Source organism: Oncorhynchus keta, chromosome 25 (assembly GCF_023373465.1).
Source record: "Oncorhynchus keta strain PuntledgeMale-10-30-2019 chromosome 25, Oket_V2, whole genome shotgun sequence".
NCBI classification, from domain to species: Eukaryota; Metazoa; Chordata; class Actinopteri; order Salmoniformes; family Salmonidae; genus Oncorhynchus; species Oncorhynchus keta.
The window spans coordinates 17,635,906-17,780,084 of record NC_068445.1 but is presented as its reverse complement, the minus strand read 5'-3'; the positions used below and the strand labels follow the sequence as shown (position 1 = coordinate 17,780,084).

The window sequence follows — 144,179 nt, the reverse complement described above, 5'->3', positions numbered from 1 at the left end:
CATAAGCAAATAAGAAAATGTTTAGCCAGAGTCGGCGCTCCATGGAGCCGGGGACTTTAATGCAGGGAAACTTAAATCCGTTTTACCAAATTTATATCAGCATGTTAAATGTGCAACCAGAGGCTTTACTCCACACACAGATACGCTTACTTCACCCTCTATTTGGCAAATCTGACCATAATTCTATCCTCCGGATTCCTGCTTACAAGAAAAATTAAAGCAGGAAGCACCAGTGATTAGATCAATAAAAAAGTGGTCAGATGAAGCAGATGCTAAGCTACAGGACTGTTTTGCTAGCAAAGACTGGAATATGTCCCGGGATTCTTCCGATGGCATTGACGAGTACACCACATCAGTCATTGGCTTCATCAATAAGTGCATCGATGATGTCGTCCACACAGTGACAGTACGTACATACCCCAACAAGAAGCCATGGATTACAGGCAACATCCGCACTGAGCTAAAGGCTAGAGCTGCCGCTTTCAAGGAGCGGGACTCTAACCCGGAAACTTATAAGAAATCCCGATATGCCCTCCGACGAACCATCAAACAGGCAATCGTCAATACAGGACTAAGATCAAATCGTACTACACTGGCTCTGACGCTCGGCGGATGAGGCAGGGCCTGCAAACCATTACAGACTACAAAGGGAAGCACAGCCGAGAGCTGCCCAGTGACGCAAGCCTACCAGATGAGTTAAACTACTTCTATGCTCGCTTCGAGGCAAATAACACTGAAACATGCATTAGAGCACTGGCTGTTCTGGAAGACTGTGTAATCACGTTCTCCACGGCCGATGTGAGTAAGATCTTTAAAGAGGTCAACATTCACAAGGCTGCAGGGCCAGACGGATTACCAGGACGTGTACTGTGAGCATGTGCTGACTAACTGATCAAGTGTCTTCTCTGAAATTTTCAACCTCTCCCTGTCCGAATCTGTAATATCAAAATGTTATAAGCAGACTACCATAGTCCCAGTGCCCAAGAACACTAAGGTAACCTGCCTAAACGACTACCGACCCGTAGCACTCACGTCTGTAGCCATGAAGTGCTTCGAAAGGCCATGGCTCACATCAACACCATCATTCCAGAATCCCTAGACCCACTCCAATTTGCATACCGCCCCAACAGATCCACAGATGATGCAATCTCTATTGCACTAAACACTATCCTTTCCCACCTGGACAAAAGGAACACCTATGTGAGAATGCTATTCATTGAATACAGCTCAGCGTTCAACACCATCGTGCCCTCGTAGCTCATCAATAAGCCAAGGACCCTGGGACTAAACACCTCCCTCTGCAACTGGATCCTGGACTTCAGGTAACAACATATCCGCCACACTGATCCTCAACACAGGGGCCCCTCAGGGGTGCGTGCTCAGTCCCCTCCCGTGCTCCCTGTTCACTCATGACTGCCTAGCACGACTCCAAAACCATCATTAAGTTTGCAGATGACACAACAGTGGTAGGCCTAATCACTGACAACAACGAGACAGCCTATAGGGAGGAGGTCAGAGACCTGGCCGTGTGGTGCCAGGACAACAACTTCTCCCTCAACATGATCAAGACAAAGGATATTATTGTGGACGACAGGAAAAAGAGGACCAAGCATGCCCACATTCTCATCAACAGGGCTGCAGTGGAGCAGGTTGAGACCTTCAATTAATTTTGTGTCCACATAACCAACAAACTTACATTGTCCAAGCACACCAAGAAGAGGGCAGGTGAAGAGGGTACGACAAAACCTGCTCCCCCTCAGGAGACTGAAAATATTTTTTCCATGGGTTCTCAGATTCTCAAAAGGTTCTACAGCTACACCATCGAGAGCAGGACTGGTTTCATCACTGCCTGGTTGCAACTGCTTGGCCTCCGACTGAAAGGCACTACAGAGTGTAGTGCTAATGGCCCAGTACATCACTGGGGCCAAGCTTCCTGCCATCCAGGACCTTTATACAAGGCGGTGTCAGATGAAGGCCCTAAAAATGTTCAAAGACTCCAGCCACCCTAGTCATAGACTGTTCTCTCTGCTACCGAACGGCAAGCGGTACCGGAGCGCCAAGTCTAGGTCCAAGAGGCTTCTAAACAGCTTCTAGCCCCAACCCATAAGACTCCTGAACATCTAATCAAATGGCTACCCAGACTATTTGCCTTGCCCAGCCCCCGTTTTACACCGCTTCTACTCTCTGTTGTTATCATCTATGCATAGTCACTTTAATAACTCTACCTACATGTACTTATTTCCTCAATTACACTACCGTTCAAATGTTTGGGGTCACTTAGAAATGTCCTTATTTTTGAAAGAAAGTACATTTTTTGTCCATTAAAATAACATAAAATCGATCAGAAATACAGAGTAAACATTGTTAAAAAATGACTATTGTAGCTGGAAATGACAGATTTTTTTTTTAAATATCTACATAGGCTACTGAGGCCCATTATCAGCAACCATAACTTCTGTGTTCCAATGGAATGTTGTGTTACCTAATCCAAGTTTATCACTTTAAAAGGCTAATTGATCATTAGAAAACCCTTTTGCAAGTATGTTAGCACAGCTGAAAACTGTTGTTCTGATTAAATAAGAAATAAAACTGTCCTTCTTTAGACTAGTTGAGTATCTGGAGCATCAGCATTTGTGGGTTTGATTACAGGCTCAAAATGGCCAGAAACAAATAACTTTCTTCTGAAACGTGTCAGTCTATTCTTGTTCTGAGAAATGAAGACTATTCCATGTGAGAAATTGGCAAGAAACTGAAGATCTCGTACAACGACGCTGTGTACTACTCCCTTCACAAAACAGTGTAAACTGGCTCTAACCAGAATAGAAAGAGGAGTGGGAGGCCCCTGTGCACAACTGAGCAAGAGGACAAGTACATTAGAGTGTCTAGTTTGAGAAACAGACCCCTCACAAGTCCTCAACTGGCAGCTTCATTAAATAGTCACAAGTGAAGAGTCGACTCCGGGATGCTCTGTTCCTCTGTCCAGTGTCTGAGCTCTCTGCCCATCTTAGTCTTTTCTTTTTATTGGCCAGTCTGAGATATGGCTTTTTCTTTGCAAGCGTTGTATGAGATCTTAAAAAATCTTCCATTTCCAGCTACAATAATAATTTACAACATTAACAATGTCTACACTGTATTTCTGATCAATTTGATGTTATTTTAATGGACAAAAGATGTGCTTTTCTTTCAAAAACAAGGACATTTCTAAGTGACCCCAAACCTTTGAACGGTAGTGTTCCTCAACTACCTCGTACTCCTGCACATTGACTCTGTACCGGTACTTGGTACTGAGTCAAAGTCGCTCACACAGGACTAATAAAGGCCCAGTGTGTAACGGCTGTTGGTGGAAGAAGGTAAGGACCAAGGTGCAGCGTGGTACATGTTCGTCAATATTTAATAGAACAGAACAATGAATGACAAAACAACAAAGAGAACAACCGAAACAGTTCTCTCTGGTGCAGACACAAAAACAGAAAGCAACTACCCACAAATCATAGGTAGCCTGTGTTCCCACTAACTATGGTTCTCAATCAGAGACAACAATTGACAGCTGCCTCTGATTGGGAACCATACCAGGCCAAAAGCAGAAATACAAAACATAGAACAAAAACATTGAATGCCCACCCCAACTCACGCCCTGACCAAACTAAAACAGAGACATAAAAAAGGAACTAAGGTCAGGACGTGACACAGTGCACTACTTTTGTGAAAGAAAATTCTGATTTATCAGGGAGTGCTGCAGCACCCTCAACACCGCTTTTTCCGCGGCTATGAGTACGGGGTCAGACTCGGACCTCCCTTTGCCTCCAGAACAGCCATAATTTTCCGGCCATGGATTCTACAAGTCGGAAACTATCCACAGGGATGTTGGTCCATGCTGACGAGATGGCATCGCGCAGTTGCTGCAGATTGGATGCCGGTACGCTACCGCGACTAGTCTGTACCGTTGACAACAGTCAAGACTCATGTTTCTTCCGCCAAATCCTGACTCTGCCATCAGCATGTCACAACAGGAACTATGATTTGTAGGACCAGGTCATTTTTTTCCACTGCTCAGATGTCCAGTGTTTGGTTTTTAGCTGATAGGAGTGGAATCCGGTGTGGTCGTCTGCTGCAGTAGCCCATCAATGACAATGACCAATGAGTTGTGTGTTTCGAGATGCCGTTCTGCACACCACTGTTGTACTGTGTCGTTATTTGTATGTTTGTGGCCCTCCTGTTAGCATGAACGATTCTTGCCATCCTCTTTCGACCTCTCGCGTCAACGAGCTGTTTTCACCCACAGAAATGCCGCTGACCGACACCTAATGCGTGAAAAGCCCAGGAAGGGCCTGTTTCTGAGATGGTGGATCTGGCGTGCCAGGGACCAATGATCATCCCACGCTCAAAGTCGCTTAGGTAACTCATTTGAACCATTCTAACGTTCAATCGAACAGTAAGTGAATGCCTCGATGTCTGTCTGCCTGCTTTATATGTAAAACCACAGCCATGTGACCGTTTTCGTGAACGTGGTGGGTACCTAATAAGTGTATAGCCTTGTAATTGTTATTTTTTATCTAAGCATTTCACTGTATATTCTATGCATGTTGTATTTGGCGCATGTGACAAATACAATTTGGTTTTATTTGATCAGATAATCTTTTAATGAACTATGCCAAGTTTAAGGCACAGAGGCTTATGTTTGACTACATTATGACTCTCTGTCTCCCAATGAGATTAGAGACTGGAGGATGGAGTGAGGCAGAGAGAGATGTTCCACTGGAGTCTCCTTGGTGTCTTGACCACTGCAGGGCTGTTAAAGGGAGCCGGAGGCTATAGTCTTGGGCCCACTGCCCAATCTCAAACCTCATTAATCCTTTCCCAGCCTGACGCTGCCTGGACCCATGATGTATTGGGAGGGTCATTTGAAATAGTCACCACTTCACCCACTCATCCGAGCGGGATTGTGATTAATACGACCCAAGAACCATGGAAAAACACAGGGAAATTGATTCTGTGCGGTTAAGTTTGGAGAACCTTATTGACATATTAAGGTGCAACTCACAACCTCCCACAATGTGTTCATAGTTAGATTCAGTGTTACAATTACTTTCCCACCTGTAGGAATTTCAGAAAGCACATGTATCAGATTATCAGATGCAATGCTTGTATTCCATATCTCTTCTGAATAATCCCCATCTCCCCTGAAAAGGGAGAAGGGATCATTGGCAAACATCTTCACCTAAACTTGGAGCCTCAGGTTAGCTATAGCTGACAAAACCATATATCACCCCTATGAATAAGTGTCACATAGGAGCCAGTAGCGTGGAAATAGATAATAGCTTCTCCAGCGCTAACCACAATGACATAAGTAATTGTGATTATGAGGACACAATCATTTGTTTCTTTTCTCTTTAGTAACCAATCTGTCAGTAGTCCCCTGAACCCTGCAGAAAAGTCACTTCCTTTCTGAAACGTCTGTGAAACCTCTGATTAATGTAACTATCTACGCCTACTTTGACACCATGACAAGGCACTATGATCTCCCCAGGTGTGAGTCTACAGAAGCAGCTATGGACTATTCTCCTAAAAAGCACATGGCCTGAAATTAAATTGAATTTATACTAGTCAGGGCACAGAGCTCTATCACAGACTTTTCAAGACATGCCTCCCACTTCCTTACAATTTGATCAGCTTTTTATGTGGAAGGAAACAAACAAGACAGTCTGAGTGAAATAATCCATCTCCAATGCAGCATGAAGATTACCCTTTCCTGACTGGGGCGCGTGCACACCAAGTTTAGCCTATGAATGAGGTCAACCAGTAGGCTTTCAGAGGCTGGCTCTGCAGAGTGGGACTCGCTGCCAGTGAGTGAATCTAAGGCTCATTTACTCATCTCTGGGCAGCTCAGAGGAATCCTCTGGTCTAGAGGTCAGATCCAGGGTCAGTAGACCAGACTCCTATCTGAAGGACACAACTGGTAGGTGACTGACTGTTCCTAAAATACTATGATTGCAAGACAATAATTATAATGTAATATATCAGAAATCAGCTCCCCTGGTCCAGGTATGCCTAACAGGATTGGTACTGGGATTGATGGTCAACGTCTTGCCTTGCTCTTGAAGTACACTGCAAATACCGACACAGGGTGCACACATGCTGAAGAGGGAAGTAATTCAGAATATCATAAACACTCATAGCCTGACGTTGGTATTGCACTCATCCTCAGTTTAAGGAAAACAAAGAAAAATTATGAAAAAGACAGAAGAAATGCATCAAAAATAAGCAACAGAAGACATATTCCCTTGTCAAATTGTATTTCAGTCAGAACAAGCAATATGTATGAGAGAGAGACGAAATGGCAATCACACCACATCACTGTTAATGCAGGACAAATAAAAATAGAATATTCAAATCTGAATGAGTTTTATGCACAATATTAAGTGTAAAGAATGGTGGTAAAAAGGTTTTTAATTAGTAGGCTATTAATGCACATAACGTGAACGCGAAGAAGCATTTCTATTATACCCTTCAATGAGTTTCATTGTTTATAAGGTGCGTGGGTCTGACATTATGAGACAGCTGGGAAGAACAAGAAAACATGTTGTCAATTCAATTTATTTTTAGCGCTACAGGAAAACAGGTAAGTAAATACAGGAAGATTTTAGCACTTCTTCCTTTTTGGGGTCACACTGGTTGAGATTGATAGATACTGTCATGAAAATAGATACTGTCATTTGTTTTCTTGACTGTACATTTGTTTATTCCATGTGTAACTCTGTGTTGTTGTTTGCGTCGCAGTGCTTTGCTTTATCTTGGCCAGGTCACAGTTGTAAATGAGAACTTGACTGGCCTACCTGGTTAAATAAAGGTGAAAGAAAAAAAAGGAAAGAAGAAAAGCCTCAAACTTGAAATGTGTGGTGCACAATGTGAAGTGGAAAGTTATAGCAATTCTATGTAATGACTAATGATCTAGGGAAAGAAGGGAAAGTCTCTGAAGTGGAATCGGAGTGAGAAAGCACATCCTCCAACAGCTTGTTATTTCAAGTTGGAGCTCTGTTTTGTCTGCCAGTATCTTTTGTGTTATTTTTGTGAGCACAATTATTAATATTCTAACGTGCCAGGATTGTAGTAGCATCTGCGTCATGAGTTCACAATCCTCGGCTCATTTTACAGTAGTTGGACATTTGTCTCGTGTTTGTCAACATATGGTCCTCAGATAGGCACACAGTGCGTTCCTGCATGCAGCAAGCCTCCCCTGTGATCCCCTTCCCTGTCTGCATGTGCACCTCCAAAGTGCCTTTTGCGGTTGAACGTCTCCCATGACGCTCTTAGCCTCGTCTCTTGTAATGAGAGAAGTTTTGTCTGTGACCTCTAGAGGTGGGGTCTCTCATGAAAGACCTGCTGCCCACACTGTTAACAGCCTGTTAGAGCATTAAGTTACTTTCTGTGCATCTACATTGTATTATAGCTGGGGATTACAGGTGTGTTTAATTATTTCATTCTCGGGAAGGATGTTTATGTTATCCACAAGAGACTCGTTAACAGAATATGTTGCCCCTCCGAGCATTGCTTAGACACCCATAGGATTAGGATACAATCACATTATAACTGTTGATAAAACTACACAGATGAGTATCAACAATGCTGGTTTCCACTGTGTTTTATTCTGGTTGATTGCTTGGGACAAGCTGCTATCCAGCCCTGAGGGAGCCACTACTCAGATCCATCCGGGGTCTTCCCCTCCCCACTCAATACTGTGGTATTAGGGTCTACTGAGGTCGGTGTATATTTGGTAAATGCAGTGTGACATGCCAAAGGATGGGATGAAAGTAGCAGGGATATCTGTATCAGTCACACATGGGAACAGGCAGCTTTATTCTGGTCTATGAGATTTCTAAGTAGAGTGGGAACTTTCCGCTTAAAATGAATTCCATTTGATCACTAAGATCCCATGGTTCTACTAGGCCTACCTCCTGACTACTTCTGTGCCTTGTGACCTTGACATGACCTTATGGTGTCATTTTCATTGTATTCAGATTTCCTGTTCTCAGACGTCTACACAAGTTTCAAGGAGTACACTAAAAAGGACACTGAATTATGAGTAGGGCTGTTGTGGTGACTGTATGACCTCTAATCACTCTTACATGAATGCAAATGTGTTCAAAATTGAAGCAAACACTTCATGAGAGCCCATGAGCTCATGTTGTGCAACATTTCAATAGCCTATGTAATTGCGCAAGAAAACGGAGTGATGGCCTCTACTAACAACAGGATCAGCATTCTATAGACTAGGCCTACTATATTTATTTCTCAACTTTCCTAATATTGCTTAAACATGCATTGCTTTCAACATTGCTTAAATTTACAACAGGAGTATAGCATACCTGGTTGGAATGAACATAAACCATGATGAAAAATGTCCTCCATTCGCTATTTAAGTGCATAGATTACATATTTATTCCGCCGACCCTGTTTCAGTACAGGTGCATGATAATGGTCCATTCTAAAGCAAATCAAATTTCACAAATATATTATTTAGTATATGTAAAGACAAGATTAAATCAAGAATAGTCTGATGGGTGACAATATTAGCCTATCACTTGTGAATGATATACAGTTGAAGTTGGAAGTTTACATACACCTTAGCCAAATACATTTAAACTCAGTTTTTCACAACTCCTTACATTTAATCCTAGTTTTAAAAAATCCTGTCTTAGGTCAGTTAGGATCACCACTTTATTTTAAGAATGTGAAATGTCAGAATAATAGTAGAGAGAATGATTTATTTCAGCTTTTATTTCTTTCATCACGTTCCCAGTGGGTCAGAAGTTTACATACACTCAATTAGTATTTGGTAGCATTGCCTTTCAATTGTTTAACTTGGGTCAAACGTTTCGGGAAGCTTTCCACAAGCTTCTCATAATAAGTTGGGTGAATTTTGGCCCACTCCTCCTGACCGAGCTGGTGTAACTGAGTCAGGTTTGTAGGATCCTTGCTCGCACACACTTTTTCAGTTCTGCCCACAAATGTTCTATATGATTGAGGTCAGGGCTTTGTGATGGCCACACCAATACCTTGACTTTGTTGTCCTTAAGCCATTTTGCCACAACTTTGAAAGTATGCTTGCGGTCATTGTCCATTTGGAAGACCTATTTGCAACCAAGCTTTAACTTCCTGTCTGATGTCTTGAGATTTTGCTTCAATATATCCACATAATTTTCCACCCTCATGAAACCATCTATTTTGTGAAGTTCACCAGCCCTCCTGCAGCAAAGCACCCCCACAACATGATGCTGCCACCCCCGTGCTTCACGGTTGGGATGGTGTTCTTCGGCTTGTGAGCACCCCCCCTTTTCCTTCCAATATCTTCGATCTACACTTCGGAATTGGATAAAGACGCGCACAGTTGCGTCCCGGATGTCTGTCTTCATGTAGCCTGTGAGAAAGGCACGATCACGTGATGGAGCACGCAGCACTCAGGGGGAAGCGCACAACCGCCACTGGCCGCAAAAGGCATGGATTATTTTAGGGTGCGTTATGGCCACACTAAGGGGATGCCACTGTGAAATTCAAGGCATTATCAATTGCTGGTGTAGTGTGTACAGCCTGCCCAAGAAACAAAGCAGAGCTCATACCTTTCAAGCAACTTTTTTCAAAGTATAATTTGAGTCGCATCATGCAGCCTTAGAATTATTAAAAATCAAAACATATAGCCCAACGTTTGTAAAACAACTCAAGTTACATTAATTACTCTAAATTAATAATTTAGGAAGATACATGTATTTGTTAACATGTGTGGAAGCCAGGAGATGCTACATGTGTTTATGTGAATTAATGGTCAATTGTCATGAGACCGACAGTTATTTGCTTGACATACACAGGCTGACGAAATGTCGTGACCGCCACAACCCTAATTTATAATTATTAATTTGGGGGATCATAAAATGGAAAACAAAGTGTCATTATGAATATATATGAAGGCACTGTCAGAGGAAACAATTGACTCCCATGAGCAAAGCTAATCCACCATTAATGACCACTGAGTAGTGACATGGAGGACTCTTGTTAGTTGTCTTGCATCACAGCATACCATCTGTTTTCACTTGATTTAACACAAATAGATGTTACTCTGTCCTTTAGAACATAAACATATGACAAAATGTCCAATGAGGAGCACATTCTAGATGTCACCCCCACACTTTTCCTGAAGCAGGGGGCACAACCTTAAGTTAATCACATTACAGTTTAATTATTGTGGAAGGACCACCAGAGGGCAGGCTGGGCTCACGGATAGTAGCCTAACAAGGCATGAGAGACAAGGTAACCGGAGGCAATTAAGCACAGCTGACGGTACTAATGACATATTCAAATCAAATCACATTTATTTATATAGCCCTTCGTACATCAGCTGATATCTCAAAGTGCTGTACAGAAACCCAGCCTAAAACCCCAAACAGCAAGCAATGCAGGTGTAGAAAGAAGCACGCTGGCTAGGAAAAACTCCCTAGAAAGGCCAAAACCTAGAAAGAAACCTAGAGAGGAACCAGGCTATGTGGGGTGGCCAGTCCTCTTCTGGCTGTGCCGGGTGGAGATTATAACAGAACATGGCCAAGATGTTCAAATGTTCATAAATGACCAGCATGATCGAATAATAATAAGGCAGAACAGTTGAAACTGGAGCAGCAGCACAGTCAGGTGGACTGGGGACAGCAAGGAGTCATCATGTCAGGTAGTCCTGGGGCACGGTCCTAGGACTCAGGTCCTCCGAGAGAGAGAAAGAAAGAGAGAATTAGAGAGAGCATATGTGGGGTGGCCAGTCCTCTTCTGGCTGTGCCGGGTGGAGATTATAACAGAACATGGCCAAGATGTTCAAATGTTCATAAATGACCAGCATGGTCGAATAATAGTAAGGCAGAACAGTTGAAACTGAAACGAAAATATTCTCCTTCCCCTATAAGAGAGAGTATGGAACAAGCAGAGAAGGGGGAAAAACTATCTCTGGAAGATGGCCACCGAGACAGAGGAGCTATCCATGAAGAACCACTAAGATGGTGACAATCCCGTGACTTTTGTTGTAGTTTAAAGATAATCGTATGGTGTTCTTGTTTCATCTGGAGATTTTCATTGATTATGTTTGAGTGTTTGTGTTGACCAAATGCCCTCAATAGAGAACTGTGTTCAATCAAGAAAATCTACTCCTTACTCGTTTATTCCACCTTTCCGCTTTAGAGAGACGCCCAATTACTTGGTCCGCTCACATTGGTGGAGGATGTGGGCATTAGGTGGACGAGTGACACAAGGATAAGTGAGTAAATCAAGATTCTTCCAGTGGACCCGGAGGAACCATGAAGAACAGAATATCCAGAACGATGGATAACGCCCTGCTACAACAATTGATCACGGCACAGCAGACAACCTTCTCACCAGCTGAGCCGGTGAGAAGAATCTAGAGTTAAGCCAAGAGCGGCTGCTCACCCCATCTTACCTCGTCTCTCCAAGGAGGATGATATTGAGGTCTTCCTCATGACCTTCGAAAGGACGGCCACCTTGGAAGAGAGGCCGCCCACAGAATGGGCGAGCGCATTAGCCCCTCTTTTGAACGGGGTGGCTCAGGAAGCCTATTTTCACCTGGGATCCCGTGAAGCTGCGGACTATGGGCGACTAAAAACAGAGATCCTGTCCCGGTACCAGCTGACTGCCATAGATAGGGCCGTAAAGTTCCATCAATGGACCTATACAGCTGACCAACCCGTCCGTGCACAGATCTTCGCATTAATATGACTGATGAAACAGTGGCTAGAACCTAGAAAGGGACTAGGACATGTGATAGAGACCCTCATAGTGGACAAGATATTGAGGGAATTACCCAGTGACTTAAAAAAGGTTGTGGGGCAAGCCAACCCGTTGTCAGCCGACGACATAGCCCAGGCGGTGGAAACATATTGGTCTACAGGGGAATTGTTAAAAAGTGACAAGGAGGAACTGAAGGATTCTTCCAATCCCGTACCACGACTCACCCCGGCGCGTCCGCCACCGAAACGTCCAAGCCCCCCCCGGAGGTGGGAGAAGTCAGCCACCACACAGCAGGGTCAGTGTTATAAATGTCAGTCTCCCGACCATTATGCCCCACAATGTCCTAGCAAGGACGAGCCCATGGTCACGGAGTCATCACTGCCCACCCCCACACATCCCGGTTTGAGGGGGCAGGATCAGCACTGTTGGTTAGCAGAAATAGCCCCAGCCCCAGAGATTCTGTTTCGAGTCGAAGGACAAGATATGGTAGCCATTCTCGACTCGGGAAGTATGGTTATTCCAGGAAACCACCGATGAAAACACCTGCGAAGGGTTATACACAACGCAGGAAGGAAGGAGCAACCAGGCGCTAAGGGATATATTTGAAGCTCAATCCGAGGAGGGAACCTGGAAGGGATTCTCCTCGGTCACCCCTGATGGGGATGGGGAACAACCTCCACATCCTTCTACCGAGGTCGACCTGCCCCAGGAATTAAAGGGACAGTTCGGCACCTCGCAGCATAGAGACCCAGATCTAAGGGAGGCCATGGTGAAGGTGATCGACGGGAGGAACGTCGGCGGATCAGGTGAGCCCCCTCTTACTTACTATGCAATCAGGCGGGGTCTCTTATACTGGGTCGTAAGATGAAGGGGGGAAAACGAGGAATGACTAAAGGTGCCTAGACCATACAGGGATACAGTTCTACAGTTAGCCCATTCCCACGTCCTGGGAGGACACCTGGCATGAGACAAGACTATTGACAGAATCATGCAGAGATTCTATTGGCCCCGGGTCACCTGGGATGTGGCCAGGTATTGCAGGACGTGTGATCAATGTCAACGTACAGCTCCACAGCCACACCTACGTAACCCTTTGATTCCTTTCCCGATCATAGAGACTCCCTTTGAACGCATAGCTATGGACCTAGTAGGACCCCTCCCAAAATCCGCCAGAGGACACGAGTACATCCTAGTGGTCATAGATTATGCTACCAAGTTCCCAGAGGCCATACCCCTGCGGAACATGTCATCAAAAGGAATTGCCAAGGAGTTATTTTCATGATGTTCTCTCGGGTGGGCCTCCCCAATACGATCTTAACTGATCAGGGAACCCCGTTCATGTCCTGGTTGATGAAGGACTTGTGTCGGTTATATCAGGTTCAACAGATACGTACAAGCATATTCCACCCTCAAACAGACGGGTTGTGTGAACGCTTGAACAAACCGATTAAAAGCATGTTGAGAAGAGTGGTGTCCCGAGTCGGGAAAAACTGGGACATGCTTCTCCCACACTTAATGTTTGCTCTGAGAGAAGTACCCCAGGCATCCACTGGATTCTCTCCGTTTGAATTGCTCTATGGCAGACCCTGTCGAGGGATCCTCGACTTAGCCAAGGAGACCTGGGAGACCCAACCATGCCCCTTTCGATCTACAATAGAACATATTACCCTGATGAGAGACCGCCTGTCAGCAGTGTGGCCCATAGTCAAGGAGCATATGGAGAAGGCACAAAGGACCCAAGGCCGGGCCTATGATAAGTCCGTGAACCCCCGTGAGTTCACTGTGGGAGAGAAAGTGATGGTGCTCGTGCCCACGGCCGAACACCGCTTGCTGGCGCAGTGGAGGGGTCCCTACGAGGTAATGAAAAGGGTCTCACCGGTCAATTACCTCATCAAGCAACCTGACAGGAGGAAGAAGGTCCGACTCTATCACATAAACCTGTTGAAGAAGTACCAGGCTCTACCACAGGTTCGCCATGGCCAAACTCTCCTGCCGGAGCAGTCAAGACAGCTAGACAAGCTGATTATGAACTTCGGTCGAATATTCTCTCCATTCCCAGCACAAACAGTTGTCCTGTTCCACCATATCCACACTGAATCCTGTAAGGTTCCGTCTCTACAGGATTCCTGAGGCTCGCCGAGTCATCGCTAAGAACGAGGAAAAGGAGATATTGAGGATGGGTGTGATCGAGCCATCGACGAGTGAGTGGTCCAGTACCATAGTCCTTATGAGACTCTGCAACGACTTTAGGGGCGTGAATGCAATCTCTACATTCGATGCGTATCCCATGCCCCACGTGGATGAACTCTTGGAGCGCTTAGGAAAGGCCAAGTTCATCACCACCTTGGATTTGACGAAGGGATATTGGCAAGTGCCGGTGTCTCCGGAGGATCACCCAAAGACTGCATTCGCCACACCAGAGATGCTTTTCCAGTATGTGAGAATGCCCTTCGGACTGCATGGTGCCGCTGCAACTTTCCAACGCCTCATGGATGCCATTCTACGGCCCCATCAAGAGTATGCAGCGGCATACATAGACGATGTGGTCATCCACAGCGAGGACTGGGATAGTCACCTCCTGTGATTATGGTCGGTGCTCGTGAGTTTGGAAGCCACAGGGTTGACAGCCAATCCAAATAAATGCTGCCTGGGCCTGTCCGAAGCGGAATACCTGGGGTACATCGTGGGGAATGGGAAAATACGCCCACAGGCAGAGAAGACCAGGGAAATTCGGGACTGGCCTCGACCCCGGACCAAGCGGGACGTTCGGGCCTTCTTAGGGATAACGGGATATTTTCGTCGTTTTATCCCGGGATATGCAACCATTGCCAACCCCCTCACAAACCTCATCAAGAAAAACTTGCCAAACCAGGTAGAGTGGAAAGACGAGATGGAAGAGGCCTTTCAATTGCTAAAATATGTCCTGTGTTCTGATCCCGTTCTACATGCTCCGGACTTCTCACAAGAGTTCATTGTGCAGGTCGACGCCTCGGATACAGGGCGCAAGGCCGTACTAGCTCAGGGTAAAGGCGAAGCAGAGAAGCCGATTCTCTTCATAAGTAGGAAGCTCAGCGATCGGGAACAGAGATATGCTACCGTAGAGAAAGAGGCCTTAGCCATTAAGTGGACCCTCGATTATCTCCGGTACTACCTACTGGGGCGGAGATTTGCATTAGTTACTGTGGATGGCTGGTAAGAGAAACAATAACAACAGAATAGCTAGATGTTTTTTGTCTTTACAACCGTTCTTTTTCCATGTCATCCACAGGGCCGGATCGAGGAACGGGAATGCAGACGCGCTGTCCCGACGCGACCAAGACGGTGTGTCTGGCACCCGACCCTCCAGTTCGGTCCTGAGGGGGTAGGTATGTGGAAGGACCAACAGAGGGCAGGCTGGGCTCACGGATAGTAGCCCAACAAGGCATGGGAGACAAGGTAACCAGAGGCAATTAAGCACAGCTGACGGTACTAATGACATATTCTCCTTCCCTATAAGAGAGAGTATGGAACCAGCAGAGAAGGGGGAAAAACTATCTCTGGAAGATGGCCACCGAGACAGAGGAGCTATCCATGAAGAACCACTAAGATGGTGACAATCCGTGACTTTTGTTGTAGTTTAAAGATAATCGTATGGTGTTCCTGTTTGATCTGGAGAAGAAGATGCATGTTTTTTTCCTTGGGAGATTTTCATTGATTACGTTGGAGTGTTTGTGTTGACCAAATGCCCTCAATAGAGAACTGTGTTCAATCAAGAAAACTTACTCCTGACTCGTTTATTCCACCTTTCCACTTTAGAGAGATGCCCAATTACTTGGTCCGCTCACATTATACTCCTCAAAACATCAATGATATAGTTTAGTCCTGAGAATGTTATATCTTTAATACGTTTTATCCGTTTTTACATTATTTCACTACTTTGTCAATTAAAGCTTGTGTGGTTAGCTATAATGGAGGAATTCAAGATTGTGATAAACATTCCCACAGACAGAGTCCATTGATCTCTCTGTATTGTTTTCACTACAAGAACTGTAGCAACTCAGAAACCTGCATGGCTCTACCTGTCTACCCCCTTTTCTGTGCTATCAAGCCCTTTAAAGGAACTTGCAGTCAGGTGCTTGTGAAGTTAAATCTTAAACCACCTCTCAAATCCTTGCCTTCAATTATGTAGGGTTTTCACCAAACATAGACATTTTCTAAAGAGACTGCTCTCGAAGATCTGACCCTCACGATGCTGGCTCAGAATAAAAAGCCTCCATTATCTGTGATTGCAACCTAACAAGGACTAAAAGGGCTTTGTTTTGTGAGCCAGGGCTGATATTGATCTGCAGCTAGGTAGGCAGCTGTGATTGTGGAGTGGAGCTGGACTGACCTGAGCAAATCAGGAATCAAGGTAAGACCCAAATGCAGACTGTGTGAAGTAACAATGTTTATTGTAACAGGGGCAGGCAAACGACAGGTCAAGGCATGCAGGGGTCGATAATCCAGAGTAGAGGCCAAGGTACAGGATGGCAGGCAGGCTCAGGGACAGGCAGAGTGGTCAGGTACAGGGTCAGGACAGGCAAAGGTCAAAAACCAGGAGGATGAGAAAAAGAGACAAGAAAAGAAACAGGAGCAGAGACAAATGCTGGTTGACTTGAACAAACAAGACAAACTGGCACAGACAGACAGAAAACAAATCAAATCAAATTTTATTTGTCACATACACATGGTTAGCAGATGTTAATGCGAGTGTAGCGAAATACTTGGTATAAACACAGGTATAAATACCGAAAGGATAAGTGGGGAAGATGGGCGACACCTGGAGGGGGTGGAGACAAGCACAAGGACAAGTGAAACAGATCAGAGCTTGACAGAGCAAAGCAAAGAGTGCTCAGTATATGGCCAGGGGTAGCCTTAGTTATAATCACTAACAGGACCTGTGGCTGCAGATGGAGAACTAGGGCACCTGCTCTTTCTGTGCATGGCCAATGATAATCGAAGACAGATGGTCTTCAAAACACAAGGGGAGTTAAGATGTTAGAACAGGGGTGTCTGTTAAGCAAATTCAATGAATTGCTCCCTTACCCTCCATAGGCTTGTTCTCTATTTCTTCTACATTAGCTGATTTAAGAGCTCCTCACTCACTGTCTTGAAGAAGGATGTATGTTGGTGTCTATTTCCAACCTGATTGAAGGCTGTATGCTGGTGTCTATATCCAAAGTGGCTGAAGTCTGTATGCTGGTGTCTATATCCAAAGTGTCTGAAGGCTGTATGCTGGTGTCTTTTTCCAAACTGTCTGAAGGCTGTATGCTGGTGTCTATATCCAAAGTGTCTGAATGCTCAGGTGGAGACATGGGGATATAGTATGAGTTAAATAGTCCTGCAGAGAAGAGGGCCTTATTTGACACACACTTGCCTCTCCTTCGCTGGGCAGTCTGTTAGGAGTGCCCCACCCTGTGCTATAGGAAAGAGGCACATTCCACAGGAAGTTTACTCTTCCCCTCTTCCCTCTCTCTTCCTGTCCACTCTCTGATTTGTGCTGATTGTTGTGAACTGGGTGGGCTGATAAGAGAATGAGTTGGGGAGACCCCTGGCCTGCATACATACAGTAATGGTGTGGACCAACTATATTTTGTTCTGAAGAAAGCCACAATGACTCAATGCACCAAGATAATCAGTGTCTGTTTTATAAAGCAAATTAGAGGTTATTGCATCAGCAGTGATAATGAAATTGAATACAGTTTTATCAGCGATATCCAATCAATTCTATCAGAAAGGAGCAACTAAATCAAAATTGATGTGATAGCAGCACCTGCCAGGCTGCTATAAGTGCTTACAATAGATATAATCGTTGTTCCTGTTACCTGTGCTGGCTTTGTCACGGAGTCCATCAACACCTTCACCTTCCTAGTTAATGCACCTGCCACTGCTATCAGCAGCAGCAGTCCACCAGCTGAGGCTGCATTGTGTGGGGCTAACAGTTTGCCTCCAGCTTTTATTGGACCTCTGTGACAGAGAGCACGTCCCTGAGCTAGATCAATAAACATGCACTGACATATTTCATTCACATACAAAATTCTTAGTGTACAAAACAGTATTAGTGTACAAAACATGTACAAAACATGCTCTTTCCATGACATAGACTGACCAGGTGAATACGGGTGAAAGCTATGATCCTTTATTCACTTGTTAAATCCACTTCAATCAGTGTAGATGAAGGGGAGGAGACAGGTTAAAAAATATATTTTTAAGCCTTGAGACAATTGAGACACCACCCAAAGGATATTTAGCCAACTTTACACAACTGTGCAAAGCATTGGAGTCAACATGAGCCAGCATCCCTGTGGAACGCTTTCGACACTTTGTCCATGCCCCGATGAATTAAGGCTGTACACAACTCAAAGCTTATAAATGTTTGTGCAAGCGCAGAGCTGTACGTTTATTTTTGGATGCCAAGTATTCCCTTATGCAGCTTGCTGTTTTTTTGTATTAGGCCAGAAAACTGAAGACATAGGCCTACTCTGCTGCAAAGGAAAACAGCTGGAATAATGTGTCAATTCCCTAATGTGCTCACTTGTCATTTCTGTGGGATTAGCACTCAGATGGTTAGACAGAGGAATGACCTTGTGTTGGCTAGTGAGGATTCTTTATAGTAGGCAGAACAGAACACTTAAACATCATGGTCTTTCTTGGATAGTAGCCTATGCAGCAGAGAAATCTGCATTAGATTTTCTGCTCTGTTGATTTCTCTGTTTGTTTTTTTTGAGGTGTGTGTTCACAGTTTTGGAAGAGAAGAGACTGAAATTTGTTGAAGACAGCTGTAATAGCATGAGGTTTTTCGAAGGGCACTTGTAAGAGGAATATTGTATGATCTTATCAACGGGGGGAATGTAATCGCACCATTAAAGCTTGTCAAATGTTCTTCTTTAACCTCAAACACAATGTAACCATTCACCATACCATTTAAAAGGCACCTTTATTGCAAAGTATCTGTCACAATGTCAGGAACCAGCTGCGATTAGCCGTTTACCCTCTTCCCTAGATTTCAGAATTTCTAGATTCTGGAGGAATGTCAGATTTTTGTCCATGTCTATGGAAGTCATTAGCTTCTGACAAATGGCTTCAGTAATTATAGCTTGAACCTCTTGTAGGAGAAGCCCAACAAGTCAAGTGGGGCTGCTCAAGTACGTGCTGATTGACCCTGTCTTAGAGTGGGATGAGATCCAGATGTGGCAGAGTGACTGCTATTGGAGGGAAGGACACTCCATCCTCTTGATTTGGTACACCATGTCTACTCCTTCTCCCAAAAGTCGAACCATCATGTAAAATAGAGCGGCACCGACTAGTGATGGACTCTGAAAGTAAGGTGTCAGTTAAGGTACGATCGCTGCAGTTAGAGGCACAAAGATGAATCGCACAGAGACTCGAGTTTAACAATTTATGGTGGATAAATTAATAGGATTTCATCTGCAACGCATTCATACACACCAGTGATGGTTCAGAGTTTATAATCCAGTTATTGGAAAGAAGGTCCAGTTCTTTGTTGGTAATCCCTTCTCTGGAAAGTGAGAATGACTTCTGACGTCAGCCTGGGTGAGATCACCTCTTATGTACTGGGCCTGGCCCAACCTTGTAATTGGCCAAGGTTTGGCAGAGTTAGGGGTGATTATTGGCTTGTCAAAGGTCCCATGAGAGGTCAGAGTTGTGACCTGTAACTGGATACTTGGCACACTCTGAGGAGGTGGATGAGGTTCTCCCCTACTACAGAAGATTTGCCCTAAACAAGATCTAGCTGAGAGGGGATAGGGTTTTCCTCAAACCAGCTGCACTAAAATAATGCCTGGGGAAGCTAAAGCAAACCTCAAGATGAGAGCTGGAAGTCTGGGGCTGCTTAACAATATTGTGAGATTTGCTTTTCAAAAATGAAACCCCTTTTTATCAGGGATAGGAAGGGCTGCTGCAGGCTCTTTGATTTCTATTAAAAGCTCACTTACATTGTCTGTGCACCACAATTGTTTATAATTGACAAGCTACATGTAGTATCCCATCTTGGAACTTGTTGCCGTGTTTAAGTCTTTGATTGTTCAAGTATTGAGTACAAAAACATGTTCTACAGGGGCAAATTGATATCAGTGCTCTGTGAATGACAACAAACAGAAAAACCTTAGGAACACCTACTCTGTCCATGACATACACTGACCAGGTGAATCCAGGTGAAAGCTAAAAATCCCTTATTGATGTCACTTGTTAAATCCACTTCAATCAGTGTGGATGAAGCAGAGGAGACAGGTTAAAGAAGGATTTTTAAGCCTTGAGACAATTGAAACATGAATTGTGTATGTGTGCCATTCTGAGGGCAAAGGGGGGTGAAACTCAATGTTAGGGAGGTGTTCCTAATGTTTTGTACACTCAGCGTACAGTATGTGTCAGCAGCATCTTCATTCTTTGTGGCACGGACAGGGCTGTGGAGCCCTGTGAATCTCTGAGGAATTATACTTTAAATTACCTTGCATCCTGCCTTTCTCAACGTGTAAACACTATTGCACTGAAGCATTTATTTTGTTGTATACTTATATAACTACAGCTGTAGTAGAAAGCATTATGATTTCCTGACAGGGAATAGGTCCCTAAATTATACTGAACAAAAATATAAACATAACATTTAAAGTGTTGATCCCATGTTCATGAGCTGAAATAAAAGATCCCAGAACTGTTCCATGTGCACAAAAAGCTTATTTCTCTCTAATTTTGGGCACAAATGTGTTTACATCACTGTTAGTGAGCATTTGTCCTTTGGCTAGATAATCCATCAACCTGACAGATGTGGCATATCAAGAAGCTGATTAAACAGCATGACCATTACACATGTGTACCTTGTGCTGGGGACAATAAAAGGCCTCTCTAAAATGTTCCATCTTGGTCACATAACACAATGTCACAGATGTCTCAGGTTTTGAGGAAGCTTGCAACTGGCATGCTGACTGCAGGTATGTCCGCCAGAGCTGTTGCCAGATAATTTCATGTTAATTTCTCTACCATAAGCTGCCTTTAACGTTGTTGTCGAGAAATTTGCAGTACATCCAACCGGCCTCACAATAGCAGACCACGTGTAACCACGCCAGCCTAGGACCTCCACATCCGCCTTCTTTACCTGCGGGCAAATGCTCACCTTCGATGGCTACTGGCACACTGGAGAAGTGTGCTCTTTATGGATGAATTCCGGTTTCAACTGTACCAGGCAGATGGCAGACGGGCAGTAATGGGCGAGCATTTGCCCGCAACAGTGCAACAGTGCTGATGTCAACGTTGTGAACAGAGTTCCCCATGGTGGTGGTGGGGTTATGGTATGGGCAGGCATAAGCTACGGACAACGAACACAATTCTATTTTATCAATGGCATTTTGAATGCCCAGAGATACCGTGGCGAGATCCTGAGGCCTATTGTCGTGCCATTCATCTGCCGCCGTCACCTCATGTTTCAGCATGATAATGCATGGCCCCAATGTTGCAAGGATCTATACACAATTCCTGTCCCAGTTCTTCCATGGTCTGCATACTCACCAGATATATTACCAATTGAGCATGTTTGGGATGCTCTGGATCGACGTGTACGACATCGTGTTCCAGTTCCCGTCAATATCCATAAACTTTGAACAGCCATTGAAGAGGAGTGGAACAACATTCCACAGGCTACAATCAACAGCCTGATCAACTCTATGTGAAGGCGATGTGTTGCGCATAAGGCAAATGGTGGTCACACCATATACTGGTTTTCTGATCCACGTCCCTACCTTTTTTTTCAGGTATCTGTGACCAACAGATGCATATATGTATTCCCAGTCATGTGAAATCCATTGATTAAATGTATTTTTATTGACTGATTTCCTTATAAGAACTGCAACTCCGTAAAATCTTTGAAATTGTTGCATGTTGCGTTTATATTTTTGTTCAGTGTTTAATAACCTTTCTCCATGTTATAGCCTACCTGATTAATAAGAATCCCTTTATCAAACATTGATAATAATGCACACAGTAGTTCCATCCAGAGTGAAAAAGATCTTCTTGATAAACTGTAACTTCCAGAGCAGGAACCAGCTTTAACAGCATCAAGCTACTAAGTCCTTGGTGGTTTATGGATATCGTTTTATAAGGAAGCCTTTGGCTCTCAGGAACTTGGACATTGTCGGATATCTTTTAATTAATTGAATCATGAGGCTTTTTCGGGGAATTAGGATATTGAAGTGAACTTGAGGTGAATCACTTATTAATAAAGCTTCAAATAATGAATTTGGTTTCAGTTTAGTTATTTGGGAGTTACAAGATAATAATATCTCGAAGAAGATACATATTTTCATTGTCATTAACATGTTAATTGACAGTGTTTACACTGAAATGGCAATACCAGTTCACTATATTTTCTGGCACACAATATAAGCCTTTCCCTACCTTCCTGTTTCCCAGGCTAGTAGTGGAATGCCATGGGTTTTACTGTACCACAAATCCATTGGGCCTCAGTCCCTGACTGCTGTTTCACGAGGAGGAAATGAAATGTCAGTGCAGTGTCAAGACCTGCAACAGTCTCACAGAGGGACTATAGCTCTCCCGTGTGCTCATTTTGGGATTAACAGCTAGTAGAATTCATGCTGTGAGAGCAGTGAGCAGAGGGTAAGTAAAGAAAATGACTTTGTTTTCCATCCTATGACTTTGTTTGTCTTCACATTGAATGATAATTTTGTTACCATTACATGATAGGCTATATGAATAAAGTATGTGGACCATTTACTTTCAACATCATCATATATCAAAGGGCTTAATGTTAATTCAACACACAATCACATACAGTACACTATAACTTTTTCATATTTCACCAAAACACCACCAACCCTCATCATCTGCTTAAATCAACTGCTTAATGCAGCATTAATTACATATTGTTCATCCACACATTCTTAAGCATTAGTTATGGCAGAGTAAATTACACTATATATACACAGATAATCTCACCGACTAGATATACATCTCAGTAAGGAGAAAAGAATGAGATTATTTTAAATTATTTTTTACCAAAGAATGTCTGTTACCTGTCTGAGGTCATTTCTATGGTATAAGTAATTATTTAAACCATTTCCTCTGAATCAAGATATGTGTTCTGGTCATGTTTGCATTCCTAGAAGTGACCACATGTACAGTTGAAGTTGGAAGTTCACATACACCTTACTCAAATACATTTAAACTCAGTTTTTCACCATTCCTGTCACGCCCTGGTCGAAGTATTTTGTGTTTTTCTTCATGTATTTGGTCAGGCCAATGACATGGGTTTTTGTATGTGGTGTGTAGCTTAGTGGGATTGTAGCTTCGTGGGGTGTTCTAGGTTAGTCTATGGCTGTCTGAAGTGGTTCTCAATCAGAGGCAGGTGTTTATCGTTGTCTCTGATTGGGAACCATATTTAGGCAGCCATATTCTTTGTGTGTTTTGTGGGTGATTGTCCTTAGTGTCTTTGTTCCTTGGTCTGTGTGTATGTGCACCAGTATTAGGCTGTTTCGGTTTTCATTACGTTTATTGTTTTGTAGTTTTTGTATTTAGATTCGTGTTACGTTTGTTCATTAAACATGGATCGTAATCTACACGCTGCATTTTGGTCCGACTCTCCTTCACACCTAGAAAACCGTTACAGTAACTTATTTTTTTACTTGTTTTGTACATAATGTTTCCGCTACCGTCTCTTATGACCTAAAATACCTTCTGGATATTAGGACTGCGATTACTTACCACGGACTGGCAAAATCCTTTGTTTCCTTTAACGAGTCTGAACCGGCCTACGCAAACAATATATACCGCTTTCTCGGGAACAGGCCCAGATCCCCGTGATTTGCGTGAAGAGGAATTCGTAGGCAATCAAATTGTGGGTGATTGTCCTGAGTGTCTTGATGTCCTTGTGCTTGTCCTTCACCAATAGAAAACCGTAACAATTCCTGACATTTAATCCTATTAAAAATTCCCTGTCTTAGGTCAGTTAGGATCACCACTTTATTTTAAGAATGTGAAATGTCAGAATAATAGTAGAGAGAATGTCACGACTTCCGCCGAAGTCGGTTCCTCTCCTTGTTTGGGCAGCGTTCAGCGGTCGGCGTCACTGGTCTTCTAGCCATCACCGATCCACCTTTCATTTTGTCTTGTTTTCCCCACACACATTCACTCATTACTTGTCGTGTATTTAACCCTCTGTTCCCCCCATGTCTGTGTGTGAAATTGTTTGTTGTAAAGTGTTTGTGCATCTGACTGGTTCGCGATGGGTTATTTTGTACCCATATTTTGTTGTTCTGGGTGCCGTTGGTTTTTCATATTAAACTGCTCCGGTTATTACCCAGTTCTGCTCTCCTGCGCCTGACTTCTCTGCAGCCAGTCACGCACCTCTTACAGAGGAAGATTTATTTCAGCTTTTATTTCGTTTCATCACATTCCCAGTGGGTCAGAAGTTTACGTACACTCAAATAGTATTTGGTAGCGTTGCTTTTAAATTGTTTAGCTTGGGTCAAACGTTTTGGGTAGCCTTCAACAAGCTTCCCACAATAAATTGGGTGAATTGTGACCCATTCCTCCTGACAGAGCTGGTGTAACTGAGTCAGGTTTGTAGGTCCTCTGCTCGCACACGCTTTTTCAGTTCTGCCCACAAATGTCTATAGGATTGAGGTCAGGGCTTTCTGATGGCCACTCCAGTACCTTGACTTTGTTGTCCTTAAGCCATTTTGCCACAACTTTGGAAGTATGGTTGGGGTCATTGTCCATTTAGAAGACCCATTTGCAACCAAGCTTTAACTTCCTGACTGATGTCTAGAGATGTTGCTTCAATACATCCACATGATTTTCCAGCCTCATGATGCCATCTATTTTGTGAAGTGCACCAGTCCCTCCTGCAGCAAAGCACCCCCACAACATGATGCTGCCACCCCCGTGCTTCACGGTTGGGATGGTGTTCTTCGGCTTGCAAGCCTCCCCCTTTTTCCTCCAAACATAACGATGGTCATTATGGCCAAACAGTTTTATTTTTGTTTCATCAGACCAGACCATTTCTCCAAAAAGTACGGTCTTTGTCCCCATGTGCAGTTGCAAACCGTAGTCTGGCTTTTTTATGGCGGTTTTGGAGCAGTGGCTTCTTCCTTGCTGATTGACCTTTCAGGTTATGTCGATATAGGACTCGTTTTACTGTGGATATAGATACTTTTGTACCCGTTTCCTCCAGCATCTTCACAAGGTCCTATGCTGTTGTTCTGGGATTGATTTGCACTTTTCGCACCAAAGTATGTTCATCTCTAGGAGACAGAACGCGTCTCCTTCCTGAGAAGTATGACAGCTGCGTGGTCCCATGGTGTTTATACTTGCATACTATTGTTTGTACAGATGAACATGATACTTTCAGGCGTTTGGAAATTGCTCCCAAGGATGAACCAGACTTTTTTTCCGAGGTCTTGGCTGATTTCTTTTTATTTTCCCATGATGTCAAGCAAAGATTGGTTTACTACTTTGAAAGTAGGCCTTGAAATACATCCACAGTTATACCTCCAATTGACTCAAATCATGTCAATTAGCCTATCAGAAGCTTCTAAAGCCATGAAATACTTTTCTGGAATTTTCCAAAATGTTTAAAGGCACAGTCCACTTCGTGTATGTAAACTTCTGACCCACTGGAATTGTGATACAGTGAATTATAAGTGAAATAATCTGTCTGTAAACAATTATTGAAAAAAATGACTTGTGTCATGCACAAAGTAGATGTCCTAAACAACTTGCCAAAACTATAGTTTGTTAACAAGTAATTTGTGGAGTGGTTGACAAATGAGTTTTAATGACTCCAACCTGTGTATGTAAACTTCCGACTTCAACTGTGTGTTTCTAAATCCATAAATGTTGGAGAAACAGTGACGTACAGTATGTCTGTTATGTCTGTTATGTCTGCTCCGGCTCTTCACCCCCTGCATCATGTACTCCTGCCATCTATAACGCACATCTGCCTTCCCTCGTCACGTGCATCAGCGATATTGGACTCACCTGGACTCATTCATCATGTTTATTTCCTCCCCTATATTTGTCAGTTCCCTTGCTCTGTTCCCTGCTGCTGCATTAATAGTTTTTTTCTGTGTTACTTGTTTGCTGACACTATTCCTGTTTCGTTCTACGTCTGTTCTGTATTAAATGTTTTACTCCCTGTGCCTGCTTCGTCTCTCCAGCATCAACTCATGTGACAATGTCCACATGACGACAGCAGAGGAGAGAAAAAAAGTGTTTTATTGGCTGATTCGCCTACCAATAGTTGTTGGGTGGAATCATGAGGGAATGAGGGTTCCAAGCAGGTCAGTCTTGGGGAAGCTACTCTAAAAATATATTTTACCAATCTACCAATTACTTTACACTGGAAGAAATTAAGCTACACTAAAGCTAGGCTTAAAAAATAGGACCTCCCGGGTGGCGCAGTGGTTAAGGGCGCTGTACTGCAGCGCCAGCTGTGCCACCAGAGACTCTGGGTTCGCGCCCAGGCTCTGTCGTAACCGGCTGTGATCGGGAGGTGCATGGGGCGATGCACAATTGGCCTAACATCGTCCGGGCTAGGGAGGGTTTGGCCGGTAGGGATATCCTTGTCTCATCGCAAACCAGCAACTCCTGTGGCGGGCCGGGCGCAGTGCACGCTAACCAAGGTTGCCAGGTGCATGTTTCCTCCGACACATTGGTGCGGCTGGCTTCCGGGTTGGATGCGTGCTGTGTTAAGAAGCAGTGGGGCTTGGTTGGGTTGTGTATTGGAGGATGCATGACTTTCAACCTTCGCCTCTCCCGAGCCTGTACGGGAGTTGTAGCGATGAGACAATTGGATACCACGAAAAAGGGGTAAAAATTTAAATTAAATAAAAATATATATATAGTTGACTAAAGTTACTTTGAAACAAACTACTTTGTGATAAATTGTAAATCTGAGCTGTCATAGACTATAAATTACCATAACAAATCACTCTTGAGTCAGATGTGTAATTTAGCCTATAAAACACAAAAACTATTGTTCAGGTGAGAATGAGGCAGGTCTAATGCCGAAAAAAGACATTATTGCGTACCCACACATATTTTATTTTAGCTCAAAAAGTAGTAAGTAGTTCCAGTAGTTTAACTATTGAAAACACTAACAAGATTTGAATTTAGTTTAACTACCACCGGCTACTGCAAAATCTACATAAATTACTAGTTGACCTACATTCCCCAACACTAGAAGCAGTTCAGATGAAGTATCAGGAGTCCGCCATGACAAAAGCAGAGCATGCCATGCACCACTGGGATTGCATCTAAACCAGAACATCCTAAAAAAAAAAAATTATAGTTATTGAACAAATCATACAAATAGTAGTGTACTGTGTTTATGATAAGGGACTCCTTAAAAACACGGCACTTCGATACAGCTATGACCGGAGCAATTTTACTAACCCTAACCCTTTTCTTAACCATAACCGAATTTTCCTAACCTGCTATGTTAATTCTCCTAACCTGCTACGTTAATTATCCTAACCTGCTACGTTAATTATCCTAACCTGCTGCGTAAGTTGTCCTAAAGTGCTATGATCCTAAAGTGCTATGAAAAAGTAACTTCCAGTTGTAGCTGTATCCAAGTGGAGTATTTTTAGGGAATCCTTCCATGATATGTTAGCTAGAGAAAAATGGCATTCATCGTTTGTTTTCTAATGTAACAGTGACCCCATGTGGACGATTGTAATCATTATAGGACTGATAGGACATTTTGGGGGTGTTTATTATCCCTATCTCATATTCATTTCGTAGGTTTTAAATTATTTGAGCACATTGAATTAATCATAGGCAATGAGCTACAGCAATCTTTTTCAGTGCCTCCCACGTTTAGCTTGCGTAATAGAACTCCCTTAATGCATCCAAGGTTCACTGCTGTTGTTTAGGGTCGGGTTATACCTTGTCAGAACTACATTTCCCAGGTCTCATTTAGGTCAATTTGACTCACTCATATCAACCTGGACTCAGGGATAGATGTAACATAGTAAATGTAAATCTGAGAAGCGCAATTAGTATGATATGTATTAATTTGTGGATGTCCATCATCCATTTCGTATGATATGTTACGAATTACAATACAAATAAAATGTAATGTCATAGGTCGCATACGCATATTTAGCAGATGTTATTGCAGGTGTAGCGAAATGCTTGTGTTCCTAGCTCCAACTGTTTTATTCATTTATTTTATTTTACCTTTATTTAACCAGGTAGACAAGTTGAGAACAAGTTCTCATTTACAATTGCGATCTGGCCAAGATAAAGCAAAGCAGTTCGACACATACAACATCACAGAGTTACACATGGAGTAAAACAAACATACAGTCAATAATACAGTAGAAACAAGTCTATATATACAATGTGAGCAAATGAGGTGAGATAAGGGAGGTAAAGGCAAAAAAAGGCCATGGTGGCAAAGTAAATACAATATAGCATGGTCCTTCTGTAGCTCAGTTGGTAGAGCATGGCGCTTGTAACGCCAGGGTAGTGGGTTCGATCCCCGGGACCACCCATACGTAGAATGTATGCACACATGACTGTAAGTCGCTTTGGATAAAAGCGTCTGCTAAATGGCATATATTATATTATTATTATATTATAAAACACTGGAATGGTAGATTTGCAGTGGAAGAATGTGCAAAGTAGAAATAAAAATAATGGGGTGCAAAGGAGCTAAATAAATCAAATAAATAAATATAGTAGGGAAAGAGGTAGTTGTTTGGGCTAAATTATAGATGGGCTATGTACAGGTGCAGTAATATGTGAGCTGCTCTGACAGCTGGTGCTTAAAGCTAGTGAGGGAGATAAGTGTTTCCAGTTTCAGAGATTTTTGTAGTTCGTTCCAGTCATTGGCAGCAGAGAACTGGAAGGAGAGGCGGCCAAAGAAAGAATTGATTTTGGGGGTGACCAGAGAGATATACCTGCTGGAGCGCGTGCTACAGGTGCGTGATGCTATGGTGACCAGCGAGCTGAGATAAGGGGGGACTTTACCTAGCAGGGTCTTGTAGATGACATAGAACCAGTGGGTTTGGCGACGAGTATGAAGCAAGGGCCAGTCAACGAGAGCGTACAGGTCGCAATGGCTGGTAGTATATGGGGCTTTGGTGACAAAACGGATGGCACTGTGATAGACTGCATCCAATTGGTTGAGTAGGGTATTGGAGGCTATTTTGTAAATGACATCGCCAAAGTCGAGGATTGGTAGGATGGTCAGTTTGACAAGGGTATGTTTGGCAGCATGAGTGAAGGATGCTTTGTTCCAAAATAGGAAGCCAATTCTAGATTTAACTTTGGATTGGAGATGTTTGATATGGGTCTGGAAGGAGAGTTTACAGTCTAAACTGACACCTAGGTATTTGTAGTTGTCCACGTATTCTAAGTCCGAGCCGTCCAGAGTAGTGATTTTGGACAGGCGGGCAGGTGCAGGCAGCTATCGGTTGAAGAGCATGCATTTAGTTTTACTTGTATTTAAGAGCAATTGGAGGCCACGGAAGGAGAGTTGTATGGCATTGAAGCTTGCCTGGAAGGTTGTTAACACAGTGTTAAGATATCGTTTAGGACCTTGAGCGTGGCTGAGTTGCACCCATGACCAGCTCTGAAACCAGATTGCATAGCAGAGGAGGATGACCGCAGCTGCTTTCCAATCTTTGGGAATCTCAGACGACACGAACGAGAGATTGAATAGGCTAGTAATAGGGGTGGCAACAATTTCGGCAGATAATTTTTAGAAAGAAAGGGTCCATATTTTCTAGATTGTCCAACTGTGCAGTAATATCTAACAATTCACAACAATACACACATCTAAAAGTAAAATAATAGAATTAAGTAATATATAAATATTAGGATGAGCAATGTCGGAGTGGCATGGACTAAAATACAGTAGAATAGAATACTCGTGTTCCATTATTAAAGTGACCAGTGATTCTATGTATATAGGGCAGCAGCCTGCTCTAAGGTGCAGGATTGAGTAACCGGGTGGTAGCTGGCTAATTGGTATGATATGTTAAGAATTCCATTTCCTTGCAGCTAAACGTTACTGGTATCGCCACCCAATACCCTGGTATTGCCTTAGACCTTTGGTCTTATGTAACCATACCAAACATAACATATCATACCAATGTTAGTGTCCCGGATGTACTTTAATATGTTACGTCTAGTGTATGAGACCAGTCTGCCCAGATTACTGTAGCTACGCTATTTATTATTATTTTCCAAATGTAGCACACATAGTACATGGTACTACTGCAGTGGAGAACCATGCTAGAGCGGTTTTCTCAAATTGCTGCCAATATTTGTTCCATGGTTTTTCCATGGATGTTGCACGACTCACGATCTACCTGTTATGGGGAAGCAGCAACATTAGCGTCCCTGCAGTAACAAGACTTCCGGTTTTCCGATGTTGCCTTCAAAATAAAAGTCTGCAGTAAAACGCCATGTGTATGATGCAAAATCAATATTTATACTATACTTTGTATAGTCATGGTGCATAATGTTAAAATTATGTTACAAAATTATAACTACATGAGGGAAAAATCCAAACTCAAGGGAATTACTACTTACTATAAGATAAATTATATTATAAGGTGGAGCACATTGAGAAATGGCTATGTTTTTCATATGTATGTTATGTTATGTATGTTATGTATATGACTGGTGCTATCCTTAAAAGTGTTTCTTGAATCTTACAGATCCTATCACGATTTTAATTAATTTTCAGTTTGCTTGAGATGTATTCCTGGATGATTATATGGCCTAGTGGCTTATGTGTGTTATCCTAGTAGCATCCTCTAGTGGGTTAAAACATAATATGTATTATCCTAGTAGCAGCCTCGTGGCTTAAAACATATGTCTTGTCCTAGTAGCACCCTCTAGTGGCCTGAAAACATAAAGTGTACACTGCATCGCAGTGCAAGCTGTGGCACCAGAGACTCTGGGTTCGTGCCCAGGCTCTGTCGCACCCGCCCGCGACTGGGAGGTCCGTGGGGCGACACACAATTGGCCTAGCGTCGTCCGGGTTAGGGAGGGTTTGGCCGGTAGGGATATCCTTGTCTCATCGCGCACTAGTGACTCCTGTGGCGGGCCGGGCGCAGTGCACGCTAACCAGGTTGTCAGGCGGACGGGGTTTGCGGCTGGCTTCCGGGTTGGATTCGCTCTGTGTTAAGAAGCAGTACGGCTTGGTTGGTTTGTGTTTCGAAGGAAGCATGGCTTTCGACCTTCGTCTCTCCCTAGCCCGTACGGGAGTTGTAGCGATGAGACAAGATAGTAACTACTAACAATTGGATACCACGAAATTCGGGAGAAAAGGGGGTAAAATTTTTAAAAGATATTTTTAAAAAATATGTATTTATTTATTTAAATAAAAAAATAAAACAATGTGTATTTTCCGAGTAGCACCCTTTAGTAACTTAAAACATAGTGTGTGTTATCCTAGTAGCACATACTAGTGGCTTAAAACATCATGCGTCTTATCCTAGTAGCATCCTCTAGCGGCTTAAAACATTATATGTCATCCTAGTAGCACCCTCTAGTTTGCTGAAAACATAATGTCTTATCCTAGAATTACCCTCCAGTGGCTTAAAACATAACAAGGGGTCTGAATACTTTCCGAATGCGCTGTATATACAGGGTCCGTGCCAGTACCAAATGTACAATGTGCAGGGATCCTTGAGTGGTTAATGTAGATATGTACATGTGGGCAGGGATAAGGAGAAACTGTCTGGTAGCAGGATAAATATTATTATTATTATTATTATTAATCAATATAGCTAGCAGCAGCATAAGTGGTGAGTCTGTGTGTGTATGTGTGTTGGTGTCAGTGCGTGTGTGAGTTTGTATGTGTGTGCGTGCATGCGTGTGTGAGTGTATGGGTAGAGACCCATGAGTGGCATATAGTCAGTGCAGATAGACCGTGGGTGATGGTGGGCTGCATTGCCTAGCTGTTCAAAAGTCGCAGTGCCTGGAGTCTTTGGCTGTTCAAAAGTCTTAGTGCTTGGGGATAGAAGCTGTCTCGGAGCCTGTTGGTCCAGGACACAAAGCTCTGGTACTGCCTGCCGGACAGTTTAGGGACTTAATCACATCATTGCAGATTTTTCTTCTTTTGACAATGCACTTGGAAGCATTCTTTCATGGCGATCACCATTATAGGAATCTTTCAAGGTATTCACCATTATACTCAATCAATCTGATATACACGTGCTTGCAATAATCTTTTTTTTCTGGTAATTCATACAAAATGCAACATCTCATGTTGTTGTGAATGAATGAATTGATGTTATCTCCAAATAGGACTGCTTTAGTAAACAAACACACATAGGGACCACAACGATGAGAAAATTAATATTTCAGAACTATGTCCGCAACCTTTCCATGTAATGCCAAATACTGTAGTGCCAGATAGTTATGTAGTGAGTGCAGAATTCCCTCCAGTTCCTTCTCATACTGCTTTAAGGAGTCCATTATTTTAACACTCAATGTTATCCTATTGCGAGCACGTACAGTGCCTTGCAAAAGTATTCGTTTTACCTATTTTGTTGCATTATAACCTGTAATTTAAATGGATTTTTATTTGAATTTCATGTAATGGACATACACAAAATAGTCCAAATTGGTGATGTCAAATTAAAAAAATTACTTGTTTCAAAAAATTCGAAAAAATTAAAAACTGAAAAGTGGTGCGTGCATATATATTCACCCCCTTTGCTATGAAGATCTGGTGCAACCAATTACCTTCAGAAGTCACATAATTAGTTAAACAAAGTCCACCTGTGTGCAATCTAAGTGTCACGTGATCTCAGTATACATACACCTGTTCTGAAAGGCCCCAGAGTCTGTAACACCACTAAGCAAGAGGCACCACCAAGCAAGCGGCACTATGAAGACCAAGGAGCTCTCCAAACAGGTCAGGGATGAAGTTGTGGAGAAGTACAGATCAGGGTCGGGTTCTAAAGAAATATCAAAACTTTGAACATCCCACCGAGCACCATTAAATCAATGGAAAGAATATGGCACCACAACAAACTTGCCAAGAGAGGGCTGCCCACCAAAACTCACGGACCAGGCAAGGAGGGCATTAATCAGAGAGGCAACAAAGAGACCAAAGATAACCCCGAAGAAGCTGCAAAGCTGCACAGCGGAGATTGGAGTATCTGTCCATATGACCACTTTAAGCCGTACACTCCACAGAGCTGGGCTTTACGGAAGAGAGGCCAGAAAAAAAGCCATTGCTTAAAGAAAAAAATAAGCCAACACGTCTGGTGTTTGCCAAAAGGCATGTGAGAAACTCCCCAAACATTTGGAAGAAGGTCCTCTGATCAGATGAGACTAAAATTGAGCTTTTTGGCCATCAAGGAAAATGCTATGTCTGGCACAAACCCAACACCTCTCATCACCTCGAGAACACCATCCAGTGAAGCATGGTGGGGGAAGCATCATGCTGTGGGGATGTTTTTCATCAACAGGGACTGGGAAATTGGTCAGAATTTAAGGAATGATGGTTGGAGCTAAATACACGGAAATTCTTGAGGGAAACCTGTTTCAGTCTTCCAGAGATTTGAGACTGGGACGGAGGTTCACCTTCCAAAAGGACAATGACCCTAAGCATACTGCTAAAGCAATACTAGAGTGGTTTAAGGGGAAACATTTATATGTCTTGGAATGGCCAAGTCAAAGCCCAGACCTCAATCCGATTGAGAATCTGTGGTATGACTTAAAGATTGCTGTACACCAGCGGAACTTATCCAACTTGGTCCTGCCGTACATACCTACACGTACGCTACGGTCACAAGATGCAGGCCTCCTAACTGTCCATGGAATTTCTAAGGCTGTTTGCCCATGTGAGAGATGCAGACTCGGTCTCATCATTTAAGTTTTTATTGAAGACTCATCTCTTCAGTAGGTCATATGATTGAGTGTAGTCTGGCCCAGGAGTGTGAAGGTTAACAAAAGAAGTGGGGCACATCAACACAAATTAATCGTCCAAATGAGACTTTACAAGATCAATGTACACATCAATTATCTTATCACTGAACCAATTTCCATTGCTTATTGCATCAAAATCCTCAGCTTGTTAAGACATTTTCCTCTGAGTTGGCTTAGGAATGAATGTCTTTAGGTTGAGAGGAATCACATTCCTTGCATTTGACAGTGCATAAGTAAATTACTTCTTTCAGACCAAAGAGGCAAAACTTTTGATTGATTGCTATTGTGTTGGTGACCAAGGTAGGTTTAAGAAGATATTTGGAAGGGTATGCATAATTAGGTTGATATAAACCTATGGCAACATGATTTTAGGATACTGCCTAAAAAAGTGTATTTGTGTGGCCAAGCGATTGACCTAATGCATTTTATGGCACTTGGCTGGCAATTGCCTGATTTTAAATGTGTAAGGGAGCGCAGATGGCTCATCACCACTATGATTATCTAAGTTGTTTGCAGCAGGTTTTCCCAAAGGTCCAGCAAACAAATATGTGAAACACAACCAAAACAAATAGCAAGTGCATCCAACAAGTTTGTAGAGTTGCAAGCTTGACGTAGTCATTGCGTTCTAGGAATATGGGACCACATAATAAACATTTGACTACTTTAATACACATATACAGTGCCTTGTGAGACTATCACAGTGCAGGTGCATTTATACAGAGACTTGATTACACACAGGTGGATTGTATTTATCATCATTAGTCATTTAGGTCAACATTGGATCGTTCAGAGATCCTCACTGAACTTCTGGAGAGAGTTTGCTGCACTGAAAGTAAAGGGGCTGAATAATTTTGCACGCCCAATTTTTCAGTTTTTGATTTGTTAAAAAAGTTTGAAATATCCAATAAATGTCGTTACACTTCATGATTGTGTCCCACTTGTTGTTGATTCTTCACAAAAAAATACAGTTTTATATCTTTATGTTTGAATCCTGAAATGTGGCAAAAGGTCGCAAAGTTCAAGGGGGCCGAATACTTTCGCAAGGCACTGTAAGTTCGTTTGTCCCAATATTTTTGGTCCCCTAGAATGCCATAATTTCTAAACGGTTCACACAATATGAGGAAAATACCCTCAAATTAAAGCTGCAGTCTGTACTTTAACTTGAATTATGGTCATTGTATCACTTCAAATCCAAAGTGCTGTGGTACAGAGCCAAAACAACAAAAATGTGTCACTGTCCCAATACTTTTGGAGCTCACTGTACATTCTACAGACCCTACTGGCTATTCTCTACAATACTTTTATTTGGCACCTATCTATTTCATATACAGGGATTTGCATTAGGGGCATTTATTTGACCTTGGGACAAGTTTAAAACCCAAATGTAATGAAAATATCATTATGTCACTTAAATACGAACAAATATGAATCATTGTTCATGTTTAGACAATTATTGTTCATATAACATGAATAAATACAGGCTAATGACACTTTTCTACTATTACGTGGGGGACTTTTATTTAGAAAACTTACCGAAATTCCGTGACCCGGAAGTACTTTTTTAGTGTCGCTGACAAGACGCTGATTGCACCAAGTTGTTGTACTACGGGAGCAAATCGGGCAATGAATTACTAGCTAGTAGCTAGAACACCAAAGTAGCTAGATAGGCAGCTAATTATCGAATATAAACCAGGGAGGAGATTCAGGAGTCAACACCAAGAAAGAGCTCTCGATAAACTAGTGAAATAAATGCCTTTACGCTGAAAAATGGGTGGAGATGTGTGTAAATAGAAGCTAGTAATTTAGCAGGCTGTCAACGCAATTTTCAAAGCCAGATAGTTTTTTTGTGTGTTGTTGATATCATTAGCTAATTGGTTGGCAAACATTAACTAGAAATTTCTAAATCGATTAACCGTGTCATCTCGTGTGTTGATAGCTAGTTAACTATTTAACTAGCTTGCTATTATGACAGTCGAAACATTGGTAACTAGTTGCGCTTGGAAATCGAACGAGCAGGCTCTTCAAGAGGATAGCTTTAGTTAGCCTAAGGTGGCTACGGTCATTCAATTATCCAAAGCTGATAGTAAACAACATCTACGCGTTATTGTCAATAGGTATTGATTGCAAACCACTCGACACTTGGCAAACATCACTGGGAAATGAAGAAGTTCTTCGATTCACGCCGGGAACTTGTGAGTTCCGGGCCTGGTTCTGGAGCGGGTGGAGGAGGCACTGGGTCCGGCAGCAGCGGTGGCAGTTTCATTGGACGGGTATTCACCATTGGACGGTATCAAGTGACCGTTGATGAAACTGTTGCTGAAGGTGAGGTAACGTTAGAGTAACTGTTCTGCTTTTTCATTAATTACACCCCAGGCAAGCTAATTTATCAATAAATTGCCCTAACTATCGCTAGTGACAATAATGCTCTTGCTTTGGGTTGGAAACAAGCTTACCCTGACATGACCTCCATCCTATGGTCAGGCATACTGTTAAATTCTGATAACTGGATTCTTGATAACCCCAATAATGTATCTACGTCAATTTATTTCACAATGTGCAAACAAAAATAGCTAGGCTAGCAAGATACCATAGGATTGAGGCCATTTCAGGGTAAGCTTGTTTCCAACCCAATGCATTGGGGCATGGTCTACAACTGTATCAGCTGTGAGCTCCTCAGACAGCTGTACAGTCACTTCATTTGGAATGTATCTACCAGACTGATAAGAATGATGGAAATCTAAAAACTGGTCAGCCTGCATCCTGAAAGAGATGGGATCTAGGGTGTGGGTGAGGGTGTGAGGAACATGGAATTGGAATCTCACCTCATCATGAATTACAAACATTATAGGCTAACTTTTCTAACCCCCATTGCTCAAGGCTAGGACGAACAACTTTTTCATTTTAAGGCTGATCAGACATATTACATTCAAAGTCTCAGCTCTCGATGACAAATGGAGAGGGAACCAAACATATAAGTTTCTGATGAGGGTATAAATGTAATTTGCTACATGGGGGAAGTCAATAGGGAGTGGTGAGGCCTATCACTTAATGTTAGCACCTGCTCCACACCATACATTATCTTTAAGATTAGATTGGGAGTGTTCTGGTGGTTAGCCTCTTGTTTCTGGTCACTGACTGATATGGGTGTGTGCATTTGTCAGTGTTGGTTGGGACATTGAGGGGATTTGATTAGTGCCCCGGGTGAACCAGGTCAGCGTTGTTTGCATTCGTTTTGGAATCTGGCTGCCTCCCGGGAGTGAGCCAGGTGCCCCGTTTTGGCTGACAGCGAAGTCCTCTCGAAAAACAAAAATGGCACAGGTTAAGAGTGTGGAGTAATGACTAGGATTCTGTGTTTTCACAAGCAAATGTGATTTGCTTTTGATAGAAATGTTTGCCTTCCCAATCAAACATATACAGTGTACTCCCCTATATTTGAAGGTGTCATAAGTATTTGGACAAATTCACTTATGGTGTATCACGTTTATTTCAAAGTTAAGTATTTGGTCCCATATTCCTAGCACGCGATGACTACATCAAGCTTGTGACTCTACAAACTTGTTGGATGCATTTGCAGTTTGTTCAGGTTATTCTGGATTATGTTGTCCCTAATAGAAACGAATGATAAATAATGGATTGTCACTTTAATTTATTTCTATTGGGCACAACATAATCACACAGTAAAGAACGTTGCGCTGCTTGCTTAGCGAGCACCACTTCCTCCTGATTCGGCCATACCTGGCTGGAACTCGGGACCTCTGCCATGCTAGCACATGTGACCGCCCTCCTGAAGTGTCTTAGCAGTCCACACCACGCGAAAAGCTAGCCATTCGTGTGCGCAAATGGGGACACTTCAGGCTGAGGAGTAAGTTTCAGAGTTTCAGACCTAGCCCACTATTGCTATTATACCTGACGGGGCAGCAGGTAGCCTTGTGGTTAGAGTGTTGGGCCAGTAACCGGAAGGTTGCTGGATCGAATCCCTGAGCTGACAAGATGAAAATCTGTTCTGCCCCTGAGCAAGGCAGGTACCCAACCCACTGCACCGTCTACATGGATGTCGACTAAAGCAGCCCCCAGCACCTCTGATTCAGAGGGGTTAAATGCGGAAGACACATTTCAGTTGAATACTTTCAGTTGGACAGCTGACTAGGTATCCCCCTTTCCCCTAAATGAATGTTTTTATTGTATCTAATTTGTTTTTCCTCAGTAGAGCTTTGTAAGGAAAACCACCATACAAATTACATTTATTAATTATTTATATTGGGCACAACATAATCCAAAACACAACCAAACAAATCTGTAAATGCATCCGACAAGTTTGTAGTCACAAGATTGATGTAGTCATTGCGTGCAAGGAATATGGGACCAATACACCAAATACTAAACTTTTGACGAACATTAAGGGAATAAGTCCAAATACTTATTACACCTTCAAATTGGGGGACTAGATGCATAAAGTGCATTAATTTCTAAACGGTCAAACAGACGTGGGAAAATACCCTAAAATAAAAGGTAACATTCTGTACTGTCACCTCCATATAAAAAATGTATCTTAAATATAAAATGCTGGAGTATAGAGACAAATGTTTTAGCTTCACTGTCCAAATAAATATGTAGGGGACTGTATTTTATGAAAAAAGGTGTCTGTTTCTGAACGATGCATCATGCTGCTTTATTGACACATGACCCAGAGACGCAGATTACTGTTCAATTTGCAAAGGCCACTCCTCCCTCACCGCCTTTGCTCATTCAAGTCACGGGCCATATCCCAGTGCACCGCGGTTCACCTTACCTTTTTGAGCTTTGTATGTTCTCTTTAATCACAGGATGTTGATGAGCATCTTGCATTGTATTTGTCATTCCTACAGTTCAACACAAAACACACAGATCCTGCCTCCTCAAAAGACAGCTACTAGTGACTGTATAAGTATCTCTGACATCCCTGGACTCATTGTTTTTACTGGGTCTTTTTTAATACATTTGGTACCTTTGTGAAATTGATGAGTGTACTTACTGTAATATTCCAAATATAGGACTAGCCTAGATCAGAATATTAATGGGCTCTGTTTCACTGTCAAGATGCATGCTAGCATTAGCTCTTTTGTAAAACTACTCAAAGTCTTGCCTAATTTGATGGATTGTCCCTATTGTTTGTCAAGATTACAGCCTCAAACCTTCTTGGGTATGACGCTACAAGCTTGGCACACCTGTATTTGGGGAGTTTCTCCCATTCTTCTCTGCAAATCCAATCAAGCTCTGTCAGGTTGGACTGGGAGCGTTGCTGCACAGCTATTTTCAGGTCTCTCCAGAGATGTTCGATCGGGCTCAAGTCCTCAAGGACATTCAGAGACTTGTCCAGAATCCACGCCTGCATTGTCTTGGCTGTGTGCTTAGAGTCGCTGTCTTGTTGGAAGGTGAACCTTCGCCCCAGTCTGAGGTCCTGAGTGCTCAGAAGCAGGTTTTCATCAAGGATCTCTCTGTACTTTGCTCCATTCGTCTTTCCCTCGATCCTGACTAGTCTCCCAGTCCCTGCTGCTGAAAAACATCCCCGCAGCATGATGATGATGCTGCCACCACCATGCTTCCCCAACGGGATGGTATTGGCCAGGTGATGAGTTGTGCCTGGTTTCTTCCAGATGTGGCGCTTTGCATTCAGGCCAAATAGTGCTTTCATCAGACCAGAGAATCTTGTTTCTCATGGTCTGAGTACTTTTAGGTGCCATTTGGCAAACTCCAAGCTCAAATCAAAGTTTATTTGTCACGAGAAGCCTCAGTCCTACCACTGTTGTGTCGTCTGCAAATTTAATGATGGTGTTGGAGTCGTGCCTGGCCATGCAGTCGTGGGTGAACAGGGAGTACAGGAGGGGACTGAGCACGCACCCCTGTGGGGCTCCAGTGTTGAGGATCAGTGTGGCAGATGTGTTGCTACCTACCCTCATCCCCTTGGGGAGGCCCGCCAGGAAGTCCAGGATCCAGTTGCAGAGGGAGGTGTTTAGTCCCAGGATCCTTAGCTTAGTGATGAAGCTGGCTGTAATGTGCCTTTTACTGAGGAGTGGCTTCCGCCTGGCCACCATTAAGGACTGATTGTTGGAGTGCTGCCGAGATGGTTGTCCTTCTGGAAGATTCTCCCATTTCCACAGAGGAACTCTAGAGCTCTGTCAGTGACCATCGGGTTCTTGATCACCTCCCTGACCAAGGTCCTTCTCCCCTGATTGCTCAGTTTGGCCAGGCGGCCAGCACTAGGAAGAGTCTTGGTGGTTCCAAACTTCTTCCATTTTTAGGAATAGAGTCCACTGTGTTCTTGGGGACCTTCAATGCTGCAGACATTTTTTGGTGCCCTTCCCCAGATGTGTGCCTCGACATAATCCTGTCTCGGAGCTCTACGGACAATTCCTTCGACCTCATGGCTTGGTTTTTGCTTTGACATACACTGTTAACTGTGGGACCTTTTATATAGACAGGTGTGTGCCTTTCCAAATCATGTCCAATCAATTGAATTTACCACAGGTGGACTCCAATCGTGTTGTAGAAATATTTCAAGGACGATCAATGCAAATTGAATATTGAGTCTCATAGCAAAGGCTCTCAATACTTATGTAAATAAGGTATTTCTGTTTGTCATTTTTAATATATTTCCTAACATTTCAAAAAACCTATTTTCGCTTTGACCTTATGGGGTATTTATTGTGTGTAGATTGATGAGGGGGAAAAAACTATTTTAATAAATTTTACAATAAGGCAGTAATGTGAAAAAGTGAAAGGGTCTGAGTACTTTCTGAATGCGCTGTATACATGACATTACATTCACCACAAGCCTGTATCTTATTGATTGATGCTATTGGCTCAGTGTGCTGCTGTCTACGTTGCAGGGTTGAGTAATTAACTGAAATGTTGGTATTTTCTAGTTGTTTATTTAAACAACTAATTGACCGAGGTCGGTTCAGTTATTTGAATTCCAATTTTAATTTCTTTCTGTGAGCTCAAATCAAACACACACAATAGCACAATTGGTTAGGAGACTGTAAAACAGCAGCCATTCTCTCCGGCGCCATTCTTAACAACGCTCAATGCGCACACTACAAAGAGACAGGGATACGGCATCGAGAGGGATAGAGAGCAGTTGCTTCATGGGGGGTATCTCTACCTGAAAATAATGATCTACATGATTGAAAGTTGATATTCAGCAGTCATAAAAGTATGCTTTCTTTACTTTGAAGAACTAATAGTGATTCTGTCCGACAGCATTGGCAGCTCTATAGAGATGAGTTGACTTGGAATTAAATAATAAAGTAATCAAATTAAACTAATGTACATAACTGAAATATTGTATTAAAGTAATGTGAATAAATGATGGTTAACAGGTGATAAGCAGTAATGGGCCGTCACGAGGCCTACCATCATGAGACTTTTATGAATTGTTTTATCCTGTTACAGCATGATAATCTTACCGAACCGACCTCAAAAAACACTAAGAGCTCAGCACTACTACATTGTTTACTCTTGTAGACTTCCATCATTAGGCTACTTTGCTCTCCACACCATAGCACCAGAGCTATGCTCTAGACCAGAGTTATCCAACTCTTAGACCTGGAGGCTTCGAGGTCCAGAGTTGAGTTTTAGGGCTCTAGACAGTATTGTCCCATCAATGGGCTATCTACACCCTCACTGTGTTGTCTAGTCTGCTGAGCCAGATGTTTGTCCCGCACGCTGGTGCTCTGCTTTAGGGACAATTCTATGCTGATCCATAAACCATGGTCAAAGTGGATGTGCCATTTTGTCAGCTGAGATGGCCTGCTGCTGAATAATGGATGGACTGAGTATGATTTATTCATCACTGGTATAGATGGGCACCATCTGTCGGTCCGCACTACGCCTGGTTAAATGCCTGGATCATAGAATTAGGAATTAGAGTACTTAAAGTATGATAAATAAAAACATACTATTAAATAATCTCTCTGGCATGGATATCCTCACATTCAGTCCTCCGCAGGCTTAGGACTACTCCTCTATGAAAGTGAGTGTGCTGTTCAGAGGGGACAGTGACACATTTGGGGTTGTTGGATGATACAGTCAATTCACAGTGAAACAGCTCAGTATAACATTAAATTGATAACTTTCTGTATATTCTCAAACTATGCATGAACAAGCTGCTTTCTGTATGCTGATGTGGTTTACCGGTCTGGGTCCAGTGGTGGAACCAGCTGAGCTGACTTCCTCAAACCGCTCCTGCTCTCCATTAGAGATTGTGCATTTTGAGAAATTACAGTTGGAATGTTTTTCGAGGGATCATATTTTCTGGCTGTAGATTTGCTCTCCAGTCAGGTTGTTTGTTCAGATGGTTTTGAGGTATTGCTTGGTCACATTTGCAGGAATTTTAAAAGCAGCTTTACGCCTGTTCACTCAGCAAACCAGAAAGCATTTAGCTGCAACTAGGCATGTTAACTGTTAATTAGACTGGTCATGCTTATCGGTCTATAGGGTAATTTGTGGAATTTAAATTGGGATGTGTGTTTCTGTTAGTTTTCATGCATTCTATTCATCACACATGCACAGCATACAGAGTGTAGTTTGAGGAGCAGAATAACCTACCACCTGTCAGACAGCTCAAGAGTAGCTCCTCAAAAGCCTGTAGGCTACTGGAGTGAAATCTGCTTTTGTAAGCCCAGTCATTGTGGAACAAACACCAATTCTAAATGCAATCGCTTGTTAAACATTGTTGGCCACGATTAAAAGAAGCTATTTTTATACCTCAATCTCAACTCTTAATTAAAGTCTGCCTCCCATTCGGGTGTATAGGCTATAGCCTGCCTACCGTTGACTCTATCTGCGAGTCACCCACCACTTTGCAATGTGAGCTTCAAGCAGTATAATGGTTTGAAACCTGAATGCTTTACTTTACTTCAAATAATGAAGCATACCTTGCTTCAAAGTAGCCTTGTGAAAATCTGTCTGTAGAGACAATTATTTTATAAGGACTTCTTTATGCCATTAATCAGCATTTAGCTCCTGTTCTATTGGTTTTCATTTCAACTTTCTTTCGTTGTCCAAAAGCCAAAGGCACAATCTTAGTCATATTAGCAACCCATCATAGTTGTTGCTATTAAATTCCCCCTCTTTCTAAATTTCTAACAGAGATTTTAATATTTGTCACAACTGCTCACATTAGGTGCGCTGTTTAGAATTGGTGTTTTCCATTAATTGCATTTTGGCAAATGTTTAAAATGTTTTATTAGCAGCTTCTTTACAGGATTTGCATGTTCAATAATAAGCTATAGCCTTTTGAACTTTAAGACGATAGGCTTGCGATTGGTGCACATTTCCATTAATTTCTCAATAAAAAATGTCCGGTCCTTGTATGGGTGCGTAGTATCAGAGAGGAAGAGGCAAAGTGAGAGGTTTCACTCTCTTCAAAATCTGTCCAAAAAAGCCCACTGTGTTTCTTTGGGCCTAAGCTTCCTTTTTCCCGCACTATATTCAAATGTCAGTATGTGTTCTACAAACGGTGGAATAGGAAAAGTATAACACAACTGATGGCAGTAGCTAACTAGCCAGAAAACCTCTAGCTAGCAAGCAACGCTAAAGGGATTGCAAACGGCTTAGCATAACTTTAGCAAAAAAATAAAAATGGTAAGAATTTGTGGGAGTGCTGATGACGTCGCACACTGTAGGCACTTTCGGTAGCCTGATTAGTGTCCAGGCTGAGGATAAATCCGCACACATTGCATACCTGACCACCTCCTGAAGTGGTGTGCCAGATCTGTACACAATCTGACCACAAACTTGTGTTTGTCTAAACATGTCTTTTCAATGCAATCTTCGTATTCAGATCGCAGAAGTCGCATATACACTACCGGTCAAAAGTTTTCGAACACCTACTCATTCAAGGGTTTTTCTGTATTTTTACCATTTTCTACATTGTAGAATAATAGTGAAGACATCAAAACTGTGAAATAACACATGGACTCATGTAGTAACCAAAAAGTGTTAAACAAATAAACATTTTTTTAAAATATATTTGAGTTTCGTCATTGATGGTGCAGCAGCAGGCACGCTTCCTCCATGAGGAGAGAGTGATGGAGTGCTGCATCAGATGACCTGGCCTCCACAATCACCTGACCTCAACCCTATTGAGTTGGTTTGGGATGAGTTGGACTGCAGAGTGAAGGAAAACCAGCCAACAAGTGCTCAGCATATGTGGGAACTCCTTTCAAGACTTTTGGAATAGCATTCCAGGTGAAGCTGGTTGAGTGAATGTACAGAGTGCACAAAGCTTTCATCAAGGTAAAGGGTGGCTATTTGAAGAATATCAACTATATTTTAACATTTCTGTTGGTTACTACATTATTCCATATGGATTGTTTCATAGTTTTGATGTCTTCACTATTATTCTACAATGTAGAAAATAGTACAAATGAAGAAAAACCCTTGAATGACCAGGTTTTCTAAAGCTTTTGACCAGTAATGTAAGTGTCAAGTGTAGACACAACCATATATGACTGGCATTGTCATGGAGGAAGCCTGCCTGCTGCTGCACCATCACACACACAATGCAGCCACTGGGGCATGCTAGGAAAATGCAAGGATCGAATTTTAATCTGACTGCCTTTCATTTTTCTATTTACCGATGAGTATCAGCTGGTGCACGCTGGTTTAATATTAATGCCTACTGGAGACAAGACTTTGCCAGTAGAATTGTCTGCTCAATGCTGGATGCAGGGTAACGCATACTCCTCAGTGAGCGTGTTTGTAAACAATGTAGTAGTTTTTTTATTTTATAGTGGGCTACATGCTGTTACACAAGCTCCATTGCAGTGATGACGACCCTTTGTTTACTGAACTGTATTTTTTAAAAATCATTTGTATATGTTTGGTTGAGTGGAGAACAACGTATTATACTGACTCATCAGTGTTGGGGGGTATTTTGTAGCTCTTGTTGTTGACCTGTCCGGTCCAGTAAATCAGTGTGCTGGTGCATGTAATTTAAGAAGGTTGCTAATCCTTCTAAATTCACGCAGGCGCCCGAGATTAGACGGCGCGAACTAGCAGGTGCTTGGCACGGCAAACCCAACATCAGCTGTGGCAGGAACACACACTTTCTCTCTCTGTAGTGTGTACATGTTTGTGTGCTTGCCCTCAATGTTCAATTTGATTCAGGCACAAAACAAGCTTCGCTGGATACACTATTTTGCATACATTTGCATAAATGTGTTTGAACTTGTTCATATGAGACAGCCTATTTTTTTTAAACTTCTCAATGCAGTCAATCATAAATAAGCAGCATGGGGTTTCTTTCAGCCCATTTTCCTCATTCTTTAATACTTAATTAATCACCATAGGACTAAGTATTATGGTGCGGGTATGATGAATAGAAAATACGTAAGGGGGTTGATTTTAGCCTGACCCATGGGTCATACATTTACCAATATCATGTGTAGTACGTATGTAGAATACCATTCTACTGAGTGTACGTAATATTCACTCGAAGCCTCATTGGACAGCAGCAGCACCTACTGAACTGAAGGCTGTGGTGGAAAGCCTCAGATGATCAAACAGACTGATCACGTGGAGGGAGCTGTCCTTGGCTTAGTGATGCGAGCTGGATGACTCAGCCCAGGGCATGGCTCAGCGCAAGCAACAACACATGGCATTCTGGCCTGGGAGAGCATGGGGCTGGCTACTCACAGGCCTCTCTGAGCAGCTGCAGCATCCTCCTCTAGTAGGACTGACTGTGTCTGTCCGAGTGAGTAATAAAGATGGAGGCCTGTGTCTGAATGCCCATACTTGCGTCCTAAATAGTACGCTGTTTGAGTATGTGAAAATAGGAAGTGTTATCGTATGTGTGTTTTTTAAAAATCTATTGTGGTTTAAATGCCAGGATGTTCTCATTTCGGCTTTTCATCTAGTAGAATTTGCTGCACACTTTTCAGGAATTTAAAATGTATTTGAAGAGGGGTATGCATCTTTTGATAGCTAGATCTCTGAGTAAACAACTCGCAAGATAGTAAATAGTGAAGCTTCTGCGGTGGTCTTCAAATGGAAGTCACTTTTGTTGTCATTAAAATGATCACAACTATTTTCATTGTAACGTTACTACTTTGGAAACAGATCTGCTGCCTGCCATGCCTTTAGTAAAGCTAGCTATATTCTTTAGCAGGACTCAAAAGTTGCATTAACGAGCATCAGCCATAGAGGCAGCATTTTCACTTTTGGATGAATAGCATGCCCAAGTTCAACTGCCTGCTACCCTTCCCCAGAATATAAGATATGCATATTATTAGTAGGTTTGGATAGAAAACAACACTCTGAAGTTTCTAAAACGGTTTGAATCATGTCTGTGAGTATAACAGAACGTAGCAGGCAAAACCCTGAGTACAAACCATTCAGATTTTTTTTGTTTTGAGGTCACTGTCTTTTCAACGAATATTCATTGGGAAACCATTTCTAAGGGACTTGCTTGCAGTTCCTACCGCTTCCACAGGATGTCACCAGTCTTTAGAAATTGGTTGAGGTTTTTCCTTTGTGTAATGAAGTATGGCCATCTTGAATGAGAGTCACTTGAAGTGGACTGAATGAGAGAGGCGCGTGACTAGAAAAGTAGCGTCAGTTTGTTTTCTTTTTGTGTTGAACACAGATCATCCAGTCTTCAATTTGATAGGTATTTTTAAACGTAAATAATCAAAAGTTGTATGACAAAAGTAGTTTGAAATGTTTTGGCAAAGTTTACAGGTAACTTTTGAGATATTTTGTAGTGACGTTGGTCAAGTTGGAACCAGTGTTTTTCTGGATCAAACGTGCCAAATAAATTGACATTTTGGATATATATCGACGAAATTAATCAAACAAAAGGACCATTTGTGATGTTTATGGCACATATTGGAGTGCCAACTAAATAAGCTTGTCAAAGGTAAGGCATGAAATATAGTTTATTTCTGCGTTTTGTCGCGCCTGCATGGTTGAAATATGCTATTCTCATTGTTTACTGTTGTGCTATCCTCAGATAATATCATCGTTTGCTTTTGCCGAAAAGCCTTTTTGAAATCTGACATGTCGGCTGGATTCACAACGAGTGTAGCTTTAATTTGGTATCTTACATGTGTGATTTAATGAAAGTTCAATTTTTTTATAGTAATTTATTTGAATTTTGCGCTCTGAATTTTGCGCTCTGCGGGACGCAAGCATCCCGCCTATCCCAGAGAGGTTAAAATGATCACAACTATTTTAATTGTAACGTTACTTCTTTGAAAACAGATCTTCTGCTTGCCATGCCTTTAGTAAAGCTAGCTACATGCTTTAGTAGGACTCAAAGTTGCGTTAACGAGCATCAGCCATAGACTCCCAGTCATTGTGTGATCTGCTAGCATGCTAGTATATAATTACTAATTATATAATTAGTCATTGTGCTAATGTTAGTTTAATGTCCTTCATACTAGACACAGAGACACAAAAATGGTATCCACCAAGTTCATCTGACTCTGGGGAAGTAGATAAAGGGCCTCATTGCCAACATCCAGAAGTATCCTTTACATGAATTCATTTTCTACTGTTTTTGGTGAAGTCCTTTTGTAAAACCCAAAGTTGATTTCAGTTCTCATCAAAAAGTGTTTATTTGTAATAAAATGTAAAAAATTGATACCAGTACATCTACTGTTGGTGTGTTTTACTTTCAACATTTCAACATAAAAAAAATTGCTTGCACGCCTGAGGTATCTTGTTGCAGGTGCATGGTTAAGCAATAAAGCCAGAGAGGGGTGTGGTATATGACCAATATACCACGGCTAAGGGACAACTCAATGTGGAGTGCCATATACCACAAACCCCCGAAGTGCCTTATTGCTATTATAAACTGGTTATCAACTTAATTGGAGCAGTAAAAATACATGTTTTGTCATACCCGTGGTATATGGTCTGATATACCACGGCTGTCAGCCAATCAGCATTCAGAGATCGAACCACAGTTTATAAGTGGAAACAAAAAAGAAACCCGCACACTGCTCTTGCTAGTATCACTTTTGTATTGAAGCTTACGTGTTGGCCTCTTGGCCTTCGTCAGAGCTTTTTGCTCTACTAAACTAAATAAGCCATCTTTTGATATAATAATTGATTACATGTCAATAGCACTTTTCATAATTTCAAAAGCAAACAAGCAATACATCACGAGTAGCAGAGCTATAGTTGACTAGTTCAACCGATAGAGGCCAAGTCTGAGTGCATGCATCCTCCAACGATGGAGAGGGACAGTTCCTGGCTTGATCAGAGGAAGGTTGTTAGGGAGATGGTTGATGAAGATTGAGTCTGGTAATGATCTTGTAGAGGGCTACTGGACTTCTCCTTCACAATGTATGGCACCACACACAGTTCAGAGTAGTAGCCAGTCATCCTCATTTATGAGCCCCCTGCTTCAGCACTGCATTCCTCTACTGCATCTCTCATTCCTCTCAAGCTTCAGGTGACTCTTCAGTTCATACATGCGTGGCCTATGGTACACTCTTACTCAAAATACTTCATTCCAAATGCTAGTTACTTGGCTGTTAGCCCAAAACAACAACATGAAGTGTCACTGGGTGGGGTTACAAACGATCCTTTCCACTTCATATGAAGCCATAACTGCTAAATAGTATGTGTACTACACACTGCTGTTTAATTTAGTAGCAGGCAAGCCAGATTGTGTACATGGCCAGAGACTTTCTGCAGGGTTGAAATGCTTTTGCTGTGCTAGCAGTAGAAATAAACAAGGAAGCAGTTGTCCAATAAAATGCTCTCAAAGGCTTGATTTGGACCCTGCTTGTTTTACACACTGCAGGTGCTCTGCATTCACATACACAGCCATCTCCCAGTTTGTATTCGGCCCAGAGCATGAAGGCTCCTTTTTTTAAAGAATAATCTACAAAATTCATGAGTACAGACAAGCCTGTTGTATGGTGCAAGATGAGGAGCCACTGTGAAGTGTTTATGGTGCTTGTGTGTGGATGCAGAAGATGGGACTCAACGGAGGAGATGTCTGACGTTTTGCGGACTCCTAACCAATTGTGCTATTTTGTGTTTTTTTTCTGTATTATTTGTAACTTATTCTGTACATGTTTCTGCCACTGTCTCTTATGACTGAAATGAGCTTCTGTATATCAGAACAGCGATTACTCACCTCGACCTGCACAAAGATGTTTTTCTTTTAACGAGTCGGACGCAAATGAATTACTCCCGACACCCGACCAGGCCCAAATCCCCGTCATTCGGCTGAAGAGAAGACTCAGATGCAGGACCGGGTGCCTTGTGAGAATTTGTCGGCAAGTGGGTAACCCGCCTCTACTATCCGTCCTATTGGCCAATGTGCAATCATTGGAGAATAAACTGGGTTAGCTCCGTTCAAGACTATCCTACCAATGGGACATTTAACTGTAATGTCTTTTGTATCAAGAATCGTAGCTGAACGACGACATGGATAATATACAGTTGGCTGGTTTTTCCGTGCATTGGCAAGACAGAACAGCTGCCTCCGGTAAGACAAGGGGTTGCAGTCTGTCTATTTGCCAATAACAGCTGGTGTGCAAAATCAAATATTAAGGAAGTCTCAAGGTTTTGCTCGCCTGAAGTAAAAGTATTTAATGATAAGCTATGGACCACATTATCTACCAAGAGAGCTCTCATCTATATTATTCGTAGCTGTCTATTTACCACCACAAACCAATGCTGGCACTAAGACCGCGCTCAAAGAGCTGTATAAAGCCATAAGCAAACAAGAAAATGCTCATCCAGAGGTGGTGGTCCTAGTGGCTGGGGACATTAATGCAGGGACACTTGAATCCGTTTTACCTCATTTCTAACAACAAGATGGAAAAAAACTCTACACTACCTTTACTCCACTCACAGAGATGCATACAAAGCTCTCCCTCGCCCTCCATTTGGCAAATCTGACCATAATTCTTTCCTTTTGATTCCTGCTTACAAGCAAACACTAAAGCAGGAAGTACCAGTGACTCGCTCAATATGGAAGTGATCAGATGGTGCAGATGTTAAGCTACAGGACTTTTTTGCTACCACAGACTGGAATATGTTCCAGGACTCATCCGATGGCATTGAGGAGTATACCACATCAATCACTGGCTTCATCAATAACTGCATTAATGACGTTGTCCACACAGTGACCGTACGCACAGTTGAAGTCAGAAGTTTACATACACCTTAGCCAAATACATTTACACTCCAATTTGCATACTGCCACATCAGATCCACAGATGACACATTCTCAATCTCACTCCACACTACCCTTTCCTACCTGGACAAAAGGAACACCAATGTGAGAATGCTGTTCATTGACTTTAGCTCAGCGTTCAACACCATCGTGTCCACAAAGCTCATCCCTAAGCTAAGGACCCTGGGACTAAACACCTCCCTCTGCAATTGGATCCTGGACTTCCTGACGGGCTACCCCCAGGTGGTAAGGGTAGGACAAAACACATCTGCCACACTCATCAATAACACGGGTGCCCCTTGTGTGTGTCTGCTTAGTCCCCTCCTGTACTCCCTGTTCCATGACTGCTTGGCCAAGCATGACTCCAATACCATTAAGCGTGCCGACACTACAACTGTGGTATGCCTGATCGCCAACAACGATGAGACAGCCTATAGGAAGGAGGTCAAAGTGTGGAATTGTGGTGCCAGGACAACAACTTCTCCCTCAACGTGATCAAGACAAATGAGGTGATTGTGGACTACAGGAAAAGGAGGGCTGAGCACGCCCACATTCTCATCAACAGGGTTGTAGTGGAGCTTCAAGTTCCTTGGTGTCCACATCACCAACAATGGTCCATGGTCCATACACACCAAGACAGTCGTGAATAGGGAACGCCAATGACTATTCCCCCTCAGGAGACTGAGAAGCTTTGGCATGGGTCCTCCAGACCCTCAAAGTTATACAGCTGCACCATCGAGAGCATGGTAACTGCTACAGAGGGTAGTGTGTACGGCCCAGTACATCACTGGGGCCAAGCTTCCTGCCACCAGGACCTCTATACCTGGCTGTGTCAGAGGAAGGCCCTAAAAATTGCCAAAGCCTCCAGCCACCCTAGTGTTAGGCTGTTTTCTCTGCTACCGAACCGCGCGCGGTACCAGAGCGCCAAGTCTTGGTCCAAAAGGCTCCTAAACAACAGCTACTCCCAAGCCATAAAGCCGCTGAACAGCTAATCAAATGGCTACCCAGACTATTCGCATTGACCCCCCCCGACTGCTGCTACTCGCTGTTTATTATTCACTTTACCCGGACCTACATGCAGATCACCGACCATTTCAAATCCCACCGTACCTTCTCCACTATGCAATCTGGTTTCTGAGCTTGTCATGGGTGCACCTCAGTCACACTCAAGGTCCTATACGATATCTTAACCGCCATTGATAAAAGATAGTATTGTGCAACTGTCCTCATCGACTTGGCCAATGCTTTCGACTTGGCTTCTCAAATGACTGTTCACCAGCTACTTCTCAGACAGAGTTCAGTGTGTCAAATCGGAGGGCCTGTTGTCCGGACCTCTGTCAGTCTCTGTGGGTGCCACAGGGTTCAATTCTCGGGACGACTCTTTTCTCTGTATATATCAATGATGTCGCTCTTGCTGCTGGTGATTCTCTGATCCACCTCTACGCAGACGACACCATAATGTATACATCTGGCCCTTCTTTGGACACTGTGCTAACAAACCTCCAAACAAGCTTCAATGCCATACGACATTCCTTCTGTGGCCTCCAGCTGCTTCAAAATGCTAGTAAAACTAAGTGCATGCTCTTCAACTGATTGCTGCCCACATCCTCCCGCCCGACTAGCATCACTACTCTGGACGGTTATGTGGACATCTACAAATACCTAGGTGTCTGGTTAGACAAAAACTCTCTTTCCAGACTCCCATTAACCATCTCCAATCCAAAATTAAATTTTATTTAAATTTCTATTTCGGCAACAAAGCTTCCTTCACTCATGCTGCTAAACATGCCTTCGTAAAACTGACTATCCTACCGATCCTTGACCCGGCGACGTCATTTACAAAATAGCCTCCAACACTCTACTCAGCAAATTGGATGTAGTCTACCAGAGTGCCATCCATTTGTCACCAAAGCCCCATATACTATCCACCACTGCGACCTGTATGCTCTCGTTGGCTGGCCCTCACTACATATTCGTTGCCAAACCCACTGGCTCCAGGTCATCTATAAGTCTTTGCTAGGTAAAGCCCCGCCTTATCTCTGGTCACCATAGCAGCACCCACCCGTAGCATGCGCTCCAGCAAGTATATTTCACTGGTCATCCCCCAAGCCAACACTTCCTTTGGCCACCTTTCCTTCCAGTTCTCTGCTGCCAATGACTGGAACGAACTGCAAAATTCTCTGAAGCTGGAGACATTTACCTCACTAGCTTTAAGCACCAGCTGTCAGAGCAGCTCACAGATCACTGCACCTGTACATAGCTCATCTGTAAATAGCCCATCCAATCTACCTCATCCCCATACTATTTATTTATCTTTCTCCTTTGCACCCCAGTATCTGTACTTGCACATTCATCTTCTGCACATCCTACCATTCCAGTGTTTAATTGCTTTGTTGTAATTACTTCGCCACCCTGGCCTATTTATTGCCTTACCTCTCTTATCCTACCTCATTTGCACATGCTGTATATAGATTTTTCTATTGTATTATTGTATGTTTGTTTATTCCATGTGTAACTCTGTGTTGTATGTGTCGAACTGCTTTGCTTTATCTTGGCCAGGTCGCAGTTGAAAATGAGAACTTGTTCTTAACTGGCCTACCTGGTTAATTAAAGGTGAAATATATTTCAAATTAATGTACATATTACCTCAACTAACCTGTACCCCCGCACATTGACCCGGTACCCCTTGTATATAGCCTCGTTATTTTGTTACTCTTTTATTTTGTACATATTGTTTCTTAACCAGCAATGCAGTTTTAAGAAAAATAGGAGTTAAGGTCTTGTAAGTAAGCGTTTCACGGTATATTCGGCATAAATCAAATTTGATTTGAGAACTACTAATAGGATGTGAATTTCTTATTCAGATTAGTGAAACTTGATCCTGGCCCATATCTGCTTCTGCTTTGATCAGAACCCTCCAGCTCAGCCAGTGGAGGCTGTGTGCCAGCCAGATGCAGGCCAGCCCGGGAGGTGCTGAGCCTAGTGCAGCAGCCCAGCAGAGCATTCAACCAAACCCTCAGAGCATTAGCTCACCTTCTACTAGCCTGTAATCAGACAAAAATACTACCCACATCTTACAGCGCTGTGCAGCAATAACACTGTAGAGCCACCAGTCCTTCAAAACACTATCTGCATCACCAACATAATACACAACTGTTTTTTCTCTTTGAACAATGTGAGATAATTCTAGCTGAAATACATGCTCAGTGTGTTTGGTTCCAGACAGTGCTTCTGCTGAACCCTGCCCTTTGGTGTTATTCTTTATGTAGGCAGAGCCAGCCCCCTCACTGTGTGAATGGTGTGTACATGAAAGAGACCAGTGTTGTATCACTCATGGATCACAGCAAGCCAGCACTGCCTAATGGGTCACCAGAAACAAATAGTGTGCACAGCCAGCCACACAATCACTCATGGTTTTGTGTGTCTCCATATGTTTGAATTAGCAGGCAAGAGGGAGAGAAATGGAGAGGCCCAGACAAAAGGGCTGTTGGAGCCGTGCCGGCTGCCCAATGTGTCAGCACAATGTGCCTCTAATAGTCGGATGATGGACTCACACTCTCCACCTTCTCCAGTCACAGTGCGGCTGCTACACTACCTGCAGTTTTCCTCTGATTCTCATCTCTACTGCTGACTCACCAATGCTATGTTGAGCCTTCTTTTACCACAGCTTCATCCACCCCTCTGACTTAACACAGATTTCACAGCATTTCTTCCCAGCTTGCTCTGCCACTGTTGATCTGGGGTCATACAGTGTGTGTTTATATGACAGAGAGGACAAACGTTGCCAGGGTGGTGTGCTGCTATCAGGATGAGGTAATGGACAGACTGAAGGAGGCCTGCTCTGCTCTGCACACAGTCAGCCACTACAGTATCAGCAGCTTTGACTCATCCAGGCTGACTGACCATGACTCAGGGCTAATTCAGTCACTGTTACTGATATTTGTTGAAGCAAAGCACGTCATTTAGCCGTTTGGCTTGAGGGGAAACCAGTGTCACAAAACACATTTTTGTTGCTCCATATTAAGCTGGTGTCTTGTTGTGTTTATTGTATTCTCTTGCTGTGCCACTCCGTCACAGGTCAATGCTGAAATCTTTCTCTCTCTAGGAGGCTTTGCCATTGTGTTCCTGGTGCGGACCCACCAGGGGGTCCGCTGTGCCCTGAAGAGAATGTACGTCAACAATGAGCACGACCTGCATATCTGCAAGCTAGAGATCCAGATCATGGTGAGAACTGGTTCTGGGCTGGAGTTCTGCTCAGTCTGTCACCCAGTCTACCTTATAATGCACAGGCGCTCTCAGAAAGGGGGCAAATCACTGTGCCGCTGTAGTGAAGCTGATGTAGAACCACATAGATAAAATGACACAAATGAGAGAATAGGATTGTGTTTCTATTCTGGAAAAGGTGATATGGGAAGGTGATATTGCTGACTATGGAAGGGAAGGGTCGACAAGACTAACTTAAACAAATATATATATATATATATATATATATAAGGGAGGGGGGTAGTAACTGAGTCATACATTCTTCACTCCATTAGAGCCTGCTGCTGAATATGTTGATTTGGACTTCATGCAGATAAACTCCCCCAACCCCTTGGGCCTCAGTTCCCTAACTGGAGGCCATGCTGTAAGATAACCAGCCCCTGCAGCTACACCCTGTGGGGCATAATTGGTACAGGATGGCTATCATTATTGGGTCGTTCCACGAAATGGGTGCCTTTTGCCTCCCTTTGATCTTTTAAGTAGACATTATGCACTAATATTGAATTTTAAAATGCCTGTCATATTATTGTATTTTACCTTTATTTAACTAGGCAAGTCAGTTAAGAACAAATTCTTATTTTCAATGACGGCCTAGGAACTGTGGGTTAACTGCCTGTTCAGGGGCAGAACGACAGATTTGTACCTTGTCAGCTCGGGGTTTTGAATTTGCAACCTTCCGGTTACTAAATTAAATGAAGTGCACTATAATATAGACCACATGAAGAATTCAATACATCAGAATTTTTTTTTGTATGAATTAAGACTTGCTAAAGTGCCACAATTCAGCATTTTGACATGTCCCTCCAACACTGTCACTTCTAGGAAGATTTCAACTCACTTAATCCCAAAATGTCTCCATGTTTCACAATTGTAAAGGCCTATTTATTTTTGCTGCTTTGACAGTCATTTCTGAAGGTCATTATTGCTATTAATGTGATTGGTGATGCATTTACGTATGTCCCTCATTTTAAGGCCAACCCTGTTATGCAAACAATGTATTCCTTTAAAATAATGGACCATTATTTGATTCACAGCAGGTGACATTGTTTGGGGCCTTTTCCACCATGAACAGCATGGTGGAAAAGGAAGTAAGTCTTGTGTATAATTCCTAATTTTATGAACACCATGTGGTCCCATTCTCTTCACCACATGAGGAGTAATGGCCGATCTTAAACCTAAACTGTGTTATTGTCAACCCTGTTAGAGGCCCAACTGTAACTTTATCCATTTGATATTATATGGGAGTTTATTTGTACAAGGGATACTTGATCAATGAGAACATTTGGGATTCATCTCAAACATGCTTTTAAATAATAGTTAAGCGGTTACATAAGTGTCCGTAACCGTTTTGACAGTGTGGTACAACTGCAGATAAAATGCTCTTAGTTTATAGGATTTTAATACCCGAGACTGGACAATCTGTTTTTCCGTAAACTCAACATATCCTCCATGCAATTGAAATGTTGAAAGAAGATATTTATATTTATATTATATTTTAAAGTGCATTTTTTAAACGTTTGCATGTCCAAAAGGCACCCATTTTGTGGAACAACCCTATTACTTCCAGCCTTTTGGCAGATCCTCATAGTCAGCAAGCAGAAGCAGAATACACTTGGGCAATCCAAAAATCAAACAAAGATCACCATTGTTATGGCAGCCTGTTTGGAACTTGAAAGCAAACCAGAGACCTATGAGGTTCTTTTTGTGTGTGTGCATGTGCAGAGGGACCTTGTGGGCCACAGGAACATTGTGGGTTTCCTGGACTCCAGTATAACTGCAGTGGGATCAGGAGATGTCTGGGAGGTCCTCATCCTCATGGACTTCTGTCGTGGTAATTCTGCCCCTCTTTCCTTATCAATAACTTTTGTAGTTTCATTCGTGTACAAACATCATACCATTACAGGAGCATATCTACTTAGTTTCCAAACCCATTGAAAGCCCTCCCTGGTTTGTTACAGGCGGTCAGGTGGTGAACCTGATGAACCAGCGTCTGCAAACAGGCTTCACTGAGGCAGAAGTGCTGCAGATCTTTTGTGACACCTGCGAGGCTGTGGCCCGCCTCCACCAGTGCAAGACGCCAATCATCCATCGAGATCTCAAGGCACGAGCACTTGTCTTCACACACACACACACACACCCTCAGAGTCGACACCCTACTCACACTTGTCCTCTATCTGTTTGTCTTTAATACATGTCCTAGCTGCATATGTGTGTTGCAGCATGAGAAGTGAACCATGAAGTGTATAAATATGTTACACACCATTCAAAGAGCAACTCAGGAGTCACCTGTCTCAGGAGTCATCTGTGTGTCGATCTCCTCTGCAGGTGGAGAATATCCTGCTCCATGACCGGGGACACTACGTGCTGTGTGACTTTGGTAGCGCCACCAACCGCTTCCAGGACCCTCAGGCAGAGGGCGTTCCACTGGTGGAGGAGGAAATCAAGAAGTGAGTGATTCTGAAGAGCTTCACCTCAGCTGCAACACTGAACTCATGGGTGTGGTTTGATAGTTTTAGTCTAGTGAACCAACAAGTACAACAAGTTGGGATGTTGTGGATTTACTGTGCCCTTTGAAGTCCTTCCTAAATGAGTGTGCTCCTTTCCCATCTTAAGGTACACTACTCTGTCATACAGAGCCCCAGAGATGATCAACCTTTACAATGGCATGGTCATCACTACAAAGGCAGACATCTGGGTGAGTTGGCATACTACTGAATCGACATGGGAGATTATGACTGGTTTCTCTCCACTAGAGTTATGTTGGCGTGATGCCAAGTACAGTGTAACTGACTTGCTGGGTTGCAAGTTTTGAGGTAATACAAGGTGTGCTGATGTCCACTGTGCTGTCTCTACAGGCTATGGGCTGCCTACTGTATAAACTGTGCTACTTCACCCTGCCATTTGGGGAGAGCCAGGTGGCCATCTGTGACGGCAGCTTCACTATACCAGACAACTCCCGCTATTCCCCGGACATGCACTGCCTCATCAGTGAGTAGCCATCCTCCCTGTCAACTCCTACTGACTGGTCCATGCATTTGTATGTAAGAGAGTTGTCTTTCTGTCTTTCTCTCTGTGCCCCTTCTCGATTACACAGTGCAAGTCCTTTAGTCCACAGAGAAAGTATTCAGACACCCTGACCTTTTTCATGTTTTGTCATTATAGTTTTTCTCCCCTCGTCAATCTACACACAATAGCCCATAATGAAGCAAAAAACACATTTTTAGACATTTTTGCTAATTTATTCAAAATAAAATAACCTGAAATGTCACATTTACATAAGTATTCAGACCTTTACTCAGTTCTTTGTTGAATCACCTTTGGCAGCGATTACAGCCTCAAGACTTCTTGGGTATGACGCTACAAGCCCGGCACACCTGTATTTGGGCGTTTCTCTCATTATTCTCATCAGATCCTCTCAAGCTTTGTCAGGTTAGATGGGGAGCGTCACTGCACAACTATTTTCAGGTCTCTCCAGAGATGTTTGATTGGGTTCAAGTCCGGGCTCTGGCTGGGCCACTCAAGGACATTCAGAGACTTGTCCCAAAGCCACTCCTGCGTTGTCTTGACTGTGTGCTTAGGGTCGTTGTCCTGTTGGATGTGAATCTTCACACCAGTCTGAGGTCCTCTGTACTTTGCTCCTTTCATCTTTCCCTCGATTCTGACTAGTCTCCCAGTCAGTATGTTGCCACCACCATACTTCACTGTAGGGATGGTGCCAGGTTTCTTCCAGATGTGACGCTTCGCATTCAGGCCAAAGTGAATCAGACCAGAGAATCTTGTTTCTCATGGTCTGAGAGTCCTTTAAGTGCCTTTTGGCAAACTTTAAGCGGGCTGTAATTTGCCTTGTACTGAGTGGCGGCTTCTGTCTGGCCACTCTACCATAAAGGCTTGATTGGTGGAGTGCTGCAGAGATGGTTGTCCTTCTGGAAGGTTCTCCCATCTCCACGGAGGAACTCTGGAGCTCTGTCAGTGTGACCATTGGCTTCTTGGTCACCTTTCTGACCAAGGCCCTTCTCCTCTGATTGCTGAGATTGGCTGGGTGGTAAGCTCTAGGAAGAGTGTTGGTGGTTCCAAACATCTTCAATTTAAGGATGATGGAGGCCACTGTGTTCTTGGGGAGCTTCAATGCTGCAGAAATGTTTTGGTACCCTTCCCCAGATCTGTGCCTCGACACAATCCTGTCTCGGAACTCATGGCTTGGTTTTTGCTTCGACATGCACTGACAACTGTGGGACCTTTATTTTGACAGTTGTGTGCCTTTCCAAATCATGTCCAATCAATTGAAGTTACTACATGTGGACTCGAATCACGTTGTAGAAACATCTAAAGGATGATCAATGGAAACAAGATGCACCTAAGCTCAATTTCGCGTCACTTAGCAAAGGGTCTGAACTAATGTAAATAAACTTTCTGTTTTTATATTTAATAAATGCACATTTCTCTAAAAATCTGTTTTTGCTTTGTCATTATTGGTTATTGTGAGTAGATTTGGGGGGGTTATTTAATCAATTAATCAAGGCTGTAACGTAATCAAATGTGGAAAAAGTCAAAGGGTCTGAATATTTTTCGAATGCACTGTGTCAGTATCATAATTACCAACCATGTTTTCTTCCATTCATCAGGATACATGCTGGAGCCTGACCCAGAGCTGAGACCAGATATCTACCAAGTGTCCCACTTCTCCTTCAGGCTGGCCGGGATAGAATGCCCCATCCGGAACGTACATGTAAGTCACCTCACCCTCAGTAACGACAACAGGACTAGAAAATCTCCCCGGAGACGAAGGTTACAACCAAATAATTCAAAGAGCGAAAGTGTTTAACTTTATTTGAATTGTTACCTTGCCCTCAAATGCCAGATGTAATGTTATTTAATTTCAAATGTAATAAGCTTCCACATTTTACTAAAGTTTTATTCATGTCTAATCTTTTTGGAAAGCAACATAAGTGTAGTGTAAAATGCCAGAGGATGGGGGAACAAGGAGCTTTGTGGTTGTTGCCAGTTGGCTGCCCTCCATCCCCCAGGCCCCTTTGCTTTGCATTGAAGGAGCAATGTCAGCACTCAATCATCTGACACAGCACATTTCAGACGTCATTCCCAGTGGACATTCAAGGCCGATTCATGGAATCTTTAACTGATCATGACATTGCTGCAGTCATGTCATGCAGAAGTTATAATGATAAAGGGTTCTTGTTGCCTCGCTGTGACAAAAGGAAAACCATTACACAAGAAATCGGAGTGAAGCTGATTGATTAAAATTGAGTAACATATATAAGCATACTACTGAAACTCTTCTCACCTTCACAGAACTCTCCTATTCCTACAAAACTCCCTGAACCTATCAGAGCCAGTGACGCTGTGGCCAAAAAGAGTCAATCCAAAGCCAGGTAAGTGAGGGGCATGAAAAACGGGGCTTTTTTATAGTTACAGATGTAAAGCTCCGGCAAAGGATAATCTGGCCTGCCATTCCTCTCCCCTCCCAGGCTCTCAGACCCTGTCCCCACAATGGAGACGTCCATCACGCCCCGTTCACGCCCCAAAGCTGGAGGGGCACAGTCCATAGGCATCCTGCCCATCCAGCCGGCCCTCACCCCACGCAAGAGACCCAACATGGCTGCAGGAGGGACCCAGCCCATAGGTATGCATTAACTACCCTCTGTACCTGCTTTGTTTCTCAGTCAAAGCTTGAACCACAAGGACCTGATGATGTGGTGAGCAGAGAGGTGAGGCCTGCTAGCAGAGGAAGTCTCTTATCCTGTAACAAAACACTCACCAAGTTAGACATCCTGTATTGAGCTTGATGTATTGAACTGTTCCAAGTGTTTGGCTGACATAACATGGCCTTGTAATCCCAGTAGTTCAATTTGTCCGTCCGGACAAGGCTTTAATAGTCTATTAATGAGCCTTTGGAGCCCTTGTAGTCTCTCTGAGCTCTTCTGTCCATCTGCTTGTAATAGAGACAGATAGTAGCTGCAAGCCTGTCTGCTTTAGTCAATTGTTATGTCACCCTTACAAGACCAGCATCTTTTCCCCTGTACTACAGGTGTTTTAGGCACCGCCCAGCCTGCAGTTGCTGTCCAATTAGTCCAGCAGGCCACACCCCCACTGGCTCAGACCGCCCCTTCGCAGCCCATGGCCACGCCCCAGCATCAGCAGGGTCTCTTCATGAAGCAGCAGACTGCAGCCTTCTTTAGCCCACAGCAGCAGACCAACCAGGTGGGCATATTACCTTGTGGTTGGGCTTCTTAACATATCAGAGTATCTTTTTACCATTTGCCAATAATATTAAGCAATTTGTTTTTTATGTATCCGTTTATTACCTTTTAACGTATGATATTTCTATGGAGTGCACTTTTAGCAGGACCTCTGAATGACCTTGTGGTTTTGAATGAAGTTGAATCCAACTGAATAACTTTATTGACTTTCCAGGAACTCTCATCTGATCTGTTCATTAAAATACACTGACATGTCATGTTTAACAAAAATCCAACTGCAAAAATGACAACTTTCATGAAAAGCACGGAACAGAATACTATGCCTCCCATGCCGATCCTCCAGGGCTCTGTGGCTGTGCAGCCCAAAGCTAATCCTGTGGCTGCAGTTGCTCCCCTGCAAAAGCAGCCAGCTGGCCCTGCTTCAGACCTCTCCCCTCCCCCCAATCAGCAGCACCCCCCCAGCTTGCAGCCACAGGACCTGCACTTGACTGACTCTGAGCCCACAGTAACCCCCCTCCCCTCTGGCAGCCTCTGCTGGTCTGTAGGACAGGGAGGGATAACAGGCCCTTTCCCTCTGGCAGCCTGCTGGTCTGTAGGACAGGGAGGGCTAACAGGCCCCTCCCTCTGGCAGCCTGCTGCCTTGTGGGACGGGGAGGGCTAACAAGCCCTTTCCCTCTGGCAGCCTGCTGGTCTGTAGGACAGGGAGGGCTAACAGGCCCCTCCCTCTGGCAGCCTGCTGCCTTGTGGGACAGGGAGAGAACAGGCCCTTCCCCTCTGGCAGCCTGCTGGTCTGTAGGACAGGGAGGGCTAACAGGCCCCTCCCCTCTGGCAGCCTGTTGCCTTGTGGGACAGCGAGGGCTAACAGGCCCCTCCCTTCTGGCAGCCTGCTGCCTTGTGGGACAGGGAGGGATAACAGGCCCTTTCCCTCTGGCTGGTCTGTAGGACAGAGAGGGCTAACAGGCCCCTCCCTCTGGCAGCCTGCTGCCTTGTGGGACGGGGAGGGCTAACAAGCCCGTCCCCTCTGGCAGCCTGCTGCCTTGTGGAACAGGGAGGGTTAACAGGCCCGTCCCCTCTGGCTGCCTTGTGGGACAGGGAAGGCTAACAGGCCCGTCCCCTCTGGCAGCCTGCTGGTCTGTAGGACAGGGAGGGCTAACAGGGCCCTCTCCTCTGGTAGCCTGCTGGTCTGTAGGACAGGGAGGGCTAACAGGCCCCTCCCCTCTGGCAGCCTGCTGGTCTGTAGGACAGGGAGGGCTAACAGGCCCCTCCCCTCTGGCAGCCTGCTGGTCTATAGGACAGGGAGGGCTAACAGGCCCTGACTCTCTGTCTGGGTCCTTAGAATCTAGCTAATCACCTAACACTGAAGACAGCCATTTCATGCTTTGCTAGTGATCAAATAGGATTCAGAAGCTGTCTAGCTGCTTCTCCTTTCACTGTAGTTATAATGTTTAAAGTTGTCATGAAACGTCTGTCAGTGGAACCTGTCAACACTCAGTTCTGTCTCCTTTAGAATGTATTGTTCTAAATCCAATATGAATCAATAACATCCTGAAAACCATCCTTTGGTACTTTGCCACTAATTAACCATGTCTTTTCACTAACCAATAGAATAGCTAATCAACTTGAATCAGCCTGTAATTTTCTTCTTTCTCTCACTGATATTGATATTTGGTGTGATAAGAAAATTATCTCCATATTAAACCCTTTCTCTCGCTCTCTCCTCCCAGCATCTGGCTCCTGGACGTGGGCTCCACAAGGTTGGCACCCTGACACCCCCCTCCTCCCCAAAGATGCCCCCCCGAGGCAGTCACAGACGCATCCTGAGTGACGTCACCCACAGTGCTGTGTTTGGGGTCCCAATCAGCAAGTCAACCCAGCTACTGCAGGCGGCTGCAGCCGAGGCCAGCCTCAACAAGTCCAAGTGAGCTGAATTAACCCATCTCAATGAACTGAGGAATCAACTGTCCATTCATTAGAGAGAGAGAACAAACAAACACACAGGCATTCATTCAGAGAACCCTTTAAACACTCCCTTTTATAGTTCAACACAGGAATAAACAGCCCTTTCAATCTACAAATAACTCGATAGTCTTTTTAATCACCCATATTTGTATGCATGTTTTATATTTGGCACATACTTGTTTGTACTTGAGATAAATGAAATGGGTGGTTTCCACTGCAACCTTTTGTGTTTTCCTGTGTGTGTTGTAGGTCAGCAAGCACCACCCCCTCTGGCTCCCCCTGCTCCTCCCAGCAGAGTGTGTACCAGCCAGGGGAGGGTGGTGCCCAGACAGCCCCCTCTGTACCCACTGGCAGCTGGAACCCTTTTGGTGATGACAACTTCTCCAAGCTCTCTGCAGAGGAGCTGCTCAACAAGGACTTTGCCAAGCTGGCCGAGAGTAAGACCACAAACTCCAGTCTGTGTATAGACATCTACAAGCCCAATGGATAGATAGGTAAATTATCAGAGGTGATGTTGTTTTCTAATTGTGTTTGTCTTTATGACAGCTACAACAGGGGAGAGGGCCAGCCTCTCCACAGAGAACCTCATCTCAGGGCTGCAGCCTGTCTCTGCTGCTGGGGCCACATGCAAGGCTTGCCCAGGTAAGACCCCACGTGTTCACCTTCCTCTCTCTCCCTGTGTCATACAGACGTCATTATCCCTCTCCCTCATCTCTACATATTTCCCATGTGGGGTCCTTGTGATTTTATCTGCCGGCTTCTTCTCTTTAAATCTTTATTTTGAAGGCAGATGTTTCTCCAGCTCTGTAGAATTCTTTCATAGAGGTGTATCGGTCTGAGCTGTTAAGTGAACCTCTCCAACCTTACTATGAGAATTTTCTATGCCCAACCCAAATCCAATTACTGTTGTGTCATTTGTTCTCCTCAGCGCTGTTGTCCTCTTACATCTTGTTGACTTTCTATTAGATTAGTAACTGTCATAACCTGACCATCCTGTCTTCTCCAACATCCTTCCTCTCCCTATTCTCCTGCTTTCTCTCCTCCTTTCTCTCGTTCTCCCTGTGTAATGTTAAGCTGAGAGAACTGCTGACATCCTGGGTTTGGATGCAGACTCAGCGATGTTGAGTGTCCCGGACCCCTTTAATGCCCTCTCCCTCTCTGACACCACAGGTAACGCCCTTTCCCAGCATGCAACATTGTTGTGGAATGTGTTAGGTTCCACTTCTCAGTCCTGCCAGGATCCATACTTTACCATTAATCCTCCATCCAGTGTGTTTCAATTCCTGCACATAGATGTTCCGGAGACACTCATGTTGGTGGATTGTATGTGTCCTATATCTAATGTTTAAAGCCATTGTTTATAACATGAGTCTGGGGTGACATGGCTTTGCTCATTAGTCCTATTGTCCCTGTCCTGTTAGTGTCATTGAGTTCCTATGAATAGAGACCTTAGCTGGATCGCCTCACACTTGTGGACCCGTGCCTCTGACTACTGTTGCTTGGTTACCTGAAGGACACATTCTCCTTTGTTAATCGGATTGCTGTTCCTCTGGAGGTGTCTGCTTTAGAATGCCTCTGTCACTGAGAACATTGGGAAAGTTCAGCATCACATCTGAGCTCTTATTTCAGTTGGTAGTTGATTGCTTTTCAAAATGGCTCTGGGGCAATACTCTATCCTCAGTTTGTCTTAGCCCGGGCTAGGCTATTCCCTGTATGGCCCACATAATCGCTCCAATGACAGTCAGTGGATGCCAGTGTTGTCAGTTAGTGGGGACTGAGCTGAGGGGTTAAAAGGCTGTCTGCGGCTGTTACATAATCTGGGTGTGGTTAATCTTTTCTGTCCTCTCCCCACACACACAGTCTTCTACACAGGGCACAAACAGAGTGAGAGCACTGAGGATTTACTGGCACACAGCACTGGTAGAGCCTACAACAGGAACTGCACCCCTGCTGTTGGGAAAGCACTGCACAGTGTCTACAGGAGTTCATATAGCCACAGGCCAGATGTAAAGCCCTTTCAGAAGGAATGGCCATACTGTCTAGTCTAGTTATTCAATTCTCATATGAAATGTGAGAAAGCGATTGGAAAGAGAACCCGTTTCCTTACAGTGCATGCTGCTGTTATATGGTGCCGCAAGAGCAGTACACCAGAGCCATACAGCTACACTGAACAAAAATATATAAACACAACATGACACAATTTCAAGGATTTTACTGAGTTACAATTCATATAAATAATTAATTAGGCCCTAATATATGGATTTCACATGACTGGGAATACAGATATGCATCTGTTGGTCACAGATAGGGCTGTTGCGGTGAGCGTATTACCGCCACACCGGCGGTCACGAGTCATGACGGCAGTCAAATTCCACATGACAGTTTAGTCACGGAAATTAGGCTTCTACAAGCTCTGATGTTGCTGATGGGCATTAGTAGCCTACTAAACATGCTAACTGCCTGGTACTCAGCACTATAATGTCCCTCTAATCACTCTTACATCAATGAAAATGTATTTGAAAATCTAATCAAACATTTCATGAGAGCCCATGAGCTAATTTTGCGCAACATTTCTATAGGCTATGAAATTGCGGGAGAAAACAGAGTGATGGCCTCTAATAATAAGACATGGATCCCATCAGCTTTCTATAGACTAGGCCTACTGTATTTTTTTTCTCAACTTTCCTAATATTAGGCACATTGCTTATATTTATAACAGGAGTAATGCCTACCTGGCTGGAATTAAAATAAACCATGATGAAAAGCATCCTCCATTCGATATTTAAGTGCACAGATGACGTACAGTTGAAGTTGGGAAGTTTCCATACATCTTAGCCAAATACATTTAAACTCCGTTTTTCACAATTCCTGACATTTAATCTTAGTAAAAATTATATGTTTTAGGTCAGTTAGGATCACCACTTTATTTTAAGAATGTGAAATGTCAGAATAATAATAGATTTATTTCAGCTTTTATTTCTTTCATCACATTCCCAGTGGGTCAGACGTTTACACACACTCAATTACAAATACAATTAGTATTTCGTAGCATTGCCTTTTAAATTGTTCAACTGGGTCAAACGTTTTGTGTAGGCTTCCACAAGCTTCCTACAATAAGTTGGGTGAATTTTGGCCCATTCCTCCTGACAGAGCTGGTGTAACTGAGTCAGGTTTGTAGGCCTCCTTGCTCGCACATGTTTTTTCAGTTCTGCCCACACATTTTCTGTAGGTTTGAGGTCAGGGCTTTGTGATGGCCACTCCAATACCTTGACTTTGTTGTCCTTAAGCCATTTTGCCACAACTTTGGAAGTATGCTTGGGGTCATTGTCCATTTGGAAGACCCATTTGCAACCAAGCTTTAACTTCCTGACTGATGTCTTGAGATGTTGCTTCAATATATCCACACAATTTTCCTGGCTCATGATGCCATCTATTTTGTGAAGTGCACCAGTCCCTCCTGCAGCAGAGTACCCCCACAACATGATGCTGCCACCCATGTGCTTCAAGGTTGGGATGGTGTTCTTCGGGCTTGCAAGCCTCCCCCTTTTTCCTCCAAACATAACGATGGTCATTATGGCCAAAAAGTTTTATTTTTGTTTCATCAGACACGAGGACATTTCTCCAAAAAGTACGGTCTTTGTCCCGCAGTTGCAAACCGTAGTCTGGCTTTTTTATGGCGGTTTTGGAGCAGTGGCTTCTTCCTTGCTGAGCGTTCTTTCAGGTTATGTGGATATAGATACTTTTGTACCTGTTTCCTCCAGCATCTTCACAAGGTCCTTTGCTGTTGTTCTGGGATTTTTTTGCACCACAGTAGTTAATCTCTAGGAGACAGAATGTGTCTCCTTCCTGAGCGGTATGACGCCTGCGTGGTCCCATGGTGTTTATACTTGCGTACTATTGTTTGTACAGATGAACGTGGTACCTTCAGGCATTTGTAAATTGCTCCCAAGGATGAACCAGACCTTTTGGAGGTCGATAATATTTTCTCAGATCTTGGCTGATTTCTTTTTATTTGCCCATGATGTCAAGCAAAGATTGGTTTACTTTCGGCGCCGACAGAGATGGCCGCCTCGCTGATATGCATTATTTAGTTTTTTTTATGTGATCAGTATAGCATCAGTATAGAGACAAAGTAGAGTGGCAATTCAACGGCTCAGACACGAGAGGTATGTGGCAGGGTCTACAGTCAATCACGGACTACAAAAGGAAAACCAGCCCCATCGCGGACCACGATATCTTGCTCCCAGATAACCAAAAGACTTCTTTGCTCACTTTGAGGACATCACAGTACCACTGTATCACAGTACAAATGCGCTTTTGTTAAATCATCACCCGTTTGGCGAAGTTGAAGTGGGCTGTGATTCGATGATATATTAACAGGCACCGCATTGATTATATGCAATGCGGAACAAGCTAGTTAACCTAGTAATATCATCAACCATGTGTAGTTAACTATTGATTATGTGAAGATTGTTTTTTATAAGATAAGTTTAATGGTAGCTAGCAACTTACCTTGGCTCCTTGCAGCCACAAGGTCCTGTTGATGCTGCACTCGCGTAACAGGTGATCAGCCTGCCACACAGTCTCCTCGTGGATTTCAATGTAATCGGCGTCCAAAGAGGCCGTTTACCGATTGTTATGAAAACTTGAAATCGTCCCTAATTAATCGGCCATGCCGATTTTAATAGGTCGACCTCTAGTTTGAACACTATTTGCCTCATGCAGCACAACACATCTCCTTCCCATAGAGTTGATCAGGCTGTTGATTGTGGCCTGTGGAATGTTGTCCCACTCCTCTTCAATGGCTGTGCGAAGTTCCTAGATATTGGCGGGAACTGGAACAGGCTGCTGTACACGTCGATCCAGAGCATCCCAAATATGCTCAATGGTTGACATGTCTAATGAATATGCAGACCATGGAAGAACTGGGACTTTTTCAGCTTCCAAGAATTGTGTACAGATCCATGCGACATGGGGCCATGCGTTATCATGCTTAAACATGGAGGTGATGGTGGTGGATAAATGGAATGATATCTCTGTGTATTCAAATTGCCATTGATAAAATGCAATTGTGTTCGTTGTACGTAGCTTATGCCTGCCCATACCATAACCCCGCCACCATCTGCCCGGTACAGTTGAAACCGCGATTAATCCGTGAAGAGCACACTTCTCCAGTGTGACACTGGCCATTTGAAGGTGAGCATTTGCCCACTGAAGTTGGTTATGACACCGATCTGCAGTCAGGTCAAAACCCTGGTGAGGAAGATAAGCATGCTGATTAGCTTCCCTGAGACCCGTTTCTGACAGTTTGTGCAGAAATTCTTCAGTTGTGCAAACCCACAGTTGTAGTTAACTAGTGATTATGTGAAGATTGATTGTTTTTTTATAAGATAAGTTTAATGGTAGCTAGCAACTTACCTTGGCTCCTTGCAGCCACGAGGTCCTTTTGATGCTGCACTAGCGTAACAGATGGTCAGCCTGTGGCTGGTTTCAGTCGATCCCGCAGGGGAAGATGCTGGATGTGGAGATCCTGGGCTGGCGTAATTATACGTGGTCCGTGGTTTTGAGGACGGTTGGCGGCACTGCTAATTTCCCTAAAACAACATTGGCGGTATGGTAGAGAAATGAACATGCAACAGCTCTGGTGGACATTCCTGCAGTCAGTTGTGGCATTGTGCTGTGTGACCTTTTATTGTCCCCAGCAGAAGGTGCACCTGTGTAATGATCATGATGTTTAATCAGCTTCTTGATATGCCACACCTGTCAGGTGGATGGATTATCTTGGCAATGGAAAAATACTCACTAACAGGGATGTAAACAAATGTGTGCACAACATTGGAGCGAAATTAGCTTTTTGTGCATATGAAACATTTGAACTTTAATTTCAGCTCATGAAACATGGGATCAACACTTTACATGTTGCATTTATATTTTTGTTCAGCATAAATAAAGCTCTGGAGTTCAGACTTTGTGTCATAGCAGTTTATCATTGACCTGTGACCTATGACCTCTATCCCTTTAGTAAAGGGGGCAAATGGGCAGCTGTGCTGTGTCATATTCTGAGCCCCCTGCCCCAGGTCCTCTGCCCCCCTGTCTCTCCATAGCAGCCAGTGACCTGTAAGTATGTATGGAGTTTAGGTTTTGACCCAGAAGATACTTACTCACATGCATGCACCTGGTTTGCACTGTTTGGATGCACTAACCTGCTGGAGAGGCACATCCTGAAGGCAGTCCTCCTGATTTGTCTGTGGCACGGTGCTGGGACACCCAGCAAAGTTACTTATTAACAAGGATGCTGTCAGTCAGGTGTCTAACAGTGCTGACTGATCCAACACTTGTCAGTGATGAAAGTGGAGAAGAGGCGTGTAAAGACGGTCAGTGATGTAGGCCTAGTATGTGGAATGGTGCTATGGTAGCTAACCTTTTTTGTTGAGTGAGGCTGAAATTTTGCTCTTTAGTCCGTCAACTAATGAGCCAATAAATATGAAATACTGACTAGCTGCTGTGTGTTTGTATTCGTCTCCACATCGTTGGTTGGTGGGATGGAATGATGTGTTTGTGATTTAAGGCAAGCAGTCCTTTTGAAGGCATGCTGTTTTTCTCCAATACTTGTTTGACATGAATGGTATTACCCGCCTGAAATTAACATGTCCTTTACTCAAGCATGGTCTGTGCACTTTGTCCTCACCCTAGGAGTGATTTAGTTTTTCCTAACCTTCGAATGTGCCTGCTGAAGGAGTAAAGGAAAAGACCGGTGTCTTCATATCATTCCTCATGGCAAAATACCCGGCCAATAGAATGACTTTGCAAACGGTACCAACTAATTCTCACCTTGATAGTATAACGATCATGTTCTCATTTGTACTTAGATGAGCCTAGTGTACGTACAGTGCATTCGGAAAGTTTTCAGACCCCTTCACTTTTTCCACATTTTGTTATGTTACAGCCTTATTCTAAAATGGATTAAATAAAACATTTTCCTCATCAATCTTCACACAATACCCCATAATGACACAGTGAAAACAGGTTTTTAGAAAATTGTGCTAATTTATAAAAAATAAAAAAAAGAGGTATTCAGACCCTTTGCTATGAGACTCAAAATTGAGCTCAGGTGCATCCTGTTTCCATTGATCGTCCTTGAGATGTTTCTACAACTTGATTGGAGTCCACCTGTGGTAAATTCAATTGATTGGATATGATTTTGAAAGGCACACACCTGTGTATATAAGCACAGTTGACAGGACATGTCAGAGCAAAAACCAAGCCATGAGGTTGAAGGAATTATCCATAGAGCTCTGAGCCAGGATTATGTAGTGGCACAGATCTGGGGAAGGGCACCAAAACATTTCTGCAGCATTGAAGGACCCCAAGAACACAGTGGCCTACATCATTCTTAAATGGAAGAAATTTGGAGCCACCAAGACTCTTCCTAGATCTGTCCCTCTGGCCAAACTGAGCAATCGGAGGAGAATGGCCTTGATCAAGGAGGTGACCAAGAACCCGATGGTTACTCTGACAGAGCTCCAGAGTTCCTCTGTGGAGATGGGAGAACCTTCCAGAAGAACAACCATTTCTGCACCAACCAGGCCTTTATGGTAAATTGGCCAGATGGAAGCCACTCCTCAGTAAAAGGGACATGACAGCCTACTTTAAAAAAAATATATTTAACCTTTAACTAGGCAAGTCAGTTAAAAGCAAATTCTTATTTTCAATGACTGCCTTCCCCAGCCAAACCCAGACAAACCAGGGTCTGTAGTGGCGCCTCTAGCACTGAGATGCAGTGCCTTAGACCACTGCGCCACATGGGAGCCCACTTGGAGTTTGCCTACTTTGAACCATGGTGGTGGCAGCATCATACTGTGGGGATGTTTTCAGGTGACAGGGACTGGGAGACTAGTCAGGATTGAGGGAAAGATGAATGGACCAAAGTACAGAGAGATCCTTGATGAAAACATGCTCCAGATTGCTCAGGACCTCAGACTGGCGAAGGTTCACCTTCCAACAGGACAAGGACCTTATCCACACAGCCAAGACAACGCAGGAGTGGCTTTGGGAAAAGTCTCAATGTCCTTGAGTGGCCCGGTATTGAACCCGATTGAACATCTCTTTAGAGACCTGAAAATAGCTGTGCAGCGATGCTCCCCATCCAACCTGACAGAGCTTGGGAGGATCTGCAGAGAAGAATGGGAGAAGCTCCAAAATACAGGTGTGCCAAGCTTGTAGCGTCATACCCAAGAAGACTCGAGGCTGTAATCAAAGCCAAAAGTGCTTCAACAAAAAGTACTGAGTAAAAGGTCTGAACACTTATGTAAATGTCATATTTCTGTTTTTTTTTTTTTTTTTTTTCAAAAATGCCAAACAGTTTTTGCTTTTTCATTATGGGATATTGTGTGTAGACTGATGAGGGGGAAAAATATTCAATCAATTTTAGAATAAGGCTAACGTAACAATGTGGAATAAGTAAAGGGGCCTGAATACTTTCCGAATGCACTGCATCTTCCCTTGTCCTCAGTCCTACATCATCGTCTCCCTTTTTCTCTCCCTGCTCATCTTTTTCTAATGCACATTCCCTTCTCTCTTTCAATGCCTTCCTCCCTGTCCTCTCCTCTCGTCGCCCCTGTTCCTCTCACAGAGAAGCTGATTGAGGGACTGAAGTCCCCTGAGATATCTCTGCTGCTCCCTGACCTTTTACCCCTGGCTGACCCCTTCAGCAGCTCTGCAGAGGGCAACAGCAATGGTAACAGGCTCTTCTGCCTGTCTGCATGCCTTCCTCTCCCCTTCCTGTATCCACTCCACACATGAGAGATGTTTCCGGTTGTTTATGAACTGAAGTCCGTCTCATCTACCTTTATTCTCTGGAGCTGGGAGCTCTTTGGTTTCCTCTCTCTTCTCATTCATTTCCTTATCTGACCGTGTCTCCTACTCTTTCATCAGCAGTGAAGGCTGAGATGTGTGTGGACTCTCTCATCCCGGGCCTGGATACAGTCTCAGCCAACCTGCCAGGTTAGTGCCCTGTACTGTACCTTACCACACATTTGTGTCAACCTTAAATAATATAGGCAATGTTATTACATTATCACTTGGCTTGCATTAATTAATATGACGTGTGCTCTGTGTGGTGCCACAAGGTAATGAGTTATTGGGATAACACTAAGATTGAATGTTTTTTTTTTCTGGCACCAACATCATACAGGGATATGGTTCTTAGTTCAGGAGCTCTGTTGCTGTTTCCTTTGTTAACTATTGCTTGGTGTTGAAAGGACCAGGTAATTTATCAGTAACCTGCGCAAACATACCCTGCCAAGGATAGCTGACAGGTTTCCCTGCACCAAATTAATATTCCCTGTCGCCATTTCTTCAATGCTGTCCACTAAACTGTCTGGAACGGTTGTGACAGTGGGTGTCTAGGTTTATTGCAATGATCCGTTGCCATGATGTACTCTTGAGGGCGACCAGGAAAACATTTCCAGTGCACTTTTAATTAGAATTGCTGATTCTGCTCCAGATAAACTTGAGCACAGTGTGAATATTTGTCTCATGACTGACATTCCTCAGTGAAAGTAGGCTGGATCTGGAGGCAAGGCCGCTACTGCTGAGCGATAGAGCGTGTCTGCTGCCCCTGAGATTGACCTCTCAACATCATGCAGTAGGCAGTTTTTCCCTCCTCTCCCACCTTTTGGTAGTAGTGTCAATCTGCTCCTCTAGAGGGCACCAATGGTCCTGTCATTGGTCCAACTCCTACATAGAGCAAAGTACCACTACTAGTTTGGGGTTTGTTCAGGGGATATCTACTTTGAGGATGGACATACAGTACCAGTCAAAAGTTTGGAAGCACCTACTCATTCCAGGGTCTGTCTTGATTTTATTTTTGTACTATTTTCTACATTGTAGAATAATAGTGAAGGAATCAAATCTATGAAATAACACATATGGAATAATGTAGTAACCAACAAAGTGTTAAACATATCAAAATATATTTTATATTTGAGATTGTTCAAAGTAGCCACCCTTTACCGTGATAACAGCTTTGCACACTCTTGGCATTCTCTCAACCAACTTCATGAGGTAATCACCTGGAATGCATTTCAATTAACAGGTGTGCCTTGTAAAAAGTTAATATGTGGACTATCATTCCTTCTTAATGTGTTTGAGCCAATCAGTTGTGTTGTGACAAGGTAGGGGTAATATACAGAAGATGGCTGTATTTGGTAAAAGATCAAATCCATATTATGGCAAGAACAGCTCAAATAAGCAAAGAGGAATGACAGTCCATTATTTTAAGATATGGTCAGTCAATCTGGAAAATGTCAAGAACTTTTAAAGTTAATTCAAGTGCAGTCGCAAAAACCATCAAGCACTATGAATAAACTGGCGCTCATGAGGACCGCCACAGGAATGGAAGACACAGAGTTACCTCTACTGCAGAGGATAAGTTCATTAGTTTTAACAGAACCTCCGATAGCACCCAAATAAATGCTTCAGAGTTTAAGTAACAGACACATCTCAACATCAACTGTTCAGAGGAGACTGCGTGAGTCAGGCCTTCATGGTCATATTCGTGAAAAGAAACCACTACTAAAGGAAACCAATCATAATAAAAGACGTGCTTAGACCAAGAGACACTCGCAATGGACATTAGATTGGTGGAAATCTGTCCTTTGGTTTGGTGAGTCCAAATTTGAGATTTTTGGTTCCGACCGCCGTGTCTTTGTGAAACGCAGAGTAGATGAATTGATGATCTCTGCATGAGCGGTTCCCACCGTGAAGCATGGAGGAGGTATGATGGTGTGGGGGTGCTTTTCTGGTGGCACTCAGTGATTTTATTTAGAATTCAAGGCACACTTAACCAGCATGGCTACCACAGAATTCTGCAGTGATACGCCATCCCAACTGGTTTGCGCTTAGTGGGACTATCATTTGTTTTTCAACAGGACAATGACCCAACACACCTCCAGACTGTGTAAGGGCTATTTGACCAAGAAGGGGAGTGATGGAGTGCTGCATCAGATGACCTGGCCTACACAATCACCCAACCTCAACCCAATTGAGATGGTTTGGGATGAGTTGGACCGCAGAGTGAAGGAAAAGCAGCCAACAAGTGCTCAGCATATGTGGGAACTCCTTCAAGATGGTTGGAAAAGCATTCGAGGTGAAGCTGGTTAAGAGTGCAAAGCTGTCAAGGCAATTTCGTAGTTTTGATGTCTTCACTATTATTCTACAATGTAGACAATAGTGCAAATAAAGAAAACCCCTTGAAGGAGTAGGTGTCTCCAAACTTTTGACTGGTACTGTATTTCTGAGAGTATGAAGCTCATTTTGGTCTAAACTATTTTCTGTGCTTAGGCTAATGGGTTTTCATTTTCGTTCCTTATTCCTCCCTCCATCTTAACCCCTGGCCTCCGCTCCCTCAGACTCTCTGGCTGGAGAGGACTCTCTGCTGGGCTGCTCTCTGCTGTCTCACACATCCACCCCTGGGGATCAAACTATCTGTGCACCACCCTCCTCCTGCTCCTCTGCCCCTCCTGGCTCTGCTTCCTGTCTGGACAAGCTAGCTCCAGTCTCATTTGGCACTGCTCAGACATCTGCTGGTAAGACCTCTCTCCAGCTGTCATATATTGTATACCTGTGGTGAAACTCCTCACAGAAAGTCTGACCTCTGATCACAGTACCACAGACCTGCAATATCACTCAGCTGTAATACCAAGTCAGACTACTAATATATACATGTTCAAAGCCAAGCAACCTTTGAATGGATGATGTTAAACTACCCGGTTAACTATCATATTACTCATATCAACATGAACTATATCATTTCAACTGGGGAATGAGATATTGAGACAGACATGTTGGCAGCCTGTATCAAAGGGCCCTTTTCTTTGTAGCGCTATACAGCTGCCACAACATTGTGGGACCTTCTGCAGACCCTTGACTCATTTACAAAAGCCACATCAGATGCATGGCTTAGTACTAATGCTATGACTGCTCTGGCTGCGTCTGTCTCTGTACTCCCTGCACTCTCCCCTCCTCCTCCCCCCTTGCTCTCTTCTGGGCTGCGCTAACCTCCCCCTCCATCACCCCTTCACCTCCTCTCCTCCACCTGCAGAATCTGCTTACCTCATGTTGGGCTTCCAGCCACCCGAGGCTGGGGAGAAGGGCACTGAGGACGAGTTTGACCCCATCCCTGTGCTCATCTCCAAACACTCCAACAACCAAGGTATGTAAGGCAGGCCAGCAGTGTGTAGATAGGGTTGGATCTATGTGTCTCATTGATCCACACAGAGGATCAAAGTACTGTTCTGTATGAGCTGTCTTCCTCAACCCACATAACTGCCACGGGACCACGAATGAGCACAGCCATTACTGAGAAACCCTAGCTAACACCTTAGTTCATCACTTACACCTGCTGAGAGCAACCACGGCTGGATGTGCTGTAACATTAACTAGCCCTCCCCATCCTAGCATGATTTCACATCAGTGTGTTTCTCATTTGACTTTTCACTGGTTGAACTTTGCCAATAAGAATTGGCAGTTCCTATCAACGGCAGGCACCATTGTGCAGTTGTTTTATACAGTCTCAGAACAGAAGCACCAAAGGCAGAGCATTAAGCCATCTTTTAAGAGTAGTGTCTTCTAGAGGTTAGGACGACATACAAGATGTCCTCCTCCCAGCACTCTTTCCCTGAAATGCTGCGGCTGCATATAGATAATCTTGGCTTACCCTCTCTCTTTTCTTCTCTTTCTACCCGTCTTCCTCATTCACTCTTTTATGCTCCTGTCATCCCACCCTCTCTCCTGTCCTATTTCACCAACTCTCAATTCTTTGCTAAACTGTCCTTTCTCCTATTCTCTCTCAAATACTCTCTAAATATGACGCTCTCCCGCTGGTTCCCCTTTCTCCCACTTCTCTCTTCCTTGCTCCGTCCATGTCCTCCTCTCTCTCTGTCCCTCTCTCTTTCTGGCACGTTTCAGGTGGTCACTCGCGCAGCAACAGTGGCACTTCAGAGTCCAGCATCCCCAACATGGCCCGCTCCCTTCTGCTGGTGGATCAGCTCATCGACCTCTAGGGGGTGGGAGAGAGAGGTCGAAGGGGCAGCTTGCAGTCGTAACATGATGGGGAGAGGGGGCAGCAGAGGCACTTATGTAGCACCTTGCAAGGTGAAATGGAGGAGTTTTAGTGTGGACTAGAGAATACTTTCTCTGGTGTGCCTCCGTGCCCCCGCCTCCATCTCTTGCTTTCTTGATACGCTGGTTTCAAACCATTCATCCTGGCCGTTGGCATTCCCATGTTGGTAACAACATGGCATTAACTCCTCGTCCTGACAGACTGTCTGCTTCTGTCTTGGCTGCACTGTGGTCTTTATCACGCTGTCATCCATCTGTCAACATTCCTCTTTGTCCTGCCTTGCGGTTTCAACCCCACGCTATTCACATACTGCCTGGCTTGCCCATAACCCCATTGGCTTTGCTGTTTTACAATGTTTGATCAGGGTTTATGCAAACGTGTGTTTCCCAGGTCTGACCATGTAACACAGCAGTACAGTACTTCTATCTCTCCTAGCTATCTGTATGCACTCTTCTTGTAGCAGCTATGACCATGTCTAGTCATTAGAGCAAAGCAGGCCTTTAGGAAAGAAGACTGAACTATCACGAGCTGCTTGCATGGGCCATACAGATGAGACCAATGAGCTGTCAGTCCTTAGGCTCCTGCTGTGTTTTTAACTTTTCTCAAACTGCTGTGGTTCACCGGTGCCCCCTGGGAATGTTTGGCTGTCTGTTGCAAATGGTCGAAGATGTCTGTCATTCTGAGGTCAAAAGCGCTTCTACAACATGCCCTGTTATGGTGGACATCTACAGTCTGTGTCTAGCTACCCCAAAACTGCCTCTGATTGGTCTTCTACAACAACATCTCCTTGACTGCACAACCATGTTTATCTTGGCTGTGCTTTATGGAAGAGATTATTATTTATTTATTTAAATGTATCTGAACATTCCCTGGGATTATTGTTCCCGTGTTGTGCATTTCCTGGAGTTTACGGTCATATTGAGCTGGTGCATTTTTCCTCTTACTATACCTCTAAGTATAATAATTATCTGGAAAGGTTGACTCATTCGTGGTATTATTCTAAATGTGTGTAATTCATTTGAATGCCCTAGTCTTCTTGGTCATACTGTACATTAAGACGGGTGCTCAAGACATTTCTCTCTTGGGCAGAATGCATGCTAACCAGTTATTGATCATGTGTATTCCAATAAGAGCTTTATCGTGGCTTTTCTGTTTGATTTGGGTTTCTGTCCTCGGCCCATTGGCAAGGCTAACAGATCTACTTTTCCCAGAATGTGAGAGAGAAATGAGTCCCATATTGAGCATGGATACAGCTGAACAGTGCAATGGTTGTGTATCTCATTGGTTGTTTAGTGAGGGTCAGCTGATCTTTACCAGTGAGCCAGCAGAGTGAGAAGTAGGGTCAGCTGATCTTTACCAGTGAGCCAGCAGAGTGAGTTGTAGGGTCAGCTGATCTTTACCAGTGAGCCAGGAGAGTGAGCTGATCTTTACCAGTGAGCTAGGAGAGTGAGAAGTAGGGTCAGCTGATCTTTACCAGTGAGCCAGGAGAGTGAGAAGTAGGGTCGGGTCAGTTGATCTTTACCAGTGAGCCAGGAGAGTGAGAAGTAGGGTCAGCTGATCTTTACTAGTGAGCCAGGAGAGTGAGAAGTAGGTGCAGCTGAGCTTGGGTTTTGTCTGCTTGTGTTGTGCTGGTGTTGTCCTACAACCAATCACAGTTTCTCTTTTTGTTCCATGTGTCTCTGTTGCACATTTCATCCTCATCATTAATCTCCCTTCTTTCCAATCTACTCATCCATACTACACAAAAACACATATACACCTTGATGTTGCTTGTGTATAGTGTAATGATCTGGACAAATATCCATAACCAACTCGTATGTATATAGAACCACTTTCCTCATTCTCCCATTGTAAAGAAGTAGTTAAAGTATAATGAACAAGAATAGAAACGCAACATGCAACAATTTCAATGATTTACAGTTCATATAAGGAATTGGGTAAATTTTAATAAATCCATCCACTCTATGGACTTCAAATGACTGGGTAGGGGTGCACCCACTGGGGAGCCAGGCCAAGCCAATCAGAATGAGTTTTCCCCCACAAAAAGGGCTTTATTCCAGACAGAAATACTCTGCAGGTATAGAGCTTCTTGATATGCCTCACCTGTCAGGTGGATGAATTGTCTTGGCAAAGGAAAAAGGTTTACGAACAGGGATGTAAACAAATTTGTGTACAAAAGTTTAAAGTAATACTCTTTTTGTGCACATTGAAAATTTGGGGATATTTTATTTCAGCTCATGAAACATGGGACCAACACTTTACATGTTGCGTTTTATATTTTTTATCAGTATACATTTTAAAGTGCTTCATATTTAAAGACCTATCATAATATGAATAAATGTGACAGTGCTATAGAATGAATGAATGTATGAAGTGAGTATCAATATGAAATATGTACATATTATAGGTAAATGAAAAAAAGTTTATTTCCGTGTATTCTTTATGGGGCTGTATTTAAGAGTGCAAAGATATTGTGTCCCTCCTATTTGTCCAAAGTATTTTTGTCTATCCTTGGTCTTGTGGGAGACTATTTCAGCATAGGGAAGCCACTAGCCCCATAGTTGTAGCGATCTTAATTTGGTGGTGTTCTGAGAACAGCTCTGTGCTTGTGACTTGCCTTATTGGGGTATTATCTTAAACCTTCATCCTTGGTTTTCCCATAGTTTTTCCTGGTTTGATTTTCTTCCTCTGAGCTGTAGTTTATTTAACAACAGAGTCCCCTCCCTCTGAAAACAGGGCTTATGACAGATCAGGTCTTCCTGGTATCTCTGTCCTTTCCTCCTCCTCTACTGTTAACCCCTAAATGCATCAAACAAGCTAAGCTATATCACCTACCTACTTACACGTTACAATGGAGTCTCATTTGTTGGAAACAGAACCAAAATGTGTCTTACTCTTGACACCTCTTCATCATCCTCCCAGCCAGCATAATCAGGTGATATAATTTACTACATTGTACCCGCACTTGATTTACCTGAGGAATATTCAAATGAGATAATACAATGTTTCAGAAACTAAACTGAAATGCAACCCATCTAAGAACTCAACTACACAAAATGCATTTATTCAATTTCAAAAAGTATTGTTTCCATACTTGGAAAATAGACAAAGCAAAAATATACATTTCCATTTGAGGTGTTACTGCTAGTATCGCATTACTTTAAGTTGAAGTTAATTTCATTTTTTTTAAACTTTGAAGTAAAAATGTGTTTTACCCCTCTCCAAACCATATATTGTTCAGTAAGTAGAAATTGGGCTGTGGCTTTTCAAGAGTGTCTGGAGAATCAGTAAAACTACTCTTATTTTGTTTTTCTCCGATCTACTTGTTGTACAGTCTTTTGCAGGTTTAGGTGTGGCTAACCTATGCAATTCTACAGTAGTGCTCATATTGTCCTTAGACACCACAGTGCTGTATTCAGTAGAGGTCTAGCCTTGCCAGTAGAATTTGACTTGTGTTGCTGTGAAACTGATGTCCCTAGTGTGTTTGCTGGGGCAAATATATGAACACTGTTGTACTGCGCAAACAGCAGTTGTCCATATGTGAAAGCACAGAGCTATTATCTAGCGTATACCTTATATTTTTATGAAAATAGAAAAATATTCAAAAAGAAAGGGACATTAAATAAACATCTGAATGGAACTCTAGTCTCCTTGGTGTATTTTTCAATTCATCAGTAGGAAATTAAGTTCAATATATGGTGGTGTTATGAGAATTGAAAGAGCAAGTATAGGTGGATAACACATCAGTCTTTTGCGTAGTCACACACCCACATAATTCACTTCCCTAAAAATGTCAAGGCTCACAGTTCAGACAGAAAACACAATCTGCTGTCAGTTTGCCAGTTTATGAATGCATTAATAGCTTTCGGAAGCCTTTTTTCCTCCTTTCGCCCTATCATAAACACAGTATCTCAGTACAGTATGGAAATGCTCACTCATCCTATTATGCCTTGGTGCTAGACTGAGCACCTAACACACACTGCACTCTTACATGGGGTTTGAGTACTCTCACACACCTAACTTCTTGCCTTTCAATCCACTGGAAGGTTGAGTATCTTAGAGCTACAGTTCCACCTCTTCTCTTCCTCACACCCTGCCCAACTCTTTGCCCTCTGGCTGACTCTGAACTGTGCCCTAAATGGCTGCCACTAACCCTCTCCCCCTGGAGCTGCCGGCTAACTCCTGCTACCTGCACTACCAAGGTAAGACTGCCCCTGTTTCTGTCGCTCTCTGTCTGTCTGCTCCTGTCAATCTCACTCTCTGCTGGGACTCCAGTGAGTCCTCTCACTCTACCTTGTTTCCACGGGTCCATTTGCTCCTTATCAGGTCCCTATATCTTTCTATAACTTACCAATAAAATAACCTAAATCTTCCAGTAATTACTCTTTGTAGTGGTGCGTGGAATTGTTTTGGTGAGGGGTTGTCTGCTTAGAGGATGTTGGAGATCTCCTGAAAAACAAGTGGAAACAATGTATTTTTTTGTTGTAGTGATAGCGCTGAATAGTCAGTCGTCTGTCGCGTTGTGTTCATTGTGTTGTACAGAGTAGATCATGTCTGTCGCGTTGTGTTCATTGTGTTGTACAGAGTAGATCATGTTGTGTTTTTGGAGTCGTGCTGTGCTGGCTTGCTGCTGTTGGACCATTGTGCTGTTGTTGCTGTTTCCATGGTGTTTACTTGTTTGTAGTAGAACTGTTTACGTGTCATCTTTGGGAGTGGCCTATTGATGCTCTGTTAGACCAAAGGACTACAGACTGTGTAGTTCAAAGCTGAGAGAGGGTTTTCAATGTAAACTAAGTAGGAGTCTTAACCACCAGTCATCTTGTCTCAGTGTACACATCTTAAAGGGCAACTCCACCACTAACATCATTGTCATTAACTCCAGCACTATACTATTGTCTACATATGTGGAGACGGTACATTTCTATATTTTGTAGAAAAGAAATATCTCGTTTAAAAGTTCTACCTGATTTGTGGTGACGTGGAAAGTCAGAAAATACTCTCCTGGTGAGAAAATGGCAGGTTTTTCTACTTTTAATCCTGCCCTGTGATGTCACAGATCATAGAAACGTGCCGTTTCCCCATAATGTAGACACTGGTATGGTGCTGGAGACAATGGATGAGGTTGAATAGTGGCAGAATTGTCCTTTTTAAGTCTCATCCTTTACTTTGTCTTCTCCCCTCTGCAGAGCTGAAAGGGGAGAGTAAAAGCCACGCTGTGCTAGACAAGGGGAGGTCAGAGATTGAGCTGCCTGAAGAAGGCCACAGAGCAGACCAGGGCTGTGTCCACTCCAGCGATGAGGAATTTGAGGAGGAAGACAAGAGAAAGGAGGAGCAATGCAGGAGGGCCAGTGAGAGTGATGAGGTGGGCCATGACTGCAGTGGTTCCAGACCTTTGCTGCTGGATTCAGATGAAGAGGAGGAGCACCGGTCTGAATTACACCTCCCACCCTCCCAGCCACGCCTATCACACCCACAACTCTCCACTCCCTCCCACCAACCTACCCCAGGCCCACATGTCCCATGCCAGAATAATTCCCAACAGATGCCCCAGAAAGCCAGGGGGGGTGAGGTTGTCCCTGATGTCTTCTCCAAAGCCCCCTTCAAGGTTGGACAGGAAGAGGCAGGCGATGTGTTCGCAAATGCCCCGTTCCCACGTCCCCTTGTTGTGACTCAACAGCATCCAGATGTCTTCCTGCAGGCCCCCTTTGTGAAGCCCAAGACCCTCCACCCTCACCCAGCTGTACTTTACCCTGTGGCCTCTGAAACAGCCCTCTTGAGCCAGGTGGCCCCGCAGCCTTTCCGCCCACAGGCCCTGGCCAAGTACTCCCGACACTTTCAAGGCCCATTGCCTCAGCAGCCTGTGACAGCTCAGAGGGTGTTGTCCAGCGTGAGCAGGCAGACTGCTGTGAGCTCAGTACCCGTGGGACCCTTACACTCCTGGACTTCAGAGGTGAGTGCAGTAGACCCCTTTGTCTCTGCGCCCTTTCACCTCAAGGCCCCGCAAGAGAAGCCCTGAAAGCTCCCATCCTTCCCTACAAAGCAGGGGAGCCAGCATTGGAGGCCACACCTGTGCACACTACACTAAAGCATACACACTGCATGCTGTCACCAGCACCGGGGCTGGGCTGCAGGGTGGCATAGAACTCTTATGATCTTATCCTTTACCAACTCGGAAAGGTCTTGAAATTGCGCACGGTCATCATTGCACTTTTTTGCTGCATTAGAATAGAGGTTCCAGTCAGTCTCAATTATCCCTGTTCTGGTAGCTGTCATATCCTTTGGTATGCACAGAGGATATGGCAGTTTTTTTTTCTGCCTACCTCAGTTTGTCCATTGCTCAATTTAGAGAGCTTCTTGACGGGGGCCAGTGTTGGAGATTTAGAATCAGACAGGACACACACACACACATCCCCGTTCTAGGGTTAACCGCTTAATGAAATTTGACCCTCTGCCCCTTCACTCAGTTCATTATCCATTGCTCTGTAAGGTCCAATAAGTATTCCCATGACAGCCCTGATCTCTGTGTGATGATGTCACTACTCATCCAGGGGTTATCCTCTCACAGGGGCCCGAGAAAGGCCTCCTGTATTGGTTCCTCTACATGTCTTATATACTTCTGTTTGTTTTGGAAGTTATCTGATGACCATTTTAGCCTATTTAGTGGTGTATACTTTATACGAAGTAGGTTAATGTACATCTGGTGGTGCTGTCATTTTTATCATTTATAATATTAATCCGATGCTGGATTATGTTGCACATGTCAAACTATAATGCATTATGAGTTGACATTTTAGCCTTTGTTTTGATCCAATCCTTTTCACTTGTGTTTATGGTCACCTGACTCAGTGCTGCTAAAGTCAGCCTAAGGCATCTGTCACTTACTGTACATGCAGGGGATATAGTACAGCGCATACCTTACTGAGGCCAAAGGTCAGAGTTTCACCTTAAACCTGTCATCACTGGTGGGTGCCTCTGCTGTATGTAATTTGGTGTTAGTTGACTTTAATTTTGAATTGAGGTTGTTAATGTTGTAGCAGAGACGCCTTATAGAAGTCCTCAAATCTCACGACCAGCACTGTCGGCAAAGTCCCAGTCAGCACCTCCACTACACTCCGTCAGCATCTATTGTTAATGCTATGTAACTCTATGCACTCACATTCCACACCTGCTCATTCAATCATTTTCTTAAATAGCAAGCCTACATTCTACCTGCACTCGATTCAATAAGATTTGGAAACCTTTACAATCAGCAACCAATTCAACATTTACAAATCAGCACCCCATGTCAGAACATATCAGAATAACTAAAACCCTTGTGAAGCACCTCAAGCAAAACACACAACTTTCACCTGTCAGACACACACTTCCCTACACATGCTCAAAAGACACAATTCCAAGTAAAGGGTCAACACATGGTTTCTTCATAAACCCAGAAGCTTTCGCACTTCTACACCAGATTTTGCATTCCTTTTTTTATAGCCATATGAAATGCTGATATGGTATTCTGCTGACTATTGTAGAGTCTTGAAGCACTTTTCAATGTTTGCGATCCATTACATGACTTAGTGATGGTGTGGACCAATAGACTTTCTCAGCTACTTGATCCAAAGTAAGAATCCCCGTCTTAAAAGGAGAAATTATTCTGATTTGCTTTTTGTCATTCGTGATTACTCTTTGTATAACATGTTAATTCATCTGCCGTGCAAATGAAGACTGAACACCATCAGCAGCAATGATAATGTACTCTACAATTACATGTGTTGAGGTGACACAGCTTTCTGAAGTTGTTGAAATTGTTTTTTTGTGTAGGTCCTTTCCTGGAAAACTTAAAAGCAGCATTTTTGTTTGATTTGTCTGACTGTAATATGTTGTCGTAAAGTGTGGTGGCTGATTCAACAGCAAGCCTCACCTGCTGAACCCTAAAGGCACCCATATCAAAATACTTGAGTCATGCAAAGCTTGCCATTCAACACCATATCTTGTATGTCCTTGTGTAAAGATGAAGATAAATAAATGTATGCAAAACAAGTAAATCTCAGTTGTAATTTGTTGCATTTGTGTATCATGAGACGCACCCATATGCAATGTATGTTATAAGATTAGCGTTCTCTACCTTGTGGTTATAGGTATGTATTACACTGAACTAAAATAAATGCAACATGTAAAGTGTTGGTCCCATGTTTGATGAACTGACATTAAAGATCCCAGAAATCTTCCATACACAAACTTACTTTGCTCAAATTGTGGGAATTTTTTTTATCCTTTGCCAAGATAATCCATCCACCTGACAGGTGTGGCGTGTCAAGAAGCTGATTAAACAGCATGATCATTACACAATTGCACCTTGAGCTGGGGACAATAAAAGGCCATTAAAATGTGCAGTTTTGTCACAACACAATCCCACAGATGTTTCAAGTATGCTAACTGCAGGAATGTCCACCAGAGCTGTTGCTAGAGAATTTAATGTTAATGTATCTAGCATAAGCCGCCCCCAACGTTGTTTTAGAAAATTTGGCAGTACATCCAACCAACCTCAAAATCGCAGACCATATGTAACGACACCAGCCCAGGATCTCCACATCTGGATTCTACACCTGCAGGATCATCTCAGATCAGCCACCCGGACAGCTTATGAAACTGGGTTTGCACAACAGAATCATTTGTGCTGAAATTGTCTCAGGGAAGCTCGTCATCCGCACCAGGGTCTTGACCTGACTGCAGTTTGGCGTCGCAACCAACTTCAGTGGGAAAATGCTCACCTTCGATGGCCACTGGCACTCTGGAGAAGTGTGCTCTTCACGGAGGAATCCCGGTTTCAACTGTACCAGGCAGATGAGGTCGCGGCATAAGCTTCGGACAACGATCACAATTGCATTTTACTGATGGCGATTTGAATGCACAGATACCGTGACGAGATCCTGAGGCCCATTGTCGTGCCATTCATCTGCCATCACCTCATGTTTCAGCATGATAATGCACGGCCCCCTGTCTCAAGGATCTGTACACAATTCCTGGAAGCTGAAAGTGTCCCAGTTCTTCCATGCCCTGCATACTCAGAAATGTCACCCATTGAGCATGTTTTGGATACTCTGGATCAACGTGTACGACAGCATGTTCCAGTTCCGGATAATATCCAGCAACTTCGCACAGCCATTGAAGAAGAGTGGGACAACATTCCACATGCTATGTTCAACAGCCTGATCAACTACGTGAAGGAGCTGTCGTGCTGCATGAGGCAAATGGTGGTCACACCAGATACTGACTGGTTTTCTGATCCAAGCCACTAACTTTTTTTTTAAGGTATCTGTGACCAACATATTTATGTCTGTATTCTCAGTCATGTGAAATCCATAGATTAAGGATTAATGTATTTATTTCAATTGACTAATTCCCTTGTGAACTATCATCACAATCTTAGAAGTTGTTGCATGTTGCATTTCTATTTTTGTTCACTATACAGGAACCATCTTTTTGGTTCCTACACAAAATGTGGTTCCAGGGAAATAATACAAGGACGGTTTCTTCCTTGGAGTTTACAGGAAATTGCGTATAAGCATCACAAACATGGCGACTTACAGGCAGGTCGGGAGGTTGTTGGGTATTTCTGGAAGAATTTCAAGTCCGTAAGTTGTGCTCTGTTGAACACTGACTGAGGACGTCTTTAAAGCTGTAGTAATGAATGTTTTCACCTTTTCCTCTCACTAAGTGTTCGTCAACTAATTAGTTAGCGGCTAACCTTTAGCTAGCTCTGTTTCATAAGATAAGGTCTGACGCAGTTTAGGAGTAGCGAGGTAACGTGATTATTGTAGCTCAATTTCCAGTAAAAAGTTATTATAGTTGCAATATGATTGAACTGTTTTTTATAAAACATTTAATTTGTAGCTAGCAAACTAGCTAGTTGCTCAGCTTGCCTCATTGGTGAAAAATACAACCCCACAGAGCTCAGCAAGCACAATAATATCCATACTTGCATAATTAATACGGGTGCGTTTGATCAGAGGAATATTTTCATACTGGATTTTTTTTAAATAAATTGCTGCCCAGGTCTCCAACTAATTAAATTGTTAATTGTCAGCATGCTGTGTTCCAATAGTGTTGCATCATGTGACATCATATTGTCAAATCAAGCGTGATGTGACTGGTTCTGTTTTTATTTGGTCTGGTTGATCGCGGTGATCAATTTACCCTATTCTTATTCTAAATTGATCAAAATGTTTTTTCTTTAGGCTTGCTGTGCGTGCATATCAGTTTGCTGGACTGCATTGGACTCCACACAATATTGGTGTTACCAGGAGATGGTCACTGCCACCATTTTCAGTTGTATCTGGTAGGCATGAAAACCCTGTACAGTGTATAGAAATGTCTTCGGGAGCTATCTAAAATGTGTTTTAGCACCACAATTGCTCAAATTACTTTGACACTATGCCCCTCTTTCCAGCAAGGACCATGTTTATTCAGACCCAGGACACTCCCAACCCAAACAGCTTGAAATTTCTGCCTGGTCGCATGGTCCTTGAACAAGGAACGATGGATTTTACTGCACCCCGTGAAGCCTATTGCTCCCCCCTCGCAAGGTTAATGACTTAGGCTACTGAAACCATGCCTACCAATATTGAAAATAACATTTAAACAATTAAAAGAACAAGCAGTCTGAGACATCTTGTTACAGCCCTAACTTATCTTGGGCAACATTGTAATACGTATTATTTCTTCAGGCAGCTATTTAGAATCGATGGTGTCAAGGGTGTCTTTTTGGGTCCTGACTTCATAACCATAACCAAGGTAATATTACCAGTCATTTACATGTATATTTTAAAATGTCTGAATCATGGGTAGAAATGATGAGAATTGCTCTGTTTCTGGCTTCTTATTCAGACAGATGTAGATCTGGAATGGAAGTTAATCAAACCTGATGTGTTTGCTGCCATTATGGACTTCTTCACATCTGGACTCCCTGTTGTCAATGAGGAGGACACCCCTCGTGCAGATACAGGTATGGAACAGACAAACACTTTATAAGGCAGTACAATACCGCCACCTTACATAGGATAGGCGATAGATGCACACACACAAAAATGACTGTACTGAGTTATATTGTATGCAACAAAGAAAGGGGTGAAATTATACTTTTGTTTGTTTAAAAAAATGTATTCTTGACAAGGTAGGGGTCAATTATTGACACCTCTGTTTTCAATACCTTGTGGTGTATAATCTGGAGTCCAGAAGCAGAACTTGCAGTTGAACAAAATACATCTGGTGTTATTCCATTTTGTTTTACAAATCTAAACTTTAGGAGAAGTGGAATAAAAATCAAGAGCAACATTCTTTCTCCCTTGCAAGTCTGCTACTGCCATGCCAAAAACAAGTTCCTTAGCCCCACACAAGTGTGTTAAATCTGCTCATTAAAAGCTCTGGTGGGGGCCTGGGTGCGGCCCAGTTGCAGAGAGTGGCGCTCTCCACTGCCGTGGGGCTGAACTTTGTGACAGCTGTTTCTCATGCGCTTTGTTGCGGTTGCTATCTGTGATCCTGAAAATAGTTTCTTCAGAATAGGCACATTCTCGCGCTCACGGGTTAACATGACATTCTTCATATAGTTACATAAAACTCTGGCCCGATGAACTTGGCCTTCTCAGTTTTCAACCATTAGTTTAGTTCATATAAATACAACAATTGAATGGGTTTCTTTCGGAGTGTTCAATGACATTCTTATGCTCACTGAGCGTATCTTATCATCTCTTCCTCTGAACATCTCTTTTACATGTCCCATCTTCCACATATGACATGGGACTTTGTATTTGTGCAACATCTCCAACCTTGAATGTGACCTCGTTGGTTAACCTCTCCACACTTGTTCCTCATGTGCCTGTCTGCAGGATTGTCTTTCCCACTGCAGTCTCCATTTTTCTGGAAGTGTCAGACTTTTAGGATTTCATCCACTCTGTTAGCAATGAATGGTTTCCATTGTTTGACTGTGGTGTTGATCCAATGGAGTGTTATCATTGAGTTTGTCCAGTCGTGAACTTGTACATCACTCATCTTCAAGTTGCTCTTTAGATGGTTTCCTAATCTTGCTACAATTTGATGGTTTCCTAATATTGCTCCTATTGCTGCTTCTGGAAGTTCTAGTCTGGGTAGAGTTTTCAATGGAGAACTATTGTCTTGGCTGTGATTAGACCTGTAGTGCATTCTCCTTCTGCATTTGCTGTGTGCATGTACCTAGTGGATAAATCTTGTGTAAGCTCTTCATCCCATGATAGGCCCTGTTTCCACATTTCTTGGAATGGACACTTGATCCTAATGCTGACTGTGGATACAATCTGATTGAATATTCAAGCAGCTGATTGAAGTAGTCCTCGTTTTGTGATGATCTTGTCTTTCAGGAATTCAATCAAATCTGTCCTTTCAAACAGTCATCAGTGTCTGATCTCTATGTTAATCCTAGTAAGCAACTTTTTACGGAGTTTGACTTTCCACTTCAACATGTTCTGTTACATTCTCTTTTGTCCATTCACTTTGCAGCTCATTTAACTTTGTTTTCCATTTACATAGGTTCATGCTTGCGCTGTCCATGATCTCTTTAGCCTTCGTGGTTAGATCAGAGGCTGTTCCTTTGTCCTCTGTGCCGCAAATAAGGTTGTCAACATACAAGTATTCCCTCAGTGCAGTTACCACTCCTGGATAGACCCCTGTCATACTTGTTCAGATGTTGTTTGATCGTGGCTGCTGAAAGGAATGGGCATGCGGATGCTCCAAACGGAACTCTCGTCTTTCTCAGTGTACATCATGATTTCTTCATTTGTCATTGGGATGTCACTTTTCCATAAGAACCTCAAAATACTTCTGTCCATTTCGTTTAGAGAGATTTGCAAAAATGCTTTCGTGATGTCTGCCATTAGCTCCATTCTGTGCTGCCTGAACTTAATCAGAATACTCAACAAGTAATGGTTTAGATGTGGTCCTGTTAGTAAGCAGTCATTTAACAAACTACTAATATATACATATTTTTTACCTTTATTTAACTAGGCAAGTCAGTTAAGAACAAATTCTTATTTTCAATGACGGCCTTGGAACAGTGGGTTAACTGCCTTGTTCAGGAGCAGAACGACAGATTTTTACCTTGTCAGCTCGGGGATTCAATCTAGAGTCCAACGCTCTAACCACTAGGCTACCTGCTGCCCCACTATATCTCTCATGCGAGGATGCATCAACCACTACTCTGAGCTTGATAGTTGTCCTCTCCTTGATCACTGTGATCCGGTAAGTAGTATACAGTGATCATTCAGATAAACCTAAGCACCTGCTCAACAATACCGTGGCTAAGATTGATACAGTGCCTTCAGAAAATATTAATTCAGTCACCCCTTGACTTTTTACACATTTTGCTGTGTTGCAGCCTGAATTCAAAATAGATTCAATAAATTAAAAAAATCTCACCCATCTACACACAATATCCCACAATGACAGTGAAAACATGTCTTATAGAAATTTGATGAAATACAGAAATCCAATTTACATAACTATTCACACACTTGATTCAATACATGTTACAATCACCTTTGGCAGCGATTTACAGCTGTGATTCTTTTGGGGTGAGTTAAGAGCTTTGCACACCTGGATTGTACAATATTTGCATTGATTGCCATAAATGTTTAAGTCTTGCCATAGAATTTCAAGACGATTTTTAAGTAAACTATAATTAGGCAACTCAGGAACATTCAATATAGTCTTGGTAAGGTAACCCCATTTAGTCGATAGGCTGTTGGTCGATAGGTTTATTTAGTCGAGCAGTAGCAAAAACACCCTTCTGATTCGCGCCTGTCTGAGTGGACTAATCCATATTGGAGGCTGGCACAGGCCATCGCTCTAAGGCGTGCAACTGAAATTGTATATGGTTATTACATAAGAACAATGGTGCAACACTAATAAAACAATGTTCTCCTGTGTTGGATAGTGGTCACTGTCCGTGGTTCTGAAACGCATCAGTGCGCTGTTGAACTGGCACCTTTTCCTAGACCATGTTGCTATGCGTTAACCAGCATATTGGTGTTGAGAAAAATGCGGTGAGGCAGCAGCGGAGTTAGGAGACGAGAAAACAGCCCTTGCTTTAATTGTCTAAGAAAAGTGAGGAGAGAGGATACCCAACTTAATTAGGTGTATAATCAATAGCCTAACTGTTAAATGTGCCTGGTTTTATAAATGACTGTACCAGTCAAAAAATAGTGAATACTGCAAAACCCATTGCATTATTCACGACTTTGTTCAAGCTATCCATGGGAGTTTCATTTTCAGCGTTCCAGTCAATGTTTGTTCCTTTGCAATGAATTGTTCCATACATTCCTCTAAGATACTCCCATTAGGGTTTTCCTCTCCCAGTACCTGATCAATTCTGTTCAACAGCCTTGTTGCCGTCCTTGTCGTTTTTGATTCTGTTTCAATCGTGCAAGTTCCCTCATTGTTTCTCCTGGTCAACTCCACGTTTCCAATATAATTCTCTGTATCAATTTTTCTTGTCATTTTCTTTGAGGAAACCTTCCCTCGTGGGTTTTGGCATCAACTTGTGGCGTATAATCAGGAGTCCCGAAGTATTACTTGCAGTTTAAAATAAAAAAATAAAATAAATAAATCAGGTTTTATGCCCTATTGTTTTTCAAATCAAATCAAATGTATTTATATAGCCCTTCGTACATCAGCTGATATCTCAAAGTGCTGTACAGAAACCCAGCCTAAAACCCCAAACAGCAAGCAATGCAGGTGTAGAAGCACGGTGGCTAGGAAAAACTCCCTAGAAAGGCACCAGGCTATGTGGGGTGGCCAGTCCTATTCTGGCTGTGCCGGGTGGAGATTATAACAGAACATGGCCAAGATGTTCAAATGTTCATAAATGACCAGCATGGTCGAATAATAACAAGGCAGAACAGTTGAAACTGGAGCAGCAGCATGGCCAGGTGGACTGGGGACTGCAAGGAGTCATCATGTCAGGTAGTCCTGGGGCACGGTCCTAGGGCTCAGGTCCTCCGAGAGAGAAAGAAAGGAGAGAATTAGAGAACGCACACTTAGATTCACACAGGACACCGAATTAGGACAGGAGGGGTACTCCAGATATAACAAACTGACCCTAGCCCCCCGACACAAACTACTGCAGCATAAATACTGGAGGCTGGGACAGGAGACACTGTGGCCCCATCCGAGGACACCCCCGGACAGGGCCAAACAGGAAGGATATAACCCCACCCACTATATATATACACAGCCCCCACACCACTAGAGGGATATCTTCAACCACCAACTTACCATCCTGAGACAAGACAAATCTTAACTTTAGGGGAAGTGGACCAATAATCAAAATTAAAATGCCATTCTTTTGCCCTTGCAGGTCTGCTCCTGCCAGGACAAACAAATTTGGCATGGCACCTGTAGCCCAGCACAAGTGTATTGAAATTGATCATTAAAAGCTTTGCTTTGGTGGGGGGCTCGGAGCAGTTCAGAGTGGCGCTGAACTCTGAGCGGTTTCTCCTGCACTTGCTTGCAGTCACACTCCGTGGTCCTGAAAATGTATTATTAGGATTAGGCATCTTTGGCTTGGGGGCTAACATGACATTCTTCATAAAGTTAACACCTCACCAACGAGAATAACCGCACTGAACATTTTCTTTTTTTAGATGTAGGAACTGGAGAACTCATAGGGAGTGATTTTAGACCATTCCTCTACACTGAATCCTTCCAGATTCTTGATATCCTGTGCATAAGAACTGCCCTCTTCGATGCAAACCACATGTTTTAAAGTCCGGAGATTGCCATTGTAAGATGTAGATTTTTTTGGTGGAGGGGCCAATTACCATTTCTTTGTGGATTTTGATGTTTGCTTGATCTTGCTGGATGATCCAAGTTTCCACATCCTGGCAAAGGTGGCCGCTGGGTAGAGTTCACGATGCCGTTGACCTTAACAAGGGATCAGGACCAGCGGACGCAAAATAGCCCCATAACATAAGATCCACCACCATATTTTACAGTAGTTGTGGGGTTATTTTCTGCTCCTGCATTATTATTTTGATGCGTAACCCACCACTGGTGTGCGTGGCCAAAGAGCTCTATTTTCATGTCATCTGACCAAAGCACTAGTTCCAATCCAAGTGCAGTTTAGCAAACTCCAGGCATTTACATTTGTTGGATGACATGAAAATAGAGCTCTTTGGTGGGTTTGACGTTGAAATGGGTGGCATATCAATCTACCATTTTCAACCCGTATACGAATTACAGGCTGTGAATGGAAAGGCCTACCTATTATATTAAAGATGGTTGCATTTATTTCCTGTGTTAAATGTTAAGTAATGTAAGCATATTTTTGTGTGAACTGTTCCTTTTGTCTTTACAGCACCATCAGATGATGATGATGAGGTGATTGCTATGATCAAAGAGCTTCTGGACACCCGAATCAGGTATCATTACTGTAGTTATACATAGCCTTTAGCTGATATCTCCCTCCCTGTTATCAGAAGTGTCTCTGCTCAATGCAGTATCTGTATGTATTAAATTCTTAACTCATGTGGCTTCCCCCAGGCCAACAGTGCAGGAAGATGGTGGAGATGTCCTGTATTGTGGCTTTGAGGATGGCATTGTAAAGCTGAAGCTGCAGGGCTCCTGCACCAGTTGCCCCAGCTCCATGGTCACTCTGAAGAGTGGCATCCAGAATATGTTGCAGTTCTATGTCCCTGAAGTGGAAGGGGTGGAGCAGGTTTGTACCCTGTACAAAAGAACGAGCAGAATTTATGGTTGCCTGTAGGTCTAGTTCTCGATTTCACAAGACGAACCTAACGTGTCATGTACTTTTCCAGGTGAAGGATGAGCAAGAGGAGGTTGCCCAAGGCTGAGTCCAATGGAAACTACTCAGACCCTATAGACATTCCTCTTACCCTATCCTCTCCTGCAGCCACTCCGGACTCCAGTATAGCTGATTAATCCGCATCGTAGAGGCTTGTCTAAAGCACAGCAGTGACGAAGGAAGAACTTCGCTGTTATTTTGAGAGATTTGTCATTGGACTTCATAAGTTCCCGGAGATTGTCAGCTGTCAACCTTTCTGGCTATGGGACTCGGTGTGTAAGAGAGGACCCCGCCTTGTCTGAAGTAGTGTCCTTGTCCTGCTGTTTTTTTTTTTTTTTGAAGGATTCCAGGCTGATGGAGTCCACAAACTTTTGTCTGACAATGTATTTATTGCAGTATCTCATATTATCACACCATATAACTCAGTAAGTATTGGTTATTAAAAAAACAACTCCATCTATATACAACACAAATGTGCAGTCTGTATAATGTAAATAAAGTACATTGAATTAAGTGTATGAAATTATTTTATAGAATTCCCTGAATATTGGCTACCAAACCCTTTGTCAATCTGACGGGAAAAAGTGCACATGTTGCACGGATAGAGGATACTCCTTTTGCCATTATGGTCTGGAGGAAAGCTTGAGTTTGCATTGCTTTCTAAGTCTGTTACTATTATCGTACATTTAAATAAGTGATTAAAGACATAATTTATACATTTCTGTGTCATTTTTTTTTTGTCCACAAACCCTCAGCTCTGTGCAGTCAACTATCTGCTAAGTAACTTTTTGGGGTGATCCAACCAAATTCACATAAAAATGTGATTATAGATTGGTCATTCTCTGAGTATGTTTACATGCACATTAATAATTTCATATTAAACTGATTATGGCAGTAGACAGATTATGGAAATAGTCATGTAAACACCTTACTCTGCTTATCTTAATCGGCATAAGGTCAGAAACAGCATATGCCTATTAAAACACTTGGTTTTCGGAGTACTTTAAAGAATTATCAGAATTGACCAAGAAAAATATATATTTTCTGTCTTTTGTCTCTGTTTCTCATGAATTTCATTAAATTCACAAAAAGCTGACTCTCACCAGAGAAAGCATCCGAGCGAGCGAAACAGCACCCCTCTTTCTCGGTATGTGTAGCTCATCTATCTGATGCTGTCTGGTCAAAAAGAGAATGACATTGTTGCCGCCGTAGCATTGAATGCAAGGCAAGCCAGCGAGCATTTGGCCTCAATTAAAAATATATATTAAAATAGGTAATTAGTGTTGAGCTAAACTGAGTGCGCTCTGCTGTGAATGGTCCTGTCTCATCAAAAAATACAAATTTTGAATTGTTGCATATTGTCATCCTCCTGTGGGCAGCTAGCTAGCTAAATAGTCCCTTTCATAAATTAGCCATGGATGGAGATAGGGGTTTAGACTTTTTTCTTAATTTTCCATACTGGCCAATAATTATAACGGCGATTCCAATCCTACTACCCTCCTGTACTTTGCTCCATCTTTCCCTCGATCCTGACTAGTTTCCCAGTCCCTGCCACTGAAAAACATCCCCACAGCATGATGCTGCCACCACCGTGCTTCACTGTAGGGATGGTGCCAGGTTTCCTCCAGATGTGACTCTTGGCATTCAGGCCAAAGTTTTCAACCTTGGTTTCATCAGAACAGAGAATCACAAGTAAGCCCATACCTCCCAAGCTGAGTTCTGGATAAGATCTGTGATCATCACCAAAGCTAAGATGAGTTGTCATTAGTGTAGTTCAACCACTGGGAACGGCTTTGATCACATAAATAAACTCTCTGAAAGGTATTGGATACTTATTCAACGTTATAAATTGTTCATATATGAAAGAATATTACCCCTATTGTTGAAAACATCATGAACAAAGTTAAAATTCCTCTCATACCAGTTAGGCTAGAACAATGACTTATTCCTTACAGTTATGTCTGAATTATTCCACAAAAGAGCTTTATCTGCGGAAAGGTTGTGCAGGAAACATATTTTCCAGGACATTAAAAGCTTGTTGGTGAAACCTAGCCAATTTAGCAGGTAATCTTTCAGGAATATAATTACATAAATTTCATTAAAAATGTAAGACCTCCAAATGTATTAAACACATTGTTTGGAATGAAATAGCAAATTGATTCTGTATTGACCAAACATATTTTCAACCAATTGATCTTGAAAGTGTTATTTGTCAACAAAATCCAACACTTCCAGACCTTCAGATCTTAGTTTTTTTAATTTTAGGAGAGAAATCCATATGTTGTCGAAGTGTTTTTTTAATGTATTCCTAAATATTTAACAGTCCTTTACAGGAATATTTTATATTTCTTTATCAGTCATATAAACATAAGATTTCACATTTAGAAATATTCAGTTTTAATCCAGACGCATTAGTGAATGCAGTGATAGCATTAAGGGCATGCGTGACCTGGTCTTTGTCTTTTTTTAAAAGAGTAGTATCGTGAGCCAGTTGGGATATTTTCATTTTTCTGTTAAAAAAAAAGTAAAAACCATGCAGATTTGCATTATTCAGAATATCTATAGGTAGAAGTTCCACTACCAAAATGACAAAATTGGGCATCCCTGTCAGACACTTCTGTTAATACTGAATCTTTTGGATGAATTAAGGTTAAGTATCACAGAACTATTTATATCTGTTAAACATGCGAATGACTTTGATAAAATGTTCACCGAAACCAAACAATTTGAAACCAAAAGAGAAATTGAGTCGAAGGCTTTACAGAAGTCTAAAAATAAAAATAACATCTGAGTCAATTGCATCTGAATAATCGAAAAGGTCCAAGGCTAAACAAATGTTGAAACTTATGTGATGGCCCTTCATAAAGCCTGTTTGAGTCTCTTTTAAAATGGTATCTATTCTTCTTTAATATTTTGGCATAAACCAGAGCAATCAATTTGTAATCAGTATTGGTCTCCAATTGTCGATAAGAGAAGGGACTCTATCAGACTCAGTGAAATAAGGCCCTGTTTCATGGTGGAGACCATTTCACCATTTTCAATGCAATCTTGAAACAAAAAAATAGGGTATTCTAGTAACTCCCAAAACTGTCTATAGAAGTCCACTGACAGGCCATCAGGGCCAGGTGATTTCCATTTTTTAATTTCAATTCAGAGCCTCTCTTATTTCCTTGATTGACACAGGTGATTCACAAACTGATGGGAAATCTTCCCCAATCACAGGGAAATAATTCTGAACGTGGCAAATGTAGCTTTCACAACAATCTTCCTGAAATTGTGAGTTGTAAAGGTTTTCAGAAAAGGAAATGACAAATGTTGATATTGTAATGGGATCTTTGCATAATACATAATTAAGTTTGAGTGCCATTATATATTTTCTTTTGTATATTCTCTTTTCAAGCGCAAAGAAATAACTGGTGTTTCTTTTCCACTCTTCAATCAATTTTGCTCTTGATCTGACAAAACTGTTCTAATTCTAGTTGTAAAGATTTAAATACAGACTTCTTGAGATAGAGAAAAACATTTGATGACCAAGATAATCTAAGGTTCTTCAGGTGCTTCAGCTCTTTGGATGGTTTAATGGCTACAACTCTGACTTGATATTTGAAGAATTCTCATCTACTTCCATGACCCAAGTTTTTTCTTGCAAAGCAATATCTTTGGCTAACAATTTGATGTTTCCAATGAAAATAGGATCTTTAACAAGTGTGTTGTTTAATTTCTAAAATATTGAATACCCTTTGATTTTTTTAGCAGCAAATTCATTTAAATCAAATGATCAGAAAAGGGAGCCAACTGATGATCTACATCTATAACGAATTGTAACAAAAAGGGGGAAATTACGATTAAATCGAATCTACATTTTTGTAATTTAGTTTTGTTGGTCCAGGTATAGCCCTTTACATCCGGATTGAAATAACGCCAGGCATCGTCAACGGAGAGTTCCTTGCATAACAATGTTATATTTATTTTTTGGGAGCTTTGACTCATTCTAGGAGAAAAACGATCAGCCTCTGAGTATTTGTTGAATAAATCCTGTAATTTTCTGGTAAACTGGGCAAAAAGGGTCTTATTTGGAGCATGTGAGTTATGTCCATACACATTATAGATGAAAATAGTGTGATGGAAAATGTTATGTTTGTGCTTTTCTATCTGCAATTTGGCAGTACGCCCAGAACCTTGTTTTGAGAACGAAAGATATCTCTGTTTCAAGGTCTCAACTTACAGAGAAGCAGCCTTGTGAGGTATTGGTCTGTCACATGAATGAAACAAACGTTAATGATGAATGATAAATAAGCTAAATTATGCTGTATAGCTCAGCATTGACATGATTGGTTGAAGTAGGTGGGGACGGGAGGCCCTGTATAAACAAGCTCACTTCCTTGACAACTAAATTCACAACAGCTCTGCGAAACCAAGAAGTATGAATGCCCTGGCTTCTGCAGAGGCCAAATGCAGATGTCAGACTGATCATGCAGCTCCTTTCATTGTTACAAAATTTGGGAGGCGGTAAGGAGCTCGATTTGGCTTCTGCATCCGTTCGGAGACTCTGCTTTTGTGTCACACCCTCCATATGGAGCCTTCTATCACATTTTCGGATCAAGCATAAATTCACTTTTATGCCTATATATCACGGTGGCAAGGCATATGAACGAACAGGTTATAGATCAAACAATGCAAATATCACAACACAGGTTCTAATATTCATTATTTTTTCCTGGCTTGGCTTCCCCGGTGATTTTACCCACGCACCACTCTTGCGAAATTGGGAATTGTTAGGACATGTAAACAGTCTAATCCGCGTTCCAGCGGTGTATTTGATCTGCGCATGTGCTAGCACCGGTATTAGAGTAAGGAAAAGCATGTATGCATCTTAGAAATAGTCTTCACAAACAAACTGTATACAGTCGTATGAAAAGGTTTGGGCGCCCCTGACAATTTCCATTTATAAATAATTGGGTGTTTGGATCAGCAATTTCATTTTTATCTATCAAATAACTGATTGACACAGTAATATTTCAGTAGTGAAATTAGGTTTATTGGATTAACAGAAAATGTGCAATATGCATCAAAACAAAATTAGACAGGTGCATCGATTTGGGCAACCCAATAGAAAAATCACATCAATATTTAGTAGAGCCTCCATTTGCTAAAATAACAGCCTCTAGACAATTCCCATAGCCTCTAATGAGTGTCTGGATTCTGGATGAAGGCATTTTGGACCCTTCTTCCTCACAAAACATCTCCAGTTCAGTTAGGTTTGATGATTGCCTAGCATGGACAGCCCGCTTCAAATCATCCCACAGATTCTCAATGACATTCAGGTCTGGGGACTGGGATGGCCATTCCAGAACATTGTACTTGTTCCTCTGCATAAATGCCCGGGTAGATTTTGAGCAGTGTTTTGGGTCGTTGTCTTGTTGAAATATCCAGCCCCGGCGTAACTTCAACTTTGTGACTGATTCTTCAACATTGTTCTCAAGAATCTGCTGATATTGAGTGGAATCCATGCGACCCTCAACTTTAACAAGATTCCAAGTACCGGCACTGGCCACACAGCATGATGGAACCACCACCAAATTTTACTGTGGATAGCAAGTGTTTTTCTTGGAACGCTGCGTTCTTTTGCCGCCATCAAATCAAATGTATTTATTTAGCCCTTCGTACATCAGCTGATATCGCAAAGTGCTGTACAGAAACCCAGCCTAAAATCCCAAACAGCAAGCAATGCAGGTGTAGAAGCACGGTGGCTAGGAAAAACTCCCTAGAAAGGCCAAAACCTAGGAGGAAACCTAGAGAGGAACAGGCTATGTGGGGTGGACAGTCCTCTTCTGGCTGTGCCGGGTGGAGATTATAACAGAACATGGCCAAGATGTTCAAATGGATGCACAAGAGGGGATGCATAACGTCCCTTGTTATGACCAAATAACTAAATCTTTGTTTCATTAGTCCACAGCACCTTAGTCCAAAATTAAGCTGGCTTGTCCAAATGTGCGTTTGCATACCTCAAGCGACCTTGTTTGTGGCGTGTGTGCAGAAAGGGCTTCTTCCGCATCACTCTCCCATACAGCTTCTCCTTGTGCAAAGTGCGCTGAATTGTTGAACGATGCACAGTGACACCATTTGCAGCAAGATGATGTTGTAGGTCTTTGGAGGTGGTCTGTGGGCTGTTTTTGACTGTTCTCACCATCCTTCCTCTTTGCCTCTCCGATATTTTACTTGGCCTGCCACTTCTGGCCTTAACAAGAACTGTGCCTGTGGTCTTCCATTTCCTCACTATGTTCCTCACAATGGACACTGACAGCTTAAATCTCTGCGATAGCTTTTTGTAGCCTTCCTCTAAACCATAATGTTGAACAATCTTTGTTTTCAGGTAATTTGAGAGTTGTTTTGAGGCCCCCATGTTGCCACTCTTCAGAGGAGAGTCAAAGAGAACAACAACTTGCAATTGGCCTTAAATACCTTTTCTCATGATTGGATGTGTCACGCCTTGGTCATTGTATTTTGTGTTTTCGTTATATATTTGTTCAGGCCAGGGTGTGACATGGGTTTATTGTGTTGTCGTATTGGGGTTTTTGTAGGCATTGGGATTGTGGTTGATTAGGGGTGTGACTAGTTTAGGCTTGGATGCCTGAGGCGGTTCACAATCAGAGTCAGGTGATTCTTGTTGTCTCTGATAGGGAACCGTATTTAGGTAGCCTGGGTTTCACTGTGTATTTCGTGGGTGATTGTTCCTGTCTCTGTGTAGTGTTCACCAGATAGGCTGTATTAGGTTTCACGTTCCGTTTGTTGTTTTTTTGTATTTATTTAGTTATTTCATTATATCGTCATTCTCTTCATTAAAGAACATGAGTAACAACCACGTTGCATTTCGGTCCGACTCTCTTTCGACAAACGAAGAACGCCGTTACAGAATCACCCACCACACACGGACCGAGTGGCATGATAACAGGCATCGACAGCAGGAGCAGCGAAGGGAGGACGTTATGGACAGCAGAAGCTTGGAGTATACGACGTGGGAAGAAATAGACTGGTGGGCGGTCGACCCAGAGAGAGTGCCGGAGCCCGCCTGGGATTCGCTGGAGCAGTGCGAAGAGGGCTATAGGAGAATGGAGTTGGAGAGGCAATCACGACGGCGCAGAGGAAAGCCTGTGAGTCAGCCCCAAAAATGTATTGGGGGGGGGGGGCTCAGAGGGAGAGTGGCTTAGTCAGGAGATAGACCTGAGCCAACTCTCCTTGTTAATCGTGAAGAGCCATGGAGGAGAGCCGGTGTTAGAGGTGAGCGAAGCAGAGACTGTGAGGGAGTTAATGGGGAAGGTGGAGTGGAGAGTAATGAGGGAGTTGATAGCTTGGTGCGTTAGGTACAAGATTCATCCGACGGAGCGTGTCGGGGATTTGATGGCACCTGGGTTAGCGCTCCATACTCGTCCTGAGGTGCGTGTTAGTCGGCTGGTGAAAAATGTGCCAGCCTCACGCACTAGGCCTCCTGTGTACCTACCTAGCCTTGCACGTCCTGTGCCAGTCCTGCTCTCAGGCTCTCCAGTACACCTTCACATACCAGTCCTCCGGTAGTAGCAGCTCCCCGCACCAGGCTTCCTGTGCGTGTCCTCGGTCCAGTATCACCAGTTCCAGCACCACGCACCAGGCCTTCAGTGCGCCTCGCCTGTTCAGCACAGCCAGAGCCTTCCTTCCCTCCTGCGCTGTCGGAGTCTCCCGCCTGTTCAGCGCTTCTAGAGCCTTCCTCCTCTACAGCGCTGCCGGAGCCTCCTGCCTGTTCGGAGCAGCCTGAGCTGTCAGTCTGCATGAAGCAGCCAGAGCTGTCAGTCTGCATGAAGCAGTCAGAGCTGCCAGTCTGCAAAGAGCTGTCAGTCTGCAAGGAGCTGCCAGTCTGCAAGGAGCTGCCAGTTTGCAAGGAGCTGTCAGTCTGCAAGGAGCTGTCAGCCTGCATGGAGCAGCCAGAGCTGTCAGTCTGCAAGGAGCTGTCAGTCTGCAAGGAGCTGCCAGTCTGCAAGGAGCTGCCAGTCTGCAAGGTGCTGCCAGCCTGCATGGAGCAGCCAGAGCTGTCAGTCTGCATGAAGCAGCCAGAGATGTCAGTCTGCATGAAGCAGCCAGAGCTGTCAGTCTGCATGAAGCAGCCAGAGCTGTCAGTCTGCAAGGAGCTGCCAGTCTGCAAGGAGCGGCCAGTCTGCACGGAGCAGCCAGAGCCGCCAGTCTGCATAGAGCAGCTAGATCTGCCAGTCAACCAGTCTCTTCCAGATCTGCCAGTCAACCAGTCTCTTCCAGATCTGCCAGTCAACCAGTCTCTTCCAGATCTGCCAGTCAACCAGTCTCTTCCAGATCTGCCAGTCAACCAGAATCTTCCAGATCCGCCAGCCAGCCAGATCTACCGGAGCCCACTACCTGCCTGAGCTTCATCTCAGTACTGGGCTTCCTCTCAGTACTGGGCTTTCTCTCAGTACTGGGCTGCCCCTCAGTCCCGGGCTGCCCCTCAGTCCCGGGCTGCCCCTCAGTCCCGGGCTGCCCCTCAGTCCCGAGCTGCCCCTCAGTCCCGAGCTGCCCCTCAGTCCCGAGCTGCTCCTCAGTCCCGAGCTGCCCCTCAGTCCCGAGCTGCCCCTCAGTTCAGTGGGATTCTGGGTGAGGACTATTAGGCCATGGTCGGCGGCGAGGGTGGATTATCCCAGGACGCGAAGGGGAGGAACTATGACATTAATGGAGTGGGGTCCACGTCCCGAGCCAGAACCGCCACCATGGACAGACGCCCACCCGGACCCTCCCTATGGTTGTGAGGTGCGTCTTTGTTTTCAGGTAATTTGAGAGTTGTTTTGAGGCCCCCATGTTGCCACTCTTCAGAGGAGAGTCAAAGAGAACAACAACTTGCAATTGGCCTTAAATACCTTTTCTCATGATTGGATGTGTCACGCCTTGGTCATTGTATTTTGTGTTTTCGTTATATATTTGTTCAGGCCAGGGTGTGACATGGGTTTATTGTGTTGTCGTATTGTTTTTTTTGTAGGCATTGGGATTGTGGTTGTTTCGGGGTGTGTCTAGTTTAGGCTTGGATGCCTGAGGCGGTTCTCAATCAGAGTCAGGTGATTCTTGTTGTCTCTGATAGGGAACCGTATTTAGGTAGCCTGGGTTTCACTGTGTATTTCGCGGGTGATTGTTCCTGTCTCTGTGTAGTGTTCACCATTATTATTATATATATTTATTATATATATATTATATTATTATTATATTATTATATTATTATTATTATTATTATTATTCACCAGATAGGCTGTATTAGGTTTCACGTTCCGTTTGTTGTTTTTTGTATTTATTTAGTTATTTAATGTATCGTCATTCTCTTCATTAAAGAACATGAGTAACAACCACGCTGCATTTCGGTCCGACTCTCTTTCGACAAACGAAGAACGCCGTTACAGGATGCACTTGTCTATGAAGTTCAAGGCTTAATGAGCTCACCAAACCAAATGTGTGTTCCAATAAATCAGTGCTAAGTAGTTACAGGTATTCAAATCAACAGAATGCCAAGGGTGCCCACATTTCTTCATAGCCTATTTTTCACATCTGATTTAATTTCATACAACTTAATATTGCTACACTAAAAATATTTTTCTGGACAATACCCCAGTACTCAGCTTTTATTAGAAAATGAATGGCATGCCACTGTGATCATTTTCTGTGACGACAGAGGAAATTATTATGCAGCCTCTGATGGGTGCCCAAACTTTTTCATACGACTGTATGTCCAAACTCAGAATCAAATAGTCCTCGCAAAAATAACATGGTAATTGTTTTTGCGCCCTATTTTACTTTCGGTTGTGTACACCAGTTTCAAACAGAAAAAAAAATGTAATTGAAAAGACAGTTCACGGCGGTTTAGATGGTACACTGATTTTCTACACTATACTTGCTTGTTTTGTCACATAAACTGAAATTAAGCCAACTATTACAATGTTTGCAACCAGGAAATAGCGGAGCGAGTCCTGTATAATACATCTTTAAAATTAGGCAGATATAAAGTAATAAACGAATATACTGACAAAGACCTACATAAATGTTATCATAAACTCTGAATAAATATTGGTTGGTTGACACTTTACAGATTTGCTTTCCATCCCCTCTTGTGCATACGGATATCTGCATCCTGCTGCCACGTCAGGGCTGTCTGTGTTGGCAGGTAAGAAGAAAGAGTGACAGCCGTTGCACCAATAGGAGAAGCGTACTGAGGAGAAACTTGGTTCCCATTCAATAGAATTTTAGGTGGGCGATGACTTTCATCGTTAGATGAGGAACTGAGTCACAGTTAGCTGTAGTTGGCAATCGAGGCGTAGACATGTGTGGTGAGTATTTAATAAGAATACATTTAATAATTGTACCTTTGCAACAATTTACAAAGATTATGAAAATTGTAAGTAGTTGTGAGATTAACACAACTGGTTTTGTAGAAGTTTGTCTCAGTATTTGTAGCTAGCTAATGTGGACACATCAGCTTCCATCTCAAATCAAGAGAAGGCTACTAACGTTAACCTTAACCACACTGATCACCTTATGGCTAATGGCTAACCATATATTTTTTTAACCATATATCCAAATTGGACTTTGGCTGTGTTATCTAGTGGAAACCCTGCCAGACGAAACAAGTTAACCGATAAATGATTTATTTAATATATTTTAAATGGGCTTGTAAATTGGCTATCGGATCCATAGATATGTTTTACAGCTCACAATGTTATCAGACAAATTGAGGGCGGCTAGGCGTTTTGATGTTTATTAGCAGTGTGCTATACACCCATATAATCCATTGCTAGCTACTTGATTGACGCTGTGTTACCGTTCCATAATTCCTGTCATTGATGTTACAGTTTGGTATGATGTCGTCACGTTTTAATAGACTCTATACTATGATTTATTAGCTACCTTTTCACCAGTTTACAAACCTGTTTGGTTTTGTCTGATGAGACAGAACGCGCGCATTGCGTAAGTCGTACTGTTTCTTTCATTCGATTGCTAGAATAAACAGATCAACGCTGAAACTGGTGATAGTCTAAATGCCAGTTCTATAGTGATGATCCCACATTGATTCGAATGAGTTACGAGGTCATTAGGGTGATACAAAATTATAGGTAACTAAACTATGTTTATTTTTGAACCTGTCTGTGTCTGAATGGTGATGAATTAGTTCTCCACTCTTCACCTCTCATATGCTGACTCTACACCTGGTTCCTGAAGCACACAGTTGTGTTTTGTATAGCCAACCAGTATAAATAATTTGATTCATTCACTTTTGAGGGTGGGGGGCACTTGGCACTATTAAATCCGTTAGTAAAGAAGGAACACTGTCTTCTCTGTGTCACTTGTATCTGAGTAAGGACAAAAATGCCCAAAATAGATACTCCTCATACTGATCTGCTGCAGACTAATTCCTAAGGAAGGAATAATGAAGACTGACATGCACTGAGATGTTATGAGGGCTCCTTATTTATTCTACTCTATGCTAGGTAGCCCTCGTTCTAAACAAGGCTGAGCCTTGTTTGTGTACTCCCACCTTGCCTTGCCCATTCACCCCCCTGCTACCTTCCTCTGTCACCCTGTGCCCAGCTGCTTTCAATGGATGCTCTGTTGCACTGCTTCTATGGCACTTCTCGGTACATGGTCACTCTTTTATTTTATCACAGCCCCTCTATATCCTCATATTGGGAATTTATGTCGTAGTGTTGTATTAGCCTAAATCAATCACCACCTTCCGGAGACACCTGAAACCCCACCTCTTTAAGGAATACCTAGGATAGGATAAGTAATCCTTCTCACCCCCCCCCCCTTTAAGATTTAGATGCACTATTGTAAAGTGACTGTTCCACTGGATGTCATAAGGTGAATGCACCAATTTGTAAGTCGCTCTGGATAAGAGCGTCTGCTAAATGACTTAAATGTAAATGTAAATAATAGCTACTGTCTCTTTGCGTTCATAATTTAGGCTAGTTTTATTTGACTGGTTTGTTTAAATAAGAGGTCGACCAATTATGATTTTTCAGCGCCAATGCAGATTATTGGAGGACCAAAAAAAAGCCGATACCGATTAATTGGCCAATTAATTATTTTATTTATTTGTAATAGTGACAATTACAACAATACTGAATGGACACTCAATTTGGTTCAATTTGGTTTAAATAATGCAAAAACAAAGTGTTGGAGAAGAAAGTAAAAGTGCAATATCTGCTATGTAAGAAAGCTAACGTTTCAGTTCCTTGCTCAGAACATGAGAACATATGAAAGCTGGTGGTTCGTTTTAACACGAGTCTTCAATATTCCCAGGTAAGACGTTTTAGGTTGTAGTTATTATAGGAATTTTAGGACTATGTCCCTCTATACAGTTTGTATTTCATTAACCTTTGACTATTGGATGTTCTTATAGGCCCTTTAGTATTGCCAGTGTAACAGTATAGCTTCCGTCCCTCTCCTCGCTGCTCCCTGGGCTGGAACCAGCAACACAACGACAACAGCCACCATCGAAGCAGCGTTACCCATGCACAGCAAGGGGAACAACTACTAGGAGGCTCAGAGCGAGTGACGTTTGAAATGCTATTAGCGCGCGCTAACTAGCTAGCCATTTCACTTCGGTTACACCAGCCTCATCTCGGGAGTTGATAGGCTTGAAGTCATAAACAGCGCAATGCTTGACGCACAACGAAGAGCTGCTGGCAAAACGCACAAAAGTGCTGTTTGAATGAATGTTTACGTGCCTGCTTCTGCCTACCACCGCTCAGTCAGATAATTGTATGCTTGTATGCTCAGTCAGATTATATGCAATGCAGGACACGCTAGATAATATCTAATATCATCAACCATGTGTAGTTAACTAATGATTATGATTGATTGTTTTTTATAAGATAAGTTTAATGCTAGCTAGCAACTTACCTTGGCTTACTGCATTCGCGTAACAGGCAGTCTCCTTGTGGAGTGCAACGAGAGAGAAGCAGGTCGTTATTGCGTTGGACTAGTTAAATGTAAGGTTGCAAGGGTAGGATCCCCCGAGCTGACAAGGTGAAAATCTGTCATTCTGCCCCTGAACAAGGCAGTTAACCCACCGTTCCTAGGCCGTCATTGAAAATAAGAATGTGCTCTTAACTGACTTGCTTAGTTAAATAAAGGAATATAAAAAATCAGCCCCCAAAAATACCGATTTCCGATTGTTATGATAACTTGAAATCGGCCCTAATTAATCGGCCATTCCAATTTATCGGCCGACCTCTAGTTTAAACCCTCTGCCATTGTTCTTGTTGTGAGTTCATGTATGTGGGTTGTTGATGGCAATGGGGCTGGGCACAGGTGAAGGGGCACAAATAGGCATATGTAGGCAAACCTCTTTTCATCCTCTCATTTTTGGAATAAATGTCATTGTTTTCAATTGGTATCATATTCCTTTCAGATGAGTTCTAAACTTCACAGAAGCATAACCTAGAGCAGCTCTTGTGTAATAGTAGTCTAGTACCCTACACCTGGTCCTTCTGTCAACATATTGCCCCAATACTAGAATGCCCTGTTCCACTTTCCACTGAGTCTCCTACATCTCAAGGTGACTCCCCATGTAAAAACCTGTCTGGTAGCCTAACATCCAGGGCAGGCTGTGCCCTCAGCAACTGATGGGTGTGTGAACTACTGTGTAGTTCCACACAAAACTGTTTCCAATTAGGCCCAACTACCAGTCCTGAAACACCATCCCAATTTACAAGAGGTTGAACAAGTCGGACTGGTTTCTGTTCTTGTTTGTTGACTTACTGTCAATGTGTACACAGTTTCAGGTCACTGTTAAACTGCAATTCCTACAAGATGACTGACTCCATAGCTGCTTTACTTGCGTTACTGTTTGAAAGTTTTCACCTGTGGAAATTCTTGGTGTTGTTGTTTTTAAGGTTGCTGTGAATTTTAATGAGACAGTCATTGAACAGCCTGCATATTACAATTAGCTAGGCTAGCTAGTCAATGGAACTGTCAGTGTCTCCTACACAATACTCCTATTTGAAAAGAAAGCATGCATATTGTTTTTAGTTTTATTGACTTAATCACAGAAAAACCAAAAGCAAACCAGTATTAGGCTTTGTTCACTTAATCCCTTAAAACAGTTCCTTTGCTGTATATTTTGTTTGTGTTCCCTAGTTTAAAAAAAAAAAATATATATATGCCATTTAGCAGACGCTTTTATCCAAAGCGACTTACAGTGATGTGTGCATACATTCTACGTATGGGTGGTCCCGGGAATCGAACCCACTACCCTGGCGTTACAAGCGCCATGCTCTACCAACTGTCCTTCCTTCCCATCAGGAATTTTTGCCTATCTGAACTACCATGTGCCACGGACTCGCCGGGAGATCCTGGAGATCCTCCTCAAAGGCCTGCTCCGTCTGGAGTACCGTGGCTACGACTCTGCCGGTGAGCTGATAGAGGCTGCTTGTTTCAACACACTGGCTGCGTCTGTCTCCATGTTTATCTGCTGCCTTTCCCTGTCACTGTAGACCCGTCGGCAGGCATCAGTTATTCTGCTGCTTATCTACAGGAGTCCATGTTTTTGTTCTTTCTCTCCTAATGATAAAAAAAATGCCCTAGTCTTGAGCAGGACTATCTAATCACAGTTACATTTCTGCTCTGTCTGCTGTCAGACTATAGTATGTGTAAAATAACTTCCAAAATCACACAACAGAGGCATATTTGAGTACCCTGTAGAAATACAATTCTCTCTCCTTGCCAGGTGTTGGTATTGATGGCGGGAACGGCAAGGAATGGGAGGCCAATGCCCGGTCTATTCAGCTGATCAAGCAGAGCGGAAAAGTGAAGGCTCTTGACGATGAGATCACCAGTAAGACTACATTTTATGTGTATTTGATGGCTTATGTCTGTGTTCAGCATTTGTAAGAATGTTTACTGATTAGATAAGTGGATTTGACTGAAATGAATAGAAGGCATACAGTACAATGAAAATGGCTCAAACCTACTTCATGTAGGATGCATTTGAATTGATTTATGAAGCTTGCCTTTCAACAGTGTTTGTGTTGGTCCCACAGAGCAGCAGGACATGGACATGGATGTGGAATTTGATGTCCACCTTGGCATTGCCCACACTCGCTGGGCTACCCATGGTGCCCCCAGCCCTGTCAACAGCCACCCACAAAGGTCTGACAAGAGCAACGGTCAGTACTACAGACATCCCCTAAACTTGTAGTAAAATTAAGGCCTCTCTTTGGTGTCGACAACACATTCTGCTAGATATTGACTGACTATATAGAGTAAATATGGATTTCTTTTTTTATTTATTTTGAAATTGTATTTTACTCCCCTTTTCTCCCCAATTTCGGTCTTGTCTCATCGCTGCAACTCCCCAATGGGCTCGGGAGGTGACGGTAGAGTCACGCGTCCTATGAAATATGACCCACCAAACCGCGCTTCTTAACCACCCGCTTAACCTGGAAGCCAGCCGCACCAATGTGTCGGAGGAAACTCTGCTCAACTGACGACGAGGTAAGAAGTCTTTAGAGCGCGATGAGCCAGGGAAGGCCCCCCGGCAAAGCCCTCCCCTAACTAACCTTGACGTTGCTGGGCCAATTGTGCACCGCCCTATGGAACTTGCAATCACGGCCGGTTGTGATACAGCCTGGGACCAAACCCAGGTCTGTAGTGACTCCTATAGCACTCCGATGCAGTGCCTTAGACCGCTGCGCCACTCAGGAGGTCCAAATAGGGATGTTTTTATTTAAAAAAGTGTATGTTTGCATCGTCTTTTTCTTTAGAGTTCATTGTCATTCATAACGGAATTATCACAAACTACAAAGACCTGCGGAAATTCCTGGTAAGCAGAGCAACATTTCAACATATTAAATATTTTGCCTAAAGCACTCTGTTTCTTTCAATAATCAAGACTACCAGCAAGAGTTATCAGACTTCCATGACTGACATTCTACCATTCCACAGGAGAGCAAGGGTTATGAGTTTGAGTCCGAGACAGACACAGAGACCATTGCCAAGCTGGTGAAGTACATGTATGACAACCGTGAGAGTGAAGACCTCAGCTTTGCTACTCTGGTGGAGAGAGTGACCCAGCAACTAGTAAGAGCCTGTTTCTCTACAGAGATTCTCCTAAAACTGTCCAGAGATCAGGTCTCGTGACCCGTCTCGTGATTAACACTGTTCTATCTTATCTCTTAGGAGGGAGCTTTTGTCCTAGTCTTCAAGAGTGTCCATTACCCTGGGGAGGCAGTAGGCACTCGGTACACTGCTACTACACTTCTAGTTACTCCTTGAATTGTAGAGGAATACTATCCAGTCATGATGCATCTTTCATTTTCTGTAATGATTGTAATTGTTTGTGTTTCTATGTAAATAGGAGGGGAGGTCCTCTGCTTATTGGGGTGAAAAGTGACCACAAGCTGTCCACAGATCACATTCCTATCCTGTATCGATCATGTACGTTATTAAAGTAACTGTTCTCAATGTCAGAATGGAAGAAGGTAAGCAGCTGTTGTGTGTCTAACGTACTGTATTGTATGTCCCCAGCCGGTAAAGACAAGAAGGGCTGCCCCACCCTGCCCAGGATGGAGCAGGACACCTGCCACACACTCTTCGCTGAGGACAAGAAGTCTGTGGAGTACTACTTTGCCTCTGATGCCAGGTCAGACTCCTCACTCTTTTACTCTATAGTAGTGATATCCCACTCATACATTGTTAGGTTTATTTTAGAATACCCTCAGAATCAGTCTAGACAATTGTTTGGTCAAGGTCTCCTCCTAGGAAAGTGGGAATGAACAACTTCATAACATTTGCACAACAACTAATTGGTGTTGACTGTTGCTCTGTTGTCATGGCAGCGCGGTGATTGAGCACACCAACCGGGTGATCTTCCTGGAGGATGATGACGTGGCAGCGGTGACGAATGGACGACTCACCATCCACCGCATCAAGCGTACAGCCGGAGACCACCCTGCCCGCGCCATCCAGACCCTGCAGATGGAGCTGCAGCAGATCATGAAGGGTGAGGGGAAGGTGGAGGGTAGAGGCTGGGTGCACAGCACTGTCATGGGTAACCCTCTGTAAAGACGATGGCGTTACTGAGGAATTGATGAGAGCCCTAGAATGCTTGTAATTGATCATTGTCAATATAGTCACAAATAGTACAATATACAAGGGTGATATTTACTTTGCCCTCTACTGCACTCTACAGTAATAATGTCGAAACAATGCTTGTTATTGCAACACAAAGCACTCACACAATTTCCCCTGCCTCTTTCAAGTATCTACGGCCATATGTGTACAGGTACACCACCATATTCTAATGTTTCAGTATCCTGCCCTGTAATTTTAGTCCAGGAGCCTGTTTTTACTGTGCAGCTGTAAATAGCAGCAGGTTTCAGATCTGTTGTACTTTTGAGACGCACACACACAGCTGGGTGTTTATGGGGCTGACTCTGGTCCCCAGGGAAGAGGCCTGCATCAAAGGTAAGGGCTCAGACACCCTGGCTCCATCGCAGAGATCACACCAAGCACTTCTATATTGAGCTCACTGCTTGGAAACATCAGTTTCCTGTGGAGTAGACTGTGACTAAAGCTTTCATGATCTGAATTCTCAGAGTTCTGCTGTAAAGAGATGATTTTCCTCCTGAAAATCAGATTTCTCCCACTTCTCCATGTCTCCAGCAGAGGATGCTGATACACTACCTGTCAGTTTCAGGAGACATTCCTTTGAGGTCCTGTCATTTAAGCCCCTGCCTCTCTCTCCTCCTAAGCCTCCATTCCAGGAGCTCTGCTGAAATAACCTAATTTGCATGACCTAAATTACGGTCAGCGCAAAAGCAGTCTGCAAAACATTCTCGTATTTCATTGTCACAAAGGGTGGTGCAAGGAAACCGCCATTTCCCTGTTGCCTCTTGTTTATTTTATTTAGTGAAGACATGCCTGATGATGTAAGTCTGCATTTAAAGACACAAGATCATTGTTATTTATCTCCTGTGTTATTTAACTCCCAACAGCTATAAAAGGCTGAATTAGATCAGCAAAACAACATGGTTTCCAGACTGGCTTACTTTAGTAGTCATTATGTGGCAACAGTAACCTGTACAAAATCTTTTTTTGTGATGTTGTTGAAGACTGAACCAATGTTTTTTTGGAACGCTTTTCAGGTAACTACAGCTCCTTTATGCAGAAGGAGATCTTTGAACAGCCAGAGTCTGTGGTTAACACAATGAGAGGAAGGGTCAACTTTGATGACAACACGGGTGAGATGACAGTTCCAGTGTAATACACAATGTCTGTCATTATACCCATCAAGGTTGTATCCTCATGATCAACTTCTATCTGAATACATACCAAGGAAATGGATATTTGATTACTGTATTTTGATTGGCTGTTTCTGTTTGTGTCTGTAGTAATCCTGGGTGGACTGAAGGATCATATTAAAGAGATCCAAAGGTGTCGACGGCTCATCCTAATCGCCTGTGGCACCAGTTACCATGCTGGGGTGGCGGTGAGTACCAGATTCCCTCTTATAAAGCCAGCAATATTAGGTCACTGGCATAAAATCGCGTCGACTAGAGCCTAAGGCTTCAAGATAGGAAAAACAACTATACAAACAGAGATGTAAAAGTAAGTTATTGCTCTGAGTTGTACATGGAAACCTGTTTTTCAGTGTGGATGTCTTGTGTGTCCAGTACTGATGAACAGTGCTAATCTTTCCCTCTAGACTCGCCAGGTACTGGAGGAGCTGACTGAGCTGCCTGTTATGGTGGAGCTGGCCAGCGACTTCCTGGATAGAAACACACCAGTGTTCCGTGACGATGTCTGCTTCTTCATCAGCCAATCAGGTGGGAGGATCGGTGTAATCTGGAAGTGTCTCTTTCTCCAGGGACCTGAACATTGTCACGGTGTCTGTCTTTGTCTGTACACAATACGGCTTGTCTCGTACAAGCGATGTCTCATTCAAGTAAGTGCTCAGCCCTATGCCAATGCACCCAAAGCAATTCCTTCATCTCTTTACTGCTTGTAACTTCATGTGTTGATACTGAACATATAGGCTTGACGATATCCAGTATTCTTGTCTATAGAACCTGATATTGTAAGCAAGATATACACATAGTCCAGGTAGTGGTAACCTCCTTATAGTATTTAGCCTTTTAGAGTGCTGATTGCATTGCTATCATTGTGTGCAGGTGAGACAGCAGACAGCCTGATGGCCCTGCACTACTGTAAGGAGAGAGGAGCCCTAACGGTGGGCGTCACCAACACAGTGGGCAGCTCCATCTCCAGAGAGACCGACTGTGGGGTGCACATCAACGCTGGGCCAGAGATAGGAGTGGCCAGCACCAAGGTGAGGGGACAGAGTCACTGCTGCTCGTAGCATAGCATTTCTCCAGACTGATGCCTTTCCCGTTGTTCACATACTGTTCTGTAGACACTCTGGCTGTTGAAACCTTCCCTTCACCATCCTCAGCTCTGGTCAAAAAAATGTAACTTCTGTGGTGGGAAACGCAGGCAGGTTTTTAAAATTGTACCTTTATTTAACTAGGCAAGTTGGTTAAGAACAAATTCTTAATTTCAATGACGGCCTAGCACGACAGATTTTTACCTTATAGAATCCCTGAGTTGACCTTGCAACCTTTCGGTTACTAGTCCAACACTCTAACCACTAGGCTACCTGCCGCCCCAGGTTGAAGTGTCTGTGGAGACTCTCCATTCTGGGTAGACTGTTAGTATTCTCTCAGGGTGGGGAAAATCCTCTATCCAGCTCCATTGTGTTTCAGGTAGTCAGACGGCACAAAGTTTTTTGGAGATGAGTGGAACTCACTACTGAGTTCCAAACAGCCTCTGGAAGCAACGTCAGCACAATAACTGTTCGTCGGGAGCTTCATGAAATGGGTTTCCATGGCCGAGCAGCCACACACAAGCCTAAGATCAGCATGTGCAATGCCAAGCGTCAGCTTGAGTGGAGTAAAGCTTGCCGCCATTGGACAGTGGATATGCATTCTCTGGAATGATAAATTACATTTCACCATATGGCGTCTGACAGACGAATCAAGTTTGGCGGATGCCAGGAGAATGCTACCTCCCCCAATGCATAGTGCCAACTGTAAAGTTTGGTTGGGGAGGAATAATGGTCTTGTGCTGTTTTTCATGGTTCGGGCTAGGCCCCTTAGTTCCAGTGAAGGGAAATCTTAATGCTACAGCATTCTAGACAATTCTGTGCTTCCAACTTTGTGGCAACAGTTTGGGTAAGGCCCTTTCCTGTTTCAGCATGACAATGGCCCCTTGTGTAAAGCTGTATACAGAAATGATTTGTTGAGGCCGGAGTGCAAGAACTTGACTGGCCTGCACAGAGCCCTGACCGTAACCCCATCGAATACATTTGGAATTAATTGGAACACCAACTGTGCGCCAGGCCTAATTACCCAACATCAGTGCCCGACCTCACTCATGCTCTTGTGGCTGAATGGAAGCAAGTCCCCCTACCAATGTTCCAACATCTAGTGGAAGCATTCCCAGAAGAGTGGAGGCTGTTATCGCAGCAAAGGAGGGACCGACTACATATTAATGCCCATGATTTTGGAATGTAAGGTTGGACAAGCAGGTGTCCACATACATTTGGTCATGTATTGTACTTAATTTTGCAATAACAGGACATTTATGCCAATATACTGCACGGTTGGTTTTCTGTGTAGTTAATGCAAACCCTGAAGCACTTGGGGACTAATGTCAATACATAGTGCATGTACAGTTGAGGTCTGAAGTTTACATAAACTTAGGTTGGAGTCATTAAAATGTTTTTCAACCACTCCACACATTTCTTGTTAACAAACTATAGTTTTGGCAAGTGGTTTAGGACAACTACATTGTACATGATACAAGTCATTTTTCCAACAATTGTTTACAGACAGATTATTTCACTTATAATTCACTGTATCACAATTCCAGTGGGTCAGAAGTTCACGTGCACTAAGTTGAATGTGCCTTTAAACAGCTTGGAAAATTCCAGAAAATTATGTCATGGCTTTAGAAGCTTCTGGTAGGCTAATTGACATAATTTGAATCAATTGGAGGTGTACCTGTGGATGTATTTCAAGGCCTACCTTCAGGCTCTGTGAATCTGCTTGATATCATGGGAAAATCAAAAGAAATCAGCCAAGATCTCAGAAAGAAATGTAGACCTCCACAAGGTCTGGTTCATCCTTGGGAGCAGTTTCCAAATGCCTGAAGGTACCACGTTCATCTGTACAAACAATAGTACACAAGTATAAACACCATGGCCGTCATACCGCTCAGGAAGGAGACATGTTCTTTCTCCTAGAGATGAACATACTTTCATGCGAAAAGTGCAAATCAATCCCAGAACAACAGCAAAGGACCTTGTGAAGATGCTGGAGGAATCCTGTACAAAAGTATCTATATCCACAGTAAAAATGAGTCTTATATCGACATAACCTGATAGGCCGCTCAGCAAGGAAGAAGCCACTGCTCCAAAACCTCCATAAAAATACCAGACTACAGTTAGCAACTGCACATGGGGACAAAGATCGTACTTTTTGGAGAAATGTCCTCTGGTCTGATGAAACAAAAATAGAACTTTTTGGCCATAATGACCATCGTTATGTTTGGAGGAGAAGGGGGAGGCTTGCAAGCCGAAGAACACCATCCCAATCGTGAAGCACGGGGGTGGCTGCATCATGTTGTGGGGGTGCTTTGCTGCAGGAGGGACTGGTGCACTTCACAAAATAGATGGCATAATGAGGGATGAAAAGTATGTGGATATATTCAAGCAACATCTCAAGACATCAGTCATGAAGTTAAAGCTTGGTTGCAATTGCGTCTTCCAAATGGACAATGTCCCCAAGCATACTTCCAAAGTTGTGGCAAAATGGCTTAAGGACGACAAAGTCAAGGTACTGGAGTGGCCATCACAAAGCCCTGACCTCAATACCATAGAAAATGTGTGGGCAGAACTGAAAAAGCGTGTGTGAGCAAGGAGGCCTACAAACCTGACTCAGTTACACCAGCTCTGTCAGGAGGAATGGGCCAAAATTCACCCAACTTATTGTGGGAAGCTTCTGGAAGGCTACCCAAAACATTTGACCCAGGTTAAACAATTTAAAGGCAATGCTACCAAATACTAATTGAGTGTATGTCAACTTCTGACCCACTGGGAATGTGATGAAATAAATAAAACCTGAAATAAATCATTATCTCTACTATTATTCTGACATTTCACATTCTTAAAATAAAGTGGTGGTCCTAACTGACCTAATACAGGGAATTTTTACTAGGATTAAATGTCAGGAATTGTGAAACTGAGTTTAAATGTATTTGGCAACGGTGTATGTAATCTTCCGACTTCAACTGTAGTTAACCCCTCTGTCTCTTGAAATGAGAACTTCCCCTGAGAAGTTTCTGGATCCTTTCGGAAGAGGTTATTTGAAACCCCTATATGCCACTGTCCTACACAAAACGTCTAGTGCCTGATATTCTCATTTTTACACTGTAAAATGTAGGAATCCATGGTTCCCCTCCTCTACTCTGAGCAGTCATCCTTAAGTGAGTTCTATTCAGCAGTGGAGTTCCAGTCCCAGCTGCAGAGAAAAAGAGAGGCGGGTCCCTCCCTTCTCAGGCTTGGCTCAGGGACCCTCCAGTAGGTCCAAGTCTCCAGCACAGAGCAGAAAGCCTTCAGAGCACGTCTCAACTCCATCCTTTACTGTTTGGCTGGCCCAGGCCCACACACCCAACCCAGAACAGCATAGCTCATCACGTCAGAGGAAATGAAGTATTTCACCCACTGCTCAATACACGCTCCCGCTGTCTCTGTTTGTGGTAACTTTTCATAATAATAATATTATTCAGATGAACTTTCTGGGGGACATTCAACTGGATGCTTCTGATGAAGTTTTGTTTTTATGATTCGTCCAAGAATCGAGGCTTTCCTCAGAACTAGGCCTGCTGAACAACGTCCGGGTGAATGAAGGGGGTGGTTTTGCTCAGCTCCACACCTCTTGTATATATTTCACCACTCACTTCACCGCCTTAGCCAAACAATGGTGATTGTGGGAGTGAATGTAAGAAAATGAGAGCCTCCTGTAGTCTTTGTCCAAATAGAACATTTGGAGCATGCTTGTACACTTTAAAAAATATATATATTTTATGTAACTGCTTGTCATGCTGTATTGCCTGACATGAGAAGGAATGCTGCAGCAGATAGAGGCCTCTGGGACATGGTTTCGTCAGTGTGTGACAAGCTAGCATGTGGCGTGAACTGCTTTTCTCTGTCCACATTCTGGACAGAGTGATGGGGGCTTTAACATGGAAGAGGACTGTGGCTTTAATATGTGGATTAAATGCACTGCCACAAATCTGAGTGGATGGCGAGGATTGTCAGAGTTGTGAGGCCCTGTGGTTGCACTGCTGTCAATGAAAATAGCTGCGTGAATGTTTTACAACCATGCCCTTGGGCCTTGGCTTTAGATGCTGGCACTCCTGTGTCCAGGGGTCCCGTCAAATGACTTGACTCCTCTTGAAGAACATTGATTTAAATCTCCCAAACGGGTTCAGCGAGTCTTCTAATATCCTCCCTCCCTCCAAGAGTGGGAAGGATGATGACTGCAGGCATGGGCTGAGATGTGGGGGTTTGTGAGTGGTAGTGCCATTTTTCAGAAGCATGAACATGAAGCGCATCATGGTTTTACTCTCTTCAGTTCTAGTTAAGGCCAGCTGTTTACGTGCTGTTTGTTTTTCTGGTGTCTTATTGTCAGGGGATGTGTTCATCAGTAGAGTTGCCAGATTGTGTGCTCATAATGCTAGCTAGCTCTCCACTGTCCTGCAGTAAAGGGCATATGGGTGTCCAGCCCAGCTCTCCATCCACATTTCATCAGGTCCACATTATTGTGGAGCTGGAGACCAGCGCTGGCAACCAGAGCAGGCGGACAAGACGCTACAGCTCCAATAACTGTACTGCAAAGCAAACAACGGGGGGGATTTGCCAACCCAGGCGTGTTGCTGAGCTCAGGGTTCTGTCAACTCTGGCCCAGGATAGAGAGCGACGACTGTTAGGATGCCTTTTGTTTAAATCCAGCAGCCCTAGATGGGTGAGAATCACATTTCTGAGAGGGAACAGCAGCTGGGCGGGACCTCAAGCTTTCTGTACTGTTTGATTTCTCCCGGAGCATTACATGCATTATGTCTGTGTGTATTCTGTTTTGCAGGCCTACACCAGTCAGTTTGTGGCTCTGATCATGTTTGCGCTGTTGATGTGTGATGACAGGATCTCCATGCAGCCACGGCGACGTGAGATTATCCAGGGACTGAGAGTTCTGCCAGGTAGGCCAGACCACATGCACATCTTCCAAGACATTGCATTGTACTGTTCATGACCATAAACGCTAATGTCGGTGTGACGCTCACAGGGATGTGCAGATTCTTTGACACTTGTTGTACTGACCTACTGTAATATAGACAGCAGTAGGTAATGGTCGGGGTTAATGGTCGGAGTCGGGTACAGTGGTTCCTGCTTTTAAAAGTTGTCATACTGCAGCACACCTTGCGGGCTGCTGCAGCATTTTTATTTAATTGTCAGTCATTTTTACCATAAATGCATGTTAGTGCTAGTTTGACCACCAGAGGGTATCTTTGAGAAACATTTGATAGTCTTCAATATTGGCATTACTAGAGAATTTAAAACCTTTTTTTTGTAAGAACATAGTATATGGGATTGATTTTAAGAAATGTTGCTTAATTAATTTGATTAACATTATAGTGTTTCTATTCCAAGAAAAAACGAAACCCTTAGGGTTTCCGTTAGGATGTAACGGAAAATATGGCGCCATATAGAACATAAGAGGATTGGCGGATTCTAAATTAAATTAATATCTAGGGGTCATAACATTTCCACACCCTAATTGTAGTGTAACCAATACCCAAACGGTGATTCAGTGAAAATAAAAATCTCATTGATTTATCAAGACCAGTCCCCATGCTTGTCTCAGAGCAGCGAGAAACGATGCTGAAATAGTTATTGCTTCAAATCCTATTGCTTCTAACTTCAATATGATTTTTAAATAAATTAGACCTACACCACTTCAGCACATTACTCAACACTAGTGAGACTCATTTTTCCTACAGTAGGCTTACAGTACATCTAAATAAAATAAAAAGATGTTGTTTCAATGACATGACTCCGCCAATAGTTACATTTAGAGGATTGGAGGATTCTAAATTAATATCTAAGGGGCATTTTTCATTAGGATCTGTGAGAATATCTAAGTGGCTTTTATATAATTCTAAATTAATAATATAATTGCTTTGTTTAAAAATGTACAATATTTTGGAGAGTGAGCGAGGGGGGGGGGGGTAAAAGCCATTCTTGAACATGGGGTGAGACATTCTCACAAATTTGTAAATAAAGAAAATTTGATATTTAGAATTATTTCTGGAGAAACCAAAAGCCGCTTCATGTATCTCCTGGTGGCGGCTGGCACGGATATTGGACCAGCATCTGTTGCAACGCGGTTTGCACTTCGATGCAGTGTCTTAGACTGCTGCGCCACCCGGAAGGCCCCATCCACAAAGTTTTTCATGCTGATCAATTGCCTTGCACAAAGTACCAAAATACAGAGGTGTTGGTAAAGGTATATTGATTGTCCTGCTAATAGCTCATAATGGAGTATTATAATACTGTACATGGTGTCCAGGTCAGGATAACCAAAACATTTCTTTATTAAATACTATCAGAATGAATGTTGGTACTTGTTTATTTTGATCCAAAGCCACGAATAAGTGAGTCACTGAGCTTTATGTAGGTGCCAAGGCTATATGATTGTGCCATCAACTTAATTATGAATAACTTTTATATTTTGTATATATTTTTTTAGATATTTATTTAAAAAAATTGAAAGATTTGTAATCTGAATAAAGGGGAAAATATGATTTGTGAAGGCCAAAACATTTATTTCTGTTTTTGGAAGGAGAGAAACACTGGGCCAATTGTGCGCTGCCCTATGGGACTCCCAATCCCGGTCGGATGTGATACATAATACTTCTTCCCCTTCCACATGTATTAGGATATTTGAGTTTAACCACAATATTTTATGTATTATTTGTTCTGTTTTTTTTTCTAGTGGATTAAACTGAAATTGCAACCAATCACGGCCGGTTGTGATACAGCCAACCTAACTAAGAAATACGTTTGACGATAGAATTCTCCCCCCACCCTCATACTAGCAAGTCTATTGTCCTGCTAATAGCCCAAATGGCACTGTACAACATGACCGTGTGTTTGGAAGAGTATTTTCCAATAAGCAACCATTTGTTTATCTTCATTAGCCTACTTTGTTCCAATATTTCTGTCATTCGGTGATATTTATTCCCATAGTAATTTGTTATGGATCTGTAAGGAAATAGACATCTCTGTTTTGAAAGAGTATTTTTACCATTTTATTAACGAAAGCATAAAGATGCTGATAAAGCATATACTGTACAGTACTTCTTCATCTGACATTTTGCGGTTGAATAAGGTCGCCCACACGCACTTTAAACATTTGGATAACAAAACATTTTAAATTATTTTGAAGATGGAAGCCATCTGCATTTGTTTATTAGGCTACTGTGCAGTCTGACAAGTAAACATGGTAAAGTGCCTAATTCCTTACATAAGGGAGAGCAGACCATGTCCAGACTTTCTCGGTGACCTCAAATACTCATTAACTCTTTCTTTAATGTTTTTTCACATTGTATTAGTCATAGACAGAAACTTCTGAGACACTGTATTAATGATGAACACCTGGAGATTCACTGGTAAGCCACATTTGCCTCAGGATCCATCCCAGTTGGTATTATGTGTCTACTTGTGGTATCTCTCTTCAGTTACACATCCTTGGAATATCAGAACAGCTTAACGGTCTGGGCGGCCCTTGCTGTGCTCTGATCCATGTGCACCTTCATCAGATGAGCAGAAGGGTACTGCCCTGAGCCCCCATCGTTTACAGTGGCCTATGATAGAAATGGTAGATTAATTAAATGTGACTCAAAACACACAAATGCTGTGTACACATAAGAATCTAGCAAAACTAACCACTTTCTTGGCAACCATGCGTTTTTTCGGTGCGGCCTGTTCAGCCCTTTGTCCACTGATCTCCACGGATGGTTGTCGACATGGTTGTAAGCTCTGCAAAAACACATTCATGTTTTTAGCTCACAATAATTTTTTATTTAACCTTTATTTATCGATTTTATTACGCTGTATGCCTACACATATGTAATGCACTGAAATCAAAATACCTTTAGTTTTGGTGATCCTCTCAGCTCTGGCTCATTTTCAAGTCCTCTTGAAAATCCTATCCCTGGAACGGTTGGCACCATGGAAAGAAGCTGGCTTGATGAAAACGATGTTCATTTCGTCTGCGGGATGTTCACACCTACAGTAGCCGGGCTATGAAGAGTCTATTGTCCTGCTGATAGGGCTACACCTACAAAGTACACTGTCCTTCACTACTGTAAATTAAAAACATAGCATCTTGTTTACATTCTTTATTGTAACCACAATGTCACAAATAATTTGTAACTACCTTTCCAATTACTTTTAGAGTTTGGGTTTTACAAATGTGCACTTTTCATGCCAATTTTCATAAAATCCAGTTTGGATTTAATAACTTTTGACTGACTCCTTTAGTGAGAGGTCTAATGCTTTAATATTTAATAATATCTGCCCTCTGAATTCACTTCTAAGGGGCTTTTTTCATGCAATTTATTAGTTCCATTGTTTTAGTTTGAATGTGCAGACCGGCACTAAGAACAGCTAAAACGTTTCCCTAGTCAGTGCTGTTATTAATGCAATGCCCCTTAGAGTTGGTCTGTGCTACCCAGTGGTTCGGGGGTCCACCCTCCCTTCACCATGGGCTAGGTCTATCTTCTGTGCTCTGCTCTGCGGCCAGTGCCTTGAGCCTTGTGCGTCTACCCCTATCTCAGGGTAAAGCTGGAGAACTGCAAGGCAATCCAATTGTGCGCCACTGGAGCAATGACCCATATTTATTGTCCTGCAAGAAATGTTGTTTGCAGAATTCTCAGCCTACTACGCTTGTGAAAAACAGGGTTGATAATATATGTAAGAATATCTAAGGGACTTTTATATCCTTCTAAATTCATTAATAATAGATTTGTTTTAAAAAATGAGATTTTGTTTTCAAATGTAAAGTGAGCGAGGAGAAAGGCCATTCTTGAACATGGTGAGACATTGTTTTTAATTTGTAAATAAAACCAGTTTGTTATTTAGAATATATTTCTGTTTTTAGAAGGAGCGAAATCAAAATCCTACCATCACGTCATGGGTCTCCCGGTCGCAGCCGGCATGAGTATTGAACCAGCATCTATAGCAACGCAGTTTGCACTCTGATGCAGTGTCTTAGACCGCTACTCCACTCAGCCGCTGTACAACGTGACCGGTCGTGAGTAGGCTACAATACTATAAGAGCATAAGAGCAAAATGATCCTAACATTTCCACACCCTAATTGTAGTCTAAGTTTCTCTTAGAATAAAAACCTTAGTCTAACAACAGTAAGTAATACAGATGAGTAGTAACAAAATATGTTTTTCCAGGTGTGTGCTGCAGGACAGAGGAATAGTAATTATTACACTATTCTAAATTCCATCAGCACCTTCATCATTCAGTTCATTTGAAATTACATTTTGAAGTCGTGCACAATTATCAGTTTCGGTGTGGCTTATGTCACCCATGCATTGTCAGTTAGAGACACCGTAGTGCTTTGGGACCCAAAAGTATAATCGGTGCTCTAACTCCCCCCTGCTCTGGTCTGGAGCAATGAAGTAGTGATGCAGGATACTGTAACAAACCACAAATGACCTCTTAAGTCCCGCAGCATAATCGCAAAGCTTTTAGTTGAGAACCACTGTAATGGTCGGAGTCAGGCAGCCAGAGAGAAATGGGGAAAGGACATTCATGTTCGTAGGCCTCCTGGGTCTGTCTTCGTTATCTGGCAGCCACGTCGCTCCAACTTTACTGTTTTTGTATGCTTTGATATCAGAGAGCTAATGCAAGGGCTGGGCTGTGGAGGCTTCCTCAGGGAGAGGGAGAGGGGGGAGGTTTTAGCAGCTGGGTCAGTCCTGGCTATTTGCCCTGGCACACTCCTCTGGACCCAAAGCCTATGATGGGATCGGGTTTCCCTTACGGTAAGCTAATTTGGTTCGGAATGCCACACTGCTCTTTCCCTCTCCCCTGACCCAAGCCCCCATTGACCCCAGCCTCCAGGACCTGTTAACAGTGGCTTGCTGGACTGTGCCTTAGGATGGGTGTTAGGACTGTAAACTGTCTCATCCAGGGGGTTGGTGTGATAATCTATTTTCTGATGTGTTTGAAGACATTCAACAGATCATTACGTTTTTGTTTCTCCCAGATGTATTGTAATATTATCAGCTAATATGATCTACCTCCTTTTTGTCTGTTTGTATTTGTCCATCTGTGTGTGTGCCTTCTCTTGTCCCTTCTCTCACTGTGTGTGTGTGTATATGCCTGATCCCGTCTGCTCTCTGTGTCAGACCTGATCAAGGAAGTGCTGAGTCTGGATGATGAGATCCAGAGACTGGCCACAGAGCTGTACCAGCAGAAGAGTGTTCTCATCATGGGCCGAGGCTACCACTATGCCACCTGCTTGGAGGGAGCACTGGTCAGCTCACCTACCTCTATCTCCCATTCATAAAGCTATCATAATGTGTCTTCAGACATGAATTCTACTGGAAACTCCATTCTCAACTCCTAAATGAGATTATCATCACTTTCTAATAGCCCACAATAAGCCTCTGCACAGCTGTGTAGAAAATATTCTGCCCCAGCCTCACGTAAGCCCTAGTGGAGCCTAGCCTGCAGGAATGTCTGCTAAAGTGTTTTGGATCACAGCAACTAATTAGACTGCTCTAGAAACGTCTCTCTTGCATAATTGCAACAACACTCCACATTATTTATGGATTCTTAAAGTACTATGTATTGGCAATCCTCCAGTATCTCAAAAAGAGGCACACCAATGTGAAGGGAAATTGTTTGCTCAGTGTGCTGTACTCCTCAGTCTGTCCTAGTGTTCAAAGGCCAGTCTACTGATCCCTTTAGAATTTAAGATACTTGGGTTGAGTGTCTTTGGTGTGTATGGGAGTCGCAGTGGGTGGCTTCCTATCTGACTGAGGTGTTTGTGCCTCTCTCTCCTCTCCAGAAAATCAAGGAGATCACGTACATGCACTCAGAGGGCATCCTGGCTGGGGAGCTGAAGCACGGCCCTCTGGCCCTGGTCGACAAACTCATGCCCGTCATCATGATCATCATGCGAGACCACACCTACACCAAGTGTCAGAACGCACTGCAGCAGGTGGTGGCCCGCTCGGTAAGAATTGCCAACACGTGCAATATCTCGAAACACACGATTTAGCTTTCCACCCCCCAACTGTTTGAAGGTTGGAACCACAGTAAACCATTGCCAATTATGTTATCTGGTTGTTAAAATGGTAGATTTTTACCACCTGTTGTAGTGACCACTTACCTTCCAGTGTAAAATAAATATGACTCAAAGACATAGATATTAATGGCTTTATGCACACATACTTAACACATTAGATATGTTATAACAGTAATATCAAAAGGACCTCACTATTCCATTCACCACAATAGTGGGAGGAGTTATTTCACCATGACATCACCACTCTCACTAATCGACCACAGATGTGGAACTGAGTTTTGGGTTTGCGACATGAAAATAAAGTGAAAGCAGGTATTCTTCAGGTGAAGGACCAAACTATCACGTTCACATTTCCAAACTGAACTCCAGGTAAAAGGAAATGACACGCGGTGTTGTCCTGGAAACACGCCATTTGTTTGGTTTACAGGGCCGACCCATCGTGATCTGTGACAAAGATGATTATGAGACTGCCAAAAGTTCGAGCCGCACCATCAAAGTGCCGCACTGTGTGGACTGTCTGCAGGGCGTTCTGAGTGTCATCCCCCTGCAGCTGCTCTCCTTCCACCTGGCTGTGCTCAGGGGCTTTGACGTGAGTACTGCACGGTCACCGAGTTGGGTTCTTGCTGTAGGCCTTCATAACGGGTAGTTTATTTCTTAGGGTTATAACTTGGCAAATTTAGAAATGTCTAACTCTTCTCCCAATACAGGTGGATTTCCCAAGGAACCTGGCCAAATCTGTGACGGTAGAGTGAAACATGCCATTTGAAGCCCCAAAAACCCATTTCACTTCACATACATACATGCATACATACACATACATACATACATACATACATACATACATACACACACACACACACACACACACACACACTACGCAGGAACAGCTGTCACATGGATACCAAGAGGAGCAGAGAGAGCACACTTTCCTGTTTTATGTCTTGTCATATTTTTATGCAATTGTTACTCTTGTACTCTAAACATTCTGTATCTCTGTCACTTCTCTCAAAACACATTTGAAGGCATTGTTATGAATTGTATTGTTTTTTTGTCAAGTGTGGTAAGGTAAGGGTTGGTAGTAATGTTGGCATTTAGGAGCTCACGTCGGTTACTGGAGTGCATGCAGTTAATGATCCAACTAAAGGAAAGATGGAAAAAATATCTATTTTGGATGATGCTGAACAGTGCTCAAAACTGAAATGTGCACATCTTTTCAATGTTTACTACTTGCAGCTGTTTTTTCAGTTAATTCAGCTGTTTGTTGGCTGAAGTCAAGAGTCTATAGGAAAGTCTTACTGAAGTTTCTGGTTCTTTTGGTGTTTCATTGTTGCAATGATTTTGTCTATTGAGATCAGTTTTCTTTGGCAGCTAGAACATCTATAACCGTCATTTGAAATGTTTCTGTTACTTTTGTGTATGTTGAGTGAAGTCTTAAATCATTCCGAGTCATATTGTAGTCCCGACTCTAAATCTGAAGTGCTTCCAGGAAGAAAGTCTGTTAAGAAAGTCTGTGCCAGAGGTTGTTAAGTCATGCTTTAGCCTACTGACCTGTGCCAGAGGTTAAGTCATGCTTTAGCCTACTGACCTGTGCCAGAGGTTAAGTCATGCTTTAGCCTACTGACCTGTGCCAGAGGTTGAGAACTCCCCCGTTGTTTTCCTCGGAAGGCCATAATGACAAATGATTTTTGACTTGTAACTTGTAAAAGTTTTTGAATGTTTTATAGTACAACAAGAAACTTGTAACATGCTTGCTTGTGTATACTATTGTGTAACTTTTTTTTAGTCATTGGCTAGGTTACAAAAGCAACTTGCAGTGATGCACTCCTTGTGGTTTGGCAGACCTCCTATAGGAGAGTTAACAAACTCTCGCCTAAACCATGTGGAGCATCTGAATGATTGACTGTCCTGGCATAATAATCATGCTTTTAAAATTCTAACAGCTACTGTGTCTGAGTGACATGATTTGAATAATTTATCCAATCATTTGAAAGATGGCACAATACAATGTTAGACATCTACAATGAAGACTAGTGAAATAATGAAATAATCACTTATCTCTCTAAGCCTATGTTACTGTCATTTTGACTTGGTGGAAGTGTAGCAATATTCAAAACTCTTCAATTTCACTGGTCTTGTTGACCTATTTTCTGCCTTGTTGCTGAGGAGGCTCAATGTGGATCTCTGGTCTACCATATAACTCTAAATAGAATAAAAAGTACCAAGTGAAATGAAGTTGCTGCTCAGTGCTATTTGCACCAACATTTTGCCTACCCCATGCCCTGCCACCATACCAATTTTAATTGCAATATTGGGACCATTTTTTTTTCTATCTTTCTATTAATTTGTACGTGTCTCATTTTGTTTATTTGGTAGAAAGCTTCTTTTTAATCTGAATGTGACATTCAAGATGTCCCCTGTACCCAAAAAAGGTCACTATTTTACAATCGCTTATGCAGTCAAAAACCAAAAAACCTTTTCTATGTTAAACTTTGATTAACCAAAGGTATGGTTTTAGAGATTATGTTCGTAGGGGTTTGTGTGTACTGTAAGTGGTCTGTCCAGAAGAGGCCTACAGGGAAATACAGCAAGCTTGTTAAAATATGTAGCTGCTATTGTAGATGGAACTCAACATGTCAGCTGTGTGCTCTCTCAAATGTCTAATAAATTAGTCTTTTTATAAACCAAGGTTGAAGCAAAGCAGATACACTGGTTTGCATGTAAAATCACAGAGAAGAAAAAATACTTTCTAAATAATGGGCCATTCTAGTTATTTTTTTTCACTTTTCAGTTTAAGATCTTTGTCTTGCTGTTGCAATCAAGCCTTAAAATTTGAGTTTTTAGGCAAATCACCTGAAAAGTGGTCTCTATTCAGCCTGCATCTGTTTCTTCTTAATTGTATTGCATTTACTGAGCCAGTGTGTACTGTATGCGCCCACGTTGACTAAGGACCCTAGCAAAGACCCAGTTTTAAACTGGACATGGTACTATTAGAAGTGATTTAGTAACCCATGAACCGCTTTAGGGTCTTTCTATAAATAACAGGGCCAACGTGTGACATTGGGATCAAAATTTCTAAATGGTTTGAAATAAAGGCTTTTCATGCAGTTCCACATGTGTACTTAAAGGAATAAAAGTGAATATATGCAAATTGACTCCACTCCTATACAACATGGGCCTAGGACTATACATCTATTAAGCAAGGTTCATACAGATATTGGCATGTCGAATTCAGGACTTTCAGGGACTTTTTCAAGCACTTAATTGTAATTTTCAAAGACCTTTGTTATACAAATGTATAATTTATATAGTGCCTTCAGAAAGTATTCAAACCCCTTGACTTTTTCCACATTTTGTGTTACAGCCTGAATTACAAAATGGATTAAATATATTTATTTCTCACCCAACTGTACATACACACACTACTCCATAATGACAAATTGAAAATTAAATACAGAAATATCTCATTTCCATAAGTATTCACACCACGTCATTACGTTGTAGAAGCACCTTTGGCAGCGATTTACAGCTGTGAGTTTTCCATACCCAGATTGTACATTTTCCAATTCTTTAAGCGCTGTGAAATGTTTTTGATCATTGCTAGACAACCATTTTCAGGTCTTGTCAGATTTTCAAGTAGATTTAAGTCTAACTGTAACTTGGCCACTCGGGAACATTCACTATCTTCTTGGTTAGCAACTCCCGTGTAGATTTGGCCTTGAGTTTTTAGGTTCTTGTCCTGCTGAAAGGTGAATTAATCTCCCAGTGTCTGGTGAAAAGCAGACAACCAGATTTTCCTCTAGGATTTGACCTGTAGTACTTAGCTCCATTCCACTTATTTTTTTTATCCTGAAAAACTCCCCAGTCCTTAACAAATACCCATAACCTGATGCAGCCACCACTATGCTTGAAAATAATGAGTGGTACTCTATTCAGGACAAAAAGTTAATTGCTTTGCTAAATATGTTGCAGTATTACTCTAGTGCCTTGTTGCAAACATGATGCATGTTTTAGAATATTGTTATTATGTATAGGCGTTCTTCTTTTAACTATCAATTGTGGAATAACTACTGTTGTTGATCCATCCTCCTTTTTCTACCATCAGTCATAACTGATATAAAATCAAGTGTTTTATCATTGCAATGCCTCACGGTGAAAAGACTGAGCGGTGTCCTTCTCTGGCAACTGCGGTAGGAAACACTCCTTTATCTTTCTAGTGACTGGGTCTATTGATACACCATCCAAAGTGTTATTAATAACTCAAAGGGATATTCAGTGTCTGCTTTTATTTTATTTGTTTACCCATCTACCAACAGGTGCCCTTCTTTGTGAGGCATTGGAAAACCTCCCAGGTCTTTGTGGTTGAATCAGTGTTTGAAATGCACTGCTTGACTGGGGGACCATAATTGTGTGTGTGTGTGGTACAGAGATTAGGTAGTCATTCAAAAATTGTTAAACACTTATAGTCCATGCAACTTATGACTTGTTAAGCAAATGTTTACTCCTAAACTGATTTTAAGCTTGCCATAACGAAGGGGTTGAGTACTTGACTCAAGCCATTTCAGCTTTAGATTTGTAAACATTTCTAAAAACAATTCCACTTTGACATTGTTGTATTGTGTGTAGGCCAGTAACCAAAAATATATATATATACATTGAATCCATTTAAAGTTCAGGTTGTAACACAACAAAATGTGGAAAAAGTCAAGTGTGAATAATTTCTGAAAGCACTGTAATTGTACATATAGAACACCCCCCCAATGAAACAATTTGCAGATAATTATCACTGACTTATTAACAGCTGTAACAAGTTGTCCACTGTAGGAAATCCTCAGTGGTATCCTACTTAAGAGTTTCCCAAACTCGGTCCTGGGCACCCCCTGAGTACACGTTTGTTTTTTTGCCCTAGCACTATACAGCTGGTTCTTATAGTCAAAGCTTGATGATGAGTTGGTTATTTAAATCCGCTGTGTAGTGCTAGGACAAAAACGTGCCCCCGGTGGGACCTCAGGACCTAGTTTTGGAACCCTGCCTTAGTTTATAGAAAGACCCATTAACATCCAGGTCCTGCAACATATGTTGGAAACTATTGTGTTGTTGTAGGTGTGGGGTGCTTTATGATCTGATTTACTAGAACTGATGTTATATTAAAGTATTTCTCTTTCAGTGTCTGTTTTTAGAGTCTTTAATATTGACAGTGGGATTAGGTACTCCCAGAAGTATGCCCCTAGAGTAACAACTTCAAATATTTTCTAAAGCCCTTTTTACATCAGCTGATATCTCAAAGTGCTGTACAGAAACCCAGCCTAAAACCCCAAACAGCAAGCAATGCAGGTGTAGAAGCACGGTGACTAGGGAAAACTCTCTAGAAAGGCCAGAACCTAGGAAGAAACCAAGAGAGGAACCAGGCTATGAGGGGTGGACAGTCCTCTTCTGGCTGTGCTGGGTGGAGATAACAGAACATGGCCAAGATGTTCAAATGTTCATAGATGACCAGCAAGGTCAAATAATAATCACTGGTTGTCGAGGGTGGGACTGGTCAGCACCTCAGGAGTAAATGTCAGTTGGCTTTTCATAGCCAATCATTCAGAGTATCTCTACTGCTCCTGCTGTCTCTAGAGAGTTGAAAACAGCAGGTCTGGGACAGGTAGCACGTCCGGTGAACAAGTCAGGGTTCCATTGCCGCAGGCAGAACAGTTGAAACTGGAGCAGCAGCACGGCCAGGTGGACTGGGGACAGCAAGGAGTCATCGGAGCAGGTAGTCCTGAGGCATAGTCCTAGGGCTGGTTCTTCTACTTCGAGAGAAAGAAAACAGAATTAGAGAGAGCATACCTAAATTCACACAGGACACCGGATAAGACAGAAATACTCCAGATATAACAGACTGACCCTAGCCCCCTGACACATAGACTACTGCAGCATAAATACTGGAGGCTGAGACCGGAGGGGTCGGGAGATACTGTGGCCCCATCTGACGATACCCCCGGACAGGGCCAAACAGGCAGGATATAACCCCACCCACTTTGCCAAAGCACAGCCCCCACACCACTAGAGGGATATCTTCAACCACCAACTTACCATCCTGAGACAAGGCCGAGTATAGCCCACAAAGATCTCTGCCACAGCACAACCCAAGGGGGAGCGCCAACCCAGACAGGAAGATCACATCAGTGACTCAACCCAGACAGGAAGATCACATCAGTGACTCAACCCACTCAAGTGACGTACCCCTCCTAAGGACGGCATGAAAGAGCACCAGTAAGCCAGTGACTCAGCCCCTGTAATAGGGTTAGAGGCAGAGAATCCCAGTGGAAAGAGGGGAACCGGCCAGGCAGAGACAGCAAGGGCGGTTCGTTGCTCCAGAGCCTTTCCGTTCACCTTCACACTCCTGGGCCAGACTACACTCAATCATAGGACCTACTGAAGAGATGAGTCTTCAATAAAGACTAAAAGGTTGAGACCGAGTCTGCGTCTCACATGGGTAGGCAGACCATTCCAGATTGTCAGATTCAACAGAATATCTCTTTTGTTTCTTGGGACCTAAAACAAGCATATCTGTTTTGTCTGAGTTTGAAAGTAGAACATTTGCAGCCATCCACTTCCTTATGTCTGAAACACAGGCTTCCAGCGAGGGCAATTTTGGGACTTCACCATGTTTCATTGAAATGTACAGCTGTGTGTCATCTGCATAGCATTGAAAGTTAATATTGTGTTTCTGAATGACATCACCCAAGAAGTAAAATATGTGTCCTAAAACGGAACCTTGAGGATCACTGAAATGTACAGTTGAGTTGTCAGAGGACAAACCATCCACAGAGACAAACTGATATCTTTCCGACAGATAAGATCTAAACCAGGCCAGAACTTGTCCATGTAGACCAATTTGGGTTTCCAATCTCTCCAAAAGAATGTGGTGATCGATGGTATCTAAAGCAGCACTAAGGTCTAGGAGCACGAGGACAGATGCAGAGCCTCGGTCTGATGCCATTAAAGTTAATTTACCACCTTCACAAGTGCAGTCTTAGTGCTATGATGGGGTCTAAAACCAGACTGAAGTGTTTCGTATGCATTGTTTGTCTTCAGGAAGGCAGTGGCTTGCTACACAACAGCTTTTTTATTTTTTATTGAGTGGAATGGGAGATTCGATATAGGCCCATAGTTTTTTATATTTTCTGGGTTAAGGTTAGGCTTTTTCACTTTTAGTGAGTTTGGTACACATCCGGCGGATAGAGAGCCGTTTATTATGTTCAACATAGGAGGGCCAAGTACAGGAAGCAGCTCATTCAGTAGTTTAGTTGGAATTAGGGTCCAGTATGCAGCTTGAAGGTTTAGAGGCCATGATTATTTTCATCATTGTGTCAAGAGACATAGTACTAAAACACTTGAGTGTCTCTCTTGATCCTAGGTCCTGGCAGAGTTGTGCAGACCCAGGACAATGCCTGCCCTTAGTATCTCTATTCCACTGCTCCTGCCATCTTTGCACCACCACTATCCATATCAGGCTTTTTGTCTCTGCCTTGCTCATTGAAACTACAACATCAACATCCACACTACTAAGTACTTGTTTAGCCAGAACATCAACTGCCTCGTTCCCCTCCACCCCCACATGAGCTGGGACCAGTGGAGGCTGGTAGGAGGAGCTATAGGAGGACGGCCTCATTAATGTCTGGAATGGAATTGAGAGAACGGAGTCAAACGTGGTTTCCATATTCTTTATGTGTTCGATACCTTTCCTTTGATTCCATTCCAGCCATTATAATGAGCCTGTCCTCCTATAGCTCCTCCCAAGTGAATCTTATCTGTATACCCATCTGTCTAATCAAGCCATGGGTTTGTAGTACATCATAAAGCAGGTCTTGTCTGCTACGTGAGCTAAAGGACTGCAGTCTCCTAAACACTGTACATGACTCAGAACAAAGAACTACTGTCTGGCTTGACTTACACCACCCACTGCAAGGCCAACAGTTTGGCCATCAGCTCCGCCATATATACAGCCAGATGATCTGTAATACGTTTCCTGACTACCACTCCACATTCCTGCACTACAAATGCTGACAGAGTACATCCTGTCCTTGGATCTTTTGAACCATCTGTGTAAATGGCCACAAAATCCTGATAAACAGTATCCAGACATCTATAGATGGATCAACACCCTCCCTATCTTTCCAAAGTCTCTCCAACACTTCTAGATCAACTACTGGAGGTGGGAGTAGCCATGGTGGGTTTACAGGAATAGCTACCATTGGACTAAACTCCCTTCCATACAGTCCCATTTCCTTTGCCTGGGTATTACCCACCCACCCAAAGCTTGTGTTCTGTCCTCACTCATGTTCCCAGCATGCCTGTAAAATCTCTTTCGCAGGATGAGACACCCCATGTCCCTGTAGGTTTATCCAATAATTCATTGCAAGCTGCGGTCTCCTAATCTGCAATGGCATGTACCCCATCTGCACCTGTAGTTCAGGGACTGGGAAGTTACGAAACGCCCCACTACATATTCTGAGTCCTTGCCCCTGTATGACATCTAGCCTTTCCAAATTGTGTATGGTTGGGCTGCCCATCATCATCTTTGGCCATCATCATCTCTGCCTTCTCATCGGTTACTGCCATGTCCTCCCCACTCGTCAACACTGGATAATCCCACTCCCTTCTGACCCCACCCATCCTCTTAATCATCCTCTACAGGTGTCGCCCTTCCAATGGTGTCAGAGAACCGAAGCCAACATGACCTTTTTGCCTGATGGATTGTTCCCCCCACAAGGTCCTGGGCCTGCTTATACTGAATCAGATGTTGTAAATTATACATTTTCAGTACTCTAAATGCACTGTTACTAGTCCTCACCATTGCCCCGCACTCCTCCGTCCACCATGGGACTGCTTTCCTCCTCCTCCTCCCTGATCTCTTAGGTATAGCCTCAGTAGCTGCCCCCACTAATGCTGTTCTCACCCAGTTATTCATACTATCCACATCCCCTCTCATTTCCACTCAAGCCATCACCTGCTCACTCAGCTCCTGAAACGGATCCCACTTTGCCATTCCAAACACCCACCTGCCTACTCCATCCACTGACACCTCCTCCTCCCTCTGGCCTACTGTGCATACTATGGGTTAATTAGCACTCCCCACTGGCGACTCCTCCCATACTTCCTACTCACAGATTTATGCCATCGCATTAGATACCAAAGTGAGGTCCAAGGCAGACTCTTTCCCTGTGGCTACATCAATCCTGGTCCCTCGGATGTCATTCAGACACACCAGATATTTAATTTCTATCATATTTTCCATCCATCCGTTTCCCATCCCAAAGCGTGTTTTGGGCATTAAAATCCCCACACCACATTACCTTACTTCTATCCTGGCCCTCCACCCTCTCCAGCACTTCCAGGTCTAATATCTGACAAGGATTATAGTAGTTTGCAGGTTGCAGTTGGAAACGAGAACTTGTTATCAACTCGTTTTAAATAAAGGTGAAGTAAAAAATATATATAAAAAGTCAGTTTGAGCCATGTTTCCTGCACACAAATCACATCAGGCTAAGCTGGCATATCCACAATGAACTGCTTGATCTTCTGCTCATTGGGAAACATGCTTTGGGCATCCCATTGTAGTATTACCACCATAGCTAAGATCTCCAGTTTTCTCTGTGTATTCCATATCGCTGCCCACCTGCCCGGTAATCCCCAGTCTACATGCTCCTACCCATCTGGCTGCAAACTTTCTACTTTTAAACTCTGACAAAACAGAGATGCTTGTTCTAGGTCCCAAGAAACAAAGAGATCTTCTGTTGAATCTGACAATTAATTTTAATGGTTGTACAGTCGTCTCAAATAAAACTGTGAAGGACCTCGGCTTTACTCTGGACCTTGATCTCTCTTTTGACGAACATATCAAGACTGTTTCAAGGACAGCTTTTATCCATCTACGTAACATTGCAAAAATCAGAAACTTTCTGTCAAAAAATTATGCAGAAAAATTAATCCATGCTTTTGTTACTTCTAGGTTAGACTACTGCAACGCTCTACTTTCCGGCTACCCGGATAAAGCACTAAATAAACTTCAGTTAGTGCTAAACACGGCTGCTAGAATCCTGACAAGAACCAAAAAAACGTATCATATTACTCCAGTGCTAGCCTCCCTACACTGGCTTCCTGTCAAGGCAAGGGCTGATTTCAAGGTTTTACTCCTAACCTACAAAGCATTACATGGGCTTGCTCCTACCTATCTCTCTGCTTTTGTCCTGCCGTATATACCTACACGTACGCTACAGTCATAAGACGCAGGCCTCCTAACTGTCCCTAGAATTTCTAAGCAAACAGCTGGAGGCAGGGCTTTCTCCTATAGAGCTCCTTTTTCATGGAATGGTCTGCCTACCCATGTGAGAGACACAAACACGCACTGACCAATTTATAGTAGCTATTACAGTGACAAAAATGCCATGCTATTGTTTGAGGAGAGTGCACAACAACAAAACACTTATCACAGCAACTGGTTTGATACATTCACCTCTAAAGATAAATAATGTACTTACATTCAGTAATCTTGTTCTGATTTGTCATCCTGAGTGTCCCAGAGATCAAATGTAGCATAGTTTTGTTTGAACCCCTGCTGTCTTTGGCTCCACACTCACCCTGCCCGGCCATCTAGATGTGTAATAGTTAGCGTATAAGCTTATGATCCATCATGTATGACATTCCTGGGAATGTGTAAACTTACAAAAAGTATATGGTAATAAAACATGTATGTTCTTTATAGTTATGTGCTTGAAAATGTATCAATTGACCAATTCTGGAACATTTGGGCTGACTTAATATTTTTAAAAAATATTGTCCAGTATTGCAATGCTTCACTGGATCAATCTGGAACTTTGCACACACAGTGCTGCCATCTAGTGGCCAAAATCGAAATTGTGCCTAAACTGCAATATTATATTATGGCCTTTCTCTTGCATTTCAAAGATGGGACATACAAACAAAATAGAAAACGCATGTTTTTTTGTTTGTATTATCTTTTACCAGATCTAAATGTGTTACTCTCCTACATTAATTTCACATTTTTTTTACATTACAGAAGAAGAAGACTATGACAACTATTGTGTAGTCCATTGACAGTTTTAGTTGTGTGTTGACTGTTGATGCCTGCTCCTGTCAGTTTAATGACTGGGTGTGTTCAACCAAGGAGCTTAACAGAGCACATGTCTTAGAGCAGTAATCAGTTGGCTTTTATTGCAATTGGAAAATACTTAACTGTTAGCTTCCCAGAAGAAATTACCGGATGTTTTTTTCTGGATTCACCGGATTCAGGATTATTTTATGACAGACTGAGAGACAGATGCTACCATATTTTTTCAAAGTATGTAGGGGGAACTGTACAAAACATTAAGAACACCTTCCTAATATGAAGTTGCACCCCCCCCACCCCCCCACCCCCCACAAGGTGTTGAAAGTGTTCCACAGGGATCAACAATTAAAATGCCACATATAATTGGAAAGAGACAACAGTCTGTGCTACATAACATAAGGAACATACAAGGTCCAATTCCTCACTAAGCCCTTGAGGGTGTAGAGTTACAGACTCGGGAGAGGCGAAGGTCGAGAGCCATGCGTCCTCCAAAACAAGACCCTGCCAAGCCGCACTGCTTCTTCACACACTGCTCGCTTAACCCGGAAGCCAGCCGCACCAATGTGTCGGAGGAAACACCATACAACTGACAACCCTGTCAGCGTGCATGTGCCCAGGCCCGCCACAGGATTCACTAGAGTGCGATGGGACAAGGATGTCCCGGCCGTCCAAACCCTCCCCTAACCTGGACGACGCTGGGGCAATTGTGCGCCACCTCATGGGTCTCCCGGTCGTGACTGGCTGTGACACAGCCCGGGATCAAACCCGTGTCTGTAGTGATGCCTCAAGCACAGCGATGCAGTGCCTTAGACCGCTACGCCACTCAGGAGGCCGGGTGTAGAGTTTTTAACTAGAAGATCTATCGTGCTTCTCACTAGAGAAGGCGTTCATCCATATTGCGGCTTGAGAAAACATTGTCAATGGCACACCGAGAACTTAAGATCAGTCACAGCATGATTAGCCTCATGAATGTCTGGCCACTGGTGGTTTTAGGTCATTTCTTCAGATGGCACTGCGATGCTCTTGATGCGTAACCGTAGTTGTCTGTGTGTAATACCAGTGTATTGCAAGCAGCATGGACAAGACAGCAGATACAATACATTTTTAAAACCTCAGGTAATTAATCTATTGATGGTGTATTCTTTATTTGTGACGAATACCTGTACAGGCCACACAATTACGGCTGGGTAAGAATCCAGTAGCATCATCCAGATGTTCCTTATTTTGATGTGTCATAAGTGCCTGCACTCACCAGCATGTCCCTTATGCCTCGGTCACACCAACAGCTATATTGAATTTTGATACACCAGAAGTATATTCATTTCCAATGGAACGCTGTGTTTGCCTTGCAGCATTGCATTGCAGAGGCAGTTGCAGTACGTTCTGTGTGGTGCATATGTTGGATTTATCGAAGTATGCGTCAAACTGTATGCGTAGACGGTTTGACAGAAATGGTAGCAGAAGGTGAATGTTGAATGTTTTCTTTCACACATATCCAGATGATGCGTACTATTTTGCTCAACACAATGCTGCAGGGCAAAGGAAGCATTCCGTTGGAAATCAACGTACTTCTGTGTACCAAAACGTAATTATACTGTTGGTGTGATCGAGTCATTTACACCTCAAACACACCAACTGTGGCATTGCGTTTTGGTACACCAGATGTACATTAATTTCCAATGCGTTCTGTGAGGTGCATATGCTGGATTTATCGAATGCATGCATCAATTTGTATAGATAGACTTGACAGAATGTAGCAAAATGTGAATGTTGAACTTTTGTTGCACACACATCCAGTAAAGAAAACAGTGGGATTACATAATAAAAAACAATGACTGTGGAATTTATTTCAATATTTTATTCATTTATTTGCCAAGCAGCATACATATGATTTATTCGATGACATCTACAAATTTATTGTGACAGCCTATAATATAATTTCCCTCCAAAATGCATAGTTTTATACGACATACAGTTAGTATTATATAACAATGGGAAAGGGTAACATAGGGTCCATACAAATAGATCTGCAAAGGTGTGGGAAGGAAATAAGGAGATATATATTAGATACTAATAAACAAATGAAACAACTGACTATGAAATTTGTTTTCATTGAATAAGTATTCAAGTACAGGAAAGAACATGACAGATATGTGTGTTGTGAAAATGTTACACAAAAAAAATCAAGTATTGAAAGAGGTGTGTGTCTGCATTTATGTGCGTGTAAAAATACAAAACTGTATGTGTAGCTAAATCCATGTAATCTGTAAGAGAACAACAAGAGTGTATTTTTGACACAACTGCAGGCAGATACAGGGACTACTCATATGCAGCCTAGACATAGTAGGGGACTTCAGACATGGCCATAAAGAGAGAGTGGGTGGGGCACTGGAGATCTGAGGTGCAGAGAGGAGTGGAGGAGGAGTGTGTGTCTGAAAAAAACTAAACGTTCATGTGTAGCCAACATTTAGGTCAACACAAATTTCACCTTTAGTTTCGTAAAATAACAACAAGAGTATCTGAATTATCCGGTGTGTGAGTTTTAATTCAGTCAATTTTCATGCAATCTATGTACAAGTAATAATGATTGCTATCCTAAGTATTTACGTTATGAATTCCATCCATTTTATACTCAAAAAGCCTACTAACAAGGACATAAGGTTTAAGGTAAGGTAAGTTGGTCCTCTCTCCTCACCTCCCGGTTCTAAACCCATTGGAGGAGGTCAGTATGAATGAACCTGACATTCCCTCTCTCTAAGCCTTCCTCCAATGGTCTTTGAGAAGGAGACAAGGAGAGAGAGGACATGAGAAGTCAAGGAAATACAGTTTGTATTACTCTCTCCCCAAAGGAGAATCGAGACAGTCAACACACCCCATCACCAGTCTGCCTGCCTTCTACCCTCTACCTGCATCTGCTCCATCCCTATGGTTAGCCACCACCATTCATCTCAACAGCTACCTCAGGCAGAGGGAGATAAAAGGGAGGGGCACTGAAAATGTGAGGTGCCTCGAGGAGAAGAGCAGTGTGTGTGTGTGTCTCTGTCTCTGAAAAAAATGTAAGAATGTGGAGCCATAACACAGCTAAACAAACAAATGGCCCCTGGATATCATGGACCAGTCGATGGAATGAATTCTCAGGTGTGTGTGTTTTAATTCAGTCAATTCAGAAATCTATGTAACATTAATAATGAATATTATCCTAAGAATTTAGTAAATAATTTACTTTATGAATTGAAACAGAATTGACTCATGTGTGAAAGGAAAGGGAGGGTGATCAAAACAGAAACCAGACAACTCCTCTCCTCTTGTCCTTCCTGTGAGCTGGTCGGCTAATTTGACTCCATCTCTGGAATGGAAAAGAAAAACAACACATACACGCATTACATAATATAACACCATAGAAGGTGAGATTTGTGTTAACAAATACTGCTTGTATAGTGTAGTTAGTGGCATAAATATTGGAGCAGTGTAGTAAAGTTGGGAACTCTTGCTGTTTACTCATGGAATTTGTATTTCATATTAAAAAATATGATAGGCAAATATTTAGACAGCAAATTGTTGTTTCAGGGTATTTTCTAATCCAGAAACAACAGCTATAAACTTGCCTCATATTATTCCTTTGTACAGTGCATTCAGAAAGTATTCAGACCACTTTCCATTTTCCACATTTTGTTATGTTACAGCCTTAATCTAAAATGGATTAAATAAAACATTTTCCTTATCAGTCTACAAACAATATCCCATCATGACAAAGTGAAAACAGGTTTTTAGACATTTTTGCAAATGTATTAAAAATAAAAAACAGAAATACCTTATTTACATAAGTATTCAGGCATTTTACTATGAGACTCGAAATTGAGCTCAGGTGCATCCTGTTTCCATTGATCATCCTTGAGCTGTTTCTACAACTTGATTGCCTGTGGTAAATTCAATTGATTGGACATGATTTGGAAAGGCACACACGTCATCTATATAAGGTCCCACAGTTGACAGTGCATGTCAGAGCAAAAACCAAGCCATGAGGTTGAAGGAACTGTCCATAGAGTTCCGAGACAGGATTGTGTCCAGGCACAGATCTGGGGAAGGGTACCAAAAGATGTCTGCAGCATTGAAGTTCCCCAAGAATACAGTGGCCTCCATCACTCTTAAATGGAAGAAGTTTAGAACCACCAAGACACTTCCTAGAGCTGGCCGCCCTGCCAAACTGTTAAATCGGGGGAGAAGGTCCTTGATCAGGGAGGTGACCAAGAACTCGATGTTCACTGACAGAGCTCCAGAATTCCTCTGTGGAGATGGGAGAACCATCCAGAAGGACAACCATCTCTGCAGCACTCCACCAATCAGGCCGTTATGGCAGAGTGGCCAGACGGATGCCACTCCTCAGTAAAAGGAACATGATTGCCTGCTTGGAGTTTGAAAAAAGGCAACCAAAGGACTCTCAGACTGAGAAACAAGATTTTCTGGTCTGATGAAACCAAGATTTAAGTCTTTGGCCTGAATACAAAGTGCCACGTCTGGAGGAAACCTGGCCCCATCCCTACGATGAAGCATGGTGGTGGCAGCATCATGAGGTGGAGATGTTTTATAGTGGCAGGGACTGGGAGACGAGATGAACAGAGAAAAGTACAGAGATATCCTTCATGAAAACCTGCTCCAGAGTACTCAGGACCTCAGAATGGAGGGAATGTTCACCTACGGTACACACAGACACACACACACACAGTTATCTGACCAAATGATCAGGGGTAGTTTCTACCATAATTTCTATTACTATATATCTGTCTCAAACACACACACACACTTCATTGGCTAGGTTAGCAAGGATACTTTTGAGGTATCTACACATGTGTGTAGATACCTGCATTCAGTATAGTTGCATAGCTGCGCAAAATGTCATGCAGCATTGATGCAATGACGCTGTCTTTGTGATCACGGCATTAGGCTGCGGGACCTAGAATGAGTGAACATGGGAAGATCATGAAACACATCAGGCCCGCAGTTTGCAATACATGCTAGTGTTGTCTGATCATGTTTTTAATGGAGGGGTGTATGAGGTACAGCACACCACAGAAATGTATTACTGTTTTTCTTATTGCATTTGCCTTGTAATGTGTCACACTGGTCCATAGCCCGGACCTGCTGTGGAGTAAACCTCTGTGATGGAAATCCAATAACTATTTATTTGCTTCCATGATAAAATCCTAATTTCAAGTGCAGATGCGTCTGATGTGTAAGAATTGGTTGTATTGCAAGGCCCTCTTCAAAGAGCCAGAGTGGTAGCTTGATGCGTGAAGGAGGCTGTTTTTATCCGTAGGTTTGACATAGAGGGTAGTGTGAAATGAATTGTCAAAAATTGCATGTGTCTTGAAAATGTATCTTGGCAGGGTCCCATTCCAAACTGAAGTTAATAGAATCAAACAATCAAACAATAGAATCAATAGAATCAAACAATAGAATCAATCCCTATCATCCTTGTTCAGCTTTAGTTCAGATAACTGATTGATGGAATGACCTGTGTTTCTTAGGTAGGTAGATGTCTGATGTGGAAATCAATTAAATTAGACAAATGTTCGGATAGAAAGTCATTAATCGCCACAATTGGATGTCCAGGGGGAAACTCCTGGTAATCCTTTTGTGGTTTTGGTCAAATATTTGTAATGGCCGTGGTAGGCTGCTTGTTGGTGAGGTAACCCCACTCCCTGTCAGTCAGATAGCCTGCCTCATGAGCTCTGCTGAGAAAAAAAAGAATGTTGGTTTTATACACACAGATAGGGTCACCTTTGAGTTTGCGGTAAGAGTAAGTGACAAACAATTGTCTATGGATTTCTCCATCATAATAAGATCTATTAATGATTGCCAATCCACCTCCTTTATCACAGCCCTTGAAGATAAGGTTGGGATTTTTAGAGCTGGAATGAAGCATTTCCCTTTGTATCTTGCTGCAGTTGGAAACATATTTTGTATTTTCATTAGCAACAAATAATGTAGCAACATCTCTCTCCACAAGTTGGCAAAACATATCAATAGCCACGTTATTTACAGGGTGGTCGAATGTGCTCTTTGATCTGAATACTGGATGGTTATCGTCATTAGCATTTCAGACCTCAAGAGGTAATTCAGCTTAATCGAATAAAAAAAACTTGAAGAGTTCTACACTGGTTAGTAAGGTGTTGGTTCTCTGTGTAGGGACAAAGGAAAGTCCCTTGCTAAACATATTCTCTTCATCTTCACTGAGAGTATCAGCAGATAGGTTGACTAGTAGTGGGTCTGGACCCTGTTCGCACCACGCTGGTTGCGTCTGCGTGGTGCCCTTGCCTCTTCTCCTTCTCCTCCTGTGTTTTTTGAGCCCCTGGTCTGGTAGCGATGGTAAAGTTTGGTCAACCAAGTAGAGAGATCAAAAAATAATGATCTGCATCAGATTGAGGGCAATTCTTATACACTAGATTCAAAGGTTTGGATGTCGCATCTAAAACGGATCTGTTTAGATAGGGAGGAAGTTTTAGGTTTCTGTCTGGGTACCAGTAAGTTCCTTCTGTGTGAGATCAATGACAAGGACAGTTAGGTCCAGAGAAGCCTTATTAAGGATCTCCCACCATTTAGTGCAATACTATAACAGTGGGTTGTGTCGGACCACCATAGGCTCTTTCTGTTTTCAGAGTCCTCTCTGTATTATTTTAGTGCACACATACTAACTAAGAGTGGAACCATGAAGAAATTGCCTTGACCTTTTTTGGGACAGAAACTTGAGTTTGCAGGTGATATCATCAGTAGTCACAGATGGAGCATCGAGGGTCCCATCGCACGGAAAAAGGATAATAACAATGTCTTCTGTTGTAAAAGTACACTATATATATGTAACAGTGCCTCTTCAACCTCAGGAGGCTGAATAATTTTGGCTTGACACCTAAAACCTTCACAAAAGTTTACAGATGCACATTTGAGAGCATCCAGTCAGGCTGTATCACCTTTTGGTATGGCAACTGCACCTCCCGCAACCGCAAGATTCTCCAGAGGGTGGTGCGGTCTGCCCAATGCATCACTTGGGAAAAACTAACTACCCTCCAGGACACCTACAGCACCCGATGTCATAGGAAGGCCAAAAAGATAATCAAGGACAACAACCACCCGAGCCACTGCCTGTTCACCCCACTATCATCCAGAAGGCGAGGTCAGTAAAGGTGTATCAAAGCTGAGACCGAGACACAGAAAAACAGCTTCTATCTCAAGGCCATTAGACTGTTAAATAGCAATCACTAGCACTTTAGAGGCTGCTGCCCTATATACATAGACTTGAAATCACTGGCCAATTTAATAATGGAACACTAGTCACTTTAGTAATGTTTACATATTTTACATTACTCATATCATATGTATGTATTCTATTCTATTCTACTGTATTTTAGTCTATGCCCCTCGGACATTGCTCATCCAAATATTTATATATCCTTAATTCCATTCCTTCACTTTAGATTTGTGTCTATTGTTGTGAAATTGTTACATATTACTTATTAGATACTACTGCACTGTTGGAGCTATAAACAATAATTTCGCTACACCCGTAATAACATCTGCTAAACATGTGTATGTGACCAATACAATTTGATTTGTGGACACCCCTTCAAAGTAGTGGATTCGGCTATTTCAGCCACACCCTATGCAAAAAATAAAGAATACAGCCATGCAATCTCCATAGACAAAAATTGGCAGTAGAATGGACTTACTGAGCTCAGTGACTTTCAACGTGGCACCGTCATAGGATGCCACCTTTCCAAGTCAGGTCGTTAAATTTCTGCCATGCTAAAGCTGCCCCATCAACTGTAAGTGCTGTTAGTGTGGAAACAGCACTCAGGTGCAAAGTGGTAGGCCACACAAGCTCACAGAACGGAACCGCCGAGTGCTGAAAATCGTCTGTCCTCGGTTGCAACACTCACTACTGTCATGACGTTGGCCTCTTTTCTTATAGCAAGCCCCATCCCCCTCTCCCTGCCTCCCCCTTGCCTCCTTCAACTAGGTTGTTGTGGTCAGAGAGGTCGGAATTCCTGAGGATCTCCTTATGGACACACAGTATAGAGAGAGTAGATTTTCATGGAGAACAAAGGAAATCCTTCCACCTCACAGAACTTGAGGTACGAACAAATTTCATGTTCCAAAGGAAGTATAAAAGATTGGTGAAGAATCCAGCTACGAACTGGTCCGTTTGTCACAACTTGGGGAAGCTCATGGGAGACGGTGTGGCCACATTACCATAACGCTGTTTATATAATAGCCTCAGATATGAGGTTGAATGAGTGACTAATGAGTGAGTATGATACTGTTTGTATAATTGTGTAATAGGATTTTGGACTGTTTAATGAAGAAAAATACAATTCCCTTTTGATTTGAACTAAATCTGAGCCCAGTTAGGGTCAGGCCTCCTGGGACAGCCCTTTTTCAGCCCTTCCGAATAAAACCCCCACTCGGGTTTTCGATCAGCAGACCGAGCTTACCTCAATTACGAGATGGCTAAAGGTTGCAGACCATGTTTTTCTCCATTAGGGGAGACAAAGGTTGTAGACCATTGCAGAATCTTTTAACCATACCACGTGGTTAAACTCTTACTATCGATACCGACAGAATAAGAACAAGTCTTTGATATTAATTACTAATCTGCAGCTAGGAATTCGGTATCATTGAACGCGAAGAACGACGACCGCCGAAACATCCATTCTATAACGAAATGAATGAATGTCACTCTGAACTATCCACTATAACCACGGCAGAGAGAGAGAGGGAGAGAGACGGACAATTCTACAAAAGAAATTAACTTTTCACCAGCAATCAAGATGACACACTGAGCGTAAATATATATATTGATTGCAGTTGTTCCCGAATGAGTGAGCGTTCATGTGCAAAGGATAAGCATTTCAATTGTTATAATTATCACTATGTAGTGACTTCTTAGTCGACCCCCACTTCTCCTTTTGTCTAACAAGCTGCCATGCCGGTTCAGCCCACTAGGGCACATTCTTATTTCATGTAACCACATTTACCATATTTAATGTTTGTTTATGCATTTCTGTGAATTACTTAGTTAGTAATAAATAAATGATTTAAGACAATTGATGTATGGATGACTCATAGTGAAGACTGAGTTGGAGCAGATAACCGATGTTACAACGTTTGGAATGAGACTAACGTGAGGTAAAGTAAATAATTAATTAATCAGAAGACTATGGATCAGATATGAACATTTCTGAAAAGTTATTTTAGGAAATTAATACTTTGTAATCTGAATATTTTTCCTTGGTGCCCCGACTTCCTAGTAATTACGGTTACATGATTAATCAGTCTAATCGCGTAATAACTAATTGCAGAGAATCGTTGATAAAAACTATCAGTCTTCAGTTAATGTTAGTAAAGACACGACACTTCCGAGTTCCAAAGGTACAGGGGGGCAGGCAGGCTCGAGGTCTGAGGAGACCTCTAAACAATTCAGATCAAGTCTGAGAAATGTAAGTTTGTAATGTTGTCTATTCGGCCAAAAACGGAGTCTGCAAGAGCAGGCCACAGCAAGCCCGTGCCCTCTCCTGATTTACCCCCGCCACCGGATGCTGTGGCTAATGTCGGCCCCACGGGAACACTGACTGTGTAGCTGATACAATCCATGATGGGCACCCTCTCTACCAATCTCAGGTCAGAAATATCAATGGTCAAAGACAAGCTTAAAAATCTATTGAGAATATACAGAATAAGCTTGACGCACATGGAAAGGCCTTATCGGAGCTCGAGCGCGGTGCTACAGACCACAGCACTCGCATTAGCGAGTTAGAGGCTAACGTTGGCTCATTAACAACTAGGGTCGCATACCTCGACAATAGATGGAAAGTAGAATGCGGAGGAACAACATTCGTCTTCTGGGAATACCGGAGGGAGTGGAGGGCCCAAGACCGACAGAGTTCATGGCCCAGCTGCTTCAGGAGCTGCTCGGCCTGGAGGAGAAGCCGCTGCTAGACCAGGTCCACCGCACCCTGCATAGCCGACCCCGGGATGGAGAACCCCCGTGACCATTTGTCATCAGGGTGCATTTCTTTCATATCCGCATCTCCTCTCCTCTACAAGGGTAAAAGAGTCTTGATATTTGCGGACTACACCACGGCTGTGGCTAACTAGTGGGCTAGCTTCGGAGCTGTGTTCAGCCTCATCTACCCTACCCTTCTGAGACTGATTTTACCGGACGGGTGGTGTAGGTGTCCTGGAGGGCAGGTAGCTTGCTCCCGGTGATGCGTTGTGCAGACCTCACTACCCTCTGGAGAGCCTTACGGTTGAGA

At 42.9% G+C, this 144,179-nt stretch overlaps 3 protein-coding genes across 18 annotated transcripts; all 3 read left to right on the top strand.

The window, feature by feature from the left end:
• The first annotated feature begins 35,266 nt into the window (after positions 1–35,266).
• LOC118358332 (AP2-associated protein kinase 1-like) lies at positions 35,267–83,625 on the top strand. 14 transcript variants are annotated; one of them, XR_008078897.1, is made up of 21 exons: positions 35,267–36,045; positions 54,012–54,130; positions 55,892–56,000; positions 56,128–56,270; positions 56,495–56,616; positions 56,783–56,864; positions 57,025–57,157; positions 58,792–58,895; positions 59,477–59,556; positions 59,653–59,807; positions 60,213–60,385; positions 62,109–62,302; positions 62,593–62,780; positions 62,890–62,985; positions 63,418–63,513; positions 70,976–71,080; positions 71,278–71,346; positions 73,755–73,931; positions 74,447–74,557; positions 75,313–76,972; positions 77,064–79,106. XR_008078897.1 is itself a non-coding variant. In XM_035736034.2 (20 exons), exons 1-20 carry the CDS (start codon positions 35,883–35,885, stop codon positions 75,405–75,407), a joined length of 2,514 nt encoding a protein of 837 aa, XP_035591927.1. In that variant the 5' UTR covers positions 35,267–35,882; the 3' UTR covers positions 75,408–79,106. The 14 variants fall into 14 exon arrangements, 12 of the variants coding, with proteins under 12 accessions (XP_035591927.1, XP_052334731.1, XP_035591917.1 ...); XR_008078896.1 differs by having other exon boundaries at positions 77,021–79,106; XM_035736034.2 differs by having other exon boundaries at positions 75,313–79,106.
• Positions 83,626–84,948: 1,323 nt separating this feature from the next.
• nfu1 (NFU1 iron-sulfur cluster scaffold homolog (S. cerevisiae)) lies at positions 84,949–93,003 on the top strand. 3 transcript variants are annotated; one of them, XM_035736020.1, is made up of 8 exons: positions 84,949–85,089; positions 85,693–85,793; positions 85,905–86,040; positions 86,182–86,248; positions 86,342–86,459; positions 91,839–91,902; positions 92,024–92,198; positions 92,299–93,003. In XM_035736020.1, exons 1-8 carry the CDS (start codon positions 85,031–85,033, stop codon positions 92,332–92,334), a joined length of 756 nt encoding a protein of 251 aa, XP_035591913.1. In that variant the 5' UTR covers positions 84,949–85,030; the 3' UTR covers positions 92,335–93,003. The 3 variants fall into 3 exon arrangements, with proteins under 3 accessions (XP_035591913.1, XP_035591915.1, XP_035591914.1); XM_035736022.2 differs by lacking the exon at positions 84,949–85,089 and adding an exon at positions 85,135–85,257; XM_035736021.2 differs by lacking the exon at positions 84,949–85,089 and adding an exon at positions 85,303–85,450.
• Positions 93,004–102,510: 9,507 nt separating this feature from the next.
• On the top strand, positions 102,511–127,919 carry LOC118358330 (glutamine--fructose-6-phosphate aminotransferase [isomerizing] 1). The gene is made up of 19 exons (XM_035736018.2): positions 102,511–102,631; positions 106,611–106,718; positions 107,035–107,142; positions 107,348–107,473; positions 108,071–108,129; positions 108,252–108,386; positions 108,486–108,547; positions 108,664–108,743; positions 108,834–108,948; positions 109,145–109,308; positions 110,453–110,548; positions 110,699–110,796; positions 111,013–111,133; positions 111,479–111,636; positions 116,510–116,624; positions 121,852–121,979; positions 122,517–122,684; positions 123,184–123,345; positions 123,464–127,919. Exons 1-19 carry the CDS (start codon positions 102,625–102,627, stop codon positions 123,506–123,508), a joined length of 2,055 nt encoding a protein of 684 aa, XP_035591911.1. The 5' UTR covers positions 102,511–102,624; the 3' UTR covers positions 123,509–127,919.
• The last annotated feature ends 16,260 nt before the right edge of the window (positions 127,920–144,179 follow it).

Excerpts from the sequence above, each read along its gene's own strand:
- LOC118358332 (XM_035736023.2), top strand. The coding sequence starts at position 35,883 with ATGAAGAAGTTCTTCGATTCACGCCGGGAACTTGTGAGTTCCGGGCCT. Across the intron at positions 71,081-71,277 it reads TGCAGAGGGCAACAGCAATG|CAGTGAAGGCTGAGATGTGT; the intron begins GTAACAGGCTCT and ends CTCTTTCATCAG. Across the intron at positions 71,347-73,754 it reads AGTCTCAGCCAACCTGCCAG|ACTCTCTGGCTGGAGAGGAC; the intron begins GTTAGTGCCCTG and ends CCGCTCCCTCAG.
- nfu1 (XM_035736020.1), top strand. The coding sequence starts at position 85,031 with ATGGCGACTTACAGGCAGGTCGGGAGGTTGTTGGGTATTTCTGGAAGA. Across the intron at positions 86,249-86,341 it reads ACTTCATAACCATAACCAAG|ACAGATGTAGATCTGGAATG; the intron begins GTAATATTACCA and ends CTTCTTATTCAG. Across the intron at positions 91,903-92,023 it reads CTTCTGGACACCCGAATCAG|GCCAACAGTGCAGGAAGATG; the intron begins GTATCATTACTG and ends GGCTTCCCCCAG.
- LOC118358330 (XM_035736018.2), top strand. Across the intron at positions 106,719-107,034 it reads CCGTGGCTACGACTCTGCCG|GTGTTGGTATTGATGGCGGG; the intron begins GTGAGCTGATAG and ends TCTCCTTGCCAG. Across the intron at positions 107,143-107,347 it reads TCTTGACGATGAGATCACCA|AGCAGCAGGACATGGACATG; the intron begins GTAAGACTACAT and ends TTGGTCCCACAG.